Raw genomic sequence first — 138,774 nt, forward strand, 5'->3', positions numbered from 1 at the left:
CTTCGCCCCTATGTATGCAAATTAACCGCCATCTTTGTTGGGTTAATTTGCATACTCTCTTGATTGGCTGGTGAGTATAGTGGAGGGATGGTTAATTTACATGTTTGTCTATTATTAGGTAAGATAGTAGATGGCAGGGTTGGTTCTTTTCAATATAATTACTTAAAAAATAAAATGTTGACAAACCTATGGCCCCCAAATAAATTAATGGAGATACAGCTATATGATGTGTTACTCTGTTAATTCAAGTATGTGGGGACCCCCATTCTCTGTGGTTTCATTTCTGCAGCTCCAGGGATTATCCATGATGAAAGATATAATACAATGCTTCTGCAGTCACCTCCCACTCTTTGCAAACGTATCTTGACCAGCAATGCAATTGGTCTGGTCATTCAAGGAGCATATTTACTTTGGAGGGATGTGGCTGCATAATACAGAGTCCTGCCCCAGGAGGCCAGAACATGCTGCCTTGCAAAGTGTTGCTGAGCCTGGTGATTCTCAGCCCTCCTAACCCTGATGGAGTCTGTCCCCACATTGCCAACTGATGTCATGAGCCTGAATACTTGGTCCCCCACATATTCTACTGGGAAAACTCATCAGAATGTCATTCTAAAAGAAAAATTCTCAGGTACACATATAGCAAATGACACAAAGTGGCCCTGAATCTGTCTTCAAAATTCAAAAGAAAAAAAAGAATGAATATTGGAGGTTTTAATTTTACCAATGTCAACCCAAAAATAGACCAGTATTATCTTCATTTAAATTATGCTTCTATCATCCAAAATTTTCAAGTGATTTCTGATGTTGTCATCCCCATTTAGGGATTAAAATTGTAGGCAGTGCACTATGAATCCAGGTTGTTTGGAAGTTGGGCTCGTTTGACATGCCACTTCACTTCTTTCTACCACAGTAGACAGTGTGGGGTAAGGAATTTTGGTCTGTCTGACAGCAAAGATCAGAGTTGGAATCTTGACTGAAAATTACTTATTATCTGTGTTACTTTCAGCAAGTTTTAACTTCTCTAAATCTCAGTTTCATCATTTGTAAGATGAATATTGTAAGAACAACAGCTCATGGTTTTCATGTGTCTGGCGATAACTACTCAAGGAAGCTAGTCCTGCTTTTTAAAAATCAAATTAGACTTCAGATTTTCATTTCAAATTAACTTACATAAGATACTTTTTTTCTGTTTGTATTATTAAAAAAAAAAAAGTTGGGAGGAAGAGTCTTAATGTGTTTACAAATAAACCTGGAATGAAAAGGGTGTTGTGCTAAATGTTTTGCCTACTCATCATGCCAAATATGCACAGATATGAACCCCAAGTGGTCTCAGCTTTAATTTCACACCACTGTTGCTTTAACCAGTGTCCTTAGCACTGTGCTTCAGTGCTGAGTCATGACTGACTCAGAGGTTTATAAATACTGCTGCTTGAATCACTTGAAGTTTTCTTCAGTGGTCCTTACTTCCTGCTCTAAGTTTCTGTTAGACCTTACCATGCAAAGAGAATGATATGTGGCAAGTTCACTTACCACACTAGTGGGGCTGCTATGTCTCTATGATATACATAATACATTTATAAGAAGGAACATTCTAAAAATAAGCTTAATGTATGCTCATTCAATTCACTAAATAACTGATGTAACTTGAAGACTGTAAGCTAAAGTCATCAGTTTTCTCTAACAGCTTACTAAATGTCAGAAAGAACTGAAATGTTCTAAACTAAGACACCACTCCTAATTCCTTAAAGATAAATTAGAATGCACACATTTTTATAGAAAAAAATGTGGGTGGGGGTGGAAGAAGAGATTAAATGGGTCAAATAAATCGTGACAGAAGTAGACTGTGGTGAGCACACAATGCAATATATAGATAATGTATTATAAAGTGCACACTTGAAATTTATATAATACTAGTGGCTCGGTGCACAAATTCATGCACCAGTGGGGTCCCTTGGCCTGGCCTGTGGGGATTGGGCTGAAACTGGCTCCCTGACATCCCCTGAGGGGTCCCAGATTGCGAGAGGGTGCAGGCCAGGCCGAGGGTCCCCACCGGTACACGATCAGGGCAGGGGAAGGATGTGGGAGGTTTGCCAGCCAAGGAGGGATTGTGGGAAGGCTCCAGGGCATGTCTGGCCCATCTCACTCAGTCCTAATTGGCCAGACCCCAGCAGCAAGCTAACCTACCGGTCAGAGCATCTGCCCCCTGGCTGTCAGTGCACATAATAGCAAGTGGTTGAGCAGCCTTAGCATATCATTAGCATATTAGACTTTGATTGGTTGAACAGCCTACCAGTTGACTGGATACTTATCATATTAGGCTTCAATTATATAGGATTATCATCCAATGTTACCCCAATAAATTTGATTTACATTTTTTATTTAATGCTTTAAAAAGATAATGTAAATATATAATTCAAAATCTACATGTCATTTGGTAGCAATGGTTGAATAACACTCAAGAAGACAGCTAAAGTGCCAAGTTGAAAGCAGGTGAAATGTGACTGCTGGTACATGAAATCGTTTCAGCAAGGGAGTTAGTGAAGGATCAGGGAGTGAGGAATCTTGTATAAAAAAGCCTAGTATGCTAAGTGTCCAACCATTCGTTTGACCATTTGACCAGTCGCTATGACACGCACTGACCACTGGGGGGCAGACGCTCCAACCAGTAGGCTAGCTTGCTGCTGGGGTCCAGCAGTCCCTCCCTGGCCAGCCAACCTCCCATGGTCCCTTCCCAGCCCCGATCATGCCTGGCCTGCGCCTTCTCACAATACAGGACCCCTTGGGGGATGTTGAAAAGCTGGTTTTGGCCCAATCCCTACAGGCCAGGTCAAGGGACCCCACCAGTGCACGAATCTGTGCACTGGGCCTCTAGTTATTGATATAATGCACAAGTCAACATTGTTAGGGTCAACTCATTGTCTGTGCTAACAATAAATGCAATAGCAAAGATAACCCAAAAATATTTTATATTTGCTCTTGTATTATAACATATTATTGTTTGAAATAGATTTATCTTCCCACCATATTTAAGATTTGGGTATTCATTCCTGATGGATGGAGGGAGATACCCAGTAGCACCCTCAAGGGCACAGGGAAGTCAGAGAGATAATACTTTTCCAGAGATATTTACAAAATAAATTGTGTCAGTAAGTGAGTAGGAGGTGAGGTCTGGGATGCTAAGAGCATGAAGGGAGGCCAATCACAATACTTGATTGCTCTGCAGGCCATCAGCCAGCCTTCAGGGGGCCCAGGGATAATCAGGGTTGCAAACTCCCTACTGGCTGCATTTACTCTCCTTTCCCTCAGGCAAATACCCACCCTTAGCACTATTGTAGGTAGAGCATGTGAGTGACAGGCCTCAAAAAAGTAGCGCCTCGTCTGAGAGCCAGAGCCAGAGAGTCCTGGGTGAGAGCCTCCTGGGCTTCTTTGGGGCCAGAGAAACCCTGAAGCCAGAAGTCACCGATATATGCTTTGACACATGCTTTGGATGCTTTTTTCTGTAAGCCCTGCAACTACCCTCAAAACTGAATGCACTAGTATTGTAGAACAGAATTATGGCCAATGGTGGCAGAGTCTACACAGAACTCTGCTTCATGGTGTTCTGGGAAAAACCTTTCAACTATTGGCTATTCTAGTCAATAGGATGTATGTGCTTTTGAATACGTTGGTAACATTGTCTATTATGTGTTCTGGACCATTAATGGAGCCTGAAATCAAAATTCAGAATCAAAATTCTTTGCAGAAAATCTTAGTCAACATTTTTAGAGTGTCCAAAGATGTGACATTGTCATTGCAAAAAGCCCAAGTGATCCAAAATCAAATATTTGTAAAAGATTAAATGGTTTGGAAAGAGACAAAATCCTTATCTATATAGCCCATCAGATTTCTTTAAAAGTCATATTATGTGCCAACAGATCATATTTGGTTAGAAAGTAACAACTTACAGAATTCTACAATTCCAGGTACTGTGGACCTATTCCACATGGCCTAATAAGAGGACATACTTCTTTGAGATTTGGCCTCAGAATGATTTTGAATTTCTACATGACAACCCTAATGGCCACAGATTTTCTGATTATTATTATTTTCATTTAATTATTGTCTCCTATTCAGGAGACTGTATTATTGCTACTAAAACCATGTATTTACCAAAAAAATAATTACTATTCATTAAAAAAGGAGCACCTACAATTTGGTGGATAAGTCCAAAGAAAGTTAATGTAGATTAATTGAAAAATGAATGAGCTAAGCCACATGCTGAGAGTGACCCAAAGAAAGACCCAATTTGCAAAGTAATCCTTCCAATTCTTAAGAAGAAGATGAACTACAATTTATTAAAATTTCTCTGTAATATTAAATTCTAGGGAAGGAACAACTAGTTTCAAATCTGAAGCTGAGGGTCCTTAAGACTTTGATTAAATTTAGTTTAAAATCCTATCTCTGCACATCATCTCTCTCTCTCTCTCTCTCTCTCTCTCTCTCTCTCTCACCCCTGCTATATATATATATATATATATATATATATATATATATATATATCCCTCAGAGACATAGCCCTAACCCCAAGAATCAATGAACACTCAAGTCAGCACAAGACCTCCAGGAGGAAGAGAGAGGGAGGAAGGGAGGGAGGTAATGAATGCTGAGCAGCCAAATAACTTTAACTGTCACACTTCCCAATTGGTGCTAGTGAACAAGTTCAGTAAGATGGAGATGACTTCTATCAGCCTTGAGGCTAATCAGAAAGCATACACATGAATAAGAAGTTACAGTACTATTGCATCAGTTCTTTGAGAGAAATATAGATAAATCAGAGTACCTTTTGAGGTGGGGGTGGGGGGAGACAGAGAATCATTCTGATAAAACCATATAAAGAAATGTTGAAGGAACTAAGAATATTTAGTCAGGAGAAAAAGGTCTCAAGAGGGATTGGTTAGCTGCCATTACACATTTGTCACATATTGGTGACTTTAGAGTCAGTCTTCCCAAGAATTAGACTTGGAACCAGTGAGGTTCAGAACCAAGAGATAAATGCCGAATAAATGAGAGGAGCTTGGATCTGCCTTCACTGGGAGTCAAATGCTGAAAGAATTCCTATTGTAAAAAAACACACACAAAAAAAAAAAAAAAAAAAAAAAAGAAAAACATGGAAAAAGGTAAAGCTGGGTTAGGATATTGTATAAGAAGAAAATTTAGTTTATATAACTATAGTAACAATAATAGCTCTACTTTTGAGAAAATACTGTATACTAGGCACTATGTTATACTCTTTAAATATGACTGTATCTCAAACGTTCACACCCCAGTATTCCTAATGCTAGAACAGAGAGAATGTCCACTCCAGATCCCGGGGGGGAGGGTGGGTGGTGGGGCAAAACAAAAGAACCCATAGAAATGGTAAGATTGTTGGGGGTTCTTGAGTTTTAGATTAAAAATGTATGGGGCCTTTAATTTGCATTTATACTATGGCTTGTTTGGAAGCCTTTGGGGCACCATTGCATAAACCTGGGGGTATGCATACTCCAGTTTCAGAAAGACAGTCAAATATTTAGAAGGGTGTTTTCAAAATTATTTAGAACTGTCTGCAGATGGATTGGATTACCCAAGAAAACTTGTATAAACAGGGTGATTTCTAGGCTACCAAGAGTGAGGTCAAAACCATGCCCATGAGAAAAAGTAGAGTCCTTCAACGTAACCATCAGAGGCACACTCAATCCCTATCCTTCAGAATTATCCCCACACCGGAAGCTCCAGGCACAGTGACCAGTAGCAAAAGGTCAAGGACCCATAGAAGCTTTAAAAAGGCTACCAAGTAGAAACCCAAGAGACAGGAGGAAATAACTATTTTGCTATTTAAACATGCTCTAAGTTCCATTTCTCCTATTTTGATGAACAATAACATGTTTGAGAAACTTTGTCAGTGAGCCAGAAAAACATTACATTTATTTACATTATTCAGACTTTAGAGCTGAAAGGAATCTTCAGATTCATTTAGTCTGACTTTCCTCGTGTTGCAGTTGAGGGAGCTGAATTCCTGTGAAATAAAGTGGCTTGCCCAATTTCATTCCCAGGCGAACACTCTGCAATGACAAGGTGTGCTGTGGTGGAAAGAGAAGCTTTAACATGGTACACTGAAGCACAGCCAATGCCCTGGTCCTGTGACCCAGGGCATGTTGCTTATCATCTCTGAGCCCATTCCCTCATCTGTAAGGCAGGAATAATACCCACTTCAGTGGATTCTTCCAACAACTTAAAGCCGGCAGCGCAATGCCCAACATATAGAGGTTGCTTACAAACATATTTTTGTTCCCCAATTTCCTGCCTTTCTTATTGGATCGTTTCTCAAGTCTTCCTGTTGGTAGATGGTTTTAATAAGAAGAATGGACTTTCCATGCCTCTTTCCACATCACACGATTGGGAGAAAGACACACAAAGAGTCAGAGAGATGGGCCAATGCAATGAGATGTTAAGTGTTGAGAAATCTGGATCTGGGGGATGTTAGAGTTCCTTGTACTTGACTTGCACATTTTCTGTTTAAGTGTAAAATAATTTCAAAACAAATAAGTGTTTAGTGGAAAGATAAATCCATACCGCCACATGTTCTTCTTCCATTCTAAAGCCCTGTTGTATAGCGACTGGACTAAGGTTTTTAACACCACATGCATCTGAAACTACATATTAGTAAGTGCACCCTTTCTAGCCCTCTGTTCTAGAGGAAGTTAAGGTTTGCAATTAGCTTTTCATTTGTTGAACACATGACACAAAGAGGAACTGTGGCTAGGCTTGGGGAACAGGCTGGAACTTAAAAGTGCCTTGGTCTGAATGATATATGGATAGTCACCCCACATTAACCACCAATTAAGAAGAGGTCATGTGCTAAACTGGAAAAGTCCCAACGTCGGAGAAAGTAATTGAGAGTCTTTTGTCCCCAAAATAGCACAAATAGATTCCAGCTGAGGAAAAAAAAAAAACCCAAATTTGTTTTCTTTCACAGTGGTCTTGGAAAAAAGGAAGAAAAAAATGGAGCCTCATTTTCTGCTTCTTTAGGGAAAAAAATAGGCTCCACAAAAATGATCTCTAAAAACCACTTTGGGTTAATAGTTCTAAGAAACAAGCTTCAACTAAGACTTTTCTTAGAGGTCTCTATCCATGCATCTAGATATAATATAAGGTTGAAAGGAACATAAGGAATATTCTCATCTAACCCTGCAAGACAGTCTTACTTGTCTTTTCTTTTCTTACCCAAATGTTTGCCCCTGTTGAGCCACTCCTCATCTGAGGCCTGAATTCTCTCTAACGTTATCTCTGACATATGGCCATTGGCCAATGCATAGACTACCTCCCTCAAAGGCCAAGACGCTCACTACTTCTGGAGGCAGCCCTATTTATTTTTCAGGCACCCGTAACTGCTATTGGCTGTCTTAGGCTGAGCCAAAATATACTCCCTGTAATTGTACTCACCAAAGGAAAACACGTTAGGACACATGAGAAGTGGGTAGACAAAGGACAAAGCTATGTGATTTAACAAGCCATAGCGTGACAAGGGCTCTCAAAGGTCTTTTTGAACTTCCATTTCACCAGATATGTAAAAATAATCTATGTGAGGCGAGAAGACAAAAATACTGACATTGTGAACAAAAGGAAATGGGGTGAAAGTGAACCAGGCCCCCCTATGAACAGGGAGAGTGTTCATGCTTTTTTATAAATAATGGGTGAGAGGGGCCAACGTCCAAACTATAAATGGCCTCAGGGTTCTCCTAGTAATGAAAGAGAGAATGTGAAAAACTCAAATGAATCACTGTCTTCATTCAGACTACAAGGCAGACGTGGCAGTGAAAAATGCGTCCCAAGAGTAAGGGTCGTGCCTATTAAGACAAGTGTAGAGTCGTTTCAAACACAGCTTCCCTGTGCTCTGATGAAAAGCCTGCTGGTCATTCTCTACAGGGAGTGTCCCATTCACTGCCTACTGCCCCGGGAGCAGGAGCAGAGGCCAGACTGAAAAGATAAGTTGTAAGTAAAGTGCATATAGAGTGGCCACCTGCCAAGGGTCAAGGGTTAGGTTTGGGGTCATTATCTTATTGGTCTGTTTTTGTCCTGTGAGGGCATGAAATATTTCTGGTTGTACATAAAGAATGCAGTTTTGTGGGGAAAAGAATGATGCTTCATCTCTCATTGACTGCAACCTTGAGCAAATCCCTTCACCTTTTTGTAGTGTCATGTCCATCTGGGACTAAAAGGAGGGATGCAACACAAGCCTTCCATTGGGTCTATTCTGTTGGATCTTGTATTTGCCCATATTATTTTCTCTATCATGGATGCTCTGCTCCCCAAATTCTGAGACGGGAATATGTAAGTTTTTCTACCAAAAACTTTTCTCCTAGCAAATAGCTATGGTAACGGGCAACATTGTTGAGGCGTTTCTGGGAAGCCCACATTAACTGTAGGTCTCTCATTGTTCTCAGCCAAAACCCAGCCCCGAGCTACTGAGGGAACAAGTTGGTTCCAGAGATTATGAGTCACTCACAAGACCTATAACCAACTTTCCCCCGGCCCCCCCCCGCCCCAGGAACTTGTGGTTTCCTAAGCAAGTCCAACACCATGGCCAGTTTTCTTTATATTTAGGGTGATGATACTCAGACCCTACAATAGACCTGACACAGCACCTAAAAGTGTATCATGGGGTCTACAAGTGGCCCTGAACAAGCTACTGAGCTTATTGGTGTCAGGGGATTGGCAGATATTTTGTAGCTAAGCACACTAAATCTCAGATCTAATATATTTTGCAGTTTATAAATAATTTTTTGCTTTATTTATTAAATATATTTGGATCTCTTGATTTATTTTAAAAAGTAGCATCAATCTAAAGGTTTGTAGCAATACACTGATCTTTGCCCTTTTTTAAAACTGTAATTTATTGTGGTAAGAACACAACATGAGATACCCTCTAAACAAATTTTCAAGGTGATAATACCGTATTATGGACTATAGTTTGTGGGGAGGGGGAAATACGCCTCCTGCCAAAGGTAATTCCCATTTTTTTTAGTTCTTATGGCTGGATTAACAATGAAATTGACACAAGAACAGATTAACAGGAGAAAAAACAATTTGACATGTGTACACGGGAGATCATAAATGTCACTCAGAGAAATGATGAACCAATTGGCTTTTTATACTTTCAGACAAAAAAATGAATAAATTTGTGAAGATTTGACAGGACAAAGAAACTTAAGTTTTGGTTACTCTTTCGTGAGAATTCCAGGTAAAGTGTGAGCTTGGGTAGTAAATTAGTACAGAAGTAACAAGGTTTGCTGATAAAGCCTTCTTGGCCCTGGATTCTTAGCTTTATCAATAAGGGTGTCTCTCTCACCATCACCACCTCCCCCAATCCCCACATCCCACCCAGGGAGCAAGGAGGGCACCTTTCACCAGGGAGATTTATTTCCTGCATTCAAGGAGACAAGAGAGGTCTTGAACCAGCTGCTTGTCAGAAAACTGTAATTGGGAGTCATCAATATGTCCTAGTGGATGTTTGGGGGCAGCCTGCCTTGGTAAGGTACCTGGTTGTACAGCTGATTCCAGAACTTGTTCATCTTCCTCAACTGAAATGTTATGCTCATTGATGGGCAACTTCCCATTCCCTCCCCTCCTCAGGCCCTGGCAACCACGACTGCACTCTTTGGTTCTATGAATTTGACTATTTTAGGTACCTCATATAATTGGGATTATGTAGTATTTGTCCTTCTGTGACTAGCTTATTTCACTTAGCATCATGCATTCAAGGTTTATCCATTTTGTTTTGTGTTGCCAATTTTCCATCTTTTTAAAGGCTGAGTAGTATTCTATTGTATGTAGACACATTTTTCACCTGTTGATGGCATTTTACCTGTGAATAGCACTGCAATGAATGTGGGAGTGCTAATTTCTTTTCAATATCCTGATTTCAATTGTTCAGGATAAATACCCAGAAGTGGAATTGCTGGATCACATGGTAGTTCCATTTTTAGTTTTTTGAGGAACTTTCACCCTGTTTTCCACAGACTACACCATGTTGCATTCCTACCAAGAGAGTGCAAGAGTTCTGATTTCTCCACATCTTTGCCAACACTTATGTGTGTGTTTGTTGGGTTGGTGTTTGTACTAGCCAGTCAGACAAATGTGAGGTTTTACTCACATTTCCCTGATGACCTTGAACATTTTGTTGGCTGTTTCTATGTCTTCTTTCGAGAAATGTCTGTGGAACTCCTTAGCCCATTTTTAATCAGATTATTTTATATCTAAAATTTGTATGATACCTTTCTGAATTTTACCTGTGCCAGCAAAGACCAAAGTAATAACTTGAATGGAAAATAATACAATAAGTAATAAGTAATAATATAAGAATAAACTGTTTAACTTTCTCGGAACTATAAACCTAGTTTTTTGCCCAACCCTGTATATTAATTATAGTAATTGAAAACAATTCCATCCTTGTGACTTTCATGAATTATATGAATTATGATTTATTTAATTTTTCTAATTTTCCAAATAATCCAACCATGTGCTATACCACTAAACATAATTAATACTGTCTTAACTCTAATGTTGTCATTCTTCACCAAGTATTCCAAAGGAACTAAAATATTCCAAAGTATTCCCTAAAAAGAGCTATTATTTTTTCAGTTTTAATATAATTTTCCCACAAATCCACACTTCACCTGCTTTTTCTGTTTTTAGTTTCTTTCTCTCTTCTCTGATCCAAGTTTCATGTTGTGCTTTTCTGTTCCTTTTCCAATAACCTTATCTTTTCTTTGTTTCTGATGGTTTCAACTCCCTCCCATTCATCGCATCTTCTTCGTGCCCCTCTCTGACATCTGCTGCTGTGGGTTTCCTTTGTGTCCCCGGCTTCAATGCGTGGCTTCCCTCCCATTCTCCTCCCTCCCTCACTGTCCTCCCTTTTTTCGAGCTTCTTTGTCTTTTGTGCTGCTGATCAGAACCACTCAGGCTTTGAGAAGGTCGCAAGGAGTCAGAATTCTGGCCGCAGCTAATGATCCAACCGCTCTTTAAGCTGCAGGCAACTTGTAACATTCAAGCAGGAAAGGGAAGCACAGAGAAAAGGCTCTGCCAGCACCTTTCCAGCAATGTCAGTGTCCTAGCGACGTAATAGGGACTAACTCTACCTAGTTCACAAATTGGCTTGCCTCATTCAACTAACACAGTGGTTCTCAACCTTCCTGATGCCACGACCCTTTAATACAGTTACTCATGTTGTGGTGACCCCCAACCATAAAATTATTGTCGTTGCTACTTCATAACTGTAATTTTGCTACTGTTATGAATCGTCATGTAAATATCTGATATGCAGGATGTATGTTCATTGTTACAAATTGAACATAATTAAAGCATAGTGATTAATCACAAAAACAATATGTAATTATATATGTGTTTTCTGATGGTCTTAGGCGACCCCTGTGAAAGGGTCGTTTGACCCCCAAGGGGTCACGACCCACAGGTTAAGAACCGCTGAACTAACAGGTTTTCTTGTGGTTGGGTTCCTGGAGTGACTGCTGAAGGTCTTTTCCCCTCTAATGGAGCTGGGTTTGGTTTATGGTGTGTTGTGTTGTTTGGTTGTTTACCAAGAAAGCCATTTCACTTCTCGGGCTTTGCTTCACCCACCTGCCTCGCTGGGAGATTTTCTAGTGCTTATTTGCCCTTCCTTAGCAGAGGCAAGGGTTTGTCCCTGCCTGGTGGTACCACCCTGGTGGGAGTGTCAGGAAACAGGGGGTCACACACACAGCAGTGCCAACACTGCCTCATGGGGCATTATTCAAGCAGCCTTATCCCACCAGATCAACATGGACTTCTGAGCACTTAACAGTTCTCTGTCAGGTTTTGGAGATGTGTTCACTGCCCTCCAGGAGGCAGCAATTTAGGTGGGGCCACAAGACTAATACAAACCCAAGAGATAAAGTAATCAAGCAAGACCATCCGTGACTCAGTGAAGGAGACAGATTGTATGTGAAACCGAGGGTCCTTATAACTTTATTAAATTTAGTTTTAAGTCCTAGCTCTGGAAATCATCAAGGGGATGGGGGAGGGGGGGCAGGGCGGGGGAGGAGAGATTGGCTTTTTCTACAATAACCAGCAACAGAAGACAGTAGCTGAGACCTGGCGAATGGTAACATGAGTCCGGACCTCCAGCCGGCTGAAGATAACATCCGAAGTTATGTTTCCGTTCCTGGGTCCTTAGGTGGAATGACTCCCTGGCTACTTCCTGAGACCAGATACAGGGACATTGTAAAAACCTCGGAGCTGTCCTCAAGACTTGAAGAAATGATTCACTGCCCTTACCTCACCTTGACCAATCAGCTCCCATGTCCCCGAGCCCCCAACCTATGGTGTCTTGTGATTTTCCTCTAAATAATCTATAACCTACATATCATTGGGGAGTTCAGGCTTTTGAGCATTAGCTTCCCCTTTTGGATGGCACCATTCATATGAAAATAACCAGTATTTCTCCACTGCTAATCGAGGTGTCCGCTGTTTGGCTCTGCTAGTACTGGTGGACAAACTCTTTCTGTTCTGTAACATAAGAGTAGCTGGGGTTGAGATAAAGGTAACATCAGGGTTGACTTGGAAAAACAGGAAGGTCCTCTGGCTTTGAGCTGGGCCAGGAAGGGTAGCATTAGATAAGGACCCTAGGAGGTCAAGAGGATTCTAGGCCACAGGGATCACACTACATGTTGGAGTGCCCCAGGTACCTGTCCTTGGCCCTTCTTTCTTCTCTATCTGTATTCTTCCTCATGGCTTTACTGCTATCTAATCTAATGGGTTACTGATTCAAATATATGACTCAAGCCAGGATCTTCCTATTCCAAACTTGTACTTTTGTTTACTTGATATTTCTAATTGGTTGTTTGATAAACATTTCCACCTTAACAAGACCAAAATAAAATTCTTTTTTTCCCCCTAAAACCCACTCTCCCCCCAAAACTTGCCTATGTAATGAAATTGCACCACCAGTCACCAGTTGCTTAGGCTGAGAATCTGGGTGCGGGGGGGGGGGGGGGTCATTCTTAATTCTTCTCCTTCCCTTGTACCCATTTCCAATCAGTAAGTCTAAAGCATGTCACATATACCGCCAGTCCCCACATGTCTGTCACTATAACCCTAATCCAAGCCACCATCATCTCTCCTAAACTATTTAATAACCTCCACCTGATCAGCCTGCCTCCACCATTGACCCTCTAGGCCTATTGTCTGCACAACAGTCAGAGCAATCTTTTCTAAGGTGAGAATCAGGGCATTTGCTCTCCATTCCAATAGAATAAAATCCAGCTCCTTATCACAGCTCTGCCTGATCTAACCCCTGCCTCCTTCTCTGACCTCAGCTCTCACCACTCAGCTCCATTCACACTGGCCTTTCAATCCTTCCAACCTCCCAGGCTGAGTCCAGCCTCGGCCTTTGCACCAGCTGTTGCCTCCATCTGGAAAGTTCTCTCCAGTCTTTGTGTGACTCCCTTCTCCATTTAGTCTCTTCAGCTCAAATGTCTCCTCAGAGAAAAATTTCTCTAGTCTAGCTAAAACACAACAGCAAAAATCCTTTCCTATCCTTCCTCGCTATCTACTTGCTGTGTTTTATTCTCTTCACAAAAGTTATCTGGAATTATACTGTATGTGAATTTTATTTTTTAGTTTATTATTTTTTGCCTCCACGGAGTGTAAGCTGTGTGAGTACAAGCACTTTCCCTAGTGCTAGCAGGTGCTCAACAGGTGATTGTTAATGAAGGAAGCTGGTGTGGAATGAGGCGCTGTAAGCATGGGAGAAATTCAGTCAGAAGGAGGGCTCACAGGCTTGGCAGGGCACCGAGCTCAGGGGTGAGGTGGAGCTCACAGGATGCATCCTGTGCACAGACACTGATACTATCTCCTCATCCAAGCAATTTGGATTTTAGACTCTGGAGAAGCCCTCATAGAGAAGGGTTCAAATACAATGCATGCCTCTGGCATTTCTATACTTACTGAGGACACGTGCAGACTACCACAATGGTTGGTCACTCCACCAGCCTGACAGAAAGATGACTAGGACCGAAAGCAGGTCTTTTCCTACACGCTTTGAACTTATTGTTGTATTTGGTCCTCATAACAATTACATTATAAAGTAGGTCTTATTGTTCCCCTTTTATAGATGAGAAAAATGGACCTCAGAGAGGGAATGTGATGCCTATAGTCACAGGGCTGCTAAATGGCAGAGGAAGAATTCAAACACAGGACAGCTTGATGCCAAGGCCAGTTGCGGCTCCCAGCCAGCCACACTTCCCATGGGAGGAAACAGCCATAGTGATGAATCAAGAGCTGGCTTATCAGGGGCAGAGGGTCTAATCACCGTGCCCTCCAGGAGGCAGCGGCACTCTGACAGAAGCAGGCGGTTCTGAGCTCTGTTGCTGTGGTAGGAAGCAGTGAAGGAGGCAGTGGCTGGGCACTTGCATGATGTCTATAAAACAATTTCCACTCCCCTGTGAACTCAGCTTGAGCTAGAGAGAGGATGTGGCAGAAATGAAGTTTGAGGGCTAGAGCCACTGGAGGGAATGAAGGAAGTACTGCATGGATTTCATTGTTGCATGTGTCACCCAGGTCCTAACGGTGGTCCTGACTCCTTGTCCAGCTTTGGCCCCAATAGACCCTCTCTTGTCATCATGTATCTTTCCTTCATAGCACTTAGCATCCTTATACTTTTTAATTTTACATAGAATTTTACATAGTTAAGGACAAATTCTATTTTACACTCATTATTATATGAGTGTGTTATGTCACATCAAGAGGTACACATGTCTGGTAATTCTAAATTTGATCACTAAGTTGAGTTAGCAACAGCCTGATTCCTCCATTGTAAGGTACATTTCTCCCTGTGAACTTAGGAAAATAAAATAAAATAATCTGTGTAGCGATATTTCAATAGCAGTGGTTGGTAACCCAGACTGCTCATTAGAAATCATTTGGGAGAGTCTAAATACCTTGATGCCCGGAACTCATTCCAGACCAAGACTATCAGAAGCTGTAGTGGTTGGGATGAGACTCCAGTACTTTTCAAAGCCCCTAATGATCCCAGTGAGCACCTAACTTTGAGAACCCCTGATAATTCTGCCTCAATTTTTTTTCTTTAGTGGTTGAAAATTAGTGATTTTCTGATTCTATAATTTTTCCTCCCTATTTTAAAAAGAGCTTGCCCTCATCAATGGAGTTACTTGACTATTCTGAACTGCAATTCTATTGAAAAGATAAATCTTTTTCTCATATACCTTCCTACTTTGGGAAACTCACATGGCTTGATTATTCTGATGTCGAAGGGACTGACATTATTTGTAATCATTGAAATCCCTGTTATATGATTCTGTACTGCTGATCTTTTGTTTAGCCTCTGTATTAGTTTTCTACAGCCACTATAACAAATCCACACAAACGGAGGGGCCACTATTTTTCAGCCTACCACGGTCTCAGGAGCAGACAGGCCATATGGGGAGTCAGTCAAGGTGTGGTTACCCTATTCTTTATTTTTCTCTCTTTCCTCCTAAATTTTATTAATATTACCTCTACTCCTATATTCTACCAGATATATCCATCTCTCCCCCACCCCCATTCCTATATATATATATATATATATATATATATATATATATATATACTCAAAGGTACTCAGTTCTGCTCTGTTCACCCAACAATCTCTTTGCTTCTGTTTATGTTCCAAAAGACCTAAAATAATCTTTGTTCCTACTGATTCTTCCTGTCTCTCTTCCTCATGGGCACGGACAACATTATGGTGATTACTGGAGGGAAGCGGGAGCAGAAGAGAGTATGGGGGGAGGGGAGAAATGGTGATGGAAGGAGACTTGACTTGGGGTAGTAAACACTCAACACAATATACAGATAATGTATTGTAGAATTGTACACCTATATAATTTTATTAATCAATGTCACCCCAATAAATTCAATAAAAATTAAATTTAAAAAAAAAAAGAATGATGTCTCTCTTTGACCTTATACATGTTATCTTCTGTTTCTCACCTTCGTGATAGTTAAGCTTTTCCTTTTCCTTTCCGCCTGGGAAATATTCGCTCCAGAGTTCATCTCACATGTCACCTCCCCATCTCCCAGCACTCCTCGACAAAGATAGGCAATGACGGATTTCAACAGACACCTGAATGCGGTTCCCACGCCATTCCAGGCCTGTGCTATTTTCTGCAGGACGGTTTAACCTTGCCTTTCTGAGACCTGGCTAGGCTCGTCAGATCTCAATTGGTTCCACACTCTTTCCCCCTGCTTGAGTTCTCAAATGACTGTTTAACATCAATATTTCTTTCTGTGTTCGTGGCAGGTGGTAATTCATCTGTAAATGTTCCCTTGGCCTTGAACATCTTTCACAGTATTCTGCTGCTATCAGAGGAAAGCAAAGTGCAGTACAGAGACACTTACCAGCACGCCAAAAGTCAATTATGCCCTTATGCTGGGCATCCTTGCCAAGAAACTTCACACCGGCTTTAAAAAAAAAAAAAAAGCTTTGCTTTCCAATTTCCCAGGAAGGTAGATGTGTGTCCTCACACTTTACAGGGGAACAAACTGAGGCTTGATATTTAACTCTAGCAATCAAGGTACTAAATTACAGGAACATTCATTTTTTTTATTTATTCATTTATAATAGACTAGTGACCTGGTGCACGAAATTCGTACACAGGGGTGGTGTCCCTCAGTCCTGCCTGCACCATCTCCAACCTGGGACCCCTTGGGGGATGTCCAACTGCTGTTTTAGGACTATGTCTGACTGCCAGTTTAGGCCCAATCCCTGTGGGCCTAACCGGCAGTCAGGTATCCCTCTCGCAATGCAGGACTGCTGGCTCCTAACCACTCACCTGCCTGCTGGCCTGCTCACCCCCATCTGCCCCCATGCCGGCCTGCTCACCTTCAACTTCCCCCCCTACCAGCCTGATCGCCAATTGTTCCCCCTCGCCGGCCTGCTTGCCTCCAACTGGTCCCCCCAGCCGGCCTGATCATCCCCAACTGCCCTCCCCTCATGGCCTGATCACCCCTAACCGCCTCTGCCTCGGCCCTGCCACTATGGCTTTGTCTGGAAGGACATCTGGAAGGTCTCCTGGAAGGTATCCCAGTCTAATTAGCATATTACCCTTTTATTTGTATAGATAAATCCCTTTCTGTCAGGTCAAAGGAAGCCAATTTTTCATCAACTTCTTATCAAGCCAATATCACTACTGTGCGATTCTCTGCTGCTGAACCTCCATTATGTAGGAAACTTGAAAAATTCAATATGTAAACTATTTAATTTTCCGGTGACTCAAAAAAATACATTTTTATTCCCAATATTTATTATTAAGTATCTTTCTAAAATGAGAGTCCATTTTTCAGTCCCAGTGAGCATGGACCAGTGGTCCTAATTTACTCTATTTTTCACATAATGAGGAACCTCACAATATTGTGGGATGCGAATTCTGAAGAGTAATTATAACTAGAGCCAAGGCCCTTACTCTGGGGTTCCTGACTGAGCGTCACAGTTTATGAGCACAGTTATCACAGTATTAGTCCTATATTCCCAATGCTGTACTTGACATCCCCCTGGCCATTTTTTGTGACTACCAACTGGTTCTTCTTAATCCCTTCACCTTTTCACCCAGCCCTCACCCCCCTTCCCTCTGGCAAAGCAGCCTGTTCTCTGTATCTAAGTCTGTTTCTATTTTGTTTTTTTCATTAATTTTGTTCTTTAGATCCCACATATACATTAAATCATATGGGAATACATTTTTGTTGTGTAATTCCTTTTGCATAAAGTTTTTTTAAAAGAAAGAAAGAAAGAAAGAAAGAAAGAAAGAAAGAAAGAAAGAAAGAAAGAAAGAAAGAAAGAAGAAACGCTTATTTAGATTCCCCTGGAATGTGAGTTCCATGTGAGCGGGAGTTCGTTCCTTTTGTTCCCTGCTGTATCCCAGCCCTTAGATCAGTGCCCAGTCCCGAAATGGCCTTCAGTGCCTGCTGAATCCAATGACAGGACACAGGTAGAGAACTAACATGTCTCTTTCCAGCCTAAAATAATCAACAACCAAAAACTGTTAGTAATGTTGTGTTCATATTCTGGAATTTCTTTTTATAAGTGCCTGTTATAAATCACATTGACATATAGGAAATATGGTTCTAAATGCGAAAACAATCATTGCAGTGAGCCTGGGTATGACACATGGTGTCTTACTTGTCATAGAATTGATATGAGTCAGAAGAGGTTTGGAGTTAAATCTGACTTTTTAAAAATGATTCCTGCCAATTACATTCACTTCCAAAGGAGCATGATTACCCCACAGTCCCACTCAGGGACAGCAGCCAAGCTTCCTAACACGGAACCTAGCGCTCCTGACTGTAGCTGATTGTACCCGGTGGGAGCCAATCTGAGGGCAGCTCACCTCTGGGCTGACCAACAGTCTATCACTGTTTCAGAAAGATGAGCTGCACCAGTCAGAGTCCTTTCAGGTATAAGGAATTAAATGGAAACGGACAGACTGAGCAATTGATAGCAGAAGTAAAAACTAAAAATTCAGAACTGTCAGAAAGTAGAGGGGGGAAGACTAGCAGAGTGAACCAGGGTATTTCTAAAGCCAAAAGCAGCCCCTGTTGAAAATCATCCAGTCAACCTCCTTATTTTGTAAGTGAGAAATCTGACGAGGTTGGTATTTGCCCATGGTCAACAAGAGTGATGATGGGGAGGGAAGCAATGGTGTTTTCACCATCCGTTGGTGCTTTTCTGAGTCTTAGAATGCAGTGATCCAGGGGCAGAGGGGAATAAACAACTCCCAGGATGTGAAGGCACAGGCTAAAGCAGGTTACCTTAAGTGCAAAATTCCTGTTTTAGATTTACTCCGAAAATGTTGCAGTCTATGCCGTGGTGTCTCTGTTGTAATATACACACAATACTATTTAAATGCGTGCTATATGATAGACTGTCGTATTCGGCCTCATGGTTCTAAGCTCTGCCCAGCACACTGACTAGCCTCCCGATTTGAGAAGAATGCCTGTGTCTGTCCAGGACTCTCTTCTTTCCCAGAGCACATCTGGCAGCTTCAGATGGAGCACTTCGAATGGTGAACTCTCTTTCTCTGAGCATGTAATAGATACTCATTTGGACCAGATCCGGGAGATAAACTTTGGAAGGAATCTTGCATCCTAGGAGTCCCTCAAGTTTCCAGACTCCTCTTTAACAGCTGTTTCAGCAGCTTTGTCCCTCTTTTCATATGCTGTGAGAAGGCCACCCTCCTTCCACCCTCCTGGGGGTGCATATGTTCTCACTGACACCTTTCACCTCTGTGGGCTGTTCCCACTGCATTCCCAGTCTACCCAATTGCTCCCCAAACAACATAGCTGCATTGCTACAATGCCCAAAGCACATTTGCACACGAGTGTGAGACATCTCCGTTCTCAAATCTTCCTGGATCATGTTGGGGTCTTGTTCATACCTCTGCTGTTTCCGGGGTTTTCACCCCTTTGCTGGGGAACTACCTATACAAACTTTAAAGTCCTCTCACTGTCTTAGGCTGAACAGCTCGGATCTCTCTGGTTCCGCACTTCCTTTCAGGTCCATGTCCTGTGGGCGTCAGCTTCCATTGCCAAACAGGTCCATTCATGCATTTTTACTAAAGGAAAGAAGCATGGATCTAAGCAGAGTTTGCAGTATCACATAGATGAGTCAGGGTAAGCCTCATTGAAATGTGAGATTTCTGCAAAGACTTGAATGCAGTGGGCGGCTGGCCAAGAGGTTCTTTGGAGGAAGATCATCCTCGGAGGAAGAACAAAAGTGCTCCAGCAGGAGAACCTGGTGTGTGTGCAGAGCAGAGTGAGCAAGGAGGGTGTAGTGGCAAAGGGCATGGGAGCAGAAAGGGGGACTGATCCTGACTGGATCAAAGCTTGGAGCATATGGTGCGGGCTCTGGCTTTTCCTCTGAGTGAAATAAAGCCATCTTAGGATTTTGAGCCAGAGAAGTGACATGATCTGATTGGTTTCCAAAGGACGCTACTTGAACAGGCTAAGAAGATGTTCTTTTGGGTGGGCAGCCTGGCACGGATGTCTGAGCTTGGCCAAGCAGGGAAAAGAGGGTATCCCAGGTAGGGGCAACCTGGTGAGGGGACTCAGGGTCTTCAGCAGGAAACAAGGGAGATGTGTGGGGAGGTGTTTCCCAGAAAAGAACCAGCATTCCTGATAAAATGCCTGATTCCAAGGCTCAGACAGGGAAAGTATAAGATGAGCCTGGAACCTGTATCTCACACACACACACACACACACACACACAAAATCACCAAGAAAATGTTCAAAGAATGATAGGAACATGGCAAAAGGATACAGAAGCCAACTTGAAAGAGCTCCCACTAACCAATTTAGGGACAATTTGAGCATCAAAATAAATAATTATAGTCACCTGTGAAAATAAAACAATAAAATTAAAACAATATAGAAAACCATGAGTACATACAGATACAAAAAAATCCTATATAATAAAAGGCTAATATGAAAATCAACCAAATAGTGGAACAACCAGTCGCTATGATGCGCACTGACCACCCGGGGGCAGACACTCAACCCAGGAGCTGCCCCCTGGTAGTCAGTGTGCTCCCACAGGGAGAGCACCACTCAGCCAGAAGCTGGGCTCACTGCCTCCCCTGCCTCTGCGGCAGTGCTAAGGATGTCCGAGGGCTACCAGACTGTGAGAGGGCCCAGGCCAGGCTGAGGGAACCGCCCTCCCCCATCCCCAAGTGCATGAATCTTGTGCACTGGGCCTCTAGTACATAAATAAATTGTGTGATGAGAAAAGGTATATTTACATAGTTTCCAAGTGACTTCATGCAAAATATTTATTAATTACAAAGGGGAAAGAGGTAACTTTACAGTGGATAACATTGGCAGGTACTAAGTGATCAAAATTAATCTTATCTGTAACAAAAAAATTGAAGTTCTGAATGCCACCTGATAAGATGCCACAAGAAAAGCACAACTTATTTCTGTAATATACTTGCCAAAACAGCTTAATTTGAATCTGTTTATGAAGAAGTGTGAGACAGATTCACATTGGGAACAATTTTATAAAATAACTGGTCTGTGATTTTCAAAAATATCAACATCTGGAAAGTCAAGAAGAGATGAGGAACAGTTCCAAGCCAAAGTTGTCTAAAGAAACATGACAATTAAATTCAATGCCGGATTCTTTTGCTATAAAAGGCAATGGAATATTATTCAGTGCTAAAAGGAAATGAGGTGTCAATTTATGAAAACACATGGAGGAAACCTAAATTCATATTCCGAAGAAAAAGAAGCCAATCTGAAAAGGCTACATATTGTGTGATTCCAACAGAAAACTATGGAGACAGTGAAAAGATCAGTGGTTGCCAGGAGTTGAGGGGGTGGGTGAGTAGGAATGAATATATGGAGCATGGAGGATTTTTAGGGCCTGAAACTACTCTGTATGATACCATAATGGTGGATATGTCATATATCTGTCCAAACTCATGGAATGTACAAAACCAAGAGTGAACCCTCATGCATTCTTTGAAGTTTGGGTGATAATGTGTCACTATAGATTCATCAATTATAGCAAATACTAGAGGCCCGATGCAAGAAATTCATTCAAGGGGCTCAGCCCTCACTGCTGCCGCGGCTTTGTCCGGAAGGTCGTCTGGTCTAATTAGCATATTATGCTTTTATTCTTATAGATACCACTCTGGTGGAAGATGTTGGTAATGGGGGATATATGAGAATTCTATGTACTTTCTGCTCAATTTTCCTGTGAACTTAAACTTGCCCTAAAAAAAAAATATGTATATATAAAAGGCTAAGTAATTGTCTGACCAGTAGCTATGACACGCAATGACCACCAGGGGACAGACACTCTGACTGGTAGCTACAATGTGCACTAACCACCAGGGGGCAGATGCTCAACACAGGAACTGACTTGGCAGAGGCAGTTCTCAGGTGATGCACCTCGGAATCAGAAAGAAGGAAGCCCAATTCCAGGGTGCATCACCCAAGAACTGCCCTCTCACAATCCAGGATGCCTCGGGGGATATCAGAGAGCCAGTTTCAGCACGAACCCCACAGGCCAGGCTGAGGGACCAATGTCCCACCCCACCGGCCACCTTCTAATTAATTTCCTTTCACTGTGCATGAATCCGTGCACCGGGGCACTGGTAGGCTTATAAAAAGAGTAAATATTATAAAATAAATAGTTTTTTATTTACAACATCAAAATTTTAGCTCTGATAAACTGAATAATATTCTACAAAGAATATTATTCTCCTAAAGATATCAGAGACAAATAGTAGATTTGTTATGCTGAATATAGATAGCATTTGCTTTAAAATTAAATTCTCCATTTTTAAAAAATGTCACTTGTTTATAAGATAGCAGTTTTTTGTATTAATCTGAATTGTCCTGGATTTTACCTCCTTGTCTCCAGTGGCTCTCTATCTAGGATTCTAACCCAGACTGTGTTTAATGGGCTCAGACAAAAGCTGCCTAACTCTAGGACACAAATGTCAACTTAATCTTATGATTGGCAATCTGAAGTCAGAAATAGAGAAAAAGGAAGGGAATATTTTTACAGATTTTCACATAGTAAACAATATAGACATAGTAGAAAATTGTAGACATGTGATCAATATATGTTAAGAGGACATAATAGACATATAATTGGTAGTAATTCAATGATTAATAGGTCACTGAATTAATGAAAGAATAATTAATTAAAGAATGGATGTGTTTATTAATTTGTAAAATGATTAAAATGCTCAGCTTATACTTAGTGCTTCTTTTCTTTCTGAAGTTTGGCTTTATTTTTTTTTAAATATATTTTATTGATTTTTTACAAAGAGATAGAGAGTTAGAAACATCGATGAGAGAGAAACATCCATCAGCTGCCTCCTGCACACTCCCTATTGGGGATGTGCCTGCAACCAAGGTACACGCCCTTGGCCTGAATTGAACATGGGACCCTTGAGTCCGCAGGCTGACGCTCTATCCACTGAGCCAAACCGGTTAGGGTTTGGATTTATTTTTAATTTCTTATTTAACTTATTGCGTAAGAGGACATTTTGCCTCAGATATTTACCCAACATTTAAATATTTTAAACATTTTTAAACCTATTCTGCTTTTCCCTCACTGTCAATAATGTCATCATTCTGTTGTTATGGTATAGTATGTGTTGAGCCCCATGAATCCTGACAGTGTAGCAAAGAGCTTAACACTGTGATTGTCGCCCGAGAATAGAGTGTTTGGGGTGAGCAAAAAAAGAAATTAAGAAGTACAAATTGCCAGTTATAAAAACAGTCACAGAGATGTATAATACAGCATACAGAAGTTTTCCGTCATTTTTTTTACACAGGTTTTCAATTTCTTGCTCTATCTCTTCTCCTTCTGGTGCTCCGAGCCTCCTTACACAAAAGTATCTTCCTACTTTTGGATTCTTTTTTCTCTTTTTTTTTTTTTCTGTTCTGATTGGGTGTTTTCTGCTTCCTTACCTTCTAAATCTCTGATTTGATCTTCTGCTTCATTACTCCACTCTTGATTCCCTCCAATATAGTCTTCATTTCGGTTCATGTAATTTTCATTTTTTACTGTTTTCCTTTAAATGTTTCTACTTTCCTTTTTATGTTTCCTGTCTCTTTGTTGAAGTTCTCACTAAGTTCATCTACTCTTTCAACCCTCTGTCTCCCTCGGCCACAATCCCCACTGGTTTTTACAGCCAGAAGTTATGGGGACTTCTCTGCCCAGCACTGGAACCCTTGACTGGGGCCCTAGTGTTGGCCTGAGACCCCTCCATCCTCAGGGAGAACCTCCATAGACGAGATATTCCTCCTGATTTTTACCCACCACACCTGGAAGTGGGCCCAGCCTGTCTGAGTCTGCACCTCTCCTACCGGTCTTTATAGGGCTCTTTACATCCTTAGTTGTAGTATTTCTGTTAGTTAGATTTCAGGTGGTTCTGAATGGTGGATTTGTTTTGTTTTGTTTTGTTCTGTTTTTTGTAGTTTTGTTGTAATTTTTCTGTGGTTGTGGGAGAATGGGAATACTGTGTTTACCTATGCCACCATCATAACCAGAAGTTGGTTCATTCCCCAGCCCCCATAGAAATATTGTTTTGTTCCAGAAGCATTTGTTAAAAATACTTTTTTAATCCATTGAATTGACTTGGTGCCTTGGTAAAAAGAAAATTATATATATATACATATATATATGATATATGTAATCATATATATATGATATATGTAATCATACATGTTGAGCATATATGTAAGAACCTATTTCTGCGTTCCCTACTCTGTTCCACTGATTTGTCTATCCTTAAAACCATACTACACTGTCTTTATTATTGCAGCTTTATAATAAATCTTTAAATTGAAAAGTAATTTCTCAAGATTGTTTTGGCTATTTCAGTTCCTTTGCATTTCCATATAAATTTTAGAATGAACATGTAAATTTCTACAAAAAAACTGGTTGAAGTGTAATAGAGATGTATTGAATCCATAAATTAATTTTGAAAAATGGATATCTAAATAATATTACCTTTGAATCCATAAACATTTATTTAGAAATTCGTTATATCCAAAATATCTTCTAAAAATCAACAATAAAATACAACCAACTAAAAAATGAGCAAAAGATTTAAACATTCACTTAAAGAAAGAAGACACATACATAGCCAATGAGCCCATGAAAAAGTGCTCAATGTCATCATGGAAATGTTAATTAAAGCCACAGTGAGACAGCACTTCACCCACACTAGAATGGCTTAATCAAAGATTGGCTACACAAAATATTGGAGAGGGTGAGAAGCAGTTAGAATTCTCATACATTGCTTGTGGGCATATGAAATGGTATAACCACTTTGGATAAATCTTTGGCACTAACTTATAAAGGTAAACAGATATTTGCCTATGAACCAGTAATACCGCTCCTAGATAGTTTCCAATGACAAGTGAAACACATGTTATCAAAAATAAAAAATTTTATGGGAATACTTATGGAAACCTTATAATGTCCAAATATGGGAACAACCCCCAATGTTCATTATCATGAGAATGAATAAACAATTGTATATTTATACAATGGAAAATTACTGAGCAGTAAAAAGAAGCAACTACTGACACAGGCCACATGTATGAATCTCACAGACATTTTGTTAAGCAAAAGAAACCAGACACAACAGAATGCATAATGTGTTTTCATTTAAGTGAAGTTCATGAACCGGCAAAACTAATCAACAAGAATCAAAGTCAGAAAGCAGTTGCCTCTTGAAATGGATTTGACGGAATTTTCTGAGGTCATAGTAATACCCTTCCGACATTCTCCACCCCCTCCGCACATTAATTCATTCCTTTGTTCATTATGTAATTATTTCCTTTCTCTTCTACATATTCTGAATCTCATCCTCTCCACTGACTCCCCTCTGGCCATATATTGGTGGTACCGTTACCCCACCCCAATTTGGAAGTCACCCTGAGCTCAGTGTCTTTCTCTGGCTTCCATCTTCTGGGCTTCCCTTCACAATCAGGCTTTTGAAAGAATAATCTATATCCCCAACCCTCACTTCCATTCACACCAGCGAAGAGAGAGACTCTACTATATCCTACTATGTGATTGATTTTTGCCATTTTTTTTTTGTATAGATGTGTAGAAAACAAGAAAACTGAACTAAGAAAAAAAGATAAGGATAGTGCTGCAGGAAAAAACAGACTTTCTCCGGGTATGCAAAACCACACAATGAATGAAATAGCTACTGGATCCCTATGTACAAAGCACTCTATTAGGTTTAGTTATTGGGTGTTTAAGAGAGAATTCTTGTTCATAACCTATTGCTGGCTGTAAATATAAATCTCATGACCAGAAACAAACAAAAATGATAAAGGCAAAGGTTCTTAAAGGCAAGGTTCTTAGGATTATATCAAAGAATCTTCCTTTTTTTAGGTCAGATAAGATACTGGCAACCAAGAATAAGGAATAAAGACTGTTGCCTCCCTGGCCAGGTAGTTCAGTTGGCTAGTGTTGTCCCAATACACTAACTGGTTCAATCCCCGGTCAAGACACATCAGGAATCAGCTAATGAGTGCATAAATAAGTGGAACAACAAATCTCTCTCTCTCTCTCTCTGTCTCTCTCTCTCTCTCATCAATTTTTAAAATTGTAAATAATTATATATGTATAATTATGTACAAATTATCTAAGCTCTAATTTTTTATCATCAAAGGAGAATCATGCCCATTTAAAGAAAACTTAAAACCCAGGGCAGTTTGGGGCTTTGCTTATTTATTTGGGTGCAAAGTACCCTATGGATCAGGTAGGACTCCCAGTGGACCCTAATCTCAAGTTGAATAAGCCCCTCCCAGATGCCTCCTCCCTCCAGGAGAGGATGTAGTTAGTTTCCTCACCATTCCCTGCGGCCAAGACTCCACTCCTGCATCTGGGCACTTATCACCACGCCAGGACGTCTGGGAGCTGCAGGAACAGGGGCAACATTCAGCATTGTAGAATGAAAGGATGAATGAATGGATTGTCTCTCTAGTTTCCAGCACATAGATGAAATTTTATGAATACTTGTTGAATGAATAAATAAATTCAATCCAATAGATAATGGCACAAAATTACTGGCCTTGCACTTATAATTTCAACCTTTCCCCACTGCCCTCCCCAGCCCACACCCCCCTCCCCACACTCACCCCCATCCTTTGAAAGCATTTGAGGGTTCAGTTAAGGATGAAGTCATAACTAATCATGTTTTCATCTAGGATCATTTCAGAGCCAAATGAAGATAAAAGCAAACAACTTGGATAGCCACCTCAGGAGTGCTGTGGAGCGCATAGTCTTTCTTGCTTTCTATCTTGATTCATTTATCCATCCTTTCAACAAATAGCTATTGAAAAACCACTGTTTGTGCTATACAGGGTCCTAGTCACTGGGGGCAGAGCAATGGACAAGTCAACAAGGTCCCCCTTGCTCTTATGGAATGTGTCTCTTCATTCAAGTGACAAATACTGAGGGGCTTCTGTGTACCAGGTTCTTTACTGAGCAGTGAATATACATCCCTGCCTCCATGATACTTATATACTAGTAGAGGAAAAAAACAGAAAAATAAATAAATAACTCATATTGTATATAGAAGATAATAAATCCTGCATGGGGGTTGACAGGGGATTGGAGGGTAGTGAAACAGAGAAGGGAATAGGGGCATGCAATTTTAAATACGGGGGTCAAGGTAGAACTCACTGAGAAAGTGATGTTGGAGCCAAATCCTGGAGGAGTGAGGGAGCAAGATGTTTAGGGAAGAGCATTCCAGGAAGAAGAAAGCAAATGTAAAGGGCCCGAGCTTGGAACACTCGCAGCGTGTTCAAGAAGCAGCAAGGAGCTCAATATGGCCGAACCACAGCAAATAAGGAGGAGAAAAGAGATGAGGTGGGGGAAGAGGAAACTGAGTTGGGCTTCGTTGGCCATTTTACAGATTTTTCCCTTTTCTCTCCCTAAGATAGGAAGCCACCAGATGATTTCTAGCAGAGGATTAGCAGGCAGTGACCCAGGTTTCATCAGGACCGCTCTGGTGGCTGAGCCGAGAACACGCTGTGGGCGGGAGGCAGGGAAATGGTGTGGCAGTTTGGGCGCTTGTATGCTGATGGAGATGCTCTAGAGCAGCGGTTCTCAACCTGTGGGTCACGACCCCTTTGGAGGTCGAACGACCCTTTCACAGGGGTCGCCTAAGACCATCGGAAAACACATATATAATTACATATTGTTTTTGTGATTAATCACTATGCTTTAATGATGTTCAATTTGTAACAATGAACATACATCCTGCATATCAGATATTTACATGACGATTCATAACAGTAGCAAAATGACAGTTATGAAGTAGCAACGAAAATAATTTTATGGTTGGGGGTCACCATAACATGAGGAACTGTATTAAAGGGCTGTGGCATTAGGAAGGTTGAGAACCACTGGATTAGAGAAAAGATGAAAATGAGGCTCCAAGGAAAAGAAAAGATAATTGCTGGAGAAATGACCTTAAGGAATCCAGAGGAATCGTTCTGTAGCTAAGTGGAGGGGGTAACAGAGTTCGCCAATAGTCTTGAGGGGAAGGCAGAGTCTATGGGCGTAGATGAACGTAAACAGTAAAAATGTGGTGGTGGGAACTGTGTTCTTTCTCTCACAGTTGCCTCAGGTTTTCAGTAATGTGAGAAGCAAGGCCATTGACTGAAAATGAAGATGGAGCAGGGGGGATGATATATTTGAGGAGAAAAAAGTTGTCCCTGCATGAATGCATCTTTAAATAATCCCTTGACACATTCATGAAACAATACACATAGTCCTAAAATGTGGGCTATAGATATGGTTCCAGGAAAAAAAAAAAAAAAGACACCAGAAGATATTTTTACACACACAGCATATGCAAAGCCATCTGAGTACAACAACATGTACAAACAAAGTAACATGATTTGGCACATTTCCATGAAGCAACGAGCACTGTAAGTGAGTTATCTAAATGCTACTGAGTTTTGAATGAGGCAAACATCTCTTTATTACTGGAAGTCATTTAAATGTAGGTCATTGCATTGGGAGTTAAATGCTGTCGTGTAAAACACCTGTCCAGAGTTGAGCAAGTGAGAAGCATTGGTTAAGGAACATGATTGTAGGATCTGCCTACAACAACACGGAATTCCAGCCTAATCCAGTTCTGTGTTTTACCTGAAATTCCCAGGATGTTTTAACCCTCTCTTCTCTGGTATTAGTTCAGCCCACAATTCCACTACAGGAAAACATGCCCAGAGTACACTCGGTGCCACAACTAGATTTTACCAACTGGGTAAGACAACTTCAGAGTGCAACATGCGAACACTTTGTGTAAATTAAAAACTCAAATGCATCTGTCTATTAAGTATTTTTAAACCTGAAACATTTTAAAGCATTAGGCACTTCCTTGATACTTGGGAGCCTGCCCCCCAACCCAAACTTTGACAACATTTTTCAGCATCTAAGGCTGTTGTTGGTGCATCAGGCTGGGCTGTGTATGGTTGGTATGCATAGGTGTCCCACAGCACAGAGGGCATTTAACCAAGTGGACAAGTGGACATGGGTGGGAACCAGCAGTGAAAGGGACAGGCAAGAAGCCATAGGTCCTTGCTCTTGGCCTTCAGCAATCTGGGGACTTACCTTCGAAGTAAGTAGCCTCATCTTGGCAGCTTTGGAGATGTTAGCCCTAGAATTTTTACCTGTTATCCTTTTTTTTTTTTTTTTTTCATTTTTAACTGAGTGGATTTTAACTTTTTAAATTTCTCAATCTTGACTTAACTGCATTTTAACATATTATTATCTTTTTTTATTTTTAAAGAGAGGAAGAGAAAGAAAGAAACATCAATATTAGAGAGAAACATGGATCCGTTGCCTCCTGCACATGACCTAAGCAGGAATCAAACTTGCAACCTGAGCATGTGCCCTGGCCAGGAATTGAACCCGCCACTTTTTGTTTCATGGGACGATGCTCTAACAAACTGAGCCACACTGGCCAGGGCTTGTTATACTTATTTTTAAAATGTCTTTGCATATGATAATTTTCTTTTATCTTAATTATATCTATTCTATTTTATCTTCCTTACTATTTAACTTTTACATTTTAATATTTCAACAATATTCAAAGCCTATATTTTTTCTCACTTTTAGTCACTTTTAATTCTCTTATTACTGTGTATAATAGTTATATATTTATTTCATATATATACATATATATTTATATATACTTTTTCTTTAGTTGCAGGATCGTTTGGCTTCCTGGATTGTTACTAGAGATGGCAATCTGGCTTCCTGCAAGTCTGATTTACAGGCAGCCGGCTTCCAGGACTGAGTATTCTAGATCAGGGAACTGGTTTCCTGGGCACATTGCTGCATGTGTGAGTCAGCTTTCTGCATTTACACATGGCCTGGCCATTGTCTTTTTGTATGTCAGCCTCTCATATTTCATTATGTTTATGGATAAATATATTTATATGCATTGACAAGTATTTTTCATTCGTATTGTTTGTAAAATGGCCAGTTTGTATTTTATGTAAAAAAATAAAGCTATTTGCCCCACCTGTGTGGCTCAGCGGTTGAGCATCAACTCAGGAACCAAGAGGTCACCGGTTAGATTCCCTGTCAGAGCACATGCTCAGGTTGTGGGCTCAATCCCCAGTAGGGGTACACAGGTGATCGATGATGTTTCTTTCTCATCAATGTTTCTATTTCTCTATCCCGCTCCCTTCCACTCTAAATAAATAAATAAATAAATAAATAAATAAATAAATAAATAAAATAAATAAATAAAATAAAGCTCTCTGAAGCTGCAGCGGGCTCTTCCTGCAAAGGGGGCATATCAGACCTCAGCCAGCCATTGCCAGGTCACTGCAGGAGAGGGCTCACTGCTCCCCTGGTGCTTTGAGTCCACACACACCAAGAGGTTTGGTCACATTCAGGCAACCCCATGCCTCAGTGCAGGACACATGTAAACCACTGGATTCCTAGCTGGGGAAGGAAGGGGAGGGAAGGGAAGGGGAGGGGAGGGAAGGGAAAGGAAGGGGAGGGGAGGGGAGGGGAGGGGAGGGAAGGGAAGGGAAGGGAAGGGAAGAGAAGGAAGGGAAGGGAAGGGAAGGGAAGGGAAGGGAAGGGGAGGGAAGGGGAGGGGAGGGGAGGGAAGGGAAGGGAAGGGGAGGGAAGGGAAGAGAAAGGAAAGGGAAGAGAAAGGAAAGGGAAGAAAAGGGAAAGGAAAAGGAAAAGAGGAGCTCTCACATCTGACTTTAGAACCAGACAGTGGTTCACTGGAGCAACTCCAGCAGGGAGAGTAGAGCAGGCACCTCCATCACTACTTCTTACAACTTTAAATGCCCTGTCATTGCCATTTCCTTTGGAGGCAGCAAGTGGCTCTGGGCCAAGCTGCATGAACTCAATATAGACTCTAATTATTTACATTCACACAACATGAAGGTAGGCACGGTGGTCTTCTGACAAGTCAGATGATAACTTCTAGTGGTAAGTGCTCTGCCCCACTGCTTTTTAATTTATACATTCATAATTGGAAATTACTTTATATGTCCTGTAGGATGTCCCCTCCCACATATAATAATAAGACAAGTATCCTCCTGCATGCTATTAATAAGGCTTTGTTATGAACAGGGAATGGTTCATAATACTGAGCCTCTCTATTGCCAGAAAGAGAGGCTCAGTATTATGGGAAAGCATTATCTTTGAGAGTTTCTAAAATTAAACTCCAAATTTTAACATAGAACAACCACGTATCATAAATTAATTTGATTTGTTATCTATAGGTACATTTTGCTGTTATTTTAGCCTGGAAAACATCCCAGGAAAGCAACTGAAAAGCTCTAAAATCCATCTCTCCCTTGTTACCAACTCTGCAACTCTCTTGGTCTTGAATGCTTCTTGATTAGACAACTACAACAGAGTTCTAACCAGTCTCCATGCTTCTGGTCTGTCTCATCCTGGCTTATGAACCATTCAACAAACCCGTTCTGCTCACACAAGTGAGTGAAAAGTCCCACCACATAGCAGTTCCACTGCAGCTGGTAGCTTCCAGCCTTGGAATTTACTCAGACCGTCTGTTCCATGTATTTCAATCTGGTACTCTTTGCTCTTGGCTTCTAGGTCTCTGACCCCAGCTTTGAGGGCTCCCTTTGGATATTCTACTCCAACTCAACCTCAGCATCTCTCTCAGACACAATCCTGATGATCACCTTCTAGAGTCCTCTATCTAGGTAAGAAATACTTCCAACCCTCTTCACACCATTCCTTTAGCACCTCTGCCAAAAGAAATTAGGAAGTTTCCAGTGTTTTCTTCTCATAATCTATCCTCTAAACTGAAGCCAGATTTATTTCTCTAAAATGAATCCTTGCAACATCTCTCTCTTGCTTAAAATTCTTCAATGGCTTCACTATGGCCTTGAGATAAAGTCCAAACTCTCTATGGGAAACACATCAGACAACTTCCTTCCTGATGTTGCTCTAACTACCCTTTGCAGCCTCCTCACTCACGTATTAACTGTTGGGTTATAGTTGCATAATCTCCCAAAGCACCATAATTTCCTACCTCTGACATCACCCCTCCTAGAATGTTCTTTCCTGCATTGTTTACCAGGTGAACTCTAAGTCTTTAAATATACATTCTTTCTTCTCCAGGAAACTTTCCTCAACTTCACCAAGCAGAGCTTACCATGTTGTTTCTGATGTCCTACATGTGTTTCACTGACCCTATCACACAGTTGATCCTTGAACAAGGCAGGGAGTAGGGATGCTGACCCCGTGGGGTTGAAAATTGCTTATAACTTAAGTCAGTCTTCCATGTACATGGATTCCTAGCCACAGATTCTCAAATATGGATGCAAACCCTGGGGATACGGGGGGCAGACTGTAAAGTTATTGGGAAAAAATCCTGGTATAAGTGGACCCACGCAGTTCAAAGGTTAACTGTATATCACTGTAATCAATTGTTTTTTATGTTTGTCCTCCCACTAAACCACTAAGGGAGAGGACTATTTTTTATTAATCTTTGTATCCCTAGTTCCTTGAACAGTATCTGACCCATATAATTATTGAATGAAAAAACTGACAAATTAATTAATGTTAGAGTGGATCCAAAAGATATGTAAGGGAAAATTTTAACGTTACTCCTGGACATAACTCTACCAGAGTTGGATAGTATCACTTGATCTTTTATGGTGAAAAAGAAGAAGCATGTGTTCTATAGTTTGGACCCAATGTTATGAGAGTTTCTCTAGGACCCTAATGATTCCTGCCCATTCTCCAGGAATTCTGAAATAGAAAGGTTATGGTGGGAAAGAAGGGAAGGGAAAGAAAGCAATTTAAAAAGATAGTAACTGATGGATTTCCCAAGTAAAAAAAAAAATAAAACTTGCTTTGATAACATTTTCAAATATATGAGCTACCAGGAAAGAAACTATAAATGATAAATTATTATACAAAGTTAGGAGAGTATGAAAATTTATACCCAGTGATATAGGCTCTATAAGTGATGCCATAAGGAAACATCATGCTAGGAGTCAAGCTGGCAGTTGGATCAGCTAGGAAAAGATGACACCATAGAATTGTCATTATTAGTAGTTATACTAAGTTCTTCATAACTTTGTGTTTTTGTTGTTTTATCTCTTAATGAAGGGGAAATAAGATTTTTTTGCATGGCATCAGAGAATAAATAGAACGCTGAGATTCATTTAACAGCTTACATAGCTGATTATGTATGTTTTTGATGGTTCTATTGATTTTAAACTTTAATTCTGAAGAGTTGTATTAGGAAGAAGAAAATGTTTCTTCCCCCAACCTCCATGTCTCAGAGGTGCTGTACTTATGATCCTCTGATCCATTTCCATGTAGAGATAGAAATGATCAGCCAAGAGTGTACTGAAAGAGCTTATGTGTTAATAATAAGATGACAATTTGACTGCTACTGTTTTTTATTTTCAAAGCGCATATCAGTGTCACTCAGCCACAGAGACCACTAGTGTATTAGGCTCTGGACAGAGAAGGTGACCTGGGCATTATCTACCTCCTACCTAGCTCTTTTTTTAAAAAAATTCTTTATTGTTGAGTGTATTGTTGAATGATATGTCCCCTTCTCCCGCCCCCCCCCCCCATTTTCCCCTCCCAGCCTGCCCCGCCCCCATTTCCCCAGCCCTGACCTTTACCCACCCCCAACTCCAGTCTGTGTTCATTGGTTATGCATATATGCATACAAATTCTTTGGTTGATCTCTTACTACCCCAAATCCCCCACCCCCCGCCCACCCTCCCCTGCTTTCCCTCTGAGGCTTGACAGTCTGTTCAATGCTTCTATGTCTCTGGATCTATTCTTGTTCATCAGTTTATGTTGTTCATTATATTCTACAGCTCTTATCAAAGCCTTGCTGAGTGGTATTATTTAAAACTTATCTTTTATGATATGCAATCCCTCTGTTCTTCTAGGTACTATGTAATAGCCTTGAATCAAAGCAAACTGTCAAATAAGATATCTATCAACAACACTGCAAGTAATAGTCATTAAATTCCCTATTTCATTTCCTATTTTAAAAAATTATTGGGATCATTAATGACCATCTCTCACAGAAAGTTTGATGTATAACCTTTCTTTAAAAAATTAAAATTAAACAGGACTCAGAATGTCCTGTCTATTCTGAGAGAAATTGGTAAGCTTTCTCCTTTCTAGTAACATAAGTCAAAATTGTAGCCCAGCAGCTCACTTCTCTGGGTCCTCTGACTCCGGCTCACAGTAAAATCTCTGTCTAGTCATCTTCAGGCAATATGGTCACTCTAATTTTTTCTTTTGAGTTAACAAGTCAATTCTCCCATCTCTTTCTGCTTTTTCTCTATTTTCTTTAGGCTTAAGCCTTTTATGTGATAAATTCTTAGTCTTATTATTTTACTCATTCATTCAACAAAATGTGTTGAGATGTATTGAAAGTCTCCTATGTGCCAAGTATTGTGCTATCTATTAAAGATCATGCATAAGACAGAAACAAACATAGGGCTTACAACTTTAGCTAGGAAGAAACACATGCTAGGTTTTCTTTAGCTCTTTTGCAAATCAACAATTTCTCTCTCAAAAATTCTAGGCTCTTTGCAACTCTGTCAGCCTCCTTTATTGGTCTTTCCACATCTTATTACCAACAGGATATAATTCTAGATGTTGAATTTGAGTTCATTGTTAGAGGTTCTTGATGTCTGGCAGAACTAGTTTTAAATGCTGGTTTCAAACCATTAACTAGGTGTATGACTTTGGGTAAGTTACTTAACATATCTGAATAAAGTTATTATAAAGACTAAATGAGATAATATATTTTACAAGTGCTGTAAAATATTGTTCTAAGTGCTTTACATGTATTAACTCATTTACCTCTTACATTTACCTCTGTCCATTCCATAAGAAATTTAGGTATAAATATATCACCATTTTACAGTGACTTCTACCAGCCCATACCTCCCTACATGCTACACTCTGTACTTCTCAATCACAGCATAAAGGCAGCTTGCTTGCCATGGCTGACCTTGAAGTGTGACTAGCCCCAAGCATGCAGCCCTTAGGCCTTTCTGAAGGGGGCCTTCAAGCTGAGTGTGGCTGCTTGGCTCAGATCAGCAGCCTGCAACACTTTGCACTGGTTGCAAGCACAGCTCTGCATTTTAATCCCACAAAGTTGGGTTTGCTGGCATTAAGGGCATGGTGCAAAGCACAGCTCTTTAGTTTCCAAATGAATGAAAATGACACATTGAAAGCAAGGCTGGTCACAGCATTGAGCTGGAAAGCAATAATGACTCACAGGAAAGGCAGAGACTGAGTAAGCAGCAACGAAAGGCCACTCATCCCTTTATTCTCATCATTTGGGGAAATATGGTCTCACTATGGAACAACCACAAACATATGGACAAACATCTCCCAGGCTTTTGAGGATAGTCTAATTCCATCTGCTTTATAGTTCTCTAACTTCTAAATTAGCTGCACTAGGAGTTGGGAGACAATGTATAAGGGCCATGCATATTAGAAATTTTTACATGTGCATGCATCTGGGTTACAGCTGGCATTGCTAATCAATTGTGAAATGACTATTAGATAGCTTTGATAAGACAGCGTGCTCTGTACAGCCTAGATGCTAAGCCACAAACATATTCCACTGGTGACAAAAAGAGGCTGGAGCTTCTTTCTGCATATCTGTACTGTCAGAGTTCTAGACAGAAATCTAAAACAAACAAAAATACTAAGAATAAATAAAATAGTGTTACTCCTCCCTTGTCTCTATTATTATTATTATTAGTAGTAGTAGTAGTAGTAGTAGTAGTAGTAGTAGTTAGTATTATAGTAATACTACCTAATCTTGGCAAATCTTAAGCACAAAAATAGAATACATAAGCTTTTCTTTAAACTTATTCATTGTTTTTTTATGGGCAAGCACTTATTCAATGTATTAATAATTATCGCTGCACAACAGAAAACACATCTTGATTTTTAATGCTAGTAAAAGTTCAAAACTTTGAACTAACAGTCTATTTACATAATATTTCTCAGGGGAGAAGAGTTACTTAGGTTAAAGTATCTAACGAATCAGTACTGTCTTCACTTTCTTGGGGACTTCTCAGGAATTGACCAGAACTGGGAGCTAAAAACAAATGTATAGAAGATTGAAAGTTACATGCTAAACTATCTCATAATAACTAAATCAAAGGTTTATTGATCAAAAGGAAGCATTCTGAGAAGATAAACCTTGTATACATTTTTCATGTTTCTGGCTTTCCAGCATCTAAAGCTTTTGCTCTGTGTGAGAAACCTTAAGAGGCAGAGCCAACCTGCCGCTTCAGAACCTGAACTTACCAGGTACTAGCTTGCTTAGCTAACATGCTGGCACATGACCTAGACTCCTCGGACTGGATACACTCACCTCCAATTTTGAACCAGGAGCTAGTGACCAAAGAAGAAGGAACCTCATTGAGTCCAGTGTGGCAATTGTAGCAGCAGGGACAGAAGCTACATCCATTTTCCAGAGGCAGCAGGCACAGCTGTTCTAGTGGCCGTCTCTACTGCCAGCATCAGGCTAGAGGTTGGACAAACTGTGGTACCTACACCTATCAACAGAGATATTGACATCTTCCTGGGCTACTTCTGTGGTGTAATGTTAGACATGGTGCCTGGTTCTAGAGCAGTGATAGGGAACCTATGACAAGCGAACTCATTTTTTTGGTTGATTTTTCTTTGTTAAATGGCATTTAAGTATATAAAATAAATATCAAAAATATAAATCTTTGTTTTACTATGATTGAAAATATCAAAAAATTTCTATATGTGACACGGCACCAGAGTTAAGTTAGGGTTTTTCAAAATACTGACATGCCAAGCTCAAAAGGTTCGCCATCACTGCTCTAGTGCCTCCAAGCCTGGTTTTCAGCCCTTTGAAAGCTTATGTCAGATACCCAATATTCTTTAATAAATTCTATTGTATGAACCAGGATCCTGACTATTTCCATGTATTTACTTTTTAAATATTGGACAGATTACTCCAGCTATATATTATAGATCTAGAAGCTGAGTAGTTTCTTCTAGGTTAAAAGAGAAGAAAACGGAAACGTAAGCACCAAGAGGCAGTTGGCAGCCATCGCAAAAACAATTTGCTATCAGATTTGGGCTTTCTCACTCTGAATTCTAGAATGTATTTCCAGGCGGCAATAAGTATATTTGACATGTCATGTACATTGCATTTATTAACTGTTCCCTCTTACTTTTCCAGAGCCCTCACACTATAATATGGCTTCCAGATTGTTCTTTTCCACCCTGACTGGCCCATTTGGGGTTCTTGATGGGGTGATTCCCATCCACAGAGAACAGCTTTAAAATCCTAGGCCAACCTTCTTTATCCATTGGACTTTCCCTCATTGTACTCCTTCTCTTTCCACTTTCCTTAGTATGATATCTTGTGCCTTTGAAGAAGAGCCTTGACTAGCTCTTCTTTCCCATTTCTCCCTATTCCTTCAGAGATAATTCATCGCAGTAAATTGTGCATGTGTTTAGACGGTCTTGCTGGAATCGGCCATATTAACTCTCATTAGCATTAAGGGAGTTCTTCCTATACCTCTGAAAGAAAGAGAAACTCTTTTGTGAGAATTATATCTTTGTCCTATTCACTGAGAGGAGTGCCTTTGAGCAATATCTTAACAAAGGTTTCAGCAATTAACAATTCAACTAAAACCATCGCTCCTACTAAGCACAGAGGTTATGTGGGACCTGGGTGATTCAAGGTGATTAGTTTACACACAGGTTTCCAAAGCAAACACTTATGAAATGATAAATATTTATTTAATAAAGGAGAACCTAGGCATCAGAGAAATTTCCCAAGCACAGAGCTGCTTCAAAGTGGAACTGGATTACTGGGACTCAACACCAGGCATTAAACTTCATACCTCATACCTTTCCTCAACATAACTGTATCTCTCAGCTGTCAGTTGTGGTGTTTGCCACACCCAGAGCCTAGAGCAGTGATGGCGAACCTTTTGAGCTTGGCGTGTCACATTTTGAAAACCCTAACTTAACTCTGGTGCCGTGTCACATATAGAAATTTTTTGATATTTGCAATCATAGTAAAACAAAGATTTATATTTTTGATATTTATTTTATATATTTAAATGCCATTTAACAAAGAAAAATCAACCATAAAAATGAGTTCGCGTGTCACCTCTGACACGTGTGTCATAGGTTCGCCATCACTGGCCTAGAGTCACTTCTAATGAGAAGGAAACTGCTCCATCTTTGAGCCTCTGCTGACAGGGCAGCTCTGCCCAACCATGGTGGCTTGGTCACCCCCCTCTCTAGCCTCCACTGATTGAATAAGGATGGGCAGCTATCCGCAAAGAAACCAATCCACAGACTGGTCAGCAGTCTGCGAGGTGGCATGACACAAAAAGTTTTGACTCAACAGAGGTGACCTGAGTCAACTCGATTCTAGCTGAGTCTTGTTCCTTCAAACCTGGAGACCCTGATTGACTCAGCATTTCTGTAGATAACTGTTGTATACGCTATTCTGATGAACTGACCAGGTGGAACAACCCCGTTCAACTTTCCGTTTTACTCTTACATAAACATGTCCTAACAGAACGAGACATCACATGTTTGGAAGTTCCCAATCTTCTTCACCTCTGATAACTACTTTTCTCCTAGAAACATTCATCTAGTGCAGTGGTTCTCAACCTTCCTAATGCCGAGACCCTTTACTACAGTTCCTCATGTTGTGGTGACCCCCAACCATAAAATCATTTTCGTTGCTACTTCATAACTGTAATTTTGCTACTGTTATGAATTATAATGTAAATATCTGATATGCAGGATGTATTTTCATTGTTACAAATTGAACATAATTAAAGCATAGTGATTAATCACAAAAACAATATGTGATTATATATGTGTTTTCCGATGGTCTTAGGCCTGTGAAAGGGTCATTCGACCCCCAAAGGGTCGCGACCCACAAGTTGAGAACAGCTGATCTAGTGGATCTCATGGCCCCAAACTATCTTGGTCCTTTTTCTACTCTTTGGTCCCTCCTTCCTCTACATGCTAGATAGCATTCTGAGTGCTTTACATAAACTCTGATGTAAGCCTAATTATAACCTCATAAGGTAAATACTGTTGGTATCTTCATGTACAGATGAAGAAGATGAGGTGGTCGTTTGGATCAGGGTGGAGGCAGCGGAGAAAAGAGGGAAGATTACGGATATAATTTGAAAGCAGAACCAACAAGGCCTGGTTTCCAGGTTGGATGTGGAAGTGAGGGAAGGGAAGAATCATGGATGATGCTTAAGGAAGAATGAATTTTGCTGCCATTTGCCCAACCTGCTGATCATCTCTAACTGGATGCTCCAGAAGCACCTCCAGAAGATAGGTTCAACATGTCTGAAACGGAATTTGTCATTTTTCCCAAAAGACCTGCTCCTCCTTTTAATACTTTCTTTTTCAAAGAGTATTACCATTACAGTTATTAAGTGGCAGGTACTTTACGGAGAAGGGTGCAAAAGAGAGAAGCAACTAAACTATGCTCCAGATCTTCCTAGGCATTTAAATTTTTCTCCATCTTATTCATATACTTACTAGGTTTGTAACTCCCTCACTTGACCATAAGCTTTTCAGGGGCAGAGATTGTGTCTGTAATTAGAGCTGACATTTGCTGAATATTTTCCAAATGTCAGGGCTTGTGTTAAACGCTTTGCATGCATCATCCCCTGTCGTTCTCCCAGCAGCTTTCTGAGACAGGGACTAGCACAATGGTAAAGAGGGCGGGCTGAACTGTCTGGGTTCAGTGATCTGAGGGAAGTTACTCAACTTTTCTGTGCCTTGGTTATCGCATTCGACTGTGGGAGCACAGAGTAGGGACAACTAACCCAGACAGATGAGATTAGAGAAGGCTTTCTAGAAAGGAGTGAATTGCTCAGCTGAATCTTTTTTTAAAAAAAAAAATATTTTATTGATTTTTTACAGAGAGGAAGGGAGAGGGATAGAGAGTTAGAAACATCGATGAGAGAGAAACACTGATCAGCTGCCTCCTGCACACTCCCCACCGGGGATGTGCCCGCAACCCAGGTACATGCCCTTGACCGGAATCGAACCTGGGACCCTTGAGTCCACAGGCCAACGCTCTATCCACTGAGCCAAACCAGTTAGAGCCTCAGCTGAATCTTTATTCACAAAGCATTAAGGGAAAGGTGTTACCGGCAGAGCCAGCAGCCTATGTAGAAGCCCGGAAGTAAACAAAAGCATAGAGCCTTTCTGTACTCACCAGTGTGCTTTACCAAAGACAAAGAAGGATCGCAAACTCAAATACTGACAAGAACCAGGCCGGTAAAGTAAGTAAGAGAGGTTAGTCAGCGGTACGATAAAGGGAAGGAAGACATGAGGTCTGGGGCAAACAAGCACAAAAGACCTATCTAAAGGACCAGCCTCCACTCCCGCCAAGCTCTTTCCCTCTAAGCTCCACTGCTCCTCATTCTCTTCCCTGACCTCCATTTCTGGCACCACAAACCTGCGCTAGCACGACTCCTTCACTTGCCAGCTCCTCTACCTGCAAAGTGCTTTGCATGGCTGGCTCCTTTGCATCATTTTGACTCAAATGCGATTCAAAAGAGGCTTTCCCTGACCCCTACCCATGAGCCAGTCCCAAACCTGCTAGTACCCAACTCCAATTTATTCCTTCAGAGCCTCTGCTAGAATGTGAAATTGTTTTTTGTTTGTGTGTGTATTTGTTGAATTGCATACTGGTTGTATATAATATGAGCTCCATTGGAGCAGGAAACTTCTCCAGCACCTACAATAATGGCTGACATACAGTAGGATTCCCTTCCCCCACAAAAAGCCTTTAGTTTATTTTGAGTAAATAAATATAATGTGCTTTGATTGTATGCCTACCCAGTACCAGCTGATATGGGCTGCCAATATGGATTTGGCAAACATCGAAGGTAGGTAGTGGTTAATGCCACAGGAATGGGTGAGAAAACCCCAGACAAGTGTGTGGAGCCATAAAATAATGGGTCAGAATGGATTTCTTTGTAGGAGTGGACAGAAGAAAAGTCCTAAAGAGACTGATCGGGACAGGTAAGGAGGAGCCAGGAGAGAAGTGGTAACAAAAGGCAGCAGAAAACAGAGTTCATGATGGAATCAACTTGATTAGATAACCTGCTTCTGGCTGATTATGATGTGCAGCAGGTACCTGGACAGCTAAGGCCTCTGTCATTACTTTGTCTCAGTGTTGGACCCATCCGGGGAATTCTGAAGAAAGCCTCACCTCCATAACTACTGTCTGTCTGGGTTCCACGTGAGATCTCCCAACAGTGATGCCACCCCTGTTCTCTCTCCTTCTACCTTGTTGAAATAAACTTTCCTGAATTTTCATCTTCAGATAAATAAATTCCCATTAAGATAGGCATCTTATCAGAAGAACATATATATGTAGCATTTTTAGAAATGCTTAAAAAAAATAAAAAGCAGAGCTAGGAGATGGATAGTGACCAGAATGTATGTGAAGGGAGGTTATGCGTAATATTCTACATAAGGTGTTGAGGGATGGCCTCTGTAATAAGGTGGCATTTGAGCAGAAATCTGAAGAACATTAGGGAGCAAGCCCTGTGGATATTTGGGGAAGAGTGTTCCAGAGAGCAGAGAGAGCAAGAACGCCAGTGTGGCTCATGGACAATGAGTGGCAGTAGATGAGGAGTCGGCAGTGTCCAAGATAGACTAAGGGAAGCAGTAACTGGCTTTGGCTTAGGAATCCTCCAAGTTCACCTTAGGAGGTAGTGGTACATCCTCACAATGGCACAGAGTGAGTGCTCAGTAAACGTCTGTTGAATAAATGAATTCCTGAGGAGAACAGAGAATTATTTTCAGATCCCTGTCCTAGGTATCACAGCCGACTGAGTTAGCCCCAAACTCAGGCACATTTGGCACTTGATCATATTTAATTTAGTGTTTTCTCTAGATTTTTATTTTCAAATGTGTGTCTTAGCTTTCTGGGAAAATATTTGGTTTATTTAAGATGTGAACCATGCCTTTTATTTTAGGATTCCAAGTCCAGTGGTGGAATTCAATAAACACACGCTTGATCTAATCAAATCAATGAAGCTAGTGGAATAGAGATGTAGAACGGAAGAAAATGAAAAAATTGTAAGGGTGGTTATCTCTGGTTGATGGGATGAGCGGTCATTTGTATTTTTGAAACCTTATGTTTTGTTGTGCCTTAAGTTTTTTCTACAGTGAGCATGTATTATCATATGATCTCACTTATATATGGAATCTAATGAACAAAGCAATTTAACAAACAAAATAGAAACAGAAACATAGATAACAGAGAACAGACTGACAGTTATCAGAAGGTAGGTGGTTTTGGGGGGGCTAGATGAAAAAAGGTGATGGGATATATATATAACTCATAGACACAGAAAACAGTATGGTGATAGCCAGAGGGAAAGGGGCTGGAGGGAAGGTGGATGGAGGCAAATGGGAGATAAATGGGGACTGAGAGAGACTTTATTTTGGGTGACAGGCCCACAATGCAGTGTGCAGATGATGTTTTGTTGAGTTGAACATTTGAAACTATATGGTTTTGTCAACCAATGTCACCCCAATAAACTCAATAAAAATTTTCTACAATGAGCATGCATTCTTTTATCATTTAAAATAATACATTAGAATACTAAAAGGTACTAGATACTAAAGCCAGTGAAATCCACCACCATTAACCCTGTTCAAGATCCCTATAGCTGAAGTATCTGAGTCTCAATTTCACTATTGGGGGGCTATATGTATAAAAGAGTCTTAGAAAATTACAGCTCCTACTTTTATGCGAAATAACTGACTGCCAAGACACTACAAGTAATTGTATAGGCCCAAATCCTACCAACCCTCTCAAATGTCCTCACAAACACATATTTTAGCAAAGCAAACCACAGAAAGTGGTGATCATACATTTTGGTAAGAACAGTGTCTTTAGTAAACAAGTTGTTCTTGCCAAAGACTAATGAACATTTATCTGCCTCTTGTAGTTTTCCAAAATAAAATGATAAATTCCTGAATTTCGCTAGCAAAATCTCCATTAAAAAGTAGGGACTGCCAAAGACAGAAAATGTTCACTATTCAAAAGACAGATGGCCTAGTCCTTCTCAATAAGCCAGGGTTCTGCACCTGAAATTCAAATACTAGAGGAAGTCACAAGGGGACTAAAGACACATTTCAGGGGACTACTAACATTCTTTCAAATAAGGTAAATGTTTTGATCAAACTGAAGGCCCTGAGACACAGTCTGATTCTACCTCTGCCTAAGTTAACACTTGGTGCTCTGGACTGACCAGATAATAGATAAAACTGAAGAAAAATCGTTTATCTAAAATCAGACCTACCAAAACCGGGAACAGTCATCAGATCCAGTCTATTTTTCTCTTCAGAGTCAATTATTCCCTTCCTAGGTCTGTAGCTCTCACTTATGGGTCACATGGAGATCTGCTTATCATTTCCTGCCTGGATGAACTCTTCATTTCTCACTCTTGGATGCTCTTTGGCTGAATACTCCTGGAATTTCCCCCTTCAAACCAAAATAGCTGACAGTGTAAATTTCCCAGGGATGTGAGTACTTGAAACCAGCTAAGTTAGCTAGATGAATCTCTCAGACTAGGCTCACTTACCTATGTCCTAGCTCAGACTCTGAAACCAACGGAGATGCTAAGTCAATGACTTGCCCAACCTAACCACCAGCAGCAGACCTGCTCGGATGATAATCCTGCCCTTCCTGTGAACTGTAGCCCTAATTATGGGGCTGTCTCTTCTATTTTATTGTTATGATGTTTGTTACTTGTTTGGGGGAATTGTTTTATTTTAATATGTTTGCTGGCTGGTTATTTTCTTTTTTTAAGCCCAGCCCCTACCTCATTCAGCTAGTCGGTTCCGTGACTTGTTACCTACCCCATGCTTAAGTATTTTTCTAATTCCCCAGTTCCTTTGAGGTTTGAATTCTGCTTTGCCCACTGTTTCAGAGACTGGAGTCTTGAATCCTGGTTTCCATGGCCATGTTTTTACTACCTTCCAACAGATTAATACTTAACTAGCAGCCAGAAGCTGGAGAGTTACTGGATGCTGTGGTCCTAGAGTCTGGGACCAACCTGAGTGCCTTCCATGTGCCAGGCAAGGAGAACTGAGGATGCTGCGGGGAGCCAGACAGACAGCACTCCTGCCTTCGTGGAGCTTACATTTTTGATGTATGGAAACACGATAAAATAAACAAGCGAACATAATTCTAAGTCATGAGCATTATGGAAAAAATGCTCCTTCTGCCCCATGCCTACTGCTGACCTTCTGTGACACCTGAAGTTGATATGAACTTCTCTCCTATCAGCTAATGAGAACTTCCCTAAATGTTCCCCTTGGTTAAAGCAGTCCCCATCAAAAATCTTTTAGGATCTGTGTTTGAAACTTTCGACAATTAAGTTGTAAAATCAGTGACTAACCCCACTAATGCTGGCTGGGAATCCTTTAGCAATCATGGGATCTCCCCTTCCACATGATCATAGGAATCGTTCCTCTCACTGGGAAGCCCCGCACTCCACACGTGCCACTCACAGGACTCCCACACTTCCTCTTCTTTGTGGCTGTGGCACTACTTGAGAAAACCAATATTTGTTTATTTATAGAATCAAGTAGAAAGGCAAGAAAAATAGTAACACACCACCAATAAATGTAGACTTCAAAAATATTTTCCGAATAGCTAATGCAAGTACCCACTTTGAAATTCAAAAGCTATAAAAGGGTATAAAGTAAAAAGAATCTCTCCTCTACCTTTCCTTCCTAGTCATCCAATTGTTTATCCCAGGACAACTATCATTACCAGCTTCTTATATCTCCTTCTAGAGATATTATATCCATACTAGGGGCCTGATGCACGAAATTCTGGCAAAAGGAGGCCTTCTTTCCCCCAGCTGCCAGCACCAGCTTCCCTCTGGCACCCAGGACCCAGGCTTCCCTCACAGCCCCGGCTTCATCTGGAAGGTCATGTAGAAGGACGTCCGGTATAACTAGCATATTACGTTTTTAATATAGATGTAAGCAAATGCAGATAACCTTTTTCTTTCACATAAATAGTCACTTACTATACACACTATTATTCACATTAATTTTTCCATAAACAATGGATCTTATAGTTTATTCCATACACATAAAGCCACTTCATTGTTTTTGTTTTATAATGTTTTTTATTGATTTCAGAGAGAGGACGGGAGAGGGAGAGAGAGAGAAGCATCAATGATGAGAGAGAATCATTGATCTGCTGCCTCCTGCATGCCCCCCACTAGGGATCCAGCTTGCAACCCGGGCATGTGCTCTGACTGAAGATTGAACTGTGACCTCCTGGTTCATGGGGTCGATGTTCAGCCACTGAGCCACACCGGATGGGGCACTACATTCTTTTAAGTAGGTAAATGGCATTTTGATGTAATAAGGTAATACAATCTATTTAAATAGTCTCCTATTAATGGACATTTAGTTTGATTCTATTTTTTTTGCCTTTGCAAATAGCTGGAATTAATATTCTTGTGACATAACTTTTAGTGTGAAATGCACTCTACCTTAGAAATTCTATAATTCTGTTTCCAACTATCTCAATTTTGTACATGTGCAATTCTGTATACCAATTTTCTTTTGAAATAATAGGTGCTTGCAGAGGTATGCCTGAAATTCTGTGTTGAAATAAAAATTTCAAAACTTCTGGGCAGGGTGAACTGCACTGACAGGTGTTGTCCTTGTCAAGATGGCAAAGTGCCTCCTTAAGAGCATTTTTCATTCCATTATTGCTTCTTTCCTCAAAATTCCTCTGTTGCTCAACTGTGGTGAAAGCCGGGCAGCCATGCTGTCTGACTGAGGTAGAAAACCCAGCTCTTGGCTGCCCAGCACAGCATATTGAACACCTTGCTGTTGTGGCTCGCTGGTGGCCTCCCACAAGTGCTGAAAAGGAGTCATGCTGTTAGTCTGGAATCTTGTGGCAACTCATCAAAAGAGAGAAGCTCTGGGATTGGTCAACAGCACATATCTCGTGCCCTTTAGTTTCCTTTCCCTAAGAACTCAGTTTTAAAAAGCAACTCTACCCAGTCACTGAAGCACATGGTCAAGAATGAGTTTTATGCCTTCGTATCTCTCTTATATAGATCATGTGCTTAGGAAATGGTTGTTTAGGGTAACGATATTAAGGAGACTTTACATTTCACAGACCGTTGGAATAACCGGAACTTCTCTGAAAGACATACAAGAAACTGTGAATGAAAAACCACAGTAGTCACCTGGCGATGTGGGTGAAGCTCTTCAGAGGAAATCAAGTGCTGGCCAAAGAGCTGGAGATGAAGGTGCTCCCAAGGGATTTCTGACATTGTTCCAACTACGGTAAGTGTTTTGGCAAAATTGGTAGAGGCAGGAGACATGAGAACAAGGAAAATGATTATCTTGCACCCCCAAGTGCAGGCACTGGGTTCACCCACTTTTTATGAGAAAACTTCTAAGGATGCCATTAGAAAAGCTCTGGATTGAGGTGGAAGTAGGTGCTGGGGTGTGTACCAGTTTTGAACCTGAGGGTGACCTACTGTTCCTTAAGGTCATAGGTAAGGTGGCTGGGCAATTAGAAGTTCCAGGTTGAGGCAGCCAGATGAGATGTGGTGGGCACCTGAAACTCTGTCTTTTAAGGTTCAAAATGAATCTAGGTTTGTGGTAGTCTACCCGGGAGCTACAGTTTAGAAAGAAGTGCCGCCCTTGCAATCATGTTCCCTCCAACCTGTCCTTCCAAAGCATTTGCTTTCAACCAGTGAGGCTGCTCAAGGTTTTGCCTGTTACGGAGTCACAGCCACTCCAAGTTTTAAATTATGGGCAATTCAGTCACAACTCAAGATCCAGACTAGACTTTATAACTCAAATATAGATTGGCTATGTTTTGAGGTTTTGCTATTAGACATTGAAAGGGTGATCTTCAATTTTCCCTGACACTCTCTCTTTCTTCATGCCGTTCCACTGATACGCCCTTCCTTGTACTCTCTGCTTATCAAAACATTATTCCTCAATGTTTTCCAGCTTACACGCCCCTTTTTGAAACTCAGAGTCACCTTCTATGCAGACTCCCCAACCACTCCAACCTAAAGAGATTCCTCTGAACGTTCATTGCATGAACACGCATTGAACACTTGTAAATTACCTTGTTTTCTTTTAATTTTCCTGTTTTCGTCTCCCCAACTACAGAGGAAGGTAATAAAGGGCAGTACCTTATTCACATAAGGTTCCTGATTCTAGAGTCAGGCTGCCTACATTTCAATCCTTGTATTGTTACTATTTTTGGTCTGGATTTTTTTTTTCATCTGTAAAATGGAAATCATGATAGCTATTCTCTCATAGGGGTTTTGTGGGAATTGTATGAGAGAACACGTGCAAAGTGCTTAGAATAGTGCCTGGAACATGGTAGGCACTCACTAAATGTTAGCAGTTATAATAATTACCCAGTCTCTTACCTCCAAAGGACCTAATACAGTGCCTTGGTCTCAAACTCATTAGTCAACAGAGCCAAATATCAACAGTACAACGATTGAAATTTCTTTTGAGAGCCAAATTTTTTAAACTTAAACTATATAGGTAGGTACATTGTTATTAACTTAATTAGGGTACTCCTAAGGCTTAGGAAGAGCCACACTCAAGGGGCCAAAGAGCCGCATGTGGCTCGCGAGCCACAGTTTGCCGACCACGGGTCTATAGCCATGCTGAGTCGATACTGAGTGGAATTTAGTTGAGTCTGTTGAGGGAAACAAGGTCGATTGCAGGAGTGGATATTGTGGAGTAGGGGAACTCCCTGGCTTTTAAAAAATCATGCAATGATGCCATCACTTACGGCTGTCAGCCACGTAGGCTTTCTAAGCTGATCCCTAGTGCTGCTCAAGAGACTTTTGAGGGTTTGGCTCAGTAATAGGAGATGCTTTTCCAAAGCAAGCTTCCCTTCCTGGCAATAAAAACAAGGAACATGGCTGCCGAGAACAGGCTGCCAGACTTCCTAAGGGTCTTACAGATGGTACTAAAAATGTGGACTGGAGGGCTTTCGTGTGCTCAGAAAGAAGTCTAGGAGCCAGCTCTTTCACCTACTGCGCCCCAAGACTGGCCTACTGGAGTGGAAAGCAGGCACAGGGAGATGCTCCCCTCTCATCTCAGAGGTGTTGGGATGCCCACCGACACCAGCCAGTGGAGCCCTCTCAGCTGGGACCCCATCATCAATAGCTAAGGAGCAACAGATGCCAGCCAACAGGCAAGGACCTCTGTGCTGCTCCCGGAAGCCATAGAGGCAGATTTATTTTCTCCTAAAGAGAAGAAAGAGAACATTAAACTAGAAAATATAAAGTCTGAGCCACAATAAGCATTGTGGACATCACTACGATTAAGTAGTCCAAGCAAATCCAACAATTCCAGGCTTAAACCACAGATGCCCTATTGAAAACAATTAGAGAGGCAAGAAATAATTCTACTGAAGGTGAGAAAGTGTTATCAAAGGCATGAACTCTGTTCCAGTGAAACAAATAGATGCTCTGGATGCAAACAGATCCCAGTCCTTCATATGCGAGCTGTGTAATGTGGGGAAATTCTTCCAACCTCAATTTTCTGACTGATAAAGGGGATCACACCACATGGCTGTGGTGAACCTTAAATGAGAAAATGCAGTTAGACCAGGCTACCTAGTGTGTGGCACACAGTAGGGGCGCAATCCACATAGGTTCCCTTCCCTTTCACTCTAAGAGCTGCTGCATCCTGCCGAGGCTAGCAGTGAGGCGCCTGGTGACCATCCCACGGGCCGGTGAATTCGAGTATTTGAGCATTTCCGAAATGCTGACCTCGATGGTGCGGGATGTTGTACAAGTCACAAAAGTTGTTCCCGTGGCTGTTCACACTCGCAGCCCAGGAGCCCACGCCCGTGTCGCAGGCTGTCCCCTCCCAACCTCCCGACAGAGATCTGGGTTGATCCCAGGTTTAACCTCGATGTCGACAGATTGCCATTTCCAACCAGGCCGGCTTCCTTGCTGAGTGAAGTGCTTGCCCTGGAAGAAATCCCAACAGCTTCGTGTGTTTAAATTCCCTTACGGGTCTGGCTAATGATGGCCGCGGGTTTTCCTCGTTACGGGTTTATGGATACGAAGCGAACGGCCACGGGGAACTTGCCCTAAGAAGTCAGACTCCCGATTTCCTGGGCTGCCCGGGGGTGATGCGTGCTCTCGCGGGGTGACGGTGCCGCCGGGCGGACGGGCGCCCTCCCGGACCCGGCCGGGAGCGGGCAGCGGGCAGCGGGCAGCGGGGGGGGGGGGGGGGGGGGGGGAGGTGGGGACCCCGGGCTGGGCCGGCGAGGGAAGGGGCGCGGGGGGCGGGGGGCGGAGGCCGGGGACGAGCGGCGGGCAGCCCCGGCGCCGGGTCGAGCCTGCAGGTTCCAGCAGCTCCCCGCACCCTCTCCACGCCTCCCGGGTTTTCCCCTCGGCCCGGGGTTTCCTGTTTCAGTTCTCGGTGATCTCCAGCAGCAGGTGCTGGTTTGCAGCCTCGGCTCCCGGGGAGAAGGAACCGAGGGAAGGGGAGGAGGAAGCGGCGCGGCGGCGGCGGCGGCGGCGGCTGCGGGCGGGAGGTCGCGGAGCGAGCAGGCGGGCGGGGAGCCGGAGCGTGCGGCCCGCGGAGCAGCGCGCGCCGGGGCCGGGCCGGCGAGGGGCCGGCGGCCGGCGGCCATGGGGGCGCCTCCCGCTCGTCCCGCGCCCTAGCGGCGGCCGCGGCGGCCCAGGGCCGAGGCGAGAGAGGCCGCCCGAGGCCCCGGGCTGCCCTCGTCCGGGACGTGCTGTGATGGCCGCGGAGAAGACGCTGCAAGTAGGTTGGGCAACGCGGCCGGGCCGCGCGCGCGTGCGGGGAGTTGTGCCACCGGAGGGCGCGGGCCGGGCCGGGGGAGCGCGGAGCGGGCCGAGGGCGCCGCTGTCGCTGCGGCCCCGCACCCGTCGCCGCCTCTCGCGCGGTCGGCCCTCCGGGTAGCGGTCCCCAGGTTAGTCCCTCGGGAAGGGGTGGAGGGCCGCGGCGGCGAGCTGCCCGGGGGACGGGGGGCGGACGGGCGGGAGCGGCGGCGCCGGCGAGCTCAGGCCCAGCGGGGCGGACGCCCGGAGGTGGAGTCAGGAGCTCCGCGGGCCCCGGCCCCCGATCCCCGGCCCCCAGCCCCCGATCCCCGGCCCCCAGCCCCCGATCCCCAGTCCCCGGGCCCGGGTCCGGGCTAGGCGAGGGAGAAGCCGAGCGCATCCTCCCGCCGGCAGCGCCCCCCGCGGGGTCTGGGGCGAGGGAGGCCGGTCTCCGCCCGCGGCCTAGGGCCCCGTCCACTCCCGCCGCCCCGGGCTCGGCCGCCGAACGTGGAGGCGAGCGGCGCCCCGTGGAAACGGACCGCAGCCCGGCGCCGCGGCTCAGCCCCGCGCGCTCGTGGGTGAGGCATCCGACACCCCCGGCCCCAGCCGTTCGCCTTATGATCCATCCATCCCGCACCCAAACGGCCCCCGCGCCCGGGCCGCCCAACGAAACCCCCGTCCCGGCCCCTCGCGACCCTCCTGCTGCCCTCGCTCCAGTTCAGCGAATCCCCATTTCCCCCAGCGCTCATTTTAGCTGCGCCGGTTCTCGTATGAACTCCGTACAAAGACGTGGTGCAAACATAACTCCAAGACGTGAATCCCACTTGCCCTCCCTAAACTCTCTCATCCGTTGCCCCTTTTAGGTTCCTTAAAACACAGCCTCACTCGACCTGGGTTCCTGGCCTTTCGGGTGACCAATAACAATCCTGATTTGTGCTCCGTGCATTGTGATAAAGAGGCGAAATGCTAATTCGGATTTAGGGGGAGTTTTCCTATTGGTTGCAGAACCGGGTTGGAATATCCCCAGGCCCACGAGGCCCTCCTGGATTCAGATCCTTTTTTTTTTTTTTTAAATCATCTTAGAATGGATGCAAAGATACTTCGGGCTAAGTACTCTACATTTAGGAATTTGGAGAAGTTCTTCATTTCTTCACTTCATCATATTTTTCGAATGGAAAACAGTGAAAGGACCTCAAACATATTTTTTAGACTTTCCAAAAACCACAAGAAGTCACAATGTATGTTTTATCTTTTTAAGCTCAGTATATATAGGGTTCAGTGGGTATGACATCCCTTGGTCACTTACACATACAGTTAACTTTGGTAGTAATTTTTAATATTGGTGTTATTTAGTATTTGAATATAAAAATAGTGGAACCAAATATTTGTGAAATTATCTTATTTTGATCATTGAAGAAGAGGCTTATTTCAGACTTGGCCTCTCGCTTCATCTGTTTTCTTTCCATTTGGCATTCTTATTTTAAGTTATCTAAATCTGTCTACTTGAAGATACCCTACAAACATCAGAATGGTCCAGTAACTGTCTATAATTCAGAATGTTTAATTGAGTGTTTTTACTTAATTTAAGAACGGGTTTTACTTTTCAAAGTAAGTTACAATTCTGCCTCTAGCATCTGGTCATCACAGAAGTACTTAATACTGTAAGCAAAATAAAACAAACTTTTAAACAAAACAACAGCAAAAAAGAAGCCAGTATTTTCTAGCCTGCATTTTATAATGAAAGTCTAATGAAACTATTTTATTATAATGGAAAATATTAAAGGATAGGAAACAGAAGCTTGGAGTGTGTACGCTGATGAGAGTTTTTACTAGTCACTTCCTTTTACTACATTTTTGTTTTAATTAACAGACTAATAAAGATATCCTACTTTATATTAATGGCTTCTCTGGAGCTGTGCTTTCATGGATTACATCTGCCAAATTGGTCCCCAAGTGTTTAATGAAAATTGTATTTTTTTAAATTTTTTCATCCTACAACTAGGTTACCTTGTCTTCATCCTAGCAGCCCACAATGGTTTCTACGTTTAATTTTATTTTCTATAACAGATGTAAACGTGTTGCTATCATTTTATGGCTTTTTATGCCATTTTATATCTTTGATGTTTTTCGTTGTTCTTGTACGCAAATCCAGAAGAATTTTACTTTGATTCTGGTTTGATTGCAGTTTTAAAGAAACAAGTTGTGAAGTGGGGTTTTTATTCTTTGGGTGTTAGAATCTAGGATTGTACACTAATCTGCAGTCATTGTTCTTTTGAGACTGATAAACTATTCCCTCAGCAAATAACTATTTAGTATCAAGTCTCTGTGCTATGTAAGGCCCCTGACCTGTAAAAGGAGATTATGAACAGAACACAATGCCACATCAAATGTTCTCTGTGACAGGAGAGAAGAAGTAAATGCAGGTCCTGGGGAAGGCTGCGTTCCAGGCCTCAGAGGTAGGATGCTAGTATGCTAGTACCTACCTTTGCATACCTTGGAGATATTGCAGGTTCCTTTCTAGACTACTACAATAAAGGAATCCTTTTGCTAGCGGAGGGTCTTGCTTTCAATTTGTAAAACAAAACAAAAATGCAACATTTGTGAGAAGCACAATAAAATGAGGTTTGCCTGTAGGTAGAGCTGGGTGGGAGTCATTTCTAAATGAATATGTGCTGTGAGTCAAGGGACCTTGGCAGGGAAGCAGGGAATGGGTGGCCTGTGTGTCCAGAGCATTAAGATGGGAGTAGTGGGTGATGAAGGTGGTGAAGATAGTTTCGGGCGGGCGGGGGGGGGGGGGTGTGCTTGAAAAGAGAAATATTAAGTAGCAAGGTCAGTAAAGAAGACTTTATTAAATCAGGATTCCAAATTTAAATAAATAATATTGAGATTCTAGGGTGGGATCTCAACTATATCATATTTTCTAAAAAATCTTCGTGGTTTTTTTAAAAATATATTTGTATTGATTTCAGAGAGGAAGGAAGATGGAGAGAGAGATAGAAACATCAATGATGAAAGAATCATTGGTTGGCTGCCTTCTGCACACCCCACGTGGGGGCTCAAGCCCGCAACCCTGGCATATGCCCTGACTGGGACTCAAACCCTGACCTCCTGGTTCACAGGTCTGCACTCAACCACTGAGCTACTCCAGCCAGGCTCTTCTTGTGTTTTAAGTGTTAATATGCCTCATGGACCTACAACATGTAAAATCTCATGTGTTAAAAAGCTATAATGTGAGATTCATCAAAAACATGTTATAATCGTTGCTGTTTCACTATTGACAGTTCAGGGAAATAACCAACACTTGAGAATGTGGTGGTTTTTTTTTTAATCTATTTCATCCCTAAATATATTCACTTTTTCATTCAGTATGATTTTCTCTTTAATTTTTCTATTTGACAGAGGATTGTTTTACTGTATTAAAGATGAAAATAGAGTATAATCACCATAAAGCTTAGTATATATGATTTTATGTCACAACACTGACAGTAATTCTTATGCACAGTGAACTAGCCTAAAGCAAAGCCCAGAAGCGCATTCTGAACAGCCAAAGCATTCTGCCTTTAAGGAAATTATCATATCGTATAGGGAATAAGAAGAAAATCCCAAGGTCTCCCTGCTTGCCTTGGACATTTTCGCTGGCTACCCTCACCTTCCGCCTGGCTCAGCCTCGTTATTCAGGCCTCAGCTTAGATCTCAGTTGACTCCATTGTAGTTTAAGATGGATAACTTATTCTGCCGCGCATTGTTCTAAGTGCTCCACCTGTACTAATGCGTTTAATACTTACTACACTCCTACGAAAAACTATTTCATTACTCTTTTTTTTTCTGATGAGGAAACCAAACCACAATGTGGTTAAGTAACTTAATGGGCCTCACATTAATGGCCGAGCGAGAGTTCCAACATAGGCTGAGTCTGTCTTAGTCAAATATTAAGGTTTCTGGAACTTAGTACATGTTAATTAATGTGTCTATTATTGTGAGGTTTAAAATACATAATGGAATGATCTTCCTTGGGAGTTTGGTTCTTAAAAGATACATCTTTTTCTCCTATCACTGAAATTAATACTTTTTATAGAGCTTTGTATCCCCCCTTCTCTTCCCTTTGTAATGTACACAAAGGATTTTCTTTGTGTATGTTAAGAATATTGCAAATATTTTCTTCCTGAGAACCTGTCATTTTATTTAATCATTCTCCTGTTTCAGTTAAACATTTGGGTTTCTTTTGCCAGAATTTTAATATCATAATGCTTAAGTTGACTATCCCAGTAAAATAATTTTTTTCTCTATCTATGTTCTTAGGATGGATTCCTAGAAGTAATCATCCAAGATAATAACTATGCTTTAAGGCAGCGGTTCTCAACCTGTGGGTCGCGACCCCTTTGGGGGTTGAACGACCCTTTCACAGGGGTCGCCTAAGACCATCAGAAAACACATATATAATTACATATTGTTTTTGTGGTTAATCACTATGCTTTAATTATGTTCAATTTGTAACAATGAAATTGGGGGTCACCACAACATGAGGAACTGTATTAAAGGGTCGCGGCATTAGGAAGGTTGAGAACCACTGCTTTAAGGTTTTTGATGCCAAAAAGCTTTCCAGAAAAGTTGTGCTGATGTACACACCCATTAACAAATCAAGAGTGCTGATTGCATACCATATTTGAATGCACTAAGTATTAGCACTTCAAAGTTTGACAATTACTTAGATGAGCATTAATATCTAATTTAAATATTTTTTCTAACTTACATTTTAAATTATTAAAGTACTCCAAGTTGATTAAAAAGAAGCAAAGTTAAGAGAGTTAAAATCACCTAGAATCTCATTATCCAGAAATAATGTCTGTATTTTGATAAATATTTTTCTGACAATTTTTAATACCTGTAGTTATACTTTGTAGAATTTTTACTTGGGTTTTAAAGTAAAAAAAAAAACATAAGCATTTTCTAATTTCCTAGTTTTAGGCAAAATTATTTCTGTGTTTTCAAAATACTGTATATTTTCCATAACACTTGGCATATTTAGTGATACTTAACTGTTTCTTCTTTGTTTCTTATTTCTTTTCTGCTTTCTGTGTCTCTGCTCTTCATCTAGAAAACAGAGAAAAATACTACCTAGACCATAAGGATTACCTAATAATACAAAAATGTAGATAACAGTATAAGAGCTACTGTGCCTAGGAGTTTTTATATTGATCGTAGTCTCTAGGCTCCCTGAGGGTCTTCTACAGCATTTGGCACATAGTAGAAAACTTCATGAATGTGTTTTTATTATTAAAGGCCATCTAGTACTTTAAATAATAATCTGATGTGAGTAGGATGAACAAAAGCCAGTACATGATTAAGAGATTCACTCAATAACACAGCAAAAAGCACAATTATTGTTACCTAAACATTTGTAAGTTAACTTAGAATTCATAATGTGATTTCTTGAGGGGCCATACAAATTTTCCTTATCCTATATAATAAAAGACAAAAAGGGTAATTGACCACACCTTCGCTATGCTTCCCATTGGCTAATCAGCGAGATATGCAAATTAACCACCAACAAAGATGGCGGCCGGCAGCCACACAGCTGAAGTGAGCAGGAGGCTTGCTTGCTGCAGTGATGGAGGAAGCCAAGGTTCCCCCCCTGCCGCAGCCTGGCTCTGAGCTCCGAAAGCAACAAAGTTTCAATTATAGAAGCTAAACAAACCCAGATACCTGCTTTCAGCAGGCCGTGGCCTCAGAGCTGCAGCAAGCAGGAACCAGCCCTCAGCTCCAGTGACAGCAACAAAGTTTCAATTATAGAAGGTAAATAAATCCCAGAATTTTGAAAAAATACTTTAAAAAAAGAAAAGAAAAAAAGGAGAGGCTGGGAGCTTCAGTCGCCGGCCAGCCTGAAAACGGCCCTCAGCCCCTCACCCAGACTGGCCAGGCACCCCAGTGGGACCCCCACCCTGATCCGGGACACCCTTCAGGGCAAACCAGCCGGCCCCCACCTATGCACCAGGCCTCTATCATATATAGTAAAAGGGTAATATGCAAACTGACCCTAACAGCAGAAAGACTGGGAATGACGGTCATTATGACACACACTGACCACCAGGGGGCAGACGCTCAATGCAGGAGCTGCCCTCTGGTGGTCAGTGTGCTCCCACATGGGGGAGCTCTGCTTAGCCACAAGCCAGGATGATGGCTGCCAGTACAGTGGTAGTGGTGGGAGCCTCTCCTGCCTCCTCAGCAGTGCTAAGGATGTCCGACTGCAGCTTAGGTCTGCTCCCCACTGGCAAGTGGACATCCCCCGAGGGCTTTCAGGCTGCCAGAGGGATGTCTGATTGCCATCTTAGGCCCAATCCCCTGGGGAGCAGGCCTAAGCCAGCAGGTGGACATCTTCCGAGGGGTCCCAGACTGCGAGGGGGCACAGGCCAGGCTGAGGGATGCGCCCCCCCCTCCCACGAGTGCACAAATTTTTGTGCACCGGGCCTCTAGTCCTAAATAATAAAAGGCTAATATGCAAATCAAATGGTGGAACAACCGGTTGCTATGACGTGCACTGACCACCAGGGGCAGACGCTCAATGCAGAAGCTGTCCCCTGGTGGTCAGTGTGTTCCCATAGGGGGAGTGCCACTCAGCCAGAAGCCAGGCTCACAGCTGGCGAGCACAATGATGGTGGCGGGAGCCTCTCTCACCTCCGCGGCAGCACTAAGGAAGTCCAACTGCCCTGGAGAGCGGGCCTAAGCTGTCAGTTGGCCATCCCCCGAGGGCTCCCCGACTGCGAGAGGGTGCACAGGCTGATGGAACTCCCCACAAGTGCACAAATCTTGTGCACCGGCCCTCTAGTAAGAATATAATTACCCCACTTAACAGAGGAAGGATATTGTAAAAGTGAATTTTTCAAAAAGTCTTTAAAGTCTTTCAGTAGCAAACTGTTTTAACTATTTTAAATGGAAGAGTCTGTACACATGCATTTTATTTTTCTACCTTCAAATAATAGGTAGCCTGTAATTTCACTTATTATGAAATATAATAATAGCTAACATTTATTGGGCAGTAACGCTATGCAAGGCATAGTATTAAGCACTTATGTTACCTAATTTAGTTTTAAAACAATTCTATACAGTTTACACTGTTGTTTTGCCTACCTTCCATGTGATGGAGTGCATGCCTAGAGATATTAATCTTGCCAAGGTTATTGAGGTTTCCGATTTATCCTAAACGAAATAGCAATAGTTGCCCTGCTTTTTTTAAGATGGCGGGGATAGCAGAATTCCATGATTTTTATTGATTTATATCAGTGATTTTTGGTGTTTTCTCCTTGATGTTAGCTGTTCCTTGTTGACATTGTCACTCCCTCCTTCTATTATGCAGCAGGCATCTGCTGTGGACTATAAAACTGTACAACAACAGCTAATATTATTTCTAAAATGAAAGTTTTTAGTCAGTGATTAAACGCTTTTAGGATGCTCAGATAGTCTGGATTGCAGAACTGAAAGATTGTACTGTGTGGTTGGTGGTTGGTGGGCCAGCCCTGCCCCTGATTGGGAGGGGGGAGGTGGGGCTGATCGGGGGCGGGGCCAGCTGGGGGGGGGGGCTGCAGGCGGTTGGCCGTCCCCACCCCCTGGTTGAACTCAGAGTCGAGGGGACAATTTGTATATTAGCCTTTTATTATATAGGATGATTTAACAGTATCCACTGATTTGATTGGACAGAGATTTTGTGTGTTTTTTTCAGTCTCACTTATTCACTGGCTCTAAATTGTGTTCAAGATAATTGGGATTATTAGATAGAAAATTTCTGTAAAATCAAGTCAGTTTGTATTTTAGATTTTTTAAAGGGCCTTCTAGTCTATTACTTCATTGTCTTTTAGGGGCAGGCTAAAATTAGTTTTTGTTCTTCTTAGTCATCTGTACTCATTTTCTATTCAAAATTGTGTGGGCTTAATTTATCCTTACTGTGTGACTTAGTCTGTTTCAAATCTTAACTTTTTTGTCCGATTACAGGGAGCAGATTTCCCAAATAATTGAAGCTGCCTCATTGTTGACTTATATGATACTTGTTTTATCTTTAAGTCTTCATTTTCTTTTATTGTTCCATTTAGGCCATACAAAATTATCAACTTAAAAATTAGCCTGCTCTATTTGGTCAAACGTTTAATTAATTCACCCCTAATGCCTTGGCAGGGCCGGACCCAATGATTTTCTGGGCCTTGTATGGCCTGCAGGCTGGACAGTCCCCACCCCTGAATTACAGAGTTATTTGGAAGAGAGTTTTAATTTATGGATACTGGGTTTGGGCTGTGCGTGTTTTTTTTAATTTGCTTCTAGCTATCTGCTGCTAACTTCTCATTTTTTATATCATGGTCAGAGTATGTTTCCATTATGTTGGTTTGAGTTTTTCCTAAGCCTTAAAAGTTGGTTAGCGTAAATGTCTGTCTATATCTCAACTTTGAAGTCAAGAAACTCATAGTGAATTATTTCAGCACTTGAAATAAGGGTCATTTTTATTGTTGTAGTTTAAATACTATATACCCTGGAGTTTAATGCCACATCATCATTTAAGCACTGTGGATAAGAGAAATAAATCTAATGCTTTGAATTGTCAGGGCTTTTTGTCATCTTTGTGGAAGGATAGAATGATGTAACTTTCAAAATAGGCTGATTTCCCAGTTTGTTTTAAAAGTGTTTGAGTTCCTTAAATGCGGTTTCTCTGCTTGTAGAACTTCATACCTCTCAGCCCCGGTGTTCTCCCTCTGCGCGTTTCCTAGGATTTCCTTGGGAGTTGGAGGGGCTAGCAGCTGTGGCTCCTCCATGGCCCTCCTTACGCTCTTCACCTTACGCAGTTTAATCATATTTCAGAGAGCATCTTCCAGATACTTCCCACTTTCACCCCCAGAAGGGGGGGGCGGGGGGGAATTAGCTCTTCTTTCCTGAGCTGATTATGAATGGTATGAATAAAAAGGAATAGCAAAATTATCAGAATTAACTCACATTCTTGAAAATGGAGAGTGGTGGCAATTCTAGTGATTCCTGTAAGAAAATTAACCAAATGCTTTTTTTTTTTCTGAAGAGGAAAAGATGTTTTAAATTATTGCCCTTTTATTTCCTATTGAGTTCCCTATTTTTCAGTGTTCTTCTAGGTCTTTCAATTGCATTGAAGAGAGATCCTCTGATTGGTTCTAATGTCTTTTACCCCCACCCTCTGTTTAATAAAAACATCTGCAGGGAACATTCTTATTCAAAATTGAGGTTTGAGTAAGATTAGATTCAGAGTATAGGTAATATATGTTTAAAGTACGGTGTTGAAAACACATCAGGAATCCAGCATATAAGAAAAATGTCACAAAATTGATTTTGTGATTTTAGTTGAAGTAGGAAATTTGAAGGCTGGCCTTGGTGGCGGGGAAGCAGGAGCCAGGTTGGCAGCTGTGGCTTAGCTTGGAGACCCTCCAGTGGTGTGATAGCACCTGAGTGCAGACAAGGCAGGTGGAGAACGCACGCGGAAACTCCTGAGTGACAGCCAGAAGCCAGGATGCCAGTTTGGCAAGCAGCGGGCTATCAGGTGCTGAGTCTTGGGCCTGATCATTCCTCAGAATAACAGATGGGTCGTAAATGTTTATTTCCTACTTTGATAGCAAATGAGTACTTAAGTTTCATGTGCATTTTAATTGGGTACTTATTTGATGATGAACACTTCAAATAGGCAGGACAGTTCAGCATGGATTTACATTTGGCCAAAGTTCTGAAATAATTTTCTTCTCACTGTGTATAGCCTCTTACTCAGCTTTTCGTATTATCTCTTTAAAAGATAATAAGAGCCCTGACTGGTGTGCTCAGTAGTTAGAGCATCGACCTGCTTACCTGAAGGATCATGTGTTTGATTCCTGGTCAAGGGCACATACCTCAGTTGGGGGTTCGACCAATAGATGTCTTTCTCATATCAATGTCTCTCTCTCTCCTTTTTTTCTTTCCCACTCTCCCTTATACTCTCTAAAAAAATCAATGTGGGGAAAAGAATACATTATGCTTGGGTAAGGCTTAACAGGATAAAAAGATAATCAGAATTATATTATAAAATAAAATAACCAAATACTTCTTTTAGAAATAATGGATCTGAAGACTGACTAATTTGTTTAATTGCCAAATCTTTGCTTCCCACTAAAGTAACTTTTTGCTTACCAAACCCACTGGGTTAAGAACCTTTCCCAAGAGTGAGAAAGGTAAGCTGATTCTATCCTCCCTGTACCTGCTTCTGCCCGTGCACATGGTCACCCACATATCAACACACACAAGTGAGGTGGAGGTCAGGTCAGGCATAAGGAAGGAAATCCAGGGACCAGAAGTATGCTGAGATTCTTATATTTAAGTCTCTTTATCTAACCATTAAATGGTCATTTGGTTCAAGAAGCTATTCTTACAATATCAATCACCCCTTCCTTCATACAGTAAACCCTCGATTTTCAGACCTCAGTTTAACAGACTTCTGATTTAACTGACAAAATTTCCAGTCCATATGTCATATGTGAAAATTAACACCCTGTTAATTTTAAAAAGCTTTTAACCAAGATTTGCTTATAATTAAATTGACAGGGTGTTTTTTGTTATGAATTCAGTTATTTTTAACAGATTTTAGCAAATAGGCCATATGTTGGAGAAAAAACTAGTAATTTCACCGACATAAATAAAATTACATATCTACAACTATAGTCTACATATTTATATTCCAGAGTCACAGCTCCTAAGCAGTGTTTGGGAAATGATTAGCACGTGATCACGCGAGGCGAGGCGAGTAGTAATTGGTTCTGTTGTCACATGGCATGGGGTGACTTTCTGCGGCAGTTTTACCGCTGGTGGAAGTGGTTCTGACCTGCCCTGAGCCACGCCCCAACTGTGCGCATTTGTTTACTCGAGGGGACTGGTCAATGCACCCATTTACTGACCTATTCAGTGTAAATGTAAAATGACAGTAATACATATAGAAAGCTTTTCTGTGAAATTAAACTTTTCATACATACTTAATTTTAATCGCACAAACATGTCTATATAAGTAATAACAGGTAAACTAATCTGTCATTTTTTAACATACGCATTTGGAAAATCTACTTTATTATATAACGGACTTTAGCTTTAATGGACACACCCTCGCTCGAATTAGTCCGTTATATCGAGGAACCATACTTTAATGCTTAATAATTGCTTTAAGCTTACACGTATCCCAATACCCGCACTGATCTTTCATTTGGAGTTTTGACTTTTGGTGGGAGAGAGATTGGAAGGAGCAACAGGATGAGAGTATTTAGACTGCCAACTGGCAGCAGTGAGCCTCTAGGGGTCTTAAGAGCTGGGGAGGAAGATTGCAGATGGGTTGGAAAAGGAGGCAGAAGCGACACCAGCTCACCTCCTGCTCTCTGAGGACTGGCAGGTCCTGCCAGGGGCCTTTCTCACCGTTCACTCTTCACTCCCAGGGAGTCCTGGCCCGTGGGTCTCCTAGAGGCTGGGAACGACTGGCAAGGCTGAGGGGGTAGACAGAGGAGCCCTTCCCTGCTCCTTTTGGTTTTCACCAAGTTATTATCCCTTTCGTTATTCTCATTTGTTCATTTAGTCATTCATAGATATGCATCACTTTTTCCTCTCCTGCCCCACTGAATCCGTTCTCCTGGTTTAAAGTTCTAACGGGGAAAAAAGAGAAAATGAAAAACTTATCCTTCCCTATCACCCTCCAAACTATCTTTCTATATCTTATTCCTTTCCTGTCATACTTATTAAAAGAACACTTATACTACCATCTTTTTCAGCACACTCTTACCAGGTTTTTTTTTTTTTTTCTTAATCAGGAGTTTTTAACCTGGATTCTGTGGTTCCCCTTTGCTATGGATATGAGTTTGGGCATTCTGTGATGCTGGGTGAGAAAAAAATTTTTATTATTATATTCATAATTTCTGAATGAAATTTAGCATTTTCCTTAATTATGAATATAGGCAACAATCCCAATATTAATAACAGTATATATGACTTTGTTACCCACAGAAATCATAAACATTTCTCTGTCATGTTATAGTTGAAATAAATATTTTGAGTATCTTTCACTTTTAACTACAAAATCATTGTAGTGATTAGATCTGCTGTTATATCTTATTTTAATATGTTAATGTAAAGGTATATATTTCAGTATACCACAATTTTATATATTTTGATAACTGTATTTTAATATAATTGGTTTCTTTGTAATAAAATTCTTTTTTTTTAATTTATGTATTTAAAAGCATTACTTTGAATTTTTTTAACAGTTATTTAAGGGAGACTTCATTAGACTAAGAAAGTGATCAATAACACAAAAACATGGTTAAGCCTTACCAGTTTTGCTCCGGGGATAGAGCCTCAGCCTACAGACCCAATGGCCCCAGGTTCGATTCCAGTCAAGGGCACGTACCTTGGTTGCAGGCTTCTCCCCGGCCTGGGTCCTGGTCGGGGCTCTTGCAGGAGGCAACCAATCAATGTGTTTCTCTCACATCGATATTTCTTTTTTTTTTTTTAATTAAATCTTTATTGTTCAGATTATTACAGTTGTTCCTCTTTTTCCCCCCATAGCACCCCTCACCCCCCCCCACTGTCCTCATCCATAGGTGCACGATTTTTGTTCAGTCTCTTCCAGCATCCCCCACACCCCTTCCCCCCCCACCCCAAGAATAGTCAGTCCATTCCCTTTCTATGCCCCTGATTCTATTATAATCACCAGTTTATTCTGTTCATCAGATTATTTATTCACTTGATTTTTAGATTTACTTGTTGATAGATGTGTATTTGTTGTTCATAGTTTGTATCTTTACCTGTTTCTTCTTCTTCCTCTTCTTAAAGGATACCTTTCAGCATTTCATATAATACTGGTTTGGTGGTGATGAACTCCTTTAGCTTTTCCTTATCTGTGAAGCTCTTTATCTGGCCTTCACTTCTGAATGATAGCTTTGCTGGATAAAGTAATCTTGGTTGTAGGTTCTTGGTATTCATCACTTTGAATATTTCTTGCCACTCCCTTCTGGCCTGCAAAGTTTCTGTTGAGAAATCAGCTGAGAGTCATATGGGTACTCCCTTGTAGGTAACTGACTGTTTTTCTCTTGCTGCTTTTAAGTTTCTCTCTTTGTCTTTTGCTCTTGGCATTTTAATTATGATGTGTCTTGGTGTGGTCCTCTTTGGATTCCTTTTGTTTGGGGTTCTCTGTGCTTCCTGGACTTGTAAGTCTATTTCTTTCACCAGGGAGGGGAAGTTTTCTGTCATTATTTCTTCAAGTAGGTTTTCAATATCTTGCTCTCTCTCTTCTTCTGGCATGCCTATAATTCTGATGTTGGTACGCTTGAAGCTGTCCCAGAGACTCCTTATACTATCTTCATATTTTTGGATTCTTTTTTCATTTTGCTTTTCTGGTTGGGTGTTTTTTGCTTCTTCATATTTCAAATCTTTGACTTGATTCTTGCGATCCTCTGGTCTGCTGTTGGGAGTTTGTATAATATTCTTTATTTCAGTCAGTGTATGCTTAATTTCTAGTTGTTCCTTTATCACAACCTCGAGGGTCTCATTAGATTTCTTGAAGGTCTCATTAAGTTTATTGGCGGTTTCTAGAAAATTCTTGAAAAACCTTAAAAGTGTGGTTTTGAACTCTATATCCAGTTGTTTGTTTTCCTCCATTTCTTTCATTTGTGTCCTGTTTCTTTGTCTCCGCATTTTTTTATGCTTTGCTGTGTTGACAGAGTGGCTTTCTGTGCTAGGTGTCCTATAGGGCCCAGTGGCTCAGCCTCCCCAATTACCTGAGGTAGACACTCTTGGTGCACCCCTTTGTGGGCTTTGTGCACAGTCTTGTTGTAGTTAAGCCTTGATTGTTGTAGGTAGCACTGGGGGGGATTGGCCTCCAGGCCAATTGGCTGTGAGAATCAGCTGTGTCTGCAGTGGGAGAACTTCTGTGCTGGAGACACCCCTCCAGGGCAAGACTTGCTTTAATGGGGCTTTGGTGGCCACTGAGTCTGCCCCCTGAGTGTGTTGTTTATGGGTCCGAGGAGCTGCAATCTGGATGGTCCCACTCTGACCACTGGGCACACTGGCTCCTGTATCTCTAAGGAGGTGCTAATCTAGCCTTTGCCTGAGGCTACCCAGCAGGAGCCAGCTGAGATGCAATGCAAGTTGCCCTGGGGCCTTAGGCCAGCTGCAGTTTGTTAGGTATTTATCAGATTGCAAAGCACCAGGCCTTTCATATGCAAAAGCCTCTGTTCACAGCTTGGGCGGGGCAGGGATCCCAGGGTTCAACAGGGAGGAATGAGCAGTTATGGCTGCTCTCAGTCCTGCCCTCAGAGGCCCTGCTTCTCAGTGTCCCGGCAATCGCTGCAAGCACCTCTGAGAGAAAGCTGCCCTCGAGTTCTGACCGATGCCAGACAGTCCAGTTTCTCCCGTATGAGTCTGGGTCCCCAAAGACTCGCCTGGAACTGGAGCTCAGAGCTTGAGACTCCCTCCCGATTGAAAAAAACAACCGTGTCCTTAGCCGCCAGCCCTCTCCGCATGCGCCTCTGTACCTCTGTATTTTACTTCCACACCGCACCTCCTCTGAGTCTCGGTATGCTTTTCTCTTTCCTTCTAGTTGTAGAATTTCCACTCAGCCAGCCTTCCTGTGGTTCTGGATGATGTCCGTTCCATCTTTTAGTTGTATTTTTGAAGTGGTTGTGCGACGCAGCAATTTCCGGTGTTTACCTATGCCGCCATCTTGGTTTTCCACAAAGCCATTCTTTTCTCACATCGACATTTCTCTGTCTTTCCCTCTCTCCTTCACTCTCTCTAAAAATCAATGGAAAAATATACTTGGGTGAGGGTTTAAAAAAAAAATACAAGGTTAAGAATAGCTGTCTGTTCATTCCACAGAAATAGCTCCCTCAATATCCTCAGTCATTCTGCAGTATATTTATAGCATTTGATGCCATCAATTTTTTTTATTACTTCCTCCTCTTCTGTCTTTAGTATTAAATCATTTCTGGGGTAGTTCAGTTAGGTAGAGCGTCGTCCCAATTCACCAAGATTGTGGGTTCAATCCCTGGTCACGGCACATACAAGAATCAACCAATGAATGTATAAATAAGGGGACAGCAAATCCAATCATTTCTGGACCCATTGGCTCTATCTTAGAAAATGTCTCATATTTGTTTGTCTCTTTTTCCATCATTTCCTGGAACCAAAGTTGAAACTCTAATATAGCATTCAAGACTTCCCATAAACTGGCCACTTTCTAGCCTCTCTTACACATAATCTATATATTTCATCATCTCTCACATCGCTGGGCCTTTGATTTTGTTGTTCTCTGGCCAAAAATCTGTCTTTCCCCACTCCCCTCCTTCCCCCTGCACAGACACACACACCATAGTGTATATAGGAATGTGTCATCATCATCATTCAGTCCTTAGCATACATGTCACCTCTCAGGACCTTCTCAAATCTGAGCTGCTGTCTTTGTCTCTCATACCCTTCATATCACTATTAATAGCATTAATTTTGACATACCCTATGTTACATGGACATTCCTTTATCTGGTTTCCCTAGTATAAATTTTATATTCCTTAGGATAGCAACTGTATTTATGTTTATCACCCATCTTCTCCACTTAGCATTATCCCTTTCTCATAATAAGCATTCAAATAAATGTTTTTGAATGAATACATGAATTCATTGAAAACTAGTTTAACCTCTCATTTATTCTGATTGAGTAATCATGAATCATTCTGCTATGTTCCTGCCTTTCATCAGAATATTACTTATTAAATGTATTAGTTGTAAACAATTTTAAAATAAAATTTGATCAACTAGCTTACATCTATAAAAATGCCCTAAGAAGTAAGATACTCTGTACTTAAATATTACTATCAATATATTCCTCAGCCATTAAAATCTTAACAAAATAATTTTTTAACAATTATTTAAGGGAGATAATTATTATGGAGTTAATTTTTCAATAGTTAATAGCTTATAGATCTTAGAAAAAAAGCTAACTCTGAAAAGTGTTCAGTTTATTATTTTAGGATAATCTGTGTCTAAAAATTAAAAGATTATTGAGGTGGGAAGAGATGGCTGCTTTTTGTCTACAGCCATTTATTTTTAAGTAATTTCTCACAACCCACCACTTACAATCAGGGGTGGGGAAGGTCTGGCTCGCAGGCTGTATGATTTGGCCTGGCCCTGCCAAGGCAAACGCAGACAGGACTCGAAATTCAAATCTAGGAGCTTTTTTTCGTAACAACATAATTTTTAAGTTGATAATTTTGTATGGCCCGTGAATGATGTTTTAAATATCCAAATGGCCCTTGGCAGAAAAAAGATTCCCCACCCCTGAAAACTGAAAGAAATGTTTTCCACAGAAACTCTTTGCTTCCTCTCAGGCGCCTGTTACATTTTCTTCTATTTATACTTCCATTTTCTCCCTCATCCCTTCACTCCTGCCCACCATCAAATCAATGTGTTTTTTCCTAAGCCATTGGTTTCCAACCATTTTTATACTTGTGTTCCTTACAATGCTTTCTAGCATCTTCTAATTAACCTCACTAGCTAAAGTATTCCATGACACTTAACTCATCAGTTTTTCTTACAAAAAAGGATAGGTATGTTTATCTTTTCCAAACTAAATGTTATCCCCTTTCCCTCTGAGAGACATTGTTCTAAATTATTTATTTAACAAAATTCACATGGTTAAGGTCATGAACAAAGACAGCATAGGGCATTTGAACTCCAGGTCATTTGATATTTTGATTCTATGAACATGTGGTAAGAAGAGCTAATGGCACATGGGACACAATTGTATCCTTTGCCTGCATGATAGTCTGTTTTTGGGGGAGGTTTTTTTTGTTTATTTTGGGTTTTTTGCACAATCTTTCCCATCTATCTATATATATAAAAGGTTAGTATGCAAAGTGTCCCCATGGAAGTTCGACCGGAAATTCTATCACTCACTATGACATGTGCTCACCTCCAGGAGGGTGGCGTGGAATGAAGGAAGGCCCCAGCCGGCAGCCGGCAGCCAGGGAAGGGAGGCGCCAATCGGCCCTGATTGCTGGCCAGGCCTAGGGACCCTACCCGTGCACTCAGTGTTAGCTACATGAAATAATGTTTATATACATATATACTGTATGTATATATATGTATATACATATACATATATATATATATATATATAACACTGTACATAGTCTTTACAAATCATTTACAGAAATACATTTTCCTCCTTCAGAAAGATTTAAGAAAAAAATCTGAAATGTGAATTTCATTAAAATGATATATGATAATTATTTGTTTGACTTATTAATACTGTCAAGTATATTAATAGACTGCCTAATATAGAAACATGATTACATTTGGGAAGGATTATATATACTGATATTTCCCTAAAACTTTTTATATCAATAATCATAAGACTAGATTGTCATTTTCTCTTACTTGCTTTGACACATTTGGGCACCACTGTTTTGCTGACATTAGAAAAGTGGTATGGTATTCATCCAAACTTTTTCTCAGTGGTAAACCAACTGCCCAGAGTACCACAGGGAACTAGGCTAGGTTGGGCCACGTGTTCCCACACAGGCACCACTATTTCTGATTTACTGCTATTCTGAAACGTGTCCCTGAACCCTTAGTATAAATGTCAGGGCAGCGTTTACTCCCGCATGTGGCTCAAAGACAAGAGGAAGAGAAGAAGGAAATCTCATAACTTACGGATATAAGAACTAACACCATACCATGCATCCCTCCCCACAGCTAAGCTGGACAAGTTACTTAACTGCTCTGTGTCTCAGTTTCTTCAAATATGAAATGGAGACAACACCGCCAGCAGCATGGGTAAAGATCGATGTAACTCAATTGGAAGTGTGGAAGTAGGTCAAGCTTATTAGACATTAGTATAAAATAGGGTGATATCACTCCATCTGCTCAAAGCCCTCCAAAGGTTTCCCATCTCAGAATACAAGCCAACTTTGACCTATGACCTTGCTACTCAAAGTAGAGTCCATGGACCAATAGCAACAGCATCAGCTGTGATCTTGTTAAATGCGTTAATCTCAGACCCCACCCCAGTCTTCCTGAGTCAGAATCTTCAAGGTCCTCAGATCTTCAGATGCTACGTAAAGTTTGGGAAGCATTGCCCTTCAGAGTTCTACCTGTCCTGGCTTCTCATGACCTTATCTTTCTGACTCATCCCCTTGCTCACTTGCTGCCAGTCATACTGGCCACCTTGCTGATCCATGAACACTCTCATCTCAGGGGTTTGTACTTAATCCTCCCTCTTCCTGGTATATACTTCCTTTCACTTCATTTAGGTATCTGCACAAATATTGCCTTACTAGGGTAGACTTCCATGATTCAAAGATTCTTTAGCATTGACCATCACCTGACGTATATTTATTGTTTATATTCTCTCCCTCTCCCCCACCCCACCCCACCTTACACCAAAAGCTTGGTGAGGGAAGGACACTTGGTTTGTTCTTGCTGTAGTCCCAGTGCAGGGCCCTAGGAGGGTCCCAGTTGCTGAATAAAACTGGTATTAAAAATTGCAGGTAAGATCTCTATGAGTTCTGAAGAGGGAAAAATTACAGCCGATTCTTGTTTTCATTGTAGTTCTGTTCTGTAAAGTTGCCACAAATACTGAACCATTGCTCCTACAGGAAACACAGGATTTAGCCTCAGGTCAAAACATTTCCATGGACCAATCAGTACATAACCTTGTACATGTATTGCTGTTTAAAGACACCTTATTTAATATATACTGTTGATTCATTAACATTGAACTCACAACCAACAGCACTGTAACTTATGTCTTAAAAAAGCTTGCCTAATACATAGTTTCTCCTTAAGGCACTTCACAGCATTCTTGTACTTAATAGATAGTACTTGAGCACTTGGGAGCATTTAAACAGAAAATTCACCCACAAAAAGCACAAAAATGCAAAAAGTTAGCACTAAATAATCCTTTTTAAGACGCTTGTTTACAGTAGGAGAGCTGAAAGAAGAAGGGGAAGTGTCACTTTGTTCAGCCTCAGTGGGAATGTTGTGTGTTTTGGGCAAGTCACATTTTCTGCCTCTCTGTGCTGACATGTCTGTAGAAAGACTCCAAAGCACCGTGAGTATTAATTTTGTGGTTACAAATTTTACTAAGTAGGCAAATTTGCAAATACAGAATCTGAATAATGAGAACCAACCATACATTCTTCCAATAAATATTTATTATGTTTCTATTATGTGTCATGCTCCCAGAATTATTCACCACTCAAAGATTTATCAGGTCTGTCGGTCACAGCCCCTCTGCTAGGGGCTGGACCTCCGTGGATGCCAGGAATTGGAAGAAAACATGAGTAGCCACAGGCATCTAAGATAAACTTTATTCCAGGCTAAGTAGTCATTGCACATACAGTAGTCCTTGCTAGCACGGCAGCAAACACAGGAGCTGCTAGACAAAGTAGTTCTTCGAAGTACCCTCCACAAAGCAGCCGCTCACCAGCTGGTCAGCAGCACATTTTTATACTAACTCAAATGAAAGAGGCTTCTCGTCACATAGTGACACCAGCGTGTGGGTTATAGAAAGGTATGCCTGCACAGTGCATACAGTAGAACTGTGCTATTGCCTTTGCACATGCGTATGGCACATGGGCCTTGAACATCTGGCGTAGTCTGGTCAGGGTCCCCACAAGGTCCTAACCATGTCAGGCCTTGTGCAAAACTTAAATAATCCTAAGGTAAGTTGAAAAGTGTTCCAGGAAAGTTTTCCTGGCAAAGTTGGGTGTTTAGCTGTGTCTTCAATGATAATGGGTAGGATTCTAACAAGTGAAGCTGTGGAGAAAGGTATTTTAGAAGAAAGAAACTGTAAGTCAGTGTTCTTAACCTTGGCTACACATTAGAATCACTGGAGTGCGGCAGGCTTCACTTAGATAAAAAAATAAATAAACCTCTACAATGGAACTCTGGAATCCAAATATTGTATTTTCAACCTCCCCTGATGATTCCAATATGTAAGCAAATTGAGAGAACCACTGCTTAAATACTCGGGTCTGGCTGGAGTGTAGGTTATATAAAATAAGTAAAGAACAAATCTGAAGAAGAGATTTTGGCTCCAAATTGAAGTGCCATCATTTATTTAGCACATATTTATTAAGTGCCTGTGTGTGCCAGGCACTCTGCTGGGCTCTGCAGATAAATCAGAAAGCAAAACACAGGAGTTAACAAACAAATCTCATTGGCAGCTGTTCAGGATGATTCATATTCTAGATTTAACTAATTATAGTATACTAGAGGCCCGGTGCACAAAAATTTATGCACTCAGGGGGGAAGAAGGGGGTCCCTCAGCCTGGCCTGTGCCCTCTGGCAGTCTGGGACCCCACGGGATATAACGACCGGCTGGCTTAGGCCTGCTCCCAGGTGGCAGAGGGCAGGCCCAATCCCTAGGTGCAGCCCCTGGTGGGGCTCAGAGCAGGGCCGATTGGGGAGTTGGGGCACCGCCCCCTCTCATGCACAGAGCAGGGCGGATCGGGAGGTTGCAATGCCACCCTCAGTCACGCTCAGGGTAGGGCCAATTGGGGGGTTGGGGCACCGCCCCCTGTCACACTCAAGCCAGGGTTGATGGGGAGGTTGCGGCACCACCCCCTGTCACTCACAGAGCAGGGCCAATCGGGGTTGGGGCGCTGCCCCCTGTCACGCACAGAGCAGGGCCCATCGGGGGGTTGGGGCTCCTTACCCTGTCACGCACAGAGCAGGGTTGATTAGGGGGTTGGGGAGCTCCCCCCTGTCACGCACAGAGCAGGGCCCATCAGGGGGGTTGGGGAGCTCCCCCCTGTCATGCACAGAGCAGGGTTGATCAGGGGGTTGGGGAGCTCCCCCCTGTCACGCACAGAGCAGGGCCCATCAGGGGGGGTGGGGAGCTCCCCCCTGTCACGCACAGAGCAGGGTTGATCAGGGGGTTGGGGAGCTCCCCCCTGTCACGCACAGAGCAGGGTTGATCAGGGGGTTGGGGAGCTCCCCCCTGTCACGCACGGAGCAGGGCCCATCAGGGGGTTGAGAAGCTCCCCCCTGTCACTCACAGAGTAGGGCCGATAGGGGAGTTGGGGCACCACCCCCTGTCACACACAGAGCAGGGCAGAGCAGGGCGTTGGGGCGCTGCCACTCTCACACTCAGGGCAGGGCCGATGGGGAGGTTATGGCTCTACCCCGTCACACACAGAGCAGGGCCCGTGGGGGGAGGGGGGGGTTGGGGCGCCGCACCCTGTCACACACAGAGCCGCAGGGCGATCAGGAGGTTGGGGAGCTCCCCCCTATCTCGCACAGAGCAGGGCTGATCAGAAAGTTGGGGCGCCTTCCCCTGCCACCAACAGAGCAGGGCGAATAGGGAGGTTGTGGCCCCGCCCCCTGTCACACACAGAGCCGCAGAGCGATCAGGGGGTTTGGGCGCTGCCCCCTGTCACGCTGATCCTGGTGCTGGGAGGCCTCGCGGCTCCGCTGATCCTGGTGCTGGGAGGCATATTACCCTTTTACTATATAGGATAGAGGCCTGGTGCATGGCTGGGGGCTGGCTGGTTTGCCCTGAAGGGTGTCCTGGACCAGGGTGGGGGTCCCCACTGGGGTGCCTGGCCAGCCTGGATGAGGGGATGATGGCTGTTTGCAGCTGGTCACACACGATTCAGGGTGGGGGTCCCCACTGGGGTGCCTGGCCAGTCTGGGTGAGGGGCTGAGGGCTGTTTTCAGGCTCACGGGTGACTGAAGCTCCCAACTGCTCCTTTTTTTCTTTTTCTTTTTTATTCTGGGCCAGCTTTAGCTCTGGCTCCAGCTCTGAGGCCTCTGCTGGGTTCTATAATCGAGACACTGTATCAACTCCAGCTCTGAGATCCCAGCTCACTGAAAGCTGGTTTCTGGGGTTTTATCTTCTATATTTGTTACAATGTTTCAAACTGTAGGCTCAGAGGCCGGCAAGGCAGGCGGGAACGTTGGAGTCTTCCATCACTGAAGTAAGCAAGCCTCATGTCAGTTTCAAGCTGCCTGGCTGCCGGCCGCCATCTTGGCTGGCAGTTAATTTGCATATCTCGCTGATTAGCCAATGGGAAGGGTAGCGGTCGTACGCCAATTACCATGTTTCTCTTTTATTAGATAGGATGATGAGTCCTACTTAGAAGGAATCTTGTCCTAAATGCTCAGAATAATAAATTTTTTAAATACTTTTTATTGGTTTCAGAGAGGAAGGGAGAGGGAGAGATAGATAGAAACATCAATAATGAGAGAGAATCATTGATCAGCTGCATACTCTCTACTGGGGATCGAGTCCAAAACCCAGACATGTGCCCTGACTAGGAATCAAACTGTAACCTCCTGGTTCATAGGTCCATGCTCAACCACGGAGCCACACTGGCCAGGCCAGAATAACAAATTTAATGTCTGAATTATTACCTCTCTTTCTAGTATGAATGGAACACTATGAAGAAAAAAAATTTTTCATAAACTTTTGTGCTAATTTCACTGAGCATTTCTTCTAACAAGCATTCTTTTTGTCAGCCTCTCCGTGTTTTCCAGTGTCTTGCACACCAGGACAGTTGTCTAAAATCAGTAGTGTGCAGTGATTTAAAATCAGTAATATGAGGGCCATTGGAAGTATTAAGCATTTTGTTTTTCCATCTTATAAGAATTGGTATATAAGAAACTATTTTGTGACTTGATCATTAATAAGGATTCATATTTAGATCAAATTTATAATGAACAGAACTTTTATTGGGTGATAGATGGTTTGCAGTTCCTTTTGTATTATTTGTTGTATAGCATGCTTTATGTTTTTCTGAGTTCCTTTCCATTTAATATTCACATGCTACTATTACGCTCTCTTCTTGACCAGGCAGACCTAATGAGAGGGCCCTGTTTTAGTTCTACCTAGTGCAATCATTCTCTATAGCCTAAATCTGTCCATTTCACTTTAGCAATGCTTTTGGTCAAGCAGCTTTGAGTTAGTTTGCTAAGCAGAATTATTTAATATTTAAAGAACAAGACATGCACCACCCTCAGCTTGCATGATGCACAGCCAGAAGGTGTGGTGTGCAGATAGCAGCACATACCGGGCAGAAAGTGAGGAATGTCATAGGGGAAGATTAAGTGCCGTGGCTCAGAAGAGAGGAGTTCTGACTAGGCTTTGATGATGATGATGTAAATCCTGTCATTACCAGACGAGATAAAGTCTCATTTAACTACCACTCAGTTGTGATGTAATTCTGAGAATGTCTTGTATATGTTTTCTATAAAATTACATATTTTGGGTCCGTTTTTCCTCAGTTTCAGTTGTGCTTAATATAACTGTGTTTGTTAACATGGATGATATCATGTGCTTTCTACTTCTTGTAAAATCATGTATGCCTTTTTTTCTCAGGAATTGTCTCTCCACTATTTCCTCATATATTAGCTGCTTAGCATCCTATCACACCAGCATTTCAGATGTGATTTGTATCCGCTGACCTTTTCTAAGATTCCTTGTTCCTTGAGTATTTACAAGTTGTATAGGAATTTAAGATAATGTTTAAAGACTTATTTAATGAATTTTTTAAAATACTGAATGGAAAGCTAATCACTGGGAAATATTTTAAGTCTAAGAATATGGGTTATATTGTCACTTAAAATGACTATAGAAAAGTTCCTTTGTTTTTAGACCACTGGGAAGAAATGCAGTTTTTGTGGATTTATTTAGTATATGTCTCTGAACCTTAAAGATAGTTGAGGGTTGTCTGCTCATAGTGATAGGACACTGAAAGATTTTTTTAAATCAAACCCTAAGAATTTTTATTTTGAGGAACATTATCTTCTTTCTTTATTACAGAATTTTGTTTTTCTTAACTTTATATGTATTTTAAAAGTAGTCTTGCCGTAATCAGTTTGACTCAGTGGATAGAGCGTCGGCCTGTGGACTGAAAGGTCCCAGGTTCGATTCCGGTCAAGGGCATTACCTTGGTTGTGGGCACATCCCCAGTGGGGGGTGTGCAGGAGGCAGCTTATCGATGTTTCTCTCTCATCGATGTTTCTAACTCAATCCCTCTCCCTTCCTCTCTGTAAAAAATCAATAAAAATATATTTTTTAAAAAAGTAGTCTTATCAGAGTTCATGTATCTGAATCTTTTTATCACTTTTTTTTTCCTGAATAGTTCTTAAAACAAAACTTTTTATTGTTGAATATTGTTTGAGTGGGTCGTTTTCCTGCCTTAGGTTTGAGCCCATTGAGAAATAGATAAAGGAGCCAAGCAGATGGACATCAAAATTGCAGGTCTTTTTCTGATAAAACTATTGTAGACCATGACTTACGATCACAGCATAAAGAGCTTAGTTACATTGAACCTCCAAGTTAGAAAGATTTAACCACTCCACCTCAGGCAGTGCTGGAGAGCAAAGCAACCATGCATTTACCTGCACCTGGGCAGACCCCAATGAGAAGTATGTGAATAAGGGGTGGGCTTTGCTCTCACAGCTCCTCTTCCCAGACTTTCCCATCAGATCAGTCATCCTAGGTGAGGAGGCAGAGGCCGAATGTTACTCTGGGTGGGAAGTGGAAGCCAGCGAAGGAGACTGTGTGAAAAGCTCTCTGTCATCGAGAGGGTTGGCTCACAGCGGCCTGGAATGGTGCAGGCAGCCCCAATGGCAGAACCAGGGCTACAGAGCATTGCAAACAGCTGAGGGCTCTTTGATAAGCTCACCTGGTCACAAAAGAGGGAGAAAACCTAGCAGGGGAGCGATTTGTTTCTGTGAAGGCCTGCATTCCTGTTGGCAGAAACCTGTTGTTTTACTGGTCTTGTTTTTCACTCCGATGCCTTCTAGATGTCAGCATATTTCTGCACGTCGGTTTTTTTCTGTGTGGATTATGGATGAGTAAATGGCTCTGCCCTCAAGAAGGTTCCAGCCCGATTCATCAATAAGTGCTAATATTGGGCAGTATGGACTCTTCATGTTACAGGAGTTGGGCATCAATAAAAACTGAACTAGTCCAAGAAGGTTTTATGGGGAAAATAAACCCTGAGCTGGGCTTAGAACAGCAGAGGTGATCTGTGTGGGTGGTGAGGCAGTGCTAGGGAACACACAGGGTGACTTCACCTGTGCTACCTCCCCTTCAGTGAAATGGGAGGTAGCGATCACAGGGCCAGGAGGGGCCCAGGTTGTAGAAAGAACCTTAACAACCAAGCAGAGGATCAGACTCATGGTTTGCTACTGAGACTGTTTTTAAGCATGAGAGTGGTTGGTGTCAATGAAAGTTACTTTGGCAGGGATGTACTAGGGGCTACTCAAGGAAGAGGTAACTTAAGAAGCAAAAGTAAGCAAGGCCCAAAGAAAATAAAATATATTAAAGCTGTCATGGTCCATCTGACTTCCTAAATAGAGTAACCTAGAGATTAGAGTTGATGCCTGGGAGACGGAAGATGGCGGCGGTATAGGCAGACGCGTCCCAGGTCGTGTCCCGGAGCAAATGGAGTGAGCAGCTGAAACTAGTAACATCCACCCCAAATTGGCGAAATTGCTCAGCTGGTGAGACGGTTTGCAGCCGGGAAGAGCAGAACTCCCCTGGAAAGCAGATCCAAGCAACAGCAACCTCCTGAACACCACACCCTCTGCTGAGGAACAACAGCTGTACGTGAAACCTCGCCCCACCAGCCAGAAGAGCCACCACAGCTGTGAACAGCACCCACCAGAGGAGCTGCTGCCAACTGAAGAGCAGCTGCTACCGCAACCGCCCGAAGAGCAACCACAGACCAAGGAGTCACTGCCACCAAGGGAGCAACCACTGAACGACTCAACGTCTAGATATGTCAGTGAGATCAAACATGGGTAGACAAAGAAACCCCCAAAGGAAAGAGGAGGACTCTCCAGAAAAGCAGCTAAGTGATACAGAGGCATGCAACATGACAGAAAAAGAATTCAGAATAAGGGTCCTAGAGTGCATAAACCGGATGGAGGAAAAAATCGACAACGTCTGCAAGAAGCAAGAAGAAACAGATGAAAAAATCGATAACATATGGAAGAAGCTAGAAGAAACAGATGAAAAAATCAACAACTTAAGTAAGACCCAAGAAGAAATGAAGAGTGATATAGCTGCAATGAAAAACTCCATTGGAAGTATCAACAGTAGACTAGGAGAAGCGGAGGACCGAATTAGTGAATTAGAAGACAAGGAAGCAAAACACACCCAAAATGTACTGCAATTGGAGAAAAAAATTAAAAGACAGGAGGAGAGCCTAAGGGAGCTTTGGGACAACATGAAACGAAACAACATACGAATAATAGGGGTACCAGAACAACAGAAGGATGAACAAGGATTAGAAAACCTATTAGAAGAAATAATATCAGAAAACTTCCCTGAGGTGGGGAAGAAAAAAGTCACACAAGCCCAGAGAGTCCCAAACAAGGTGAACCCGAAAAGACCCACACCAAGACACATCATAATTACCATGGCAAATGTTCAGGACAAAGAGAGAATCTTACAGGCTGCAAGAGAGAGACGGAAAGTTACATACAAGGGATCTCCCATTAGATTGTCAAATGATTTCTCAACAGAAACACATCAGGCCAGAAAAGAATGGACAGAAATTTACAAAGTGATGCAAAGCAAAGGACTGAATCCAAGAATACTCTATCCAGCAAGGCTATCATTCAAACTTGAAGGGGAAATAAGAAGCTTCACAAACAAAAACAGGCTAAGGGAGTTTATCACCACCAAGCCAGCAATGCAAGGAATGCTAAAGGGACTGGTATAGAGTTGATGCCTGATTGATTCTGCACCATTCTTTTACATCATGTGTATAAAAGTAGGGTTTTGGCTGGGTGTTTGTAACTCTCAAAAATAAGTTTTTAACCTTTTAATTTTTTGGAGGACAATTGATAAGACTTGATATAATAATCTTCTATACTCTATAGTGTTATTGTTAGACTTGAAAGAGATTGTACTAGTATATTAAAGGGGAACAAACCCACATTAGGAGGCAGGTACCAGGAAGATGGCTTGGATCACTGACCGAGAATGGATTCCAAACATTAGCATCAAAGCTCAGGAGTTTCACATTCAGACTTCAGCAAGCCTACAAGGTCTTGTCATATAGTTGAAGTTTCAGATGTTAGACACTACCTTGTTTTCTTGTTTCTTCTGTGAAACTGCACAGTCATTTACTGCGGTGACCAGGCTGAGCCAGCAGCTGTTTGTACCAGCTCTGCGGTGGAAAGTGGACTAGGGAAGTGTGACTAAGAGAGACAGACCAGGGCCATCTTTTCACCTACAGATGTTGTAATGTGCTTAACATTATCCAGTCCTAGCAGCACAGATAGTCTAAATACCACGGCAGGGTCTGATTAGCTTTTTCAGATCACCGCCTTTATTTGCTGTTGGCGAAAAGCTTAATCAGTGCTGGAGATCAGGCTGCCTGCTGAGCTCTTCCTTCTTCTCTCTCATTCTTTGTGTTCACAGTGGCAGGAATTAGCGAGAGGATCCTCCTCCTCCTGAATTAAAGCTATAAAATAGTAACTATAGTAGCAAGGGATGAAGAGAAGAAAGAGAACCCAAGGGAAAGAAGGCTGTCTATTCATACTAAAGAGTTTCCTTTTTATACACAAAAGAAAAAGTTTGCAGTCTGAATTCATAAATATTGACCGTAAACATTGATCTCTCCAGTCAGTGCATAGTTTCAGTTTTATTAGGTTTCAGTTTTAACTGCTTTGCATGAATATGTTATGTTTTTTATTCTTATATTTTAAAATCAAACTCAGTTTTACCAGAAGTACATTTACTAAACCATATTAGTGGCCTTATTTATCTTTCCTCCCTCTTTCAGGTTGATACTCATGCAATTGCAAAAAGAAGTAGCAGCATACCACCAAAAAAGGAAATAAAAAAAGATAATTCTTATTTTCTTCATTTCTTTATGTTTCATGTGCTTACCCAATAGATAAAAACTAAATTCTGTGTAATCACTTTATAATTTGCAGTAAACTATAGAATATTAGAACTTATTTTGAGTGGGCCTATGAAATTAGACTGTGGACTTAACTACTGCAGAAGCATAACTGAAGCCCTTGGCAGAGAGAAAACAATGGTTCTTGCTTTAAAAATTAGTTTGTCATTCAGAACCTAGTAATCACATTTAGTTAAAAAATATTTTCAGATTTTTAACTTTCCTGACATTTTTGAGATGGCATACCTTCAAGCTCTTTTGCGGAAAATATCTATAGACAAATGGTGAACTACTGTGTCATACTTTATATTTCCTTTTTTTTTCTGGAAACAACAATAATTTCTAGGCCTTTAGTAGGCATAAGGAATGCTCTCAGTGAGATAACTGAAAATTTTAACCAAATAGAGTACATCTTCCTCTTATTTTGTACAGAGGGAAGAGCTTATTTATACTTTGGTGGCACAATAAGGATATGGCCAGGAGTCCCAACCAATATGATATTGTCCAAGTATTCACAAATGATCTTAATTATGAGTAGCCTCTGTATATGTGTGTGAAAGGAAAGATTGATTTTGACTGTTTGGGGGCCCTAACCAAATTTTGTGTCTTTAGAGTTCATGATTAAGTGCATAAGGGAAAAGCCGAGGTTCTGCATAAATCAGCCTGTGTCAGAAAATTGTAAGAGCAGCTTTTTGCCTTTGCTCCTTTAATTTGCACTGGAATGAAAAGGAGGTGCTCGAGTGTGTGCAGGTGCGTGTGCACACGCTGAATCACATAAGTAGGGAGCAGGACAGCCCCAGGTTTCCTTTTTCCGTAGTAGGGAAATTGTCTCACAACCTCTGATGGTGTTTACATTTTTATTGAATTTTTTTCATCATCAGAGGCCACTCAAGATATGACTTATGCAGCCTCAGAAGCAAGTAGTCCCCAGCATTATAAATACTGCAGTCTGAAACCAACATAAATCAGGGATAACAAGCTTCCTCACTGAGGGGGCTGGTTTTTGTAGACTTTTATATCCTTCGAAAATACCACAATATTTCTTCTTTATAAAGTTAACTATTTGCTGAACTGGAATCTGAATATTACATCTTACAAATTTTATTAAGTACAAATATTTTTAACAGGTTTAAAGGTTTTGCTTTCATTAGTATCCATCATAAAATAATTTTACACTACCCTCTGACATACACGTAAGATGGTCTGTCCTGGTGATTTTAGGTTGAAGTTAGTTTTGTCTAAATTATGCATTTCAGATGAGTCATTTGGCACAAAGTTGCACAAAACTTGTTTTGACTTACTACACTGTACTTTAGTGAAACTGATAAAATCAATTGTTTGTAAACCCTTAAACCTTTGTTTTTAAAATATTAGTGTCATCATCTCTTTTCCTCTTTTTATTGTCTTGCAACAAATTAACCAATACTTACCAATATTTTAGACCTCCCAGTATTTCCAGGGAAATAGTTTTATTATAATCTGTCTCATTTCACCAGTAACTCATTTATTACAGAAAGGGGATTGCTGCAGTCGTTAAATTGCTACTTTGACACACATCATTTTCTTTCGTTCTCAAAAACAAAAAAAGCTGTACTAAAGAATAGCCTCAACTTTTTGGAAACATGCAACTTTTACTCCTTTAAATGTAATTGGTTTCTTTGTTCCATGCATTCTAAACAAGGAGGAAAAGCTGGCCTGCCCAAGCCAGGTGTTTCTTGTTGGCAGCCTGCTCCCTAATGACTGCTCTCAGAGAGCAGCTGCCTCCTAGTCAGCTTTGTATGGCCTATTGTTGCCGCACACCCCTCGTTAATACACATGCTGCCCAGGGCAGACCCCAAGAGTGACATCAACTTGCTTATCTTAAAAACCTGGATGCAGGGTGCTGAGGTTGGCTTGCATCTGCCTGGCCAACTAATTGTGAGCTTTCTGGCCTATGATTGGCTGTTATTCCACTCGATAGTAGGTTAAGCAAAGACATTGCCCGTCCATCTGTTCAACCATTCATTGTTTTTCTTGCCTGCCTGGAAGTCTGCAGCTAAAATTGTGTTAAGGAGTTACTGCTGAAGCTACTACAGAAGCCAGTGTCTTTGTATTTTCCTGCTAACGTGAGTATCTGTGCTACTTCCTGCCTTGGAAGTTAAACTTTAGTAAATATTCAATTAACTTGAACTCTGTAAAGGATAGAAAGCACCTCAAATGAAAGCCTACAATTTACTACGTAGTGCCGAAATACCAGAAAATTGAGTTCTTTCTGTAAAATATGTGAAGCAGATTTTTTTACATTTTTCTAATTCTGGAGTTTTATAATTACTGCTCCATGCGCATTTGCCAGGTGTTAGGCATGACATGTAATCATTTGGTACTTAAAGATAAGTTACAACATGTTCTGATATTTCCGTAAACAACAAATTTAGATTTTTATCTTGTCACAATCTTATGTTTCTTATTGTGTCATTGTCAGACCTAGGTGCTGTAAAATAATAGTAAGATCTGATAGGTTTTTTCCATTGCCTTAAAAACCTAGCTTGGGGAGATGGATCAATATAGTTAGATGTTTCAAACAGCTTGTTTTAAATGTGATGATTAAGCATCCTGTTACTTTCTCAGAAGTTTCAGTATCCACATAGAATTACTAATTTCTTCTTCCCATCTTTTTCTTTCCTTGACCTAGTTTCAGATATTAGATTGAAGATGTCATTTCAAGAACTATTGCTTTCAAGAGTTCTGTTATGGGAAAGGGGGGAGGAGACAAAGACTTTCTTCTCTCAGTTGGGAGAGAAAGAGAGAGCTTAAAGGGTTAAAAAGAGGTTTTCACTTCTACCACATGCCCTATTGTGTGAACATATGCATAAGACTATTGAAAGTTTTCAGAAGATGGGCAGGCCACCAGTTGCTGGTCTCCTGCAGTTCCAGTAGACATCTGTTGCCCTAGAGCATTAACCAATCTGTTCAAAGGGACATCCTTCCTTTGTTAGCTAGAGGGACACAGACAACAGCACTCACTGAAATACAATGGTAATTAAATACACAGAGACTACAGCAGTAGGTATTTATTACATATTCATTATTTTATTTTTATTGTTCTCTTAGTATTACTTTTTGGATAACAACCAGAACCCACTTTATGGCTTTGTAACTTTACATTACAAACAAATAAATTGATTTAACAAGTTTATGGTTTAATATTCCTGATTAATATGAGGCTCTTTAGAATACAAAACAAATTTTACATTTGATTTGAGAAGAAGATTTTAGGATTATCCAAGTCATCTAATGAGAATTTTCAGAAAATTTCACTAAAGGCATCAACTTGCTAAGATAAAGTTTTATTTTGTTTTGGCCATTAAAATATTAGTTATAGTTCTTCATCATCTACAAAATTATGAAAATTTTGGTTTTTTTCAACAAATAGTATTATTTGCTTTTTCACTTATTAGGCATTTAGCAAGAAAAATTGTTTTCATTTCCAGTAAAATTTCTGAAGGGAATCTATAGCTTTATAAGTATAGAAATCTGTTTTCAGACAATTATATTTTTGCCCAATACGCCTTGTGTTCATGAGTATAGTATGTAAAGGCCAGTTATAATGGATTCCTGATGGAAAGCTTAAAACTTAAGTCATATTTCTTGGATTGTTTTTTTATAACTATCAGAATATAAACTCTATGTTGCTGCTTAATGAACTGAGAAAAATTACCCTTTTTAGTTCAGAGTTGATTAAAGTTATTTATATATGTTGCGCTTGAGTAAATACAAAACTTAAAAGTTAATAAATGGTGTAGAAATTAAGGAGAAAATATATTCTATTACCTTACCTTAAAGTTAGTTTTGTCTAAATTATGCATTTCAGATGAGTCATTTGGCACAAAGTTGCACAAAACTTGTTTTGACTTATTACACTGTACTTTAGTGAACTTACTTGATAAAATCAATTGTTTGTAAACCCTTAAACCTTTGTTTTTAAAATATTAGTGTCATCATCTCTTTTCCTCTTTTTATTGTCTTACAACAAATTAACCAATACTTACCAATATTTTAGACCCAAAAAGTTGAGGCTATTCTTTAGTATAGCTTTTTGTTTTTGAGCCAATCATAGGCCAGAAAGCTCACAATTAGTTGGCCAGGCAGATGCAAGCCAACCTCAGCACCCTGCATCCAGGTTTTTAAGATTAGCAAGTTGATGTCACTCTTGGGGTCTGCCCTGGGCAGCATGTGTATTAACAAGGAGTGTGCGGCAACAATAGGCCATACAAAGCTGACCTTACAAGGTAAAAGTTATTACCTTACATGTAATAACTTTTGTGACATTATTAGTCTTTGCTATCTTTTCTTTTTCAAAATTATATTGATCATTTTTAAGGCATTAAACAAAAAGATCATATACCATTCTTTATCGTAAGATTTCTTTTAATTGTAATTTTTACACATTACGTTAGATTGACAAGTACTGCAGCATATGAAAATATTTTTATCAGATTTTAAATCTTAGCATTTCAGTTTTTGAAAGATTTCAAGATATTGCTAAATTCTTTTTTTTTAAGTGCCAATATTAAGTTAGGGCAATCCTTTACTACCTTTACTAATTTCAAGTGAGTAAGGAAGCATTTTAGAGATTAAAGTCTAAAAAAACACACAAATCTTTACCATCCAGTTCAATACAAATCAGATTATTTCAGATTTGTATTATGCAGAGAGAGTATATGCAGTTTATAGGGCTGGCAAATGAACTTAGTTGACCTTATTTGTACTATTTCATATTTAGTCTATTGATTTATAGATACTAAAAATGATATAACTGTTTAATTTAAGATGATATTGAATAACTTTCTCTGAAGTAACCAATGAAGAGAGAGTCCTGTCAGTGTGAAAAAAAGTTAAAAACAAATTTTTTAAAAGAAAAATTATTTTTCAACAAAATCACATGTGTTTTTTTTAAGTAGGTTAAATCAAGCTTACATTTATCCTTAATATTAAAAATCATATTTGCCCACCTGGCCTACGTGGCTCAGTGGTAGAGCATCAACCTATGAACCAAGATGTCACAGTTCAATTCCCGATTGGGGCATATGCCTGGGTTGTGGGCTCGATGCCCAGTGTAGGGCATGCAGGAGGCACCCAATCAATGATTCTCTCTTATTGATGTTTCTGTCTCTTTCCCTCTTCTTTTCTCTCTGAAATCAATAAATATTTATTTTTTAAAAAATAATATTAGTCCAGTTATTTCAAACTTTTGGTTTAAAGAGTACATATAAATTACATGATTCATCACAAGTTGAAGGTGTATGGTATTCACTAAATGCATTCATATGCAAATGAGTTTTATCTGGTTTAATATTGGAAGAAGCAAACAACTGATAATCCCATTTTTTCTCTCTATGTATATAATATAATTACATAGCAGATTTACATAGTGTCATCAGTACTTTTTTATATTAGACTGAAGATGATTAATAAAGATTTAAGTACTTTTTAGGGTGACTAATTTTCAGTTTAAAAACTATAGTATCTGGTTTTGTTTCTTTGAAAAATTAAGAATTTTATTTATGCTGTAAACATAACATTTCATTCTAATTTTCCCCGCTGGCTGTATATTTGTTTGAAACAGTCCATAACAAAAACACTGCTCAAAATTAAAATTATATTTCCTAGTTCAATTCAGAGATCTGGCCATTGAATTATGATCTTGAAGAATTATCTCACAACAGCACTTCTGCAAAAACCCAAACTTTTCAGGGGAGATAAAAACTGTTGCCCATTAACTACACTTCCTGCAGTCAGAGCAGATTGTGGGGTTTACAGAACAATGATGTCGGAGCTTCCAGATTGGTTTGGCAGCTGCATTGTTCTCGGAGGGTAAACCAGACGCACTTAAGTCCCAGTCTCTTTCATAGGCTTTTGTTCAAACCAAATTATGCTTTCACTGTGCTAGCCTTCAGGATGGCATGTTAAAGGAGTGCAGCTTAGCAACCAGCTTCTGGTTGCCAGGCAGCCCAGCTTCCAGTAGGTTTTCCTCTTTTAAAATACTTTTGGTGGGAGCTCTACGAAGGCCACAGTGCAGGTTTTTCTTTTAACTATACCCTTTTATTAGGATGCTGTGGTGATTTGTTACTTGCTTTATGGTGTCAGTGTATTACAGTAGTTAATAAATCAGTGAGTGTAAAGATTTGGTTCCAGAGTTTCTTTAATTCTAAATAATATGGTTCATGAATATCCATATTAATAGAAAAAAACTGAAATGGATACAGCCTCATCCTGGAGCAGATGTATATGGAGCTCTCCTAAGGAATATTTTTATCAGTTGTACGTTCAGGAGCCAGGAGAGTTTAATGTTTCTTTAAAACTAATGAGTGCTACATTAGTAGAACAGTGATATTAAAATTACTGTCTTCTCAAGGGGTAAAATCTGAAAAAACTCCTGTGTAAGTATGCAGGAGTTCTACACTGAAGGAATTTTAAGTGTATTGTATCAAGTGAAAGATTTCCATGTTCTCCTCTCTAGTATTTACCATCATTAATATAATTTATTTCATTGTGTAGCAATATTTTGCACTGGTAAGTTCACCAAGTATGCGTTCAGTGTGGGACTTAGAAAATCACTTAGCATTTTCTTTTAACGTTTATATAATAGCTCCTTTCTAGTGTAAATAAGATGTTAAAGAGCTTTAGAATTAAATGTTTTTTCCAGTATCTTTTTTTAGGTTATATAAATAGATGTTTTATGACAGTCTCAGATTCAGCTGCCACTGGCTTACAATATCCATGGATATACACTGAGATTGCCTTAATAAGTAAACTACTGATGTAAATACAGTTCTTCCAATGAAGCACAAGAGAAAATAATTTTATTTTGCTAACCTGTTCCTAGTAGAGAAGTAACAATTACTCCCAATAGACTCTGAGGAAAATGGTAAAGCAGCAAAAGCATTTTAAACAGTAATAGCAATTTTATAGGGGGAAAGTAGGAGAAAAGATGACTTTTTAATTAAATGCAGATAATGGTTAGTTATCTGATATGATATAGGAATATTTTCTCCTATAAAATTCAAGAAATTAACATTTGTTCAATGTACATAATTATTTGCTGATTTTTTTTTAAATTTTCACCCGAGGATATTTCCATTGATTTCTAGAGCAAGTGAGAGAGAAGAAGGGATGAGGGGGGAGAGAGAGAAACACTGACGTGAGACACATTGATTGGTTACCTCTCCCATGTGTCCCTACTAGGGCTGGGGAACCTGCAAGCGAGTACGTGCCCTTGACCAGGAATCGAGTCGACAACCCTTCAGTCTGAAGGCTGATGCGCTAACCACTGAGTAATTGGCCAAGGCTACTGCTAATTTTATGTGAAATGTTTTCTCTGTTTTCTATAAATGTGTATAGACTAAAAGAGCTTTTCCCCACTTCCTGGAATGAAATAAACTCCAGTGTCCCTGGAGCTAAAAAAGGGCAGCAAAACATTAAAAATTGCATCCTGTTGCTGTGTTTAGTATTTACAAAATAAGATTATTAGGGCAAACTATCTCTTAAATGGAATATAATTGACTTTATAATTACTTAATTTCTTATTGGCTGTTGCTGAATCTGCTCTTTCAACTCAGTACTGGAATCATTTTTGAAATGTCTTTAGATTGTTTAAATTATTAATTTTAGAATTAATGATACTTTTACAATTATAAATTAGTGTTTTCCTTCCTTTCCACATGGCTTTCTCTTTAAAAGAATTTTTACAATTTTTTATGAGTTATCTTTTTAAATGTACATAAACTGTCATAGCATATCTAAAACATGCTTTTTGATAGTATTCTATGTCACTCTAGAAACATACATAGGCCTTTCTAACAGTTGAAAAAAATCCCTTCCATCCTGGTTGAGAAGCAGCATGATTTAGTGAGAAGAATAGGAGTTTTAGAGTCAGACAAAAATTGGTAAAAAATACGGTTCACTACTTATTAGTTTGTTACCTTGGAGGGGTCACATGGCCTTTCTCATTTCTAACTTCATTTGGAAAACAAGGCTATCTTGGCAGGGGTGGTGAGGGTTGAGAGAATATGGGCTTAACATAACGAACATAGGTATTTATAGTTTGGTAATTCTCCTTTCAACTTGTATATTGAGATAAATGAAACAAATATTAAATTCTAAATATTTTACATTTTCCTCTAGGAATACGGGGTGCTTTGCATTCAGGAATACAGAAAAAGCAGCAAAGTGGAGTCAGGTACACGGAACAGCTTCATGGGCTTGAAGGATCATCTGGGGCACGACCTAGGCCACCTTTGTGTGGAGAGCACTGACCCACATTTAAGCACATCTGTACCTTGGCCAATGGTAGAAAAACCAACAATGGATAAAGTTAATTCCGGGAAGGCAGAAAAGGAGGTGTCTGAAGAGAACGCGAGCTCCGGTGACTCTGAAGAAAGCACAAATTCTGATCATGAGTCGGAACAATTGAGTAGCATTTCGGTAGAGCCATGCTTACTAACCAAGACTCACAGACAACTCTGTAGGTCTCCCTGTTTAGAGCCTCATGTCCTCAAAGGCAGTGAAATCTTACAAGACTTTCCACCCGAAGAGCCCCAGACCACACCCAAGGAAGTGAAGAAACCCCCTGACGTGGTGCGAGAATACCAAACAAAACTGGAGTTTGCACTTAAGTTAGGTTATTCTGAAGAACAAGTTCAGCTTGTGCTGAACAAACTTGGTACCGACGCTTTAATCAATGATATTTTGGGAGAACTTGTCAAACTTGGAAATAAAAGTGAGGCTGAACAAACAGTTAGTACAGTGAACAGTATAATGCGGGAAACGTCGTCCCTGGAATCTCAGCGGTCTGATTCTCCGATGCAAGAGATTGTCACCGATGATGGAGAAAACCTGAGACCGATCGTTATTGATGGCAGCAACGTGGCAATGAGGTAAGGGGGGAAATCATCAGTGATTACTACCACGTCATCTTTAAGAGGTATTTCTAATTTTGTGACTGTTTCTCTTCTAACAGTTGTTAAAGTCAAGTTTATTCTGCATCCTAACATTAACTTACATATGTCTAATTGTATCTCTTTTAATGATCTAGCTCTCTACTTCTAGAGTGGTCAGCCATTTTCTCCCCATTTGTCCCTAAATAGAGACCTCCTTCCCAGATATGTGTGTTTTTTTTCTCTTCTGGCCCTATTACTATTGCTATAAAAATTAGCATTTGTTCCTGGCTTAGTGTTAACCACTAGTTTTAAATGAAGACTTTGAGTACAATAATAGTCCACAATTTTGTTTGGCTCAGTGGATAGAGCGTCAACCTGTGGACTGAAGGGTCCTGGGTTCGATTCTGGTCAAGGGCACATGCCCGGGTTGTGGGCTCAATCCCCAGTAGGAAGCGTGCAGGAGGCAGCAGATCAGTGATTCTCTCTCATCATTGATGTTTCTATCTCTCTCTCTCCCTCTTCCTTCCTCTCTGAAATCAATAAAATTATATTTTTAGAAAAGAAAAAACACAGTTCTTTTAGAAAATAAACTATCTTTATGATTTGGGAACAAATAGTTTCAATTTTTATTTTATCTAAGAGATGTAATTCAAAAAAATTATTTAGGAACTGAGAGGGGAAAAACAAATGCAGAACTTCTAATGAAATATTTTTATAAAATATTTTATAAAATTTTTAATGGCTTAAAATTTAAAGTGCATCAAAATTCAATTAGTACTGTACAGATAACTGCCCACAATGTTTAGAACACTGGGGACATAAAGATATATGAAGGCGTCAATTATTCTTTTATAGAGCTCAGAATTTTATATATTGTTTCTCAAAAGGTGATCTAAGAACTTGTTAAAAATTTCAACAATAAAGATAAATTTTAAAAATAATTAAAGCACGTTCTAGGACAGTGCTGTCCAATGGAAATATCATGTGTAGCACATGTGTCATTTAAATTTTCTGGTACCTCCCTTGGTCCCTCCCCCATCCTCCCTTCCATTCTCTCTAAAAGTCAATGGAAAAAATACCCTCCCATGAGGATTAAAAATAAAAAAAAGAAACAGGTAAAATGAATGTAAATAATAAATTTTGTTTAGCCTGATATAGCCAAAATATCACTATAGCATATAATCAATTAAAAAATTGTTAATGAGATATTTTGAATTGTTCCTTTCATATGTCTTCAAGTTTGGCATCTTACCCTCACAGCACACCTCATTTCAGACTTTCAATACTGCATGTGCTCAATAGCCACATGTAGCTACAGCCGTGGGCAAACTATGGCCCGCGGGCCGGATCTGGCCCGTTTGAAATGAATAAAACTAAAAATAAAAAAGACCGTACCCTTTTATGTAATGATGTTTACTTTGAATTTATATTAGTTCACACAAACACTCCATCCATGCTTTTGTTCCGGCCCTCCGGTCCAGTTTAAGAACCCATTGTGGCCCTGGAGTCAAAAAGTTTGCCCACCCCTGAGCTAGCACCTATTGCACAGTGTCGTTCTAGAGACCTACCTAGTCCACACACAGACCTGTCAAGTCCAGATCAAAGAATAGACATCTCCTTTTGTAAGCAGTACCCCACTATAATGATGCATGCTGAAGTCTGAGCACCACTGTTTTTAGTAGGGGATAGCAAGTACTTCTGCATAGGGTGTAAGAAGGATCAACTTGTCCAAATAACCTTTGTAGGTGGAAGCTATATTATCTTACTTGCAGTTACAAGCAAATGAAACTTGCAGGATTTAAATTACTTGCCCAAGGTAGAATATAGTATCAATCCAAATATGTCTGACTTCAAAATCTATACATTCTTTTTTAATATTTTTATTGATTTTAGAAGGAAAAGCGATAGAAACATCAATGATGAGAGAGAATCATTGATCGGCTGTCTCCTGCATGCCCCCCACTGGGGATCAAACCCGCAACACAGGCCTGTGCCCTTGATCGGAATCGAACCTGGGACCCTTCAGTCTACAGGCCAGTGCTCCATCCACTGAGCCAAACCAGCCAGGGATATACTTTTTTTTTTTTTCATCATGTAATGAAAGACAAAAGCAAGTTGCAAAGGTTCAAGCCTGATCTTACAAGGCCTTGAATACCAGGTTAGGAAATTTAAGGTTGGCCCAAATCCAAAGGTAATGGAAGATTTTTTAGGAGGGGAATGTCAAGAGTAGAGTTATGCCTTAATGCTGATACCTGGCAGTGATGTTTAAAGTGGATTATAGGAGGTAGGAGATGAGTTTGGATGCAAACAACTGTTTTATGAAAGAGGGCTTTCAATGTCAGAGCAATGGCCCAACCAGAGTGGCTCCATTATTTGAGCATCTTCCTATGCACCAAAGAGCAGCTGTTCATTAGGGCACATACCTGAGTCGGGGCTTGACCTCCCAGAGAGTTTCTCTTTCACATCGATGTCTCTCTCCCTCCCTCCCTTCCTCTCTCCTACCATGTCCTTGGGTGAGGATTAAAATAGATGATAGATAGATGATAGATAGATGATAGATAGATAGGTAGATAGATAGATAGGTAGATAGATGATAGATAGATGATAGGTTGATAGATGATTGATAGATAATAGATGATAGGTAGGTGATAGATGGATCATAAATGATAGATAGATGATATATATAGAGAGATAGATATATGATAAATGTATGTATGTATGTCATAGCAGTATGAAGTATGTATGTGACCTTGAGAGGCCTTTCCAAAAATAACCTCTCTGTTTAATCTTTTCCAAACATGGCCGCATAATGATTTTTTTTTCTGATAATAATCCAGAACTAGTGAACAATTACAGGCAGTCCTCAGATTACGTTGGACTTGACATACATCGTTTCGTGGTTACGTCTCTATCTCCCATTTATTTACCAAAAAAAAGTTCCGTTATTTCAACGTATGCACATATGTGCTTTATGTTTTTTATTATTTATTTACCACAAGTAAAGGTCAGGAATTGTTATCTTTCTTTTAGATTTTTTTACTGTTTCACTTTATTACTGCTGTGTATGTGCTCCATGTGAGTGATGTAGGTGCTTATGTAGGTGCGTTCCGACTTACGGCAATGGCGAAAATCGCGTTATGTCACTCTGTAGGAACGGATCTCTGACGTAACCCAAGGACCTACTGTACCTTAGCATGATAATATTTAGGGTCCAAATACCATGAATTTGCTAAGCGAGAGAGTAATAAGGGAAGACGTAATAGGTCCAAGAATAGCCCCTGCAACCATAGCCCAATACCAGAATCACCAGAGGGGTTCTTACAAATCCAGGCCTCAACCCTCAGAGAATCTGACGTTTTTTTAACTGCCAAGGTATTTCTAATGCATAGCTTGGGTCAATGAACTATTCAAGATTCACAGTGTGGGTATCTACAGTCAGGAGGTAAAAGAAAGTGATAATCCAGGGAGAAAGTATTGTGAAAAATGTGTTAGAAAAAAGCACAGTGTGCCCTGGCTGGTATGGCTCAGTTGGTTGGAGTGTCATCCCATATACCGAAGGGTGGCAGGTTCAATTCCAAGTCAGGGGTATGTACGGAAAGCAACCAATCAATGGTTCTCTCTTACATCAATATTTCTCTCTTTCCCCTCCACCCCCTCTCTCAAATCAATAAGTAAATAAGTATATCCTCAGGTGAGGATTAAAAAAAAGAAGAGCCCTAGCTGGTTTGGCTCAGTGGATGGAGCATTGACCTGTGAACTGAAGGGTCCCAGGTTCAATTCCAGTCGAGGGCACATGCCTGGGTTGTGGGCTGGATCCCCAGTAGGGGGCGTGCAAGAGGCAGCCAATCAATGATTCTCATCACTGATGTTTCTATCTCCCTCTCCCTTCCTCTCTGAAATCAATAAAAATATATGAAGGAAGGGAGGAAGGAAGGAAGGGAGGGAGGGAGGGAGGAAGGGAGGAAGGGAGGAAGGGAGGGAGGAGGAAGGAAAGAAGGAAGGAAGGGAGGGAGGAAGGGAGGAAGGAAGGGAGGGAGGGAGGAAGGGAGGAAGGAAGGGAGGGAGGGAGGAAGGGAGGAAGGGAAGAAAGGAGGAAGGAAAAAGCATACTGTTAGAAAAACCAGGAGACATACAAATGGCATCAAATTCAAAGAGACTTTAAGGAGAAAATGCCCTGTGTGTTGTACTAAAAAAAAGATCAGAGGACATGACAGCCAGGAAATCCTTGTCTTCAAGAATGCCATATGATATTAAAGATAGAAGCCCAATTGCAGGATGTCAAGAAATGAAGGAATAGCACTAGACTTTTATTCTAGAACTAGGGGTCCAGTGCATGAATTTGTGCACCTTGAAAGGAATTGTGGGCCGAGAGGCTGCGGTGGGCACAGGGGCAGGTCTTGGCCCATCCTCTGCACCCCGACCCAGCCTTTCCTACCATGGCCCCAGTCCCCTGTCTGCCAGCAGCCCCGCTCCTGCCACTGCTGTTCCCACGTGCTGATGGCACTGGCCCCGCTCGCACCCGCTGATGGCACGGAGAGATTGGGGCCAGTACCATCAACAGGTTCGAGAGGCAGCTGCTGCCCCGGTTGCCCCTCAGGAGCAGGGGGAGGTGGAGAAGCCCTCAGGGACAATCGGGGCCGGCAGCCACCGCTCACACCCACTGACGGTGCCGAGTGATCGGAATCGGCGCTGGGTGCCAGCAGCGGGTGCGAGCGGTGGCTCCAATGCCAATGGCCACCAGCTCCGATCGCCTCTTAGGGCTTCTCCACCTCCCTCTGCTCCTGAGGGGAGATTGGGACCAGCAGCTGCCACTCGCACCCGCTGACTATGCCGAGCAATCAGGGCCGGTGCCGGATGCCGGCAGCAGGTGCAAGCAGCGGCTCTGGCACTGGCAGCGGTGTGAGCATCAGGCAGGACTGCAGTGCACAGGAGCAAAGAATTTTCAGTAACCACCAGAGGCTTGCCCCGATGACAGCGACTGGCGCCCCGCCTTGGTCTGGCACCCCTGCTCACCTGCTCCACCATCCTGCCGTGGACAGTGCCAGCCATGTTCCGCGCTCTGCTGCCTGCTGCCCATGCCCACTATGTTCTGGATGCGCCCCCTGGTGGTCAGCACACGTCATAGCTGTTGAGTTGTTCCGCTGTTTGGTCTATTTGCATATTAGGGTTTTATATAGATGATAGATAGATAGATAGATAGATAGATAGATAGATAGATAGATAGATAGATGTATGTTGACAGAGGAAGGGAAGAAAGAGAAGGAAGAGAAGTTGGGAAAGGATTTTGTTTTGTTTTTAAGAATGAAACTATATAAGCTGAGGGGACGGGAAAGTCTCCACAGGAGAGGAGCTGACATATGAGTTAAATTTTTGAAGCAAAGTTCTAAAGGAGGAGACAAGAAAGGCCCAAGTAGGAGATTTGGCATTGGAGGAAATGCAGGCCTTGGAGGGGGAAGAGAGCTTCGGATTTATACAGCCTGGAAATGAACGTTTAAGATGGATATCATCAGGATAAATGATGGCACAGTTGGGTCAGCCTGATGTCAACTCACAGAACCGAAACCTAGTTCTCAATGGAAATTAAAAGTCCTTGAACAACTGAAAATTGACGGAACACTAAACAATGCTCATCCCACGTGGTGAAAATTGTCCATAGCAGAGCTCTAATGTAAACAAAGCGATGGCATAACTGAGGCATTTCAGATCTCTTCTTACGTAGTTATGAAAACAAACTTCCACCCCACACTGTTCTGCACGGTCATGGGCCTTGCTGTCAATATGGGCGGTGCAGATTCGGGTCTTCTCTCCGTCGTGTACTTTAGTGGAAGTGCCGTAGGCATTCCAGGACTGAGCAAGCCGACAGGAAATTTTATTATAGCAGCATTCTACCATCAGTCACAATAAAACATACCACATCCATAACTTTGAAAGTACCGGGACTCATAAAAACTCATAGTAAACAGTTTACATTTTGCCATTTATGAGATCTACTTAAAGTAGCAAAGTCGTTTAAAAATGCATATCTACTTCAGATCCAGAATCTTAATTTAACAAAGATGCAGAGAGATTTCACCCATTTCATGTCGCATAAAATATGACATGCTTTTACTTTTGAAATTAATTTCCTACTCGTAAGTTTAGCAAACCTATTCTGTAATAAATGTATACATATTGTAATAAGTCATAATAAGTAAATGTGGGGATGGGTTAAGAACAAAGTACTATTTTACTTCCTTCCTGATCTCTCAGATATATTCCCTATATAAGATGAATATATTTTCATTTCATTTAAATGCGAGCCATGGAACTGATATAAATGATTCTTTAAATGTAAACTAAAAGTAGGAAAGCCAAAGGCATTTTTATTAAAATTAGCACAATAGACTTTTTTAAAAATGTAATTCTCTACAGAATTCTAAGTTATTTATACTCCCTAGCCCCAGTTTGCAAAATTAAAAGGGGAAATTTTTATATTGCAGGCTTGTTATTAGAGATAATTAATACCAGTTACCTGGCATGTCATAGGTACTGAGTAAATTGCAGTTGTTATTACCTTAAAGAACTAGAATATAGTAACTAATATAATGAAAACTAGTTTTTTATTCAGTATTTAACAGTAGCAATTTAGCAGCCCATTTTATTTTCACTGCAGTTTATAGCATCAGTTTTCAATGATGATTGCTACAGTTTCATAAAGGAGACATGCGCTTAAGATCTGGATGACTCCAGAATTGCACAGGGACAAGGTACATAGCTAGAGTATATAGCTGAGGGTCCCAAAATTTCAGGGTCCTGTATTGCCTTGGGGGAGCATACATCTAGTTTTGACTTATTTAATATCCTATTTCAAATGTGTCACCTTAATAGAAGCTCTGGATATGTTTGTTGAATGAGCAAAAATTGAGATAAATACCCAGAACGTAGTCTAGCATAATTTGTGACAGGTATTTCACTGCTAGATATAGGAGCAAAGGGGACATAGTACGCAAAGGTAAAAAAGAGGGTAAAGTAAGTTTAGAGAAAGCCCTAAACTTTTGCATATAAAATGTTAAGCATTCAAAAAAGTGCTTGGTTTCTGAAACATGAAAAAAATGAAATTTACATTTAGTGGAGCTGGGCTAAAGATTCCTGACAAAAAGCTGCAGTTAATTTTAATTCTTAAAAAAAAAGAAAATAATTTAGCAAATTGGTCATTCAGCAAATGGGCCTCTTTCCTTAATAGGGCAGGTACTTGATTATAGAGATATACAATTTCTGAAATGAAATTCTATGATATTGAGATTTTTATTTCCTCTAAGTAGCTTTACAAGCCTTCACATTTGTGATTCCATTAAACTTGAGATGGTTTAGCAGTGAAGTAGAGAATTAAGTCTATCCATGTAGATTTAATAGTTTAAATTCATATTTTTCCTTAAACGAATCCAGCACTCTTTTAATCTGTGGTTTTACGTTAGATGACTTGTCAGCTCACTAATAATGTACAACCTTGTGAGCCATCAGGGATGGGAGTATGACCAGTTGAGTGTCGTAGCCCTTGATTCCTGAAAGTCCTTGATTTCTTCAATATGCTTTCATGACTTTATTAAAATTAACTATATCTCTATATTCTACTTCAGCTTCTACCAGATGTTATAAAAGACTAGGGGCCTGGTGCACGAAATTTGTGCACAGGGGCGGGGGGGGGGGGGGTCCTCAGCCTGACCTGCACCCTCTCCAATCTGGGAGCCCTCAGGAGACGTCCTACTGACGGCTTAGGCCTGCTCCCCGTGGTTCTCTGCTCTCTGCAGACCTGCCTGCTTGATGCCACCGCAGACCCTGGTGTCTGCTCTCTTGGGGGCCCTGCGGAGGACTGCTTGCCCCTTGGTGCCACAGCTAGGGGCAAGCAGGGCCCTACTGTCTGCTCGCTCGCTGAGGGGGACGTTCCCGCCCCACCCCTGACTGCGCGCACACTGGCTCGGAGCACCTGGGTCCCAGGGATGTTCCCGCCCCGCCCTCTTGGCACCTACATATGCAAATTAAACCGCCATCTTTGCCAGGTTAATTTGCATACTCACTCCTGATTGGCTATGGGGCATCACGAAGGTATAGTCAATTTGCATCTTTCTCTTTTATTAGTGTAGATAAGAATGGCGAACAAGGAAAACCCAGAGCCTCAGCACGGCCTCTGCATTATGCTGTAGCACAAATTCTTCTGTTGAGTCAGAGAGGAAGCTGGACACTTTTCTTTTTGATATGAACAAACTACTGAAACTCCACCACCACCACACACCATTATAAGCTCTCTATCTTGGACACTGAAGCTAGGTTTCTGGGTTTAGATCAAATCTCCAGACGGTGGGTAAGCAATATTGGTGCATGTTTGTGTAGAGTATTAGGACAAATATTTTCTTTGCTAATAATCTCAGGTGGATCACTTTTAGCCAGTAGGATTCATGCTATTGAATTTAAGCAAGGAAGAAGTGGCATATCATTTGCCTTTAAGAAAGATCACTTTGCAGATAAATTTAGAGAATTTGAACACTAAGACTGGAGACAAGGAGACCTACTTATGTTTAAAAAATATATGCAAAGGTTAAGTTGTAGACAACTCCTGGAAAAAAAGATGAACTAAGAATATTATGACTTTTCTCTACCAATCAAATGGTATAGAATCGAGAAATAAAGCAACCATTTTCTTGACAGTTTTCACTCCTCCCCCGCCCCCCCCCCACCAACCCCCAAAAAAGGAATGCGTTAGAAACCAGCTGCTGTTGGTATAAATCTGAGTGTTAACTGAATATAGAAAAGCACTCCTTACCATCATTTTGTTAAAGTTGAACAGAAACCAGATGTAGATTTTAGAATTAGAATATGAACAGAGAAAATGTATAAGTTTGCCCAGCCAGTGTGGCTCAGTGGTTGAGCATCAACCTATGAACCAGGAGATCAGGGTTCGATGCCCCCAGGTTGCAGGCTGTAACCCCAGTGGGGGGTGTGCAGGAGGCAGCTGATCAATAATTCTCTCTCATCATTGATGTTTCTACCTCTCCCTCCTTTCCGCTCTGAAATCAATAAAAATATATTTTAAAAAAAGAAAATGTATAAGTTGTGATAACCTTTCTATCAAGAACAGCTCATATATCTGTAACATACAAGCAAAATTTAGCAGTCTGTATAAATGGATTTTAAACTTCTATTGAATCTTTTTAAAAGTGCAGAGCCTTTTGCCTGGCTTGTGAAGGCATAAGAAATTGAGAACTCCTTTCTATGTCAGTTGAATACTGAAGGCCATTTGCCTCCAGTTGTTTGGTGGGTTTGCTGTCCTGCTGCCAGTTTGTCAGAGAAGTGCAGCACTGACTTATCGTTAATAAAATCCTCGTGGACACCTGGTCTGCATGTTTGGCTTAGACTCTAGGGGAGAGTACAATTGCCAGAGTTCATTCAAATTTGTTTTTTGTCCCTCAACAAAAGTTTATTGAAATTATGTGTCATGAACCTGTACAACCTAATATGATAACTACCAGCCATATGTGGCAGTCAAGCTTTTAAAATGTGTTTAGTCCAGTCCTGGCTGGGTGGCTCAGTTGGTTGAGGCATCATCCCATACACCAAAAGGTTGCAGGTTCAATTCTGGTAAGGGCACATTCATAGGTTGAGGGTTCAATCCCAGTTGGGAGGCAGCAGATCAGTGTTTCTTTATTACATCGGTGTTTCCCTCTCTCTTTTCCTCTCTAAAAAAATTAATTTAAAAATGTCCTCAGATGAGGATTAAAAATACATGTCTAGTCCAAATTGAGATATTCTATAAATGTAAAATACATATCAGATTTTGAAAACTTAGTATAAAAATATTTAAAATAACTTTTATGTTGATTGTGTTAAAATTACCATTTTTGAAACATTGAGTTAAATACAATTTATTACTAAAATTAATGTCAACAGCTTTATACTTTTTTAAAATGTGCTATCCTAGCCGAAACCAGTTTGGCTCGGTGGATAGAGCGTCGGCTTGCGGACTGAAAGGTCCCAGGTTCGATTCTGGTCAAGGGCATGTACCTGGGTTGCGGGCACATCCCCAGTAGGGAGTGTGCAGGAGGCAGCTGATCGATGTTCCTCTCTCATCGATGTTTCTAACTCTCTATCTCTCTCCCTTCCTCTCTGTAAAAAATCAATAAAATATATTTTTTTAAAAATGTGCTATTCTAGAGCATCTAAAATTATATATGTGGTTCGCATTGTATTTCTATTGGATAGCCTCTCATTAGAATATGTTTTAAGCCCCTTAGTAGGGACTTAATATTAATTAAATAATTAATTAAAGGACAGCTCACATTCCCTCTAGGTGAGTGTCATAGGTGTTACAGGTTACTTAGTGGTATACCATTTCTCTTACTGTTTTAAGGAAAATCCATAGAGAGTAAGAAAAGAATCAGAATCAGAACTAGTTTTTTTCCGTTGTTTAGTTAGATCACATGGAGTCTGACAAAGGCAAATATTAATTATATTCCACTGCATCTCTTTATAACCCTAAGTACATAATTTTAGTTGTCTTCAGTCATGAATTTTAATAGGCCAATGGTCAATAAACTTTCCTGTTATCTCAAATGTGTTTGTTTAAACCCTAACCTAGCAAACATCAACATCAGTAGTCCTATTTCATATGAATAAAGTTAATTACAGTTCACCTAACTAGTGTTAGTAATTATAAGAAATGGGAAAAGTTACTCAATTATAAGAAATAAGAAAAAAGTGACTAGAGTCAATGCTTTCTACTTTTGTTAATATTGAAGACATTTTTACATCTACTTAACAGATATGTTCTCTTCAGCTTTTTCAGACTGATCACCCCCTTGGCTATGGATTAGCTAAAAGTGCTTCCTATTATTAACTTTGGTTTCAAATTATGGACCTTATAAGGTCAAAGAAATCTTTCTCCTTTTCTTTTTCCTTACCCTCTCCCATTCTGAAAATTCTCTCTCTAAGCCAAACTGCTGTTATGTCTGTAACCAACTGCAGGCTAATAGTAAGTATTTCATGTCAAGACTTCCACTGTAATTTTGATGTTGGATATTTTCATTGTCCTAAATCATTAATTTCTTAGACTTTATTTTCCTCCAAAGCAGTACAATCCTGAAAATCTTGCATGGAAGCCCAGTATTTACAACAAACAAAAGCAGAGATTGGTTTGAGTTGGGGTGCATAGGTGGAGCTGTGTTTCCCACTTAATCTTGCTTCCCCTGCTCCCAAAAGGGCCTCTGAGCCACACTGTGGAACTCTATTTGTAGCAGGGGAGCGTGGATTTAGTTTTTTGGTGGTATGTTCAGTATTTAGCATCCCGATAACTAGATTTAGTCTCAAATTAATCTTAGAAAAGAAATCAGAGATAACAGATTTGAATAGCTATAAGAGTGACAAAACAACATCAATCAATTATAAGTAGTAAGTAAATTGTAGAAAGTAAAAGAAAGAATTCTAGATGCCACGAGTCAGCACATGAAGTTAATATGTTCTCAAATACAATATGAACTTTACTTAGACAACAGTGATAGGAAGTCAGGTGCCTGGTTTCCATATTGAAGGTGCTATCCAGCTGCAAGCCTTTCTCTGCTTCAGGGACATAGGCTGTAAGAATTTCTTTGTAACAGTCATCAAACATGGAAAATATATTAATGAAGAGCATTTTAAAGCCATTTTTCTAAGAATCCTTTGAAATTAAAATCTATTTTCATATGTCCAACTCTGTTTATGCATGAGGCCGTATTTTCACTGCATTGGCCTACTCATCAAAGCCATCTATCTCTATTTAGTAGTAGTACTAGTTTTAGTAGTAGTAGCATTAATATTATATTCATTGGTAGTAGTATTAAATATGCCATTCTAGGTTTAATTTTCATAATTACATTTTAGATTTATGGAAAGACTTTTCATGAATAGCTTTTCTTTTATCACATTACTTAGTACATAAATTTTAGAATATAAGAAAGTAAAAATCACCTATGGTTTTCAAGTTTCTGTATAACATTATAAGTAATATGTTAATTCAGAACAAGAACTAAAGCAAAATCAAATTGAGGAAATAAGATAATTGAAAAGAGATTCCTTTGTTCTCCCTTTTATTTTCAATGCCATGAAAAATAAAAAGAGGGGGTTCCCTTTAATAATAAATTACTTCATTCCCTTTTTTTAAGTTTCCTTTTTTTTTTTTATTGCTCCTTATGTTTGCCACTGGAAGAGAACAGTTATAATTCTGAAATAACTCTTCCTGTCCTGTGGTTAATCTAGACAATGATATGTGTATATATAACTTAAGGAAGTATAATATGTGAGATTATATTTCCTAGATATATCAAATACTAAGGTTCCATATTGAAGTTCCAAAGTACATTAAAACGTGTTTCCCTGCATTTTTCTCTGCATTACAAAATATGCCTTTATGACCAATAGGTTAACCATAATTGGTGATATTTAATGGCACATTACTAAGCAAGGATACTTCAATTCTCTAGTGCAGCAGTTCTCAACCTGTGGGTCGTGACCCCTTTGGGGGTCGAACAACCCTTTCACAGGGGTCGCCTAAGGCCATCGGAAAACACATATATAATTACATATTGTTTTTGTGATTAATCAGTATGCTTTAATTATGTTCAATTTGTAACAATGAAAATACATCCTGCATATCAGATATTTACATTACGATTCATAACAGTAGCAAAATTACAGTTATGAAGTAACAACGAAAATAATTTTATGGTTGGGGGTCACCACAACATGAGGAACTGTATTAAAGGGTCGCAGCATTAGGAAGGTTGAGAACCACTGCTCTAGTGGGAATATATATGGTGTTGATAAAAGATGTAGCAAATATATTATTTTGACTGTTGATTGGATTGCCCTTCTGTTGAAGACAGAAAAGAATTTATATGGTTTTCAAATTAGTTATAGTAGTATATATGAATAAATTAACTATAATCCCATTAGATGTAAGGCAAAATAAGTTAGGGTAATAACGATAAGTTATGCCAGTGAAAGTGTTACATTTGTCAAAAATAAACTGTTCATTTTAGCTTCCCTTGGTTTCCAATTTCGAATTCAAAGGGGGTTGCTGTCTCTGAAACTGAATGGGAGTCCCTGGGTAGAAGTCATGGGACCTCAGTTACCCCCGTCCAGACTCCAGCAGCCCTTTCACAGCGTGGTCTGTAAATTAATTTCATCTGATTGTCTGAAATTATAATTCAATGAATTATAGAAATCTCTTGGGGAAGTTGCAATGACTAATAAATCAACAATAAGTTGCCATTGATGTTAGAAAGCCTCTAGAGCTCTCCAAAATCTGGCCCAGACCCCAGCACGCATTTACTATCAGTATATGTAAGCACATGTTCACTACCTCAGTGCCTTGTCTCCCAAGAGCTTCAAATACACTCTCCCTGGAGGGCAGCCCTTCGTTTATGCAGCAGGTCTCTTCCCAGCAGATCACAGCACTAAGAAGACTGACTCCGTCCTCTCACAGAGGACCTCTTTGCTCAGGATCCTCATTGGAGAAAGAGCAGGTGGAAGGTTGTTCAGAGATACCCATAATGTGTGTGTTTTTCTGGGTTCGGGTGAAACCAGAAAGGTCAGTAGAAAATGCATGGCTCCAGGATCCATAAGAAAGGACAGGAGAAGATGAAGGCAGGAAAAAGAAATGTACATATGAAGGCTTCCCATTCCCAGCTCAGGGGCTCTCCAGTTATGTCCATTTTGCTCCTTAGTTTCCACTATTTACCAGTTATTTCCTGTCTGGTTTCTTGGGGGGAAGAGTCTCCTGGTGGAGGTAGTAAAGCTTCATAGTTAAGGAGGCCGCATTCCTGCGTCTTCCCCAGTCTCTCAGCATTCCTCTTCCAGTGTCCTTGGCTTCTTACAGTGGCGTCTACTGACTCTCCATTCGGGAGTCCTCTTGTTTGTTGGTGTTTCCAGAAAAAGGTTTCCTCCCTCTGTGAACAATTCTAACTGGGCAGGTAACACTGCAGCCCTGCGTTTCTTTCTGTCTTCCCCTTTCTCCATTTTCCCCCAAAACTGGATTGCTATTGCCAGTACCTGAGAAACTGTCTATTCTTCCCATCCAAGTACCTTTTCTCACTTCAGTTCCAGCAAGAAAGCTACCACGGAACTGGAGAATCCATCCCTGTTACGTTAGAAAAGGCCCCAGTGATGGGCAGCCCTTCCAGGTCACCTGCTGCAGAAGGATTTCAAAGACTGCCATCAGCAGTTCCCCGCAGTGGGTGTCCCAGGCCTGAGGAGCAGCCTGAGCTGGAGGAGGTGCCCGAGCCCAGGGTACTCCCTTGTGAGGGTTATCCTTTGGCTCCATGATGCCTGTTTGATGATTCGAACAGAGTCATCAAGAGACAACACTCTTGCAGCAGCCAGTGTCCACCCTGCAGAGGGCTGCAGATGGCAACGTGCTGGAGAGCCCTGGTGCGTTTTGGCAGAGCTTTCCAAAGCGCTGGAAGGTGACTCTTTGGGTGGGTAATATGAACGAGGGAAAGGGGCGTATGCACTCTCACCACAGCTGGTATACCCAGCAATCCTGGGGGAGGAAAGGGTTTGCTCCCTGTGTGAGCAGTGAGTTCACAGAAGGCACGGGTCCCTGGGGCTCCAAAGGAAGAGGGCTGATTTTTTTCCTACACATTGAGATGAGAAGTAAGTTGGTTTTATGGCACTGCAGTTGTAGTCTCATTTTGCTGTTTCCCTTTCTTCCAAGTTATCAGAGCAACCATTCGCCAGCCTGAGGCCTTCATTCTAGGACAGTCTTTTATCTGAATCCTCAGACTCCTTGTTCCTTCCTGTTAATCATTTCTACTACCCTAGCTGTTTTGCGTGTGGAATGCCAGAGGATTCTCAAGGGTAGAATCCATATCAGAACATTTAGGTAGGGCTGGTAACTCTCTCTCTTTAAAGGGAAGTTACCCCCAGATCCTAAATCCATTGGATACCATCCAGCCAAGCAATGGTCATCTCCCCGGTCCCAGACTGAGGCGAAGAAGGGTGAAAGGAACAACAGCAGAGAAGGGTTGAGAACCTGGAGACAGAGAAAGGGCTTTCAGTGTCTTAATTCTTTATGGCTGTCCAGTTCGTTCATTTCCTGGGATCCAGAGATACCAGTAGCCCTTTTACTTAATGAATGTCTTTTCTAAAAATCTCTCCAAAGATACCAGGAAAGAGCTTTCCTCTGGCCATTGCAAAACAGGATTTTATACGCTTGCCTGTTCCAAACATGACAGTAAGTTAAGGCTTTTAAGAAAGAGACCTGCTGGCAGGTTTCTTGTCGTTTGCTACCATTAAAACCAATGGTGAACCACATGCAACCTTCGAGCCTGTATTATCCATTTGCTCAATAGTAATTCAAAATTTGCAGTGAGGATTGGGAATTTTCCCCAGGAGCCCGATCCCACTGAGCCAGAGTAGCTGAAGGGATACTTTTTAGTAAACATTTGGGGTTTCTTAACTAGTTAAAAGTGGCCAATATCTTCCAACAAATTCACCCAGCAAAGGACTCACTTGAGGTAGACCGTCCTTATTGCCAAAGGGTTGAAATAAAAAAGAATTTGAGGCCCAAAGGAACATGCCAGTTCGTAAAATTAGAATTAGCTATTTTTAGTACTGAGAAGAAATAACCCTGAATTCATGCAGATATAGTTTGAAAGTGGCTACAGAACTATAATGATTTTTCTTCTCTGTTTATATGAAATTAGAGCTCCAGTTTCTAAATATCATCCAACCTTTTTAGTAAACGCTCAGCAGATAGTTACTCTGCACCAGTGAGTACATGGAGCTTACTCTGACATCCTGTTTTTCGTAGTTTTGTCAGCTTACTGTCTTTATAAGTGGTTATCAGAACCTCCTCAGTTGCCCCTTATATTGTATCCAGCACATGTGATTAGTCACATCCTTCAACGTGCGTCACGCAGTAAGGTTAGATTAAGGTCAGTCTCCCACAGCCTCTCCTAGTCTGTGGAAGTCCCATCTGCCGTTTGGACCCAATTGGTAGTTGTCTTACTTGGACTTTAATAGGAATTATGAGGGGTGATTTTGGGCCTTTGCTGGCCAGGAATTCTAAGGCAACAGCAGCCCTTCCAGGGATTTCCTGGTCAGCATTCACTTCTTTGGCCTGGTTAGGGAAAGACTGGCTGGGAAAGTATTGGAGACTCAGGAACCCACCTTATACATCCCCACTTGTCTGCCTTTCCCTCTCCCTGCAGGAGATAAGACTTTAGCCTGCCCCCTTGTGAGAGCTAAGGCTGGGCCAAGGATGAACACCAGCTGCTAACTGCATTAAACCTTTCCAAGTTACCGTTGGGTTTCCTCAACCTAAATGTGAAATACTATGTTTTAGAGAAAACACGCCTTCAACTTCATAAAGTTTTGCCAAATTGTCCTCATGAATTGTTACCCCAATTCACACTCCCACCTGTAATCTATGAGTTCTTGCTTTCACACATCCTTGGCAACATCTGGTGTTTGCAAACTTTATTTTTTCCAATCTGATGAGTGTGAAGTGGTGTCTAATTTTGGCTTTAATTTGCATTTTTTCACTATTGAGCATCTTTTCATGTTTGTTGGTCATTTGGGTTTCCTCTTCTGTGAATTTGCTCATATTATTTGCCTTAAAAAAAAAAAAACTTGTTACACAAAAAACTCCCTGATGTTAGGAGTACTTTATATATTACTAGTGCCCTGATGCACGAATTCATGCACATTGAAAGGAAATTAATTAGAAGGTGGCTGGTGGGGCAGGACTGGGCGAGACAGGCCGGACACACCCCGGAGCCAACCTCCTGCTGTCCCTCCCCAGCCGGCCGCACCTGGGGCGGCGCTGTGGCTCGAAGGGCATCTGTGGAGTGACCGGGGTCCCTCCAGCAGGTGGGGTCCCTCAGCCTGGCCTGCAGGGATCAGGCTGAAACTGGCTCTCTGACATTCACCTCAGGGGTCCCAGAGTGCAAGAGGGCACTCTGCAAAGTTGCTGTCCCTCAGCAGTTCCTGCATTGTCTGCCCCCTGGTGGTCAGTGTGAGTCATACCTACCGGCTAGTCAGACAGACAATCGCTTAGCCTTTTATATATATAGATGAGGACTAGCCTTTTGGTTGGTGCTATATGTTGCAATACCTTCTCCCAATCTATGGCATTTTTATTTTGTTCATGGAGTCTTTTACATAAAGAAGTTTTATGTGCCCAAATGTATCAGACTTTTCCTTGATACAGCATGGGTTGCATATCTTCCTTAAGAAGTATTTCCTATCCTGATGTAAATGTCTCCTATCATTTCTTCTAAAAGTTTTATAATATTTTCTTTGAAATTTAAATCTTTGATCTATCTACAGTTTACTTTTGTGTACAGTTTAAGATAAAAACACAATTTTATTTTTCCCATATAAATAACCAACTGCCCTAATACTGTTTGTTGAATTGATTTGTAATGTCACTTTTAACATTCATACTTGTGTGTCACTTTATGCCCACTTTTCTGTTACATATTTTATGTTTGTTTTTTATCTTTGCCTAGACCAGTGGTTCTCAACCTTCCTAATGCCGCAACCCTTTAATACAGTTCCTCATGTTGTGGTGACCCCCAATTTCATTGTTACAAATTGAACATAATTAAAGCATAGTGATTAATCACAAAAACAATATGTGACCCCTTAGGCGACCCCTGTGAAAGGGTCGTTCGACCCCCAAAGGGGTCGGGACCCACAGGTTGAGAACCGCTGGCCTAGACCAATACAACGGTGATTAGATTTCTGTAGTTTTATACTAAGTATTAATAACTAAAGGGGAAGGTCCTCCTCTTTTGTTCCTCAGAATTGCTGAACTATTCTTGGCCTTTTGTTTTTCCATGTTAACTTTAGGATCAGCTTCTCAAGTTCCATGAAAAGCCTTTTGAGGATTTTTCTTGGAGTTGCAGTGCACTATAGATCAATTGGAGTATTGCATCCAGGAAGATGGTTCATTGTTCCTTTCACTTGGGTCTTCTCTTATTCCAGTGGTTCTCAACCTTCTGGCCCTTTAAATACAGTCCTCATGTTGTGACCCAACCATAAAATTATTTTCGTTGCTACTTCATAACTGTAATGTTGCCACTGTTATGAATCGTAATGTAAATATCTGATATGCAGGATGGTCTTAGGTGACCCCTGTGAAAGGGGCGTTTGACCGCCAAAGGGGTCGCGACCCACAGGTTGAGAACCACTGTTTATTCCCTTTACTACAGGTTTTCAATATTCACCTTCTCTATAAATCTCTTGCTTTACCTTTTCCTTTAGATTTGTTTAGTTTTTGTTACTGATACAAATGGGATTTTTTATTTTATTTTAATTGGTTTGCTGGTGAACAGCAATATTCATTTTAAACTAGAACCTTATATCTTCAAAGTAATAACATTGTCAATATATATTATCTGTGATACATATGTCTGATGTCCGTTGAAATCTGTTCTGTGGCCTAGCACATAGCTAATTTCATCAGTCTTCCCTGTGCTCTTGAAAAGACTTTCTTTTTGTGCAGGGTTTTGCCCATGTCCATTAGATCAGGCTTGTAATTGTTCATTGTCCAGTCTACAGTCTCACTAAATGTTTTCTGCCCCATCTGTTCATTGTATGATCGTGGATCTGTCCATTCTAGAAATCCTGTGATCTTTTGCAATCCTCATATGGAGACTGAGATCACAATTATTACAGCTCCCTTGTGAATTTTTCCTTTATTACTATTAGGTAATAACTTTTTGTTGCTAGTAATTTTGCCATAAAATTTTTTTCTGATATTAGTATAGCTTTGCCAGTGTTTTTGGTTTATGGTTTGATTAATGTAGCAGCTCAGGATGTGTGTAGCTGCAAATAACAAAAATTGACTACAGTTTCTTAAACAAATGAGGAAGGGTCTTTTTTCTCTGATAACAAGATCAGAGATGGATGTGGGTCCATCTGCTTAGGAACCCAGGTTCTTTATACGTTTCCATTCCCCTTTCACAGTGCGGGCCCTTCCTTCCTCCTGTTTTCTCCCTGTGAGTTTTGTGGGATGGGCGTAGGGGCGTGGGCAGAGGGGAAGAAAGGGTATGAGAACAACCTTTACTGTCAGCAGTGCAAGGTACAGGACCCTGTTTCAGCCTGTGTGGACATGTTTGCTGTTTCTCGTGTTTGCTGTTTACCCACATTGTGTGAAAGTTCTTTAAATAGAAGGTGGAATCTGCTCTTCCTGCGATGAAATGTGACAGTCGCCCTTACAGATGAAGTCACTGGGCAGAAAATGCTTCTATTGTCTCTTAGCGCCAGAGCAGGTTAATGCTCAAGTCTGAGTAAGCAAAATGGCATAATGGCCAGCAAATAGTCATACACTTAGATTTCAAAGCATTCATGCAAAATAAGAAGTTATGTTTTAGCACGTTGAGTTTTTCTATTTAGGAACAGTTAGTATATATATTCTCTCAAAAGATAGTGCCATCATTTTCTGTAGTTTTCCAGAAGACTGATTAAATGTATTTTCCATGAAACCTGGCATCACTTTGTGTCATTGGTGAGGCTGTCAGGTAGCCCTTCTAACCCAGAAAATGTGACTTCAGAGTCCCCCATCCTGTACCCCTTTCTCTGAAACTTCTGGTCCATCTGATTTCTCCTCCGATCCTGCCCAGGACCATTAGGAGGGGTGTGGAACCGTAGTGCCTCTGGTTTGCATTTATAGCCTTCAATGTCTGCAAAACAAGGTGGTCTGTTTCCTTTTTGTCTTTAAAATGATTAGCCATATTCGATGGGTCCAGTGTTTCACAGGGGACCACTGTAACAATATGTTAATATACTTCATGTTCGCTTTGTGCTAAACATTAGTAAAGCATTTGTCCACCTATTTCGTTTAGCCTTCCTTAGAAGCTAAGAAGCAAAGAATATCTGTCTCCATTACAGATAAGAAACACAGCCTTCAGAGCTCAAACTATAAAAGAATGCAGTGTCAACAATAAAAAAAAATTTTTTTTTTAAAGAATGCAATCACTGCATTCAAAACAAGAGATTTTTTTTTTTTTTTTTTTTTTTTTTTTTTTACCTCAGAAGTGTTGTTTTGAATTCTTAGACTAAATTGCACAAGCAGAGCCTGGTGCCACATGAATACTTGTTGAATGACTATCTCTTAGTTGCATTTTCTTTTAGGCACTGAAACTGCTAATCCAGCTCTGAATGCCCTTGTGTCGCCATTAATCCTTGTCTAACACAATAGTGTTAAACAGAAACCAGGTGTCTTTTCATTGAAGGACATGGAAAGTGTTTCTTGTATGAGACCAAGCACTGTGAACATACTTTTCCCGTGTATGTTGTTTTACACGGTCACCTAATAAATTTTGTACATTACTTATTCATCATATTGAAATATAAGAACTCTTGAGAAGGAATTTTTTTAAAACAAATAGGAATTCCATTCCACTGTTTTGGTTTTTAAATATATTTTTGTTGATTTTAGAGAGGAAGAGAAGGAGAGAGAGATAGAAACATCAATGATGACAGAAAATCATTGACCGGCTGCCTCCTTCACACCCCCTACCTGGGATTGAGCCCACAACTCAGGCATGTGCCCTGACCAGGAATTGAACCATGACCTAGTTCACAGGTCGATGCTCAACCACTGAGCCACACCCACTGGGCTCCATTCTACTGTATTCAGATTTTTCTCTATGACTTCTCTTTTACATTTGACTGAAACTATTCTTGCTGTGTTTGAGGCCCCTTTCTGGTCAAAAAGAGCCTGTATCTTTCTGACTTGTTGCCCTTTACAACTTTACATTTGAAAACTTATTTTTTTATTATTCTCCGCACAATAATCATCCCAATTTTCTTAATGTTTTTTTCTCACAGATTTTCAACTTCTAAGTTATCTTAGTGTTTCTCTGAGCTATTCAACTCCATCTCAAATTTGAAAGCTCCTATTACTATTGTAATGATGTGATCATTCCTGTTTTCAAATTTGAATTAAGTTAAACTTAGGTGTTGTTGTGTAAAGTGCTCTAAAATAATCTTTCAGCCACGGAAACAAAGAAGTGTTTTCCTGCCGAGGAATAAAGTTGGCAGTGGACTGGTTTTTGGAAAGAGGCCACCGAGACATCACTGTTTTTGTTCCTGCCTGGAGGAAAGAGCAGTCCCGGCCTGACGCTCTCATTACAGGTGAGCCCCCCAGCTCTGCTCTCGGTCCCCACGAGCACCGGCACTGCCCACTCTCCCACTGAGCATCGTGTCGGCCCGTTTCTGTTTCCTCAGACACTGTGACTGCCCCGGTGCCCTGGGTGGAAAATTAACTTTAATTTTATGTTAACTACACAGTCATCCTTGCTACATAAGCTGAGTTTTTGTTTTGTTTGAATTTTGAAACTTTTTACTTCAAATTTTGTGAAATTCTGACTTTAGAGACATGCTAGGTGTCAGGAGATTTAGATTCAAATTCCGCCTTTGCATTTACTAGCCATAGGACTCTGAGCAACAGACACAACCTCTTTGGACCATAATTTTCTCATCTATAAAAATTAGACTAGGTGACAATCAAATTATAATGACTACAGATCAAAAAATATCTGAGACTCAGGATATGCTGTCTGGTATCAGGTGGAAGGAAACACTCTATCCCAATAAAGTATCTGTGTTTTGCATTATTCTGTAATTTCTAAATGTCTGAGTCTCAGCCAAAAATGTCCACTGTGCCTGCTAATTATTGCTGCTGAACATTTTGCTCAAGTGAGTCTCACTGCTCCCTGCACCTCCAGCATGAGCAAAAACTGAGGAACTGGGTGAAGAAAATGCACTTCACAACCAAAAACAAATGGACAGACCACTTACCATTTCCCTGGTCTCATTTTAAGACTTTATTTTTATCTATAATCCTTAAATCCCTAAAAATAGATATGAGTTCTGGTGGGGAGTCCAGAGCCAAGGAATCAGACCGTGGCCTGTGGAAATTGTAAGGTGGGAGAGGTAGGCATAATTCATCCAGTAGTACCAAGACATTAGATAACTCTTTGGGAAAAATACACATATTTACATCTTTATCTTACATCATATGGCAGTTAATTCCAGGTGGTTGAAGAATTAATTGTCATAAACTTAAACCATTAGAGACTATAAGTAGTCTTTGAATGGCTAGGGAGAACTATCTAAATTTAAAATTTTTTAAAGAAATTATAAAGGAAAATATAGATTTAATTGCATCAAAATTTAAACTTCTGTATTTGGAAAACTTGCCTAAAAAAATGAGAAATCTTTTTTATTTGACTAAGAAAAAAAAAATACAACCAGTAAATACAGAACCCATGTTCTTAGAATATAAGGAGCTCATATGCATTGATAAAACAGGTTTTTTGATATATAAGTGGTACTAGGGAAGGAATAGACAGCTTGCAGAAGAAAGCAAGTGCCAAATAAGAGAAAAAAGGGTTCGCCTCATTAGCAATTAAAGAAATGTAAATTTAAGCAGAGTCCACACAAAGATTTCTAACCACAAAGATATTTAGTTCAATATTATAGTAGAAAACAATGAAAACAAACCATGCATTCTTTAAAAGAATGGTTCAGCTAGCCGGTTTCTCAGCAGTTAGAGCTTTGGTCTGCAGATGGAAGGGTCTCGGGTTTGATTCTGGTCAAGGGCACGTACCTGGGTTTGCAGGCTGGATCCCTCTGTGGCATTTGAGAAGGCAACCAATCCATGTGTCTCTCTCACATCGATGTTTCTCTCTCTCTGTCTCTGCCCCTCCCTTCCACTTTCTCTAAAAATCAATGGAAAAAAATATATCCTTGGGTGAGGATTAACAAAAAAATAAAAGAATGGTTCAATAAATTAGTATATATTAATAGGATCGAATATGTATTAGAATATTAGGCAACATTTTTAATGACCTGAGGAAGTACTCTTTTACATACAAGGCAGGTTTTATTACTGTGTGTATGTGTATACACACATATACATACATATGTACATATATAAACGGAGAGAAAAAATACGCAGAAAATAACTGGAAAGAAATATGCCCCAATATTAACAGTAATTGAACTGAAAAGAAACAAACAATATTTAAACATGAAAATGACTGGCATGTCTCTTGAGCATAGAAAGAATATGAGATCAAGAAGGGAAACAGACTGCCCAGCCGGCATGGCTCAGTGGTTGAATGTCAACCTAAGAACCTGGAGGTCATGGTTTGATTCCTGGTCAGGCACATAACAAGGTTGTGGGCTGAATCCCCCGTGTGGGGCGTGCAGGAGGCAGCCGATCAATGATTCCCTATCATCATTGATGTTTCTATCTCTCTCTCGCTCTCCCTCCCTCTCTGACATCAATAAAAATATACTTTTTTAAAAAAGAAGGTAAAGGATAATACACAGTGCGGGTTGCGCCCAAGTTTAGTGTTTGAAACACCGGCACGTGCCTCTGGAACCCTTAGTATGCAGCGGACTCTGAGCGCACACACCAACTGTCAGGGGTTGGGTATTTCCTCCAGGGTAACCATCCTCCTGACTAAAACTGGGCAATTGAATAGTCCCATATTTCTCACTGTAGCAAAAAAATAAATGAACTTGATAAGAAATGTTTTTAAGTTCTCAGATCTAGATTCAGACCAGCTCTTTTGCCAGTCAGTCTTCCATTGATTTTATCAAATATTTAACAAGCAAGTACTCAGCTGTGACTTGGGTACTATGCTAGGAACTAGAGATTCCATTAACTTCCTGGCTATACTGACCCAATATTTAAGTTAGGGTTACTTATCCTAACTAGTTGTCATCTAATCAGTGATCACTAATTACCATCCTAGTTAGTGTCCTGTTTTTCTCGTTAGCTATTAAGGAAACAAGATGATGGCCACCACACTGGTTCCTTCAGGCACTTTAGTGAGGATCCAGGCATGTCTTATATGACTAAACACACCTACAAATAAAGTACAGTGGGTTATTCATGAACATAAATAAACTGGAAGACCTCTGAATGGACATGGTTAAGTAGCTCATGTATTCGTTCGCAGACATTATCTATTGATGTGCTGATTGCTGGTGGAAGCAGAGATCAATGAGACATGGCACCTGCCCTTAAAAAGTTTGTCCAAGGAACACAGAAAATAATTCTAAAGTGACAGATCCTGTAGTTGAGACTAGGCTCTTAATTTTGTATTGGTTTTCTGTTACTTTTAAAAGAGAGCAACAATTACATATATCTATTAAACAACATTAAGTAAAAGAACACAGCGTTCATTGAGAGCTTTCCAGGCACTATGCTAAGTGCTTCTACGCATAGTAACTCACTGGCTCCTTAGAGCCCACCAGCTGCGTTTGACGACACGAAAAAACAAGCGCAGTAGGACTGATGCCATATACATACAGCAGCAGAACCTGAGATTCAGCCTGGACTTGCTGACTTCAAAGCCCACATTTCTTCCACTCCTCTGCTGCTTTTCTAAACCAAAGTTCTGGTCTCCGTGAACTTTGGCACTTTATCAGGAGCATCATGAGATCTATCTGCCAGTCTCAGAGCTAGTTGACCCGTATTGCTCTTCCATCCCACTTCCCTCATACCTTGCTCGTCCTTCTGTTGTGGCAGTTACAACCCTTGTTACTATACTGATTTACATGTTTACCCAATCCAGTACCTGAGACCTCCTGGAGGGGAGGTCATTATTAATCTTGGTGGTCATTAACACTTAGCATAGTATATGCCATCGAGTAGGCATGTAGTGATTGTCTGCTGAAGAGACAGAAGTTTATAAAATTAGTAACTCCAGTTAATTCACAAGTTGTTCGGTCATGTTTAAGTTTTATGCTTTTAATTTTTCTTAACTTTTAAACGTTTTTGAAGTTTTAAATGTTTTATATTTTTAAAGTTCATTTGAGGGGGACTATTTTTAAAGCTTTTTCATTAGAAATCCTGAAGGAAAAATATTTGGAGTTTCCAATTTGCTACATCCATAAGCTGTAAAATAATAATCCCTAATGAAAGGATTACATATATCCAGTTTATCTTATAAAATCTCACATTGTGTGAAGTTGCTACATGTGTTACGTATGTATTTATTCCTGAAATTCTACCCTGCAGATCAAGAAATTCTTCGTAAATTAGAGAAGGAGAAAATCCTGGTGTTTACACCGTCCCGGCGAGTCCAGGGCAGGCGGGTGGTGTGCTACGATGACAGGTTCATCGTGAAGCTGGCTTTCGAGTCCGACGGTATAATTGTGTCCAATGATAACTACAGGGATTTGGCTAATGAAAAACCAGAGTGGAAGAAGTTCATAGATGAGCGATTATTAATGTATTCATTTGTCAATGACAAGTGAGTAAAACCATTTACTTACACGTAATACTGCTTTCCTGAATTATGATGATGAAAAGCTATTAAACATTGAAGCATAGGTTAAAGACAAAGCATAAAATTTGTGTTTGTAAAATGGAGTATGCATACAGAAAAATGACTAAAATGCAACACATAAGTGAAATTAATTGTATTAAGATTGTAGGATTGAGTGACTGTCTTCTATTTTAAACTTTTAATGTTGCCATATTGTTCTTATATTAATATTTGCTAAGTGTTACTAAGTGTCTTAAGGTTGACACCCCCTTAAGAGTTCATAAATTATTCACATTTTATGGGTAAATACTTGGTTTCTTTCAAGTTCAAACAGTAACTTAACTAGTAACAGAACTTTACAGGCATAACTGCTTTTCATTATGCACACTATGAATTCTTGCTTCCATTGGACAGTCGATCCAATGTTTATTTTCTTAAGACATTTTCTACATCAGCTGAGAAGCACCTGAGAAGAGTGGGAAGGGAATGGACTGTGGAGTTAGACATCTTGGCTGCACCATGTGAACTTAGATGAAAGTAACTTCATTTACCTAAGCCTGAATTAGAAAAGTGCATTAACCTGCAACGCAGCGCTGATGCTGCAGGGATCCTGTTAGCATGAAGCGAGATGACGCGTGCAGATTCCGACTTGCGAGGCGTCGTCAGCTGCCGTCCTCCGTCCGTCTATACATCATCTCCCTTCTCTTCCTCAGCAGCCCCCTCGGCGCTCCCCACCTGTTTCTACTGCTTCACAGCATTGATGTTTATAAAACTCTCTTAAAATGTCCTTGGGATTGTTTTCTAAAATCCTTACGAATTCCCAAGATTGAGAGGAAGGAAGAAATAATTAGAACATGTTTGACTCAAAGCTTATTTGATTAAAACAAATAGGAGTTTAGCCTGAAACATTTTAATTTTGTTATTATCCAGAGAACTTAGTGCACTGATATTTTCATCCTGTAAATGTTGAATCAAAGTATTTAGATTAACATTGAAAAAAAATACCTTAGAGTAATAAATCTTTGCACTGTCTTTAGAATTAAATGATCAACTTCCTACTTAAGTATAACTTTGTATTTTATTCGTGACAGGTTCATGCCCCCTGATGACCCTCTTGGCAGGCACGGTCCGAGCCTGGACAATTTTCTGAGGAAGAAACCTATTGTTCCCGAACACAAGAAGCAGCCTTGCCCATATGGTAACTTGCTTTATGAGTATTTAATATCTGCCTTTAGAGCACAGTATGTTGTTAAATTTTTAATAATCATTTTTAATTTTGGATGGCATAGTGTTAGTTCTTTTGTTTGTAATTAAACTTAAGAAAACATTCTAACCATGAAAAAGTAATTATTTTTACCTAATTGGCTTCAATGCCAGTGCATCACCCAAAACTCAGTTTCGAAAACTCAGTTCATTCTACATGAAGTTTTCAGGTAGATCAGAATTTGGAGTTCTTACATCTAGATACACATCAGAACAGAAAGGCTTCATCACATTACAGTAGTACTTTCTTTTTTTTTTTTCCAGAATGTCCTACCTTATTATAAAGTCATCCTGGAAGAGAATGGGTAGGTCGGAGTTGAGGACACAGGGTATTAACCCGAAACTCTGGAGGCGATCATTAGTCATTCGGCCAGCTTCTTAGCGCTGTTGATAGAGGGGGACTGCAGGTGGCATTTCTCAGAAGTGAGGAGCACTGGGTGTGCCTCAGTTTCTGCCTTTGTTTCTTTCACTAGTCCGAGTCGTCGTGCCAGGCTGAGCGCTGGGGACCTGGGGCGTGCTCCTTCCCTAATTCATCTTCCTCTTTGCAGGAAAGAAGTGCACCTATGGGCACAAGTGCAAATATTATCACCCGGAAAGGGGCAGTCAGCCCCAGCGGTCGGTGGCCGATGAACTTCGTGCCATGTCAAGAAACACGGCTGCCAAGACTGCAAACGAAGGAGGACTGGTGAAAAGCAACAGCGTCCCCTGCAGCACCAAGGCTGACAGCTCTGCCGACGGCAAGCGAGGCGCCCCAAAGAGGCAGTCGGACCCCAGCATCAGGACTCAGGCCTACCCAGACCTAGAGGAAAAGCTTCCCACCAAAAATAAATTGGAAACCAGGTCTGTACCCTCCTTAGTGAGTATACCGGCTACTTCTACTGCAAAACCCCAAAGCACTACATCTTTAAGCAATGGCCTTCCATCTGGAGTTCATTTCCCACCTCAGGATCAAAGACCACAGGGACAATATCCTCCAATAATGATGACAACCAAAAATCATGGAACGCCAATGCCTTACGAACAGTACCCCAAATGTGACTCCCCTGTTGACATTGGGTATTATTCCATGTTGAATGCATATTCAAATCTGAGTATCTCAGGCCCACGAAGTCCTGAAAGGCGTTTTTCCTTGGACACAGATTATAGGATCAGCTCTGTAGCCTCTGACTGCAGCAGTGACGGGAGCATGAGCTGTGGGAGCAGTGACTCGTACGTGGGCTACAACGACCGGTCCTACGTCAGTTCTCCCGACCCACAACTCGAAGAGAATTTAAAGTGTCAGCATATGTACCCTCACAGCCGCCTTAATTCCCAGCCCTTCCTGCAGAGTTTCCACGACCCCTTAACCAGAGTGCAAAGTTACAGTCACGAAGAACCAAAGTACCATCACAAGCCGCCTCTTCCCCACCTGGCTGTGCACCTGCAGCACCCAGCGGTGGCAGCCCGGTCCAGCTGTCCTGGCGAGTACCCCTCTCCGCCGAGTTCAGCACACAAGGCACCACACCTGGGGCGGTCCTTAGTGGCCACGAGACTAGACAGCATTTCTGACTCTCGGCTGTATGACAGCTCTCCTTCAAGACAGAGAAAGCCTTACTCCCGCCAGGAGGGGCTGGGGAGCTGGGACAGGCAGGGGTACGGGATTGACGCCTACGGCTACCGGCAGACCTACTCCTTGCCTGACAGCTCCACGCAGCCGTGCTATGAGCAGTTCACCTTCCAGAGCCTCCCTGAGCAGCAGGAGCCCCCCTGGCGGATTCCGTACTGCGGGCTGCCACAGGATCCCCCGAGGTATCCGGACAACCGAGAGAAGATCTACATCAACTTGTGCAACATCTTCCCACCTGACCTTGTGAGAATTGTCATGAAAAGGAACCCTCACGTGACAGACGCCCAGCAGCTAGCCGCAGCCATTTTAGTGGAGAAATCGCAGCTGGGCTATTGAAAGATGATGCATCTTTGTGGTGTTTAGTAGTTTTTTGTTCAGCTCAAATGCTGAGGGAGGTTTGCTACAATAGCACATGTGATCTCCTTCTCAGCAAGGAGGTTATATAGTATCCATTTATGTGAAATACTGTATCATGGAACCTGTATGTATAGCCCCACATAGTGGAAGTATCACGGGATTGCTTCACATTCAAACGTTTTTTTAACATTTCCTTTTTAAAGCTATATCCTTGGCTGGAAATTTTTCCAGTTTGATTTATTAGATGTGATCTTTGATATTAATCTTTGGTGCATCAGGGGTTTATATGCAGCACTTTTTATCCTTATTTCATGTTTTATTAACTTGGTGTTTCTCTATCAATTGCAAGCAATTACAATACCTTCAGAATGTTGAACATTTGACTAGACCTAGCAAACTATTTTTTCAAGCCAAGCTTAATTGAATCTTTTACAGCTTTTTAAGTTATTTTTATTTGGGGAAAGTGGGCTTCTTTGTGCTATAATCATTATTTATAGAAACAAAGATATACTACAGCACTGACTATATTTTAAACAAATGTAAGTTACCAGTTTATGTTGAAATGGGTAACAGTATATACTAGAATGATTTATAATATGGCACTTTTTATTGTTTTATTTTTGTTCAGATTTTTTTTTTGTCTGTTACGTAATTAGTTAATTTAATATGGCAGATTTGAAGGAAAGCAGATGCAATCAATGGGAAAAAAATGTTTCCATTTTTATTTTATGAATAAGGCAAAAGCCGTAACTTACAGTTTCGAGCTTTGCAATCCAGCTATGATGTGCTTCTAGATAGTAGAAATGGAATTGAATTCCTAGATTTCCATTGACCTGTATTTTTAATGTGTTTGTCTTTTTGTTTGGGGGCACAACAAAACTGGATAAAGTAACCCTTTCGCAGTACTTGCCTGTTTTTAATGAATCTAATTATTCTCAATGCAACTTTTATATTTAATATACTCTCTAGCTTTCCTGCTGTTTATCAAGGCTGGCCTGAGGTGGTTTTATGTGTTGAGAATATGCAACACTTATTGATACTGCACTATGGAAATGGCGATGGAGGAGTTGTAAATGGTAACTTAACATTTTTGTAAGATACTGTATATTTTCCATTTTCCTGAAGGTTGTTTTATGGGGGGGGGGGGGCCTATTATATTATTAAGGCCAGATTCTTGCCACAAATAGTGTAGTTTTAGATACAGACTAAAGTCTGTTTTAGTATTAGTAAGGGATATTTCTGGTTTCAAAGTCATGGGTTTTGCTAGATGCTAATTCATTTTCATCAGTTAGAAGGTAGATACTGCGATCAGTGGCAGACAGTTGTGTGATTGGTATGACTTGCCTGTTGCCTCCAGTTTTTGAATTTTACGTAGTGAATGACTCGTTCCGATCTGTTTCCTCAGTCTGCCAAGATGCCCTGGGTATTCTGATTACTCCACATGCTACAGTTCGAAGGAAAACCCTGAAAAACCAGAAAGTACCTTTTACTGTTGATACAAATTGTATCTTTTTAACTATAAGAACTTTTTGATTTGTAGATCTAGTTAAAACACAAAAGTGTAACATGATTAGACTTTTGGGCAACATTTTATCCCTTATTTAAATACAAATTTTTTTAAGTAAAATTGAGATCTAGAATAGGGTAGAAAATTAAAGTAACAATTTAGGTAAATAAAAGTGTCTGTCCTAGTTTTATATAATATATTAAAGTATATTAAATAAATTTATTGGCATTTTCTTTCTCCTAAAAACATCTAGCGTGAACTTAAAATAAAGATAAAATGCTGCCTGAAAATAATGTCCAAGCACCTTTGACTAGGATAACATTTTCACTACTTGTGTGACACTGTGTGTTGCATGAAGTAGGGTTTGGGTATACAGTAAATGCTTCTAAAAGGCATTGTGCATATTGACATATCCAATAATCTGAACCGTGTTCAGCAAACTTAACCCAGGAAAGTGGTGTTCTACACAGTTGCTGCTGTTGTTGTTTGAAGCAAGTGTGGCTCTCGTCTGTAACTAGAAAGAATGCGAAGGAAGCCACACACCATTCCGGGCGGTGTCTGCCAGGGCGCCCCCTCGCCTGTGAACCTGTTCTCCTTGTTTCGTGGTCACGCTCTGTAGGACAAGCTTAGATGCAGAGGCGAAACCAGTGCCAAAATAGGGTTACAAATGCATGGTACCTTTTATCTCAGTCATATTCCAAGTCTTTTTCTTATTTTTTAGTGTGAAATCACTTTTAAAATGTACATGTAGTTTTTGCTTCCATTTTCTTAACTTTAATATCTCAATTGTTTGGAGATGCTGGCAAACATTACTCAATTTATTTAAGTGAGATTTTAGGTGAAATGTATATCACACCTTTAATTGTACCTTCTAAATGTTTTTAGCTAACTATCTGTCATTGCTTCATGGATTTTAGACTATGGGGAATGGGGGGCTTGCCGCGCCTGTCCTGAGTGGAGAGCTCTGAGCTGCCCACACTGAAGCCCTTCAGTGTAAGTGTAAGTGAAGATACAGCCATTTTCTTATGACGAGAGGACAATTTGCCGCCCCTCTCCTTCCCCTTTTATTGAAGCACCAGTGTTGCTTTCAGAGCTTAAGAATCAGGTATTTGGCAGACTTTAGATACATCCAATTCTTAATTATCTAAAGCAATATGTAAAAGGATCCACCGTTAAAATAAACCCATAGCTGAATCCAAACCTTTAATTTAGCCAAAACTTTTACCTTAATCCTATCTTTTACCAGACTCGCTAATAAATAAGAGAGGTGGTTAGTAAGTAGTGAAGCTGCCAGGAGAAAGGATTCCGGTTGGAATTTTCTGAAAGTTGACTGTACTTTACACAGCAATTAGCCAGTTCATTGTTTCTGTGTCTTAGTACAAAGGGAATAGTCCCCAACTGGCCAAGAACTGGCCCTTCGTATTTCCTCCTTTCTCGCATGTGATAGGTAAGTTTTCAGGCTCCTTTTATGGCCTCTGTATCCCTATAGAGTTTGTCATTGACCTAAACATTGGAAAGAAATGCAAACCAGTATAAAATATTTGATGCTGGTAGAAACTAGAACTTTGTGTTTTCATGAGAATTCATTTATAAGCATATGTAATATAACTAAAAAGAATGTTTATGTATATACATACTTGTTATGAAGTATTAACAATGAGAGGGTGTTAGAATTTTGATGGCTGACTTTTCCTTGGTTGAACTGTGTTTCCTTGATCTGTGCATGCCCAAGTCTGGAGTCCAGGTGACCAATGATGAGATTTGGAAACACTTGAATGGAAAGTGACTTTTCACTGGCTTTATTTCTGGTATTTTTAAAGACTTATTTTGATAATTTTAATAGAGTGTGTAACTTTAAAACACACGAAAGAAAAACTTTAAAGTAGTATTGATTATACAGATAATTATTTAACATACCTTTTATGGATGTATCTATATGTATATAGACAGTAATATATTTATAAAACAAATATACTTTATGTTTAGCTGTCAGTTTGTGGTAGGTGGGAGGGTGGCTGTGTGTGTGTGTGTGTGTGTGTGTGTGTGTGTGTGTGTGTGTGTGTGTAAAACTATCGAGCTGTGTTTCCTGGTTGAAGGGCATTTGCCCTAAGGTATATTTGATTTGGGTTATTCTTTTTGCTATCCAACTTCCTTCTTCATGATGAAATAAGATGCACAGTTTTCTGGCCATTCTGTTAGTGGATGGCCCACCCATTTTATTATCATCCAACTCCCAAAGCATTCCAGAGTGACCAGAAGTCAAACAGGTCATAGCCATAGGGAGTGCTTATGTTCGAAATACATTAAATATGGGAGCCCGGCTAGGATGTTGGCTTCCTAGGTATATACCAACAAATACAACTCAGTATAAAATACATGAACTTCATACATGTATTAGAATAGAGAACGGGTGTGGAAGTAGAGGAACATTCATTAATTTAGATTAGTCTGGGAAACCCCCTAGACAAAGATTGACAAATTTTTTCTATAAAGGATTGGCTAGTAAATAATTCAGGCTTTGAGAATGAATGATATGGTCTCTGTAAACTACTTACCTTTGCCCCTACAGCATGAAATTAGCCACAGACAATATATAAGTGAGTCAGTGTGGCTGTGTGCAAAGAAAACTTAATTTACAGGAACACGCAGTCATTCAGATTTGGCCTGTGGGCCACAGTTTGCTGATCCCTGCCCTACCGGGAGAAAACAGACATGTTAAGCATTAAATTCTGATATATGTTAAGAAATAATTGTATTTCAGTTGACATAGAAAGAAAATCATTTATTAATGGCCTTCAAAAGAAGAATGTGACACAATCATATTAAAGCATCTTAATTCATTTATGGGTCCTACCAGCTCGTACCTATTATTTATTAGTGAGATTTCTTATGTTTAACCACCAAAAATAAAGCATTCTGTAAAAAGGTATTTTAGTAAGTATTGAAATTTTTTCATGAACTTTATATTTCTATTGATAAATGGGACTCCCTCACCTACCTTTTGTTTCTTAAGGGCCTCATGGACCAAAAATTCTGTTGTATTTTGAAAATTAGCATATAATTAACCACAAAATATTTTAAAGACTGCATCTATCAGTTACATTTTTCTGCTGGTTTTTGACTTCTAAAAAATGGATAGATAGGCCCTTCTTTAAAAATTGTTTTAAAGAAGATAAATATATTGTAATTTCAGATACTATATTCTGTGAGGTTACAAATTGTGACTAGTATAATGGTAGCTAAAAAGTGAATGCATTGACTGTATTGGTGTCTCTATAGGAAACAGAGTGTATCGCTGCTTTCGCTGTCCAAACCTTCGGTGTAGATTTTTTAAAGATGCCTTGGGACAGCCCTTGGTGAATGGTATTCTTAACATGATCATGTGTAATTTTAAATTCAATGGACGCACACCCTGCAGAGCATGTGCATTCAGTGTTCTATAAATTGTTACGTCAGTAACATCATTGCCATCAGTCTTGAACGTTGCAATCCACTTAAGTAGTCATACTTTCTTATAAAATTGGAATACAACTCAAGCTTTTACAGTAACTGGTTACTTAACATTTTTACTTGAATGCGTCTATTAACCTGCTTTTTACTTCCATTACAGTAATACTGTTGTATGTTAGGAGTGGCTTTTCCCCAAAGTCCTTAGTCTTTCAGATTTAAAAACAACATAAAGTTTTGACCATTAGCAGTTAAGAAAGTGTCTGCGCATATTTTAATTGTTTATAACATTTGTAACGTTTCACTTTCTAAACCATGGACCCAGTTTGCCGATTTTCCGTCCGGACATCTCAGATGAATAACAAATGGTTGTACATGAAAGCTTTTGAACCCATTCTTAATGCCGCTTGTGTCTCAAGAGAAAAGGACATTGGAGCAATGGTTTGTTTTTGTAAAGAATATGTTTTAGATTTCCTTAAAATTATAAATTTCCTAGCTGAGACGGAACACCCACAAACATGCAGGCTTCTGCAGGTGTGCACACAGCGTTGCAGGCGAGCCAGGTGACTGATGTGGTCTTTCCTTTTCCAAAGCCTAGTTGTATGCGGACAGCAGTTTCCGATCGGATCCTTCAAACCTTTCTTATAGGAAAATAAGGCAGAGAACATCCTTAGAACAACCATTTGATCAACTGATGTGATTTCTGTTTATCCTGTGTCTGTTCTGCGTGTTTCTGTAATGGAATTTTTACAACTCCAAAAAGCAGTATTTTAGACCTACTGGAAATCGTATCAAAACGGCTATGTGATTCTGCCTCTGAGAAAAAATAATTAAAAAATTCATTTTTCTTATGGTGGTTTGTTTTTGTTTCGTGAAGAAATGGACCTCATGCAGCAGCACAGGTGCTGTGTGCATCAAGGCACCCTTCCCTGGCCCACCCACCGGCAGCCGGTGGCTACTAACATGAGTCTCTGCAGAGAAGCCCACGTTCAGTTTCAGTGAGTTAGAGCCACGTTAGATCCTATGAAACGGGATTAAAGGCTCAGATCCGTCCGTGAGTAACCGAAGCTGTTTCTCTCTTCACCTTGAGGCTCCTGTGTCGCCTCCTGTGACCTGGAGGTCTTCATTGTATCGATCTTTCTAGTTTTCTGCATCCCTTGCATGAGTGAAGCTTAGTGCCTTACTAATGCCTGCCCTGAGTAGGCTTGTTTCCCTTTATGAATTGCAAATACTCTATTTCAAATATCGTCACAATTACAAAATGGTCTGTTGCTCTTGACGGCTTAACACATTCAAACTCTGTGTCAGTATATAGGAAACTATTTTATTTCAAGTAGCAGATTTTTCCCACTTCATTGTTCTGCAGACTTTTGCTTTTCTTATTTTTTTCCTAAAATTGCTTTTTGCCATTGTTAGGTATTTCTCTCTCTCTCTCTCTTTTTTTTTTTTCCATTTCTCTTCAGCTGTTTACCGGGAATCTTATGGATTTAGGTAATTTATTTCAGCTCCCTGAGCAGGTTTGATTTGATGTTCAGTTACAGTTAGCAGAGAACTCAGGATATCCAAAGCCAGTGTTAGGTGGGAGAGACGGAGCTGAGACGCTAGGGGAATGTTCGTTTAGGCTACAGTGTGGCCTAGAGTTAATAGTTTATCCCCCTACACGCCACTCCCTGCCCCTCCGAGTGGCTTTGTCTAAAGAGAAAGGACTCGTATATATTGATGAATCAAGTCATGTTTGGAAAGTGAGAGTTGTAAAAGCAACTATAATGGTGAACTTATTGAATGTATTCAAAACAAAATACCTATAGTTGCACCTCATTAAACATATGTACTTACTAATATTTGTGCCTCAAATACTGTTTTAGAGTTAATGATATTCATTAGGTGTTTATAAAGGCGTAAAGGACTTTTTTAAATCAACACTTTAAACATTTTAAGGTTTTTAAACTAACTTTCTAAAAATGCATTCCTCCCTATGTGCAACCATCAGCCTGTGGAGGCTGCATCCCACTGCATATACCCTACAGGTAGAGGGTAAGTTACTAACTGCAGGGAGTAACTGCCTATCACCTAGTGTGCTAAGACCGGGTAAGTTAAACCCTTTCAACAGGCAGGTCCTTAGTGTGTGTGCAATACAGGACAGCAGTTACGTGAATGCTAGGCATTTAAATACATAGTCATTTTGAGGTGTTCTTATTAGAGCCTTCCTGTCTATACAGTTACGTTGTGGAAGAATTTTAATTCTAGCAACCTTGCAATGTAATACATTCCATCGTGAGGCTCATTTAGAGTGACATTTTAACCTTTAAAGAGATCTTGAACCGAGGGCTAACAACAGCTTCTGCATAGCAAGTAAGAGGGACCTCAGAAACGGAGAGATAAACACCCCACCCCCAGTGCACCAACATGCAGCAGGGAGGTAGCACCGAGAGGCCCACACAGACTCGTCTGTCCTGGGGCGCCATGAAAAGACTGGTTTAAAGCGGATCTATTCCAGAAATAAATCCATTTACTAATAACTCTAGAGCCGTGGTCGGCAAACTGCGGCTCGCGAGCCATATGCGGCTTTTCTAAGCCTTAGGAGTACCCTAATTAAGTTAATAACAATGTACCTACCTATATAGTTTAAGTTTAAACAATTCGGCTCTCAAAAGAAATTTCAATCGTTGTCCTGTTGATATTTGGCTCTGTTGACTGAGTTTGCCGACCACTGGCCTAGAGCATGGGCCACACAGGAGGGGAGCTGCAGGAACTCCCCAGTGTCAGGTGAGGGCACCGCGTGTTGTGCGTCCCCTCCCCCCTTTGGCCACACAGGCAGCAGCACTATCCACGTGCCCTCGCCATCCCAGCACACCTGAGGCTCACCCCCGGGATTCCCCACAGCCTCTCCAGCCACAGTGCTGGGCTGTGGTACAGCTTACCCTTGGGCCTCCCCTTAGCCTGCCTCAGCTCCAGCTTTCATCCAGGCCACCAAGGTGGCTCCAGTGCCCTTACCTCTGAACTCCCCACACGCCCACCCTAGCACAGCTCCCACCCAGTGCAGCGAGCTCCAGGGACGCCCTACAGACCACTCCCGCTTCAGCTACAGCACCAGGGCTTAGCACAGCTTGCCTCTGTCCCGTGGTCTGAGCTCACTCCAGTTACAACGGGCCTGCCAGGGCTTTCCCAGCGCAGCGTGCCTGTGGGACTCAACCAGGGCTCACACATGCTCCAGGTAAAACTGGGTCCCAGGGTGCTTTGCACCCAGGACTTTCCACAGCCCATGCTTACGCCAGCTATACCTCCTGCCTCAGCCAGGCCTACTCCTGGGATTCCCTTTGGCCCAAGCCTGATATAACTACAGCCCTGGCTGCCCTCCAGCACAGGTTGCTGTTTCACTTAATTCATAGAAAAACAGAGAGAGAGAGCTAAAACGAAGAGACAAATATGCTGCAAAAAAAGAACAGAACAAAACTCCAGAAAAAGATAAGCAATCTACCAGATAAAGAGTTCAAAACAATGGTTATGATGATGCTCAACGAACTCGTGAGAGAGTAAACTCAGTGACAAAGAGAGAAAATATAAAGAACTTGTCAAAACTGAAAAATACAATAATTAAAATGAAAATACATTAGAGGCAATAAATAGCCAATTAGATAATGCAGAAGAATGAGTCAGCAAGCTGGAAGACAAGGTAGTGGAAGTCATCCCACTGGAAGACCAAAAGGAAAAAAAAATCAAAGCAAATGAAGATAATTTAAGGGACCTCTGGGACAACATCAAGCATACTAACATCAGGGTCCCAGAAGGAGAAGAGAGAGAGAAAAAGACAGTAAACATTTAAAGAAAATCTCTAGAAACTTTCCTAACAAGTGAAGGAAATAGACATCCAAGTCAAGGAAGCACAGAGTCCCCAACAAGTCCCCAAGACACATAATACTTAAAATGCCAAAAGTTAAAGATAAACAGAGAATCTTAAATGCAGCAAAAGAAAAATAGTGGTATACAAAGATTTCCCCCGTAAGACTATAAGCTGATTTTTCAGCAGAAATTTTGCAAGTCAGAAGGGAATGGCACAGTCTCTTCAAACTGATGAAAGCTTACCACCAAGAAAACTCTACCCAGCAAGATAATCATTCAGAACTGAAGGAGCGAGAAAAAGTATCCCAGACAAACAATATCTAAAGTTCATCATCACAAAACTGGCATTGCAAAAAATGTTAAAGAGCCTCTTTAAATTGAAAAGGCCAAAACTAAAAATAAGAAAATAGCCCTAGCCATTTTTCCTCAGTGGGTAGAGTGTTGGCCCATGGACTGAAGGGTCATGGGGTCAATTCTGGTCAAGGGCATGTACCTTGGTACAGGCTCAATCTCCAGCCCCAGTCAGGATGTGTGCAAGAGGCAACCAATCAATGTGTCTCTCTCACACCAATGTTTCTCTCTCTGTGTCTCTCCCCCTCCCTTCCACTCTCTCTAAAAATCAAGAAACCAGAAACACCAATCAGAAAGGATATATGCACCCCTATGTTCATAGCAGCACAATTCACCATAGCTAAGATCTGGAAACAGCCTAAGTGCCCATCAGTAGATGAATGGATTAGAAAACTGTGGTACATCTACACGATGGAATACTATGCTGCTCTAAAAAGGAAGGAACTCTTACCATTTGCAACGTCATGGATGGAACTGGAGAGCATTATGCTAAGTGAAATAAGCCAGTCAATGAAGGAAAAATACCACATGATCTCACTCATTCATGGATAATAGAGACCATTATAAACTTTTGAACAATAATAGATACAGAGGCAGAGCTGCCTCAAACAGATTGTCAAACTGAAACTGGAAGGCCGGGAGGGTTGGGGGGCAGGAGGTAGGGGGGTAAGAGATCAACTAAAGGACTTGTATGCATGCATATAAGCATAACCAATGGACATAAGACACTGGGGGATAGGGGAGGCTAGGGACTGTCTAGGGCGGGGGGATAAAATGGACACATATGTAATACCCTTTGTAATACTTTAAGCAATAAATTAAAAAAATAAAAAATAAAAAATAAAAAATCCTCAGGTGAGGATTAACATAAATAAATAAATAAATAAATAAATAAATAAATTTTAAAAAGCTCACTGATAAAGGCAATCCTATTTAATAGAGGGAATATGCTAATTGACCCTCACACCATCGCAAAGATAGCAGTGCCCATAGCCAATAAGGAGGGAATATGCTAATTACTGCCACGCCCTCAGAGATGGCAGCACCCACAGCCACAAGATGGCGGTGCTGAGTCCCCTCAGCCCTGCTGGGGCAGCAGGCGCACAGCAAGGCCAAGCCTGCCCCAAGGCGGGCCTGGCCTTGCTGCACGCCTGCCTCCAGAGTTCCCCAGTCCCCTCACCCCCCAGCCACTCAGGGCTGGCTTGAGGCACAGGCAAGCCTCGGATGGCAGCTGCCCAGCCGCCCAGAGCTGCCTGAGGCTCAGGTAACCAGGGCCGGCCAAGGCTCGTGCTGCCGGCAGTGGCAGCAGCAGAGGTGTGATGGGGGCATTGCCTTCCCCTAATCGCCAGGTCGCCTCCCACCTCTGAGGACTGTGAGAGGGGGCAGGCTGTGCTGAGGGGACCTCCCCCCTTTGCATGAATTTTGTGCACCAGGCCTCTAGTCATTTTATAAATATAGTGGATCAACCAACTATAAAGTTAGTGTGAAAGTTAAAGGCAAAAGTAGTAAAGGCATGTGTAACTACAGTAATAAATTAAGGAATACAATATGTACACACCCACACAAACACACACACACACACATGAAAAATGTAAAATATGATGTCAAAAACATAAATGGGGTTGAGTAAAAAATGTAGTGCTTTTAGAATGTGTTCAAACTGAAGTGACCATTAACTTAAAATAGACTTCTATAAACATAGCTTGTTATATACTAATCCCATAGTATCCAAAAATAAATGCACAACAAATTTTACAAAGGAACCTAAACAAACAGATCACTATATAAAGTCATCAATGTGCAAGAAAAGAGCAAGAGAAGAAGAAAGGGACAAAGAAGAACTACAAAAACAACTGGAAAATACTAAAATGGAAATAAATACATACCTATCAATAATTATTTTAAAGGTAAATGGAATAAATGCTGCATCATTTAGGATGACCTGATTGATGTGGCTCAATGGTTGAGTTTCAACTCATGAATCAGGAGTTCAGGGTTCAATTCCCTGTCAGGGCACAAGCCCACACTGCAGGCTCAATTACCAGTAGGGGGCATACAGAAGGCAGCCAATCAATGATTCTCTCGTCATTGATGTTTCTCTTTCTCTCCCTTCCTCTCTCTGAAATCAATAACAATATATATTTTTTAAAAAGACATAGAATGGCTGAATAAGAAAACAGGATCCATGCTAATGCTGCCTATAGGAGACTACTTTAGATTGAAAGATACACAGAGGCTGAAAGTAAAGAGATGAAAAGGATGTTGCATTCAAATGTCAATGAAAATAAAGCTTGAATAAAAATACATCAGACTAAATGGACTTTAAAATGAAGACTAACAAGAAACAAAGAATGCCATTACATAATGATAAAAAGATCAACCTAACAAGAGGATAACACTTGTAAACATCTAAGCCCCTAATGTAGGGACATCTAATACATAAAGCAAATATTAACTGACGTAAAGGGAGGAATAATATTACAACAACAGTAAGAAACTTTAACACCCCACTTACAACTATGGATAGATCATCCAGATGAAATTTCAACAAGGAAACAGTAACCTTAACACATTAGATAAGATGAACTTAATAGATATTTACAGAACATTCCACCCCAAAATAGCAGAATATTCTTTCTTTTCAAGTGCACATGGAACATTTTCCAGGATAGACCACACGTTAGGACACAAAACAAGTCTCTAAATTTAAGAAGACTGAAACAATATAAAATATTTTCTGTGATCACAATTGTATAGAACTAGATATCAATTACAAGAAAACTTGGGGGGAAAAAACACATAGTGACTAAACACATGCTACTAAATAATCAATGGGTTAATGAAGAAATCAAGGAGGAAATTTAGAAATATCTTGAGACAAATGAAAATGGAAACTCAATACCAAATCACTGAAACACAGCAAAAGCAGTTCTAAGAGAGAAATTTATAGTGATAAATGCCTACATCAAGAAATAAGAAAAATCTCAAACAAATAATTAACTTTACGCCTAAAGGAACTAGAAAAAAGAAACAGGCCAAAGCAAGTAGAAGGAAGGAAATAATAAAGGTCAGGGCAGAAACAATTGAAATACAAATGAAAAAAAAAAAAACATAGAAAAGATGAACAAAACTAAGAGCTGTTTTTTTGAAAAGAAAAACAAAATAGATAAACCTATAGCTAGACTCATCAAGAAAAAAAGAGCGAAGATCCTAGATGGCAGCAGAGTAGGTGGATGTTATACTCACCTCCTCCCAGGACCAAAATGGAATTACAACTAAAATATAAAATATAAAACAATCACCCTGAATAACCACCTGAAGACTGGCTGAAGAGAAGTCTTATAACTAAGGATTTATAGGAAAACACACACACTGAGACCAGTAGGAAGAGCAGAGATGTGAAAAGGGCTGACCCAATGCCAGTCAGTGGTTGAGATTCCAGAGGGATATCTTAGCTTCAAAGGTTCCTCCTGAGAAGCATGAGGTCTCAACCCCAAACCAGTCTCCCCAGCCAAAATACCAGAGCTGAGAAGAGGCACCCACATAACATTGGGCTGTGAAAATAAGAAGAGACCCTGTCTGCCAGGGAGAGACTAGACCAGTGATGGCGAACCTATGACACGCGTGTCAGAGGTGACACATGAACTCATTTTTTTGGTTGATTTTTCTTTGTTAAATGGCATTTAAATATATAAAATAAATATCAAAAATATAAGTCTTTCTTTTACTATGGTTGCAAATATCAAAAAATTTCTATATGTGACACGGCACCAGAGTTAAGTTAGGGTTTTTCAAAATGCTGACACGCCGAGCTCAAAAGGTTCGCCATCACTGGACTTGAGTCTACTTGAAATACAAGTGCCCTCTTAAACGACCAACACAAAATCCCATTCACAGCCGCTCACCCTGGGCTCCAGCAAAGGGAGGGTGAAGTGGACTAGAATCCCATGAAGAGACTGGGGTTTGTGGCTCAGCTGAAGGGACAGCCACCATGATACCTGTGCTAAGTCACTTTCCCACATGGCAGATGCCAACTCTCTTGGGTGGAACACTCCCCTCCATGCAGCATCAGCCTGGGGGAATGCAATAGCCCCACCCTGCAAAGCTTGTGCCCTGCTGAGGACTCAGCAGCCTGGCCTGTCATGTAAAGGTCTGGGCAGACTCAGGGGGTATCAGTGACTAAATTGTGTGGCTTTGGGGTGGGGGCCATTCTTCTCACTTTGCATAAAACTGACTAGTGCCTCCCCCTCAGGAGAGATCTGCTAGCCTTACTTTTCAGACTCCCAGCAGCCCCACCTTCCCAACTCCTGGTGGCTCCACATTACCAAGGCCTGGGCAGAATCTGGGATAGACTGAGTGGTGTGACGATAGGGCAGTGGCTATTTTTCCCACGCACACCTGAGCAGTTTAGAGCCCTCCCTTCACAGCCAAATCTTGGCCTTTGCACTGATAAACTCTTTAGGCCTCACCCTGATGACTCCCTGAGACCCCCCCCCCACCCCACCACATAGGTGTACAAGAACCCAGAGGGTGGCAGCTAGACCTGGTATACCCTGGGACATTTGCTCAGTGGCTTCAGCAACTAGCCCCAAGTTTGAACCTGTATCAATCTGGTGAACAACATTTGCCCCTACCTGGTGACTCTCTGAGAACCTACCACATGCAACTCGAGTACTCCAAAGGCCCTTTCAGTGACTGAGCCTAACAGGCAACTGGCAAGCACAGGCAGGCAGAGTTGGATCTCGGAGTGCCTTGGAACTATTACTGACCTGCCCCCAGGCCCAGTGCTGGTAAAGCAAGCCTTGGTGAGCAGCTTAATCCTTTCTCCACACATCCAGGTCCAGCAGAGGAAGCCAGAAGCTGTTGATCTTTTTTTAGCTCCAAACAGGTTGCCCAGAGCCAGTCACAGACAACTCCAACATTGGCCTACAGCAGAGTCCTGCCCAAACCAACATAACCAGTGGCCAGCTTCAGACAACATCAGAGCAGGATCCAATCAGTGTCACAAGTGGCATATCCAAAGGGACATCTTGGCAGCCACCAGACTGTGCTTAGGCAAATTTGAGCCTCACAGTAAACCAGCCTAAAGATTGACTCCACACACAAATGGGCAATAGCAGTGAAGACGCAATTACAAAAGGAGAATCCACATAACCTACACAAAGGACATTCCTGGAGCACCCAGCTCAAGGGATCAAGAAGACTGTGCCACTTGGTCCCACACAACACCTACTCCATAAGGCCACCCTACCAATACTGGGAGTCATAGCAGTCTTGATACATAGACACAAACACAAAGGGGCAGCCCAAATGGGAAGACTAAGCCACATGCCTCAAATGAAAGAACAAGAGAAATCTCCAAAAAAGAACTAAAGAAATAGAGACAAGCAATTTATCAAATACAGAGTTAAAAAAATCATTATCAGGATGCTCAAGGAACTTAGTGAGAACTACAAAAGCATTAAAAAAAAGACATAGAAAACATTAAAAAAAAACCAGCCAGAAATGAAAATATGAAATGAAGAATACATTTGAAGGAATAAACAGTAGGTGGCATGAAGAATCAAATCAGTGATTTGGAAGACAAGGTAACAGAAAACACCCAAGAAGAGCAGAAAAAAGAATATTTAAAAATAAGGATAGTTTAAGGGCCTTGGAACAACATGAAGCATAACAACATCTATATCATCAGGATACTAGAAGAAGAAAAGAGAAGAGAGCAAGGAATAAAAAAACTTAGTTGAAGAAACAATGACTGAAAACTTCCCTAACCAGGTTAAAAAAAAAAAAAAAAAAAAAAAAAGACACATAAGTCTAGGAAGTGCAAAGAGTTCCAAACAAGATGAAGCCAAAGAGGCCTATACCAAGACTCACCATAATTAAATTGCCAAAGGTTAATATTAGTTACCAACAAGGGAGCTCTTATAAGACTGTCAGCTGATTTCTCAACAAAAACATTTTCAGCCAGAATGAATTGGCATGAAATATTAAAAATGATGAAAACCAAGGATCTACAACCAAGACTATTTTACCCAGAAAGGCTATCATTTAAAATTGAGGAGAGATAAAGAGCTTCCCAGACAAAAAAAAAGTGAAAGGAGTTTGTTATCATCAAACCAGTATTACAATAAATGTTAAAGGGTCATCTTGAAGACAAAGATGAAGAAGAAAGAGGAGGAAGAGGAGGAAGAGGAAGAGGAGGAGGAGGAGGAGGAGGAGGAGAGGAGGAGGAGGAAAAAAATCAGAGAAACATAGCTAAAAGATTAAAATAGCAATAAATATGTATTACCTATCAATAATTACTTTAAATGTAAATCACTTAAATGCCCAATCAAAAGTTACAGGATAACTGAATGGATAAGAAAACAAGACCCATACACATGCTGACTACAAGAGACCCACCTCAGAACAAAAGACACATACAGACTAAAAGTAAAGGGCTGGAAAAATATATTTCATGCCAATGGAAAGGGGGAAAAATTGAGGTAGCAATGCTAATATCAGATGAAATAGACCTTTAAAACAAAGGCTATAAAAAAAGACAATGAAGGACACTACATAATGATAAAGGGAGCAACCCAACAAGAGGGTATAACCCTTCTAAACATTTTTGCGCCCAACATAGGAGTACCTAACTATGTAAAGCAAATCTTGATGAACATAAAGGTAGAGATTGACAGTAACACATTCATAGTAAGTGATTTTTATTGCCCCATTGACATCAACAAGGAAACAGCAGCCTAAATGTCACACTAGAACAGATGGATTTAATTGGTATCTTCAGAGCATTTTACACCAAAGCAGCAGAATATACATTCTCTCAAGTGCCCATGGGACATCTCTAGGATAGACTACATGTTAGGACATAAAACACATCTTAGTAAACTTAAGAAGGAAATCATAGCATGCATCTTCTTTGACCACAAAGATATGAAACTATAAATCAATCACAAGGAAAACACTGAACAACACACAAAGACACAGAGGCTAAATAACATGTCACTAAACAATGAATGTGTTAACAATGAGATCAAGGAAGAAATCACAAGATACTTTGAAACAAATAAAAATGAGAACATAGCAACCCCCAAATCAATGGGACACAGTGAAAGCAGACCTAAGAGAGAAATTCATATCATTACAGGACTACTTCAAGAAACAAAAGAAAAACTCAAGTAAATAATCTAACTTTATAATAAGTGAACTAGAAAAAGAACAACAAAGAAAGCCCAAAATTGGCCCTACCCGGTTTGGCTCAGAGGATAGAGTGTCTGCCTGTGGACTGAAGGGTCCTGAGTTCAATTCCAATCAAGGGCACATGCCCAGGTTGTGGGCTTGATCCCAGTGTGGGGCATGCAGAAGGCATGTGCCATTGATTGGAATTGAACCCAGGACTCTATATACCATATTAAGATTAAAAACACTTTCAGAGTGCTTGACTAATTTCCCTTGTGATGAAGTATTTACAACTTTAACTTTAATGTCATACACTCTTCAAACTGAGAGAAAGCAACATATAACTGACCATGTCCGAAAATGGGTTCAGGTCAGAATATTCCTACTCTGTCTAGAGCAGTGGTTCTCAACCTTCTGACCCTTTAAATACAGTTCCTCATGTTGTAACCCAACCATAAAATTATTTTCGTTGCTACTTCATAACTGTAATGTTGCTACTGTTATGAATCGTAAGGTAAATATCTGATATGCAGGATGGTCTTAGGCGACCCCTGTGAAAGGGTCGTTCGACTGCCAAAGGGGTCACAACCCACAGGTTGAGAACTGCTGGTCTAGAGTTTGTCCTTGTGATTCATTAATAGTCATCGCAAATGCTGGCATCACAGGAAACTTTCTTTGAATTAATTTAAATGAGAGTCCAGTGTCAGATGGGGACAGTTGTGCCAATTGTTGGTCTTCAGATATATTCTGTCAAGAACACCGCTTTCTTTCAGCTTCCAAATGTCAACAAAAACAACCAAATTCACAATCGACAATGACAGATCAAAACATGCATGTGATTGGCGCCAGAGAGAGCTTTATATGTATTGTGCACGAGCGAGTCAACATTTATTTTTAAATTGCCAGTGCGCGTCATATGTACTGGCCAGTCGGTCAGTCGGTTGAATAGTTGGGATAGTCAGATGGACGGGCGGTTGTTCACTTAGCCTTTTATATAGAGAGATAGAAACGGAAATCCTAGCCACAGCAATGAGACAAGGAGAATAAATAAAAGCCATCCAAATTGGAAATAAGTAAAACTGTCATTATTTGAATATGACATGATATTGTATATAGAGAACCCTAAAGATTCCACCAAAAAAATTACTAAGACTGATAAGTGAATTCAGTAAAGTAGCAGGATACAAAATAAATGTCCATAAATCAATTGCATTTTTATACACCAATAATGAACTATCAGAAATGGAAACCAATGGACGCAGACAGTAGGGGGCTGAGGGCATGTGCTGGGGGGTGGGAATGGCTGGGGAGAGTCTAATGGGGGAAAAAGGAAACATATGTAATACTTTAAACAATAAAGAATTTTTAAAAAAAGAAAATGGAAACTAAGAAAACAATCCAATTTACAAGTGAATATATATATATATAACACTTAGGAATAAATTTAATTAAAAATGTAAAAAATCGACCCAAGTCATTATGCTCAATTAATATTTGACAAAGGAGGCAAGAGCATACAATGGCGTCAAGACACTCTCTTCAATAAGTGGTGTTGGGAAAATTGGTCAGATACATGCCAAAAAATTAATTAAACTAGACCACCAACTTACACCATTCACAAAAATAAAATGGATAAAGGACTTAAACATAAGATGGGAAACCATAAAAATCTTGGAAGAATCCACAGGCAGCAAAATATCAGACATATGTTATAGCAATATCTTTACCGATACAGCTCTTAGGGGATTGGAAACCAAGGCGAAAATAAACAAATGGGACTACATCAAAATAAAAAGCTTCTGCACAGCAAAAGAAACCATCAACAAAAGAAGAAAGCCCACTGCATAAGAGAACATATTTGCCAATGTTATCTCCGATAAGGATTTAATCTCCAAAATTTATAGGGAACTCATACAACTTAACAAAAGGAAGTTAAATAATCCAATCAAAAAATGGGCAAAGGACTAAAAAGACACTTTTCGAAAGAGGACATACAGAAGGCTGAGAGACATAAGAAAACATGCTCAAAGTCACTAATCATCTGAGAGATGCAAATCAAAACAACAATGAGGTACCATCTCACACCTGTCAGAATGGCTATCATCAACAAATCAACAAAGGACAAGTGCTGGTGAGGATGCGGAGAAAAAAGGAACCCTCATGCATTGCTGCTGGGTGCAGACTGGTGCAGCCACTGTTGAGAACAGTATGGAGTTTCCTCAAAAAGTTAAAAATGGAACTCCCATTCAACCTGTGGAGGAAAACCCCTATTCTGTAAAACTACTGTTTGGAATTCTCTGCTATTCTTTAGACGGCCTCTTATTCTGAAAAGATAACTTTGCTTTCTAGCCTGCTTGAATAGTGGGGGAGATAAACTTAGCTCTCTGACCTTGTAGGCCAGAGACTGGATACACCCAATGCCATGCCAGGTGCATTTTTTAACTGGATAGAACTGTGTAGTTTTCAAGGCCGCCGCCAGCAAGCACACAAAGGGCTGGCTCTTCTATAAAAAGGGAAGCTCTGCTTGTAGCTTTGCTTAGATTTGGATTCATTTCCCTGAGCCCGCCGCGGTGAATAAAGTGTAACTCCAAACTCTCAGAGCGTTGTTTGGTTCTGGTCCGGTTTTTTCTGTAACAAACCCAGTAATCCCACTTCTAGGAATATATCCCAAGAACTCAGAAACACCAATCAGAAAGGACATGTGCACCCCTATATTCACAGCAGCACAATTCACCATAGCTAAGATTTGGAAACAGCCTAAGTACCCAGCAGCAGATGAGTGGATTAAAAAACCATGGTACATCTATGGAATACTATCTATAATAATAAAAGCATAATATGCTAATTAGACCAGACGTTTTTCCTGACGACCTTCTGGACAAAGCCAGAGCTGCGAGGGCCGAGGCAGAGGCGGCAGCAGGGGGTCGAGCCCCTTGCACGAATTTCATGCATTGGGCCTCTAGTGCTGCTATAAAAAAAGAAGGAACTTTTACCATTTGCAACAGCATGAATGGACCTGGGGAGCATTATGTTAAGCGAAATAAACCAGTAGGAGAAAGATAAATATCACATGATCTCACTCATTTGTGGAATATAATGAACAACATAAACTGATGAACAAAAATAGATCCAGAGACAGAGAAACACCAAATGGACCATCAAACCTCAGAGGGAAGGCAGGGCGGGGGGGGAGTAGAAGAGGGGGGTGAGGGGGCGGGGGGGGGGGCATAAGAGATCAACCAAAGGGCTTATATTCATGCATATAAGCATAACCAATGGACACAGACACTGGGGCGGTGGAGGCTTGATCTGGGGGATGGGAGGGCCAGGGAGGGTTCGATGGGGGGAAAAGGAGACATATGTAATACTTTAAACAATAAAGAATTTTTTTTAAAAAAAGGTAAATACAAAAAAAGAAATAATTCTAATTAAAAGAGAAAAAAAAAAAAAGTAAAAGACCTGTACTTGGCTCTAACCGGTTTGGCTCAGTGGATAGTGTGTCAGCCTGAGGACCAAAGGGTCCCAGGTTCAGGGTTCAATTCCGGTCAAGGGTACTTGTCTTAAGCCCAGCTGGCATGGCTCAGTGGTTGAGCATCGACCTATGAACTAGGCAGTCAAGGTTCAATTCCCGGTCAGGGCACATGCCTGGGTTGCAGGCTCAATCCCCAGTGCAGGAGGCAGCCGATCAATGATTCCCTCTCATCACTGATATTTCTCTCTCTCTTTCTCTCTCCTTCTCCTTTCAATAAAATATATTTAAGAAAAAAAGACCTGTACTTGGAAAATTATAAGATACTGAAGAAAGAAATTAAAGAAGATACAAATAAGTCGAAGCATATCCTGTGTGTTCATGGATAGGAATAATTAACATCATTAAAATGTCCATACTACCCAAAGCAATCTATAGATTGAATGCAATTCCTATCAAGATAACAATGGTGTATTTCACAAAACTAGAACAAATACTCCAAAAATTTATGTGAAACCACAAAAGACCCTGAATAGCCACAGCAATCTTGAGAAAGAAGAACAAAGTTAGAGGAATCAACTACCTGATATCAAACTATACTACAAGGCCATTGTAATCAAAACAGCAGGGTACTGCATAAAAACAGGCATATGAATCAACGGAACAGAATAGAGAGCCCAGAAATAAACCTATGCCTCTATGGTCAATTAATATTTGACAAAGTAGGCAAAAATATGTAATGAGGCAAATATAGTTTATTCAACAAATGGTGTTGGGAAAATTGGACAGATAGGTACAAAAATGAAATTAAACCACCTTCTTATACCATACACAAGAATAAACTCAAAATAAATTAAAGACTTAAATGTCAGACTCTAAACCATAAGAATTCTAGAAGAAAACATAGGCAGTAAGATCTCAAACATTTCTCATAGCAATACTTTTTCTGGTATATATTCTCAGGCAAGGGAAAGAAAAGAAAAAATTAACAAATGGGACTACATCAATCTAAAACCTTTTGCACAGCAAAGGAAGCCATCAACAAAATGAAAAGACAACTCCCTGAATGGGAAAACATATTCACCAATGATGTATCTAATAAAATGTATCTAATTCAAAATCCAGAATTTATAAAGAACTTGTGCAACACAACATAAAAACAAACAAACAATCCAACTGAAAAACAGCAAAGGATCTGAACAAACACTTCCCCAAAGATAATGCCACCTCTGCCTCAGCAGCAGAAATGCCACCTGGGCCTCCGCCTTCGCCAGGCCTCTGACAGGAGTTGGACCCCCTCTCCTTCTGCAGGCCTCTGCTGGGTCCTGAGGCTGTATCTAGGTTAGTTGCTTGCTTACCCGCCGTCTTTCTCCCTTTGCCCACATCAGCGGTGTCTGACACGAGAGTAGTGGCTGTGTTGGGTTCCATTTTTTCTGTGATTGATTTATTCATTCATTCACGTAGCAACTGCTGAATGAGCAGCTGCAAAACCAGGTGCTGGAGGAAAAGAAAATGGGGAAAGTACTAGCACCACCTACTTCATGCTCAGGGCTATACTTTAGCTGTCATTCTCTTGGCTTCTGCCCTTGAGGAGATCACAGTCCAAGGGCAGCAAGGGAAGCGGTCCAGCATACCTGCCACCAAGAATAATGCTGTGACCTTGGACCTGGGCCCCGGAGGTTGGTTGCTGTTGGGGAGCAGAACATATAAAAGTTCTAAGAAACCATGCACGAGGCAAGGAGGCGGGACAGAGCGCCTCCCAAGGACAGAGGGGCGTCGACAGTGACTGGTTCCTGGGGAGGAAGCTGGGAGGCACGCTGAGGCCAGATTGTGGACACTCAGGACTGGGTCTTACACTAAGGGTTACAAGTAGGGGTGCAGGAGCCTGACAGGATGACGGAGACAGCCACTTGGCCAGCCCGACTTCCTCCTTTCACTCTCCACGGGGGTGCACTCTCCACTGGGCCCCCACCCCGGCCCCTGGTTTCAGCATGCCTGATTCCTGAAGACCTTTGGGTTTGGAGTCCCTGAAAACAGGCAATACTAGGGCCACTAGAAATGCTGAAGGTTTTTAAACAGGAAGTAAATAATGGATCACAGTTTTGAAAAGGACAATAACAACAATATTTATTTTTTTAAATACCCCCCAAAAAGAAAGAAAAGGACAATAAAACTAGAGGAGGGTCAGCAGTGAGGGGATCCCCTGGAGAGGGAACAAAACCAACACAGTGGGCAAATGGGCAAACGGAAAAGAAGCGGGGAGGGGAGGGGGGAGGGGGGCCAGACCTCTAAGCCCAATCACAACACATTGTTACTGGGTGAATATTGGACCAGGGTTTTGCCACATAGCCACAGTGCCATTTAGTAAAATCAACACTAATACAGTGGGGCCTTGACTTACGGGTGTCCCGACTAACGAGTTTTTTGAGATACCGGCTGTCTCTCAGCCAATTTTTTGCATTGAGTTGATAGAGTAATTTGAGTTAACGAGCTCCTTAACGAGCTCGAATTAAACTCGTAAGTCAAGGCCCCACTGTACCTCACTCTAATCACTGCACTGGCCCAGAGCAGCTGCCCAGCAAATGGCCTTTCCCGCCGCCGCCCTGGCATATGCATTCTCTCTAGAACACTGAGAACTCATCTTTCCAATTCCACTCCTCCCCCCCCAACCCCGCCCCCGCATTCACCCCCCACATAGCAACCAGCATATTGTAAAGAAGGCCAGTCAGTCACCTACTGCAAACCCTCCGGGGGTTGCAGACTCGCGGGAGATGCGTCCTCCTTTAGGCCTCCTTTAGGCCGCTCTGCCTGCCCTGCATGAAAGCTGCCCGTTGCCAAGTCTGCGGCCAAGTGTGCAGGTTCACCCTGTCCTTCAGCTCATCATGCCATGAGCCCGCCAGCGGGGCCCACATCCTCTTCCCTCAACACCCCAGGCTTTCCCTGTTAGCCGGTGCTGGGCCTGGCCTTGCTCCTCCTTGGCCCCACCTTTCAGAGCTTCCCCACCTCTCCAGCCAGACCTGAAGGAAGCATCCCCTGCCAACGTGCTCTCCTGCCCCCGCCCTCACAGCAGGTGTCACCTACCTGTCACCCTCGCCTCTGCAGCTCTGCACTCCCAGGCTCTGTCTGTGAGCCTTCCCCAGCACCAGTTATCAGCCCGCCCCCAGCATCGCCCTGCCAGGCGCCACTTCCTGTCTGCTCACCACCAACACACCTGTGGCTCCTCCTTGCTCATCTCCTTCAGCTGGAAGGGTGAAGGCCACGAAGGCAGGGACTTGAATTATTTGTCTGCTCTGTACACATATGAAGAGCAAATCAACAAAGCTCCATTGGAATGTGTCTGGATCTGCCTGACCGAGCACCGCTGGGGTGGCTGGGACCCAGCCCTCCTGGGTCCTGAGCCACCTGAGGCTGGCCCCTCCCTAGAATCTCCCAGGACCTCTGTCTTGGATGGGCAGGTACTGAGGCTGGCCCCTCCCTAGAATCTCCCACGGCCCATCTTAGGTGGGCAGGAGGGGGAGGTGAGCCTCAGGGCTTGGCCAGAAATGGGGCCTTGGCCCTGGGCCCTGTGACGTGGGTTTGAAGGCTATTCCTGGGGAGGGGAATGTATAGTCAGGCCCTCGG

At 41.0% G+C, this 138,774-nt stretch overlaps 1 protein-coding gene and 1 pseudogene across 3 annotated transcripts; both read left to right on the forward strand.

The window, feature by feature from the left end:
* The first annotated feature begins 3,478 nt into the window (after nt 1–3,478).
* LOC118664127 lies at nt 3,479–4,160 on the forward strand (annotated as a pseudogene).
* Nucleotides 4,161–49,617: 45,457 nt separating this feature from the next.
* ZC3H12C (zinc finger CCCH-type containing 12C) lies at nt 49,618–121,168 on the forward strand. 3 transcript variants are annotated; one of them, XM_036324536.1, is made up of 6 exons: nt 49,618–49,966; nt 86,076–86,827; nt 107,844–107,983; nt 111,888–112,122; nt 113,229–113,335; nt 113,949–121,168. In XM_036324536.1, exons 1-6 carry the CDS (start codon nt 49,943–49,945, stop codon nt 115,340–115,342), a joined length of 2,652 nt encoding a protein of 883 aa, XP_036180429.1. In that variant the 5' UTR covers nt 49,618–49,942; the 3' UTR covers nt 115,343–121,168. The 3 variants fall into 3 exon arrangements, with proteins under 3 accessions (XP_036180429.1, XP_036180430.1, XP_036180431.1); XM_036324537.1 differs by lacking the exon at nt 49,618–49,966 and adding an exon at nt 57,606–61,865; XM_036324538.1 differs by lacking the exon at nt 49,618–49,966 and adding an exon at nt 76,676–80,017.
* The last annotated feature ends 17,606 nt before the right edge of the window (nt 121,169–138,774 follow it).

Source organism: Myotis myotis, unplaced genomic scaffold (assembly GCF_014108235.1).
Source record: "Myotis myotis isolate mMyoMyo1 unplaced genomic scaffold, mMyoMyo1.p scaffold_m19_p_10, whole genome shotgun sequence".
In the NCBI taxonomy this organism is placed as follows: Eukaryota; Metazoa; Chordata; class Mammalia; order Chiroptera; family Vespertilionidae; genus Myotis; species Myotis myotis.

What these genes read in the sequence shown, in the direction of transcription:
- ZC3H12C (XM_036324536.1), top strand. Translation starts at nt 49,943, where the DNA reads ATGGCCGCGGAGAAGACGCTGCAA. An exon ending in TATTCATTTGTCAATGACAA is followed by an intron (nt 112,123 to 113,228) that starts GTGAGTAAAACC and finishes TATTCGTGACAG; the next exon opens with GTTCATGCCCCCTGATGACC. An exon ending in GAAGCAGCCTTGCCCATATG is followed by an intron (nt 113,336 to 113,948) that starts GTAACTTGCTTT and finishes TCCTCTTTGCAG; the next exon opens with GAAAGAAGTGCACCTATGGG.